Source organism: Sorex araneus, chromosome X (assembly GCF_027595985.1).
Source record: "Sorex araneus isolate mSorAra2 chromosome X, mSorAra2.pri, whole genome shotgun sequence".
Classification (NCBI taxonomy): Eukaryota; Metazoa; Chordata; class Mammalia; order Eulipotyphla; family Soricidae; genus Sorex; species Sorex araneus.
This window is the reverse complement of record NC_073313.1, coordinates 111,855,693-111,999,871: the sequence shown is the minus strand read 5'-3', so window position 1 is coordinate 111,999,871 and position 144,179 is coordinate 111,855,693.

Here is a 144,179-nt window from a genome sequence, read left to right as displayed (position 1 = left end):
CTGCAAGATGTTACTAAGCAAACTAACACAGTGTGTCTTACGGTTATCAAATTAAAATGTGAAGCAGATACAAATAATGTCCACCTGTCTCTAAATTTAATTACATATTTAAATATATAACATAATAAAATTATGTATATATTATATAATTAATCAGATAATGTATATATTACATATGTCACATATGGTACATACAATTAATTGTGATAATGATTTAATCTAGAAGACAATTTACAGAAGGGAATCCTACTTGGTAAACATTCTTTTATTACCTGAGAAGCTTCTCTCCTTTTCGCTTCTATTCTCTTAAATAAAATTCTTTTCTGGAAAATAAAAATAATAATGAGGAAAACTTACAAAAAGTATAATCAAATCTTTAATTTGTTCTTTCTCTTCTCCTCTAAGTCATTTACTGCTCCAGGCACAATAAATATGAGATACTTAAAAATAATAAATAAATAAATAAATATTAGAAAGGAAAGTTATCAAAGCTTGATATTTCTTTGTTTTCAGTACATTTTAATTTTTATATTAATAAGACAATAATGAATTGCAAAATTTTGGAGACATATTTTCGAGGTACAAGTTAACATACTGCATACATCAATGTGCAATTATCAAAAATTGGTTCTAAGAGTTTCCACCTGTCACACCCCCACACTAGCTATGCTTTTGGTAAACTCAGTTCTGTGGTCTCAGAGTTTTGTTTCCGTTGAACATTATCTGGTTCCTTATATATATATAAATACATATATATATACATGATGAGGTCATACTATATTATACTCCTCCTCTCTCTGACTATTTCACTTATATTAGTTGAAGTTATGCTGTAGACAAAGAAGAAATTTCATCTTATTTTAGACGTGAGTAGTATTCATATATATGTGTGTATATGTATATATACAGGGTTGAATATTATGATATTCAATATTATGATATTGAATATTATTTTGATATTGAATATCAATATTATGTATTTAAATATGATATTCGGTCCCAAAGATATGATCATCTAATCTTTGATAAAGGAGCAAAAAATGTGAAGTGGAGCAAGGAAAGCCTCTTTAACAAATGGTGCTAGCAAAACTGGACAGCTACATGCAAAAAAAATGGGCTGAGATATCTACCTATCACCATGTACAAAAGTCAGATCAAAATGGATTAAAGACCTCAACATCAGACCACAATCCATAAGGTACATAGAAGACAAGGTCAGCAAAAGCCTCCACGATGTTGAAGCTAACGGTATTTTCAAAGATCACACGCCACTGACCAAGCAAGCAAAAACAGAGATAAATAAATGGACTATCTTAAACTAAGAAGCTTCTGCACATCAAAAGATACAGTGACCAAAATACAAAGACAGTCTACAGAATGGATAATGATATTCACCCAATATTCATCCTATAAGGGTTAAAAAATTTATATAGATCTATTATATTATATCTATGGTATTTATTATCTTTTTGATCAAAAAGAAAAATCTATTCTAAATGGAAACATTTTAAAAATATTTAAGGCTCTTATAACTTATGGATCCAATGACTTAATTGCTGGTACAAATGGATTAATCATGTCAAAAGAGACACATGATATTTGAGCTAATGTGAAATGAGCCGACAATCTAACTGTCTCTCCCTAGATAGTTATTAGAATTTTCTTTTCAACCTGCAATACTATTTGACATTTCCAAATGTCAAATCAGAGATTAAAAAGAGAAATAATAAATTTTATTTAAATAGTGAAAGTTTGATGCCATGTCTCAAAGTGGTAGCAAGCGTTTAGTGATGAATAATGAATACCAAAAGACAAAATGCTATCTAAGTAGTGTTTTACTTTATTCTCACTAATTACTTTCTTATAAGAAGTAATGATGCTCAGGTCTTACAAAGGTAAGACACTGGTTCTACTATTTGATTTCTTCATAGCATTTTGAAATTTACAATCAACTTTAGAGGATACAGGTCAAGAACAACTAAATGTAGTGATACATGTGACAAGGCCTAAGTAGTAAAGTCCTCGTTCTCCATCCTTTTCAACTGATCCTCATACACTTAGGAAAGGGAATCTTTATTTTCTGGGAGAGGGAAGAAATTCTGTGAAAAGGGAAAACACATAAGTGTCTCTCCTGTAAACTCATACTTCACATATCCCCAAGTCACTGGCTAACATTTTTTTCCATAGTAGTAAAAAGAGTTCAAATCTAATGCATACTAGACATAGTCATTATTGAAACTGCCTCAGATTCTTTGAAAAAAGAAGTAAGAAAAATAGTTTTGGAGACAGATGAAAGCAAATTGAATTTTTAACTAGTTATTTAGAAAATTCACATAATTCATGAATGTTAGCTCAAGATAATATGTGGAGTTTTTGAAGACTAGTATGCAGTATGTGAGACATATGGTGATTGTGATACATAAATATCACTTAATAGTAGCTTCTTTTAACTGTTAGGAGAGATTAAGTCATGAAATTTGCTTATAAATGGGTAGACATGGAGAATATCATGCTAAGTGAAATGAGTCAGAAAGAAAGGGACAAACATAGAGGGACTGCACTCATTTGTGGAGTATAGAATAACATAACATGAGGCTGACACCCAAGGACAGCACATACAAGGCCCAGGGGTATTGCCCCATAGCTGGGAGACTGCTTCGTGAGTGGAGGGGAGAAGGCAGATGGAATAGAGAAGGGATCACTGAGAGAATGATGGCTGGAGGAACCAGTTGGGATGGGAGATGCATGCCGAAAGGAGATAATGGACCAAACATGATTACCTCTCAGTGTCTGTGTTGCAAGCTATAATGCCCAAAATTAGAGAGAGAGAGAGTATGGGGAATATTTTCTGCATAGAGTCAGGGGGAGGGTGAGAAAGGTTGACTATACCCGGGATATTGGTGGTGGGGAATGTGCACTGGTGGAGGGATGGTTGTTTGATCATTGTGAGATTGTAACCCAAACATGAAAGCTTGTAACTATCTCATGGTGATTCCATAAAATTTAAAAAAAAATTTAAAAAATAGTGGCTGTTTTATAAGGTCTTGGTAGATAAAGATGATAATAATAGAGTATGAGGAGATAATTTTGGGCATGTATGACAATAGATGCCCTATTTACTGCACTAGAATGTGGAAAGCAGGAAAGTGCAGCCAAGATAGTTAAAGGTGCAGACATTTGGTGTTCTCTCATGAATCTGGCAAAATTGTACATCCAGTATGCTGTTTAATTACAGAATCACCCCTGGGGTCCTGTTGTCTAACCATGGAAGAACTCTCACAGAGGAATTGACTTGTAGATTCACACGGGAAGGTCTAACTCTCATTTGTAGCACAGAAGATGTAGAAGGTATGTGGGGATTTGATCGGTGACACAAGCTTCAGTGTAAGAGGGTATAGAACACTGTCCTGGAAATAGAAGTTTACTATTCTGAACCAGAGCTCCCAAACAACACAATTCTATTTTTTGCATCATTTGAAGAGCTTGGAAAAGACAGAGTTTGATTGACATGGGGTGTGGTCCCGCTGCAGGAATCATCACACTAGACTCTGACATTCTAGCGGGGGGTTGCCATTTAGGCTGGGAGCTGCCATTCATGATGCAAGCTCTGCTCATGCCAATCTAGTAACAGAGCAAATTGGTGGCTGAATGACATTTAACCTAGATAACACACTTTGTCTTACTAGCTGACAGCTCTATGTAGGCAAGCAGATTATACCTTTCAAATCATTTCTAGCTACCTAGAGGACCCTACCTCCTTTGCTGCCTTTCTGTTCTGTGTCTGGAATTCTGCTCCCTTTAATGTTGTCCCTGCTCATTCAGATAATATATTCATCTGCATGACTATAGCAGGGCAGTCAGGAGGCGGATCTGGTGATTCAGAGTACTAACTGCCACAAGGACCTATTTATAAAGGGTCTAAGGTACCTGAGTCACTTATTATCTAAAACACAGACCTCCCTGGATGCAAGAGATAGTGCTTGCCTTTCACACAGCTGATCTGTATTCAAGCTCTGATATCACATGTGGCCTCCAAGCACCACTAGGAGTGATAACTTATAGGGCAAAATGCCAGGAGAAATCCAGGATTAAGTGCAGACACCAGAGGCTGAACAAACTTAATATACATCTACTCTTGTTATACACAAGCCCAGATTACCCAGTTGAATCTTCCCAGGCCTTTGAGTATTAGCACAAATTTATATGTGACACTGAAAATTAAATGCTTCAGCTTCCTCAAAAGATATGTTTGAATTTGGTATAGGTTGATAGAAGATCTACTAAGACTATAAACTGCTAATCATCAACCAAGCTTGCTCCAACACAGCACTCAGTTATACAACTGGTTTTGAGCATCTGATGGCACCAGTCTGCTCAAATTCAGTGTCACGGGGCTAACTGAACACTGGCGATTTGAACTACAATGTGCTACCGAGGTCTACTAACTATGAAACTACAATTCCTGGCAGGCACTAGCAAAAACAAATACCAGTACCTACAAAGTTTAACTCACTAAACAACGGAGAAACCAAACACAATCTCTACTCACTACCCAGGCTCACTAGCCTTTCATACCTCAGTCAGTTCTAGATAACAGCTATGTGGCCTGCATCAGATTGTAGGCCCACTAGACTTTGGTCATTTAACTTCATGGGGCAATCATGACCATGTAATTTCAGCAGTCATCAGGTCACACAAAACTGGTAGAAATGCAATTATTATAATGAATTGGGAATTGTGAAGCACCCAAAATTATTCAAATTTAGAACTTTGCCCTGAGTCCTCACTTAGCACCAACCGTAATGAGGAAACTGAGAAAATTATCTATATCATGAGATGAACACAAAAATCCAGGAAGGACCCCAAGTATACGCGAATATTCAAAGCCTTCTAAGCAACAAACCTAACATTGCTCACTAATATGAAAAATCAGGAGAATTCTATCAATGATGAAGAAAAAACTACTATATAAGAAAAATACAATGTAAATTACAACAAAATACTAAAGTGCATAGAAATTACCCAAGAATATGGTAATGAGGATGAATAGCAGAATGAAAAAAGCAGGAGAGAATCTGTGAGCTGTAGAATAAGATAGAGGAAATGAACAAAACTAAGCATAAAAGAGGAAAAAATTAAAAATAAAAAGATGCTTATACATAGTGGGAAGATAAAAAGATTTCCATTTTAGGGGTTTCACAAGGAGAATAATGAAAGAGAAATAGTGGTTGAAGAAATAATAGCTTCACATACCCCAATTTGAGGAGAAAGATATATAACCAGATCTAGGCAGTCTAAAGACTTCATCATAAAATAAATACAAAAATATAAACACCAACACACTGTATTTCAATTTGTATAAATGTGGAGGATTAAAAGAAAGAAAAAAACAAAGACTTATATAGAAAGAAGCCACCATCACACTAACATAGCTGATTTATTAACAGAAACTCATCAGGCCAGAAGTTTATATTATGGCATATTCAAAGTGTTAAATGAAAAAGACCTCTAACCAATAATCTGATATACAGCTAGTTTATAACTCAACTTGAAACAAAGATTAAAATATTTTAGGGCAAATATCAGTTAAATAAATTCAATGTCACTAAGTTTTTTCTGCAAATAATATTGAATGGTTTTGAAAAATAAACAAATAAATCTAACTTTGAAGTATTAGGATACATAAAATTCATAAAATGGAGGGGTTAAAGAGAGAGCACAACGGGTCAGACACTTGCCTTGCATGCGGCGTACCACAGTTGAATACCTGTCATCCCACGTGGTCCCTGAACACAACAGTAGTGATTCCGACTGCAGATCCTGGAGTAACTTATGAGCAAGCCCCTATGAGTTCACGAACCACCCCTACAGTTTTAATTTTCTTATTAGTAATAGCACAGCGGGCAGGGCATTTTCCTTGCACGTGGACGACCCGGGTTCGATTCCTCTGCCACTCTCAGAGAGCCCGGCGAGCTACTGAGAGTATCTCGCCTGCATGGCAGAGCATGGCTAGCTACCTGTGGCATACTCAATATGCCAAAAACAGTAACAACAAGTCTCACAATGGAGACGTTACTGGTGCCCACTCCAGCAAATCGGTGAGCAACAAGACGCCAGTGACAGTGATATAGTGATTAGTAATTAATCTATTTAGAGTTTCTGTTTTATCCTCATTCAGTATTCTGAAGTTGTATAATTCTCAGATTTATTGATTTCTTCCATGTTCTCCAACATAGTTGCATAAAATTATTTGTAGTAGTCTCATGATTTTTAAGAAAATTTCTGCTTTTATAGTTTTGCCTATTTGAATTCTAGTCATATTTATTAATTTTTTCTATCTTTTTCACTTTGGGGGTATGCTAAGTATTTGCAAGTCTTGTTTATTCTTTAAGAGATATCTTTTTATTTCTTTTGTATTGGACTTGATTTTTATAGTTTATTATATTTTTAATTATTTCCTTTGTTCTATAAAATTTTATTTATTATTTTTATTAAAATTTTTTAAAGTTTAGAGACCATGACTTTCAAAGTTATTCATAATACAGTTGTTTTAGGTATTCAGGCATTCAATGTTCCAACACCTATCCCACATCTGAAGAATCCAAATAAATTCTTAAAATGTGAGGTTAAGGTACTTTTGTTGTTTTCTGATATAAGCCTGGATACTTATGTTCAGGTTCAGTTAAAGAACCTGTAGCTAAGAGCTTCTTCTCTCTTTAAGTGTTTTGATTGTGGCCCACAAGTTCTGAGAGATTGGGTTTTTTTTCTTATTGTTTCTAGAAATATTTTAATTACTTATTTGATTTTCTTTGAGCCAATGATTGCTTAATAGTGAATTATTCACTTTAGTTTCAAATGCTTGAATTTTTCCTCACTTTTGTTTTATTTCATTTTGGGACCAGGCCTGGCAGTGTTCAGGGCTTATTTGCCTTCAATATCAGGGACAATGCAAAAGTTCTGCTTCACCATTTCTATGGTGAAGGTACTGGAAATCTTTCCCAGAGCAATAAGACAGGATGAAAGCAAGTGTAGGTTTTGTCACCATGTGAAAATCAGCTACATATCTATATGCTATAGTACTATATCAAAGGATCAGAGAGATAAATGCAGTGGGTTGGGCACTTGCCTTGCACAAGATCAATCCAATTTCTACCCCCCAGCACTACATATGGGGTCCCCTTGGTCCCCACCATGAGTTTAGAGCCCTGAGTACAGAGTAAATCCTGAGAACAGCCCGGTGTAGTCCACAAACAAAAATAAAACACACTATGAAGCACTGTAGAAGACTATTTATTTTCATTGACCTCAACTACTGAAATACTCAGGGAAAAAATTCACCAAGAATGTAAAACAACTATATATTAATATTTTTATTTTAGGGGCTTGAGCGATCTAGAGCGGGTAGGATGTTTGCCTTGCAGAGGCCAACCCGTGTTCGATTCCCAGCATTCCATAAGATCCCCCAAGCACTTCCAGGAGTAATTCCTAAGCACAGGAATAACCTCTGTGCATCACCGGGTGTAATCCAAAAAGCAAAAAACAAATTATTTTAGTGATTAAATAAATATAAGAAACATAAACACGTGAAGATAAAATATGTCTATTGAGTGAAAAATTAATATGGTTAAAATGACCGTACTACTCAAAGCACTCTATAGATTCAATTCAGTATGCGTTAAAATGTATGGAAATTGTTATAAGTAGACTAAAAATAGCCAATATCATGCTATATACAATCACAAAAAAATCCCAAATAGAAAAATTGATCCTGAGGGGTAAATAATGAAACCAGAAGTAGAAGTGTCACACTATCTGATTTGAAAGTGCATTCAAAGTTTATATAATCTAAACAGTATGAGGATAGACACACAATGACATTAAACAAAGAACTCAAAATAAGTCTTTTCATACTGTCAACCAATCTTTTACAAATATAGTAAGAATACACAAAAGGGAATGTATACTTTCTTTAATAAATAAAACTGGGAAAACAGGGCAGTCATATACAGGATAATGAAATATAAATGTTTATCTCATTTCAATCACAAAAATCCATTCAAAATTGAAGACTTAAATGTAATACATAAATATAAGACTTGTCCAAGTCCATAGAAATTTAATAAAACAATGAAAAAGTAAGTTGATATTGGTCTCAGCAATGCTTTTCTGGCTATGGTCTCTAATTGCATGCCTGAAAAAGCTAAAACTGACAAGTAATACCATCAATGTAAAGAGTTTATGTACAGCAAAGGAATCAAAGTGAACAAACAGCATGAAGAATGAGGGGGACGTGGTCTCTCAATCCAGCTTAGAACTCTATGCGTGCACAGCCCCCAGGTAGCCAGACTTACAGGACTGCTGATGCATTCTACAATAATGGGAAATGAAAAATGAAAAAAATCTTAACAAGTATTCAAGGACTTGGGATTACACAGAAATGAAGTATTAAGATAGAGAGTATTAAGCGGTATTAAGAGGTATTAAGATAGAAAGCTAACAAAACAACAGAGAGAACAAGGGAAATAGGATTTTCAGAAAAGTCCACTTTATTGAAACTAGTCTAGTTAGTTTTGTGAAGTTTCACTAGCTCTAGGCAAGAATACTGAGAAATTGCAGTCAAAAAGTATACTGACCCTGACCTGAAAGATATTCGTTCAAGGCAAGATAAGAACTGATGTAACTTGGGGGCTTTCAAATCTTCATTTCATTCCTAAAAAGTTTACTGTTTGATTGTTAAAACTTAAAAAAAATGAAAAAATTATCACTCATAATCTTCAAAACATTTTCTAGCTTATTTGAAAACCTTAGAAAGAACATTTTTTTCTATTTAAATTCTTGTAAAGGTTCATTTGTCATATATAAGACAACTAAAAGCTTTTAAAAACTATTGCTGTTCAAAACAAAATAATAATGGGTACTAACGTGTTTTCAGAATTAAGTTAGACACAAAACACTGCATTGATTTAGGCAGGCACTTTGTAGAATATCTTTTCCTGAATTCAAGCCAAGCCTAGTTTATTTAATTCATTACCTAACTGCAAAGTTGCTATTGTTGTATTGTAATAGCTTAGCATCAGGGCAACCATCTTGTCCTCAGATCAGCATTTTTATTTTCCATTTTTTGCCTTAAAACAGACTCCAGAAATAGCCACTTAAATACATATTCTGTGGCTGAGACCAGTGACTGAAACTTTACCTAACTACGAACATCAATAAAATGTATTTTAATTACTTATATCCAATATTTGTACTCATCTAGACAAACTTTATACTAATAGCAGACTGAAGACTAAATTTTAAATAGCGTTTCTTCATGTAAAGCTACCCAGAAGGAATATATTTTTTCAAGTCATAAGAATAGGTCTAAATAATATAGAATAAATTTCTATCTTCCTGGAGAATGCAGGACCTGATGATGATTTTACAGTTGAACTGGATCTTGGGGAGGATCTTAGAAATACATTATCTCACAGACTGTCTGAAAAGACAGACCCCAAAATGGAAATGCATCACCCAGAAGACTTGTAGTTGAAAAACAGTAATTCTCAGGAAGATGATCCAGGATTATGAGAATTATAGCATTATCATATAGAAAACAAAAGTTTTAATGTCATACCCAATTTAATAGTCCAAATGTAATTAGTGGAAGGAAAGTAGTTAAACAATTTTACTTCTTTTTAAAATTCAGAGTAATTGCTCTAAAATTTCAAATTTTTCTAATACATTTGGGCTATAACCTAACTTGTTTTTTAAAACAAAAGAGAATTACACTAAGAAATAAACTAAATATAAACAAGAGGGGAAAAACCTTATGTAACATGTTGTGAATATAAATTTGAGGAAGGTTCAATTACAGATTTTTTTATGTTTCTGAGCTAAAACGTAAACAAGCTCTAGAGCAACAATATTTTATGGTCAGAAAATATGCAATTTTTAATATAAAGTCTACTTTAAAATTTAATTTTAAACAGCCTTTTCTAGAGTAATGACACATTAGCTTGATGAAACTAGATAATCATCACTGAGCAAATTTTATTTATCTTTTACTGAGATTCCCAAAATGCCACAGGAATTAGATAAAGCATCCAAAAACCATCCAAATTCAAAACCCAGTGAGAAGAATTAAAACAAAATGAAAACTGCAGTACTGTTTATGATGGTCAATATCAGAACATTTCTATAGGGAGATACTTTAATCCAAGGCTAGTGATGTAAAAAAAAATGACAATAAAATACTGAAAGCCAAAAGAGAGCTTATCAAGAACCAAGATGCATTCTTCTGACATTTTCCTGATGAAAGGTCTGACTTTTTTTTTTTTTTTTTGCTTTTTGGGTCACACCCGGCAATGCACAGGGGTTACTCCTGGCTCTGCACTCAGGAATCACCTCTGGCGGTGCTCAGGGGACCATATGGGATGCTGGGATTCGAACCTGGGTCGGCCGCGTGCAAGGCAAACGCCCTACCCGCTGTGCTATTCCTCCAGCCCCCGAAAGGTCTGACTTTTTAAATATATATATATATATATATATCATAATTTATTTTAACATATTCTAAAATTTATATTTTGGTTTGTTTTTATTGAAATATATGACTGGCCATTACATCACATTAGTTATGTAACTATATAAGTTATAAAACAAGCATATAACAGAATTACTTGATATTAGTCACTGCCACTGTCACTGTCATCCCGTTGCTCATTGATTTGCTTGAGCGGGCACCAGTAACATCTGCATTGTGAGGCCTATTATTACTGTTTTTGGCATATCAAATATGCCATGGGTAGCTTGCCAGGCTCTGCCGTGTGGGTGAGATACTCTCGGTAGCTTGCCAGGCTCTCTGAGAGGGGTGGAGGAATTGAACCTGGGTTGGCCACGTGCAAGGCAAATGCCCTACCCACTGTGCTATCGCTCAAGCTCCTTTCCTACTTGATATTAGTATATATTATTAAATGATGAACCCAATAAATATAGTTAACATCTATTACCACACATAATTGTGTTTGTTTTTCTTGTAATGAGTGCTTTTGAGATCAATTTTTATCAACTTTTAAATATGCAGCATTATATTAACAATGCCAACAATCTTTTAACTTAATATTCATAAAAACTATCCTTACTTCCATGTTTAATTTTTATTTTTTGCTCAAATTTTAAGAATTTAATTTTGTGTGAACAATTGTTTATTTTGTGGTATATGAAATTGCTGAATTTATATTTAATGTTCAATACTTGGGCATGAAAATGTAGACTCAAATCTTGAGGGTAAAACACTATGTAAGCATTCTAGACTATATTTAATTTTAGCTACCACTTATTTTCTCAGCCAGTCAACACTACCTAAAAAAGAATGAAGTGAATGAATTCTTTCAATCAGGATTTTGAGTTAGGAGACAGGGGTGCTGCAGAGATAATACAGAACGAGTCCTTTGCATTGCATGCAGCTGACCTCAGTCTGATCACTGAAACTGCCTAAGGTCCCATGAGCACCCCTAAGAGTGATCCTTGAGTGGTAAACAACAAATAAGGCCTGGCAACTGTTGGGTATGGCAACAACATTAAACAAAAACAAAACAAAAAAGCAACATATTAGAGTAATGAGACAATATGCAATACATGATGTCACAGACATTTGGGCTTAAATGTAAACTAGGAATATTTTCATGAGGAGAAGTAACATGTAAAAACATATGCAATGTGTCAGCCATTACCATTTTTATATCAAGAAAAGAGGGAATGTCTTACTTACTTATATACTAGAGTGGTGGGGATTGACCCCATATTGCATACATGCAATGAATGTATGAGATCTGCTAAACCACATCCCTAGCCCCCAAATTTTGATTAAAATGTAAATTAATTTATAATTTTATTTCAGAAATATTAATTTTATATAAATTTGGGAGTCTTATTTAAACATATTTTTTGGTGTGTATGTGTGCAGGAATGTCACTGAGCTGTGCTAAAGGGTCTGGGGACCATTCTTAGTGATACTTATGGTTTCACTGGTTCCATCAGGGCCACCTCAGTGTCACTAAGGGCCCTTTACCCAGCAATGCATTGGAGACCATGAGGTCAAATAGAAGAACCCATACATGTCAAAAATATGGTTTAACTTTTTGGGAAATCATTCTAGTACAAAATTTATCTTTTGAATCAAATATGTATTTCTTCTTTATGTTTGTTAAAGGAAGAGGCAATGCAGAACCTAATTTATTATGGTCTTTTTTCCCCACTTGTGTCAACCAAACCATCTGTTTGTCTAAAATAAGTTAGAATAACTTAGACATGCAAGAAAGTCATTACTGTCTTTTAGTAAAAAATTATGTGAAACATTTAAAATAAGGTGAATTTCACAAGTCAATTACTTCCTAGCAGAGATATAAAGACTTTTTCACAATTATCCATTGATACAAGGTTCTAACTCTTCTCAAGTTCCTACAAGAAAATTCTATATAGTAATTCTACTAATGTAATGAGCAAGTAGAATTTATCCTTCAATGTAAGGATCATTTAATCCATTATAACACAAGGAAAAGAATAAAAGTCATGATACAAACTCAAGGAATTTACATTTGTAGCACAACTATCATTTGTCATAAACTCAACACATCACTAAGCAAATAAGACATTACTCAGAGAAATAACAGCATTGCAAGAAGTAATTCAAGAGTTGAAATTAATTGATATGTATAGAAACATAAATAAGATAAGAAACAAGTACACATTATTCTAAAGTGTACGTGAAATGTTTTCAGATATTGGGACACAAAAGTGTTATAAACATGTGAATATCAAAGAAAACTTAAGAAAGATTTTCAAATAAAAGTTCTATGAGTACTGATTAAAGTTTGTTCAACAGGGTCAGTTCATGCTTCAGTTATAAGGAGCCCAAGTCCAACCTCTAGCACTGCATGGTTTCCTGAGCACCACTGACAGTAACCCTTGAACAGGAATGACCTTGAGCACTACCAGGTTCAAAGTAAAACAAAAATGAGATGTTCTGAGACAATAAAATCAGTAATATCAACCAGTGCCCAAATGGAAACTTAAAGCATGTGGAAATAGATAACATATCTTTGACTAATTCTCAGTTCCACAAAGAAATTAAAAGAGAAATAAAAGGAAAATACCAAGAAAATGGTGTAAATAAAAATGCACGCTATCAGATCTGATAGGTGTAACAACAACAACAAAAAACAGGTTAAGGGTTGAATAGCAGTATAAACTAACAACAATTTATAAAATAAAATCTGAAATATGCATTCTAACCTAACATGTGAAGGAACTAATATAGCAAAGATAAGTGGAACCAATATCAGAAGAACGAAGGAGAAAAACAAGTACAAATAATTGAAATATAAACCATAGGCTATATAACAGATAAAAATTAAGTTAGTTTATAAAAACTATTAATAAAATAATAAATTGCTAACAAGGTTCACCTTATCAAAATAGAATGGTCATGTGTGGTAAAATTGATTAAAATCTATAATAGATTGACCTGCCCTTGCTGCTCACAAAATGACACAGGTTTGTTCCCTGGCACCACACAAGGTCCCTGAGATAACTGGCTGCACTGATTCCTGATGAACAGCTAGGAATAAGTCCTGAGCACTGCCAGGTTTAGCTCCCAAAGCAAGAATTAAATTAATGAAAATGAGAACTGATATTAGTGCCAGGCATGAAGAAGCAAAATTAGAAGTAACACAGCAGAAATAATAAGGAACACATATAGTAATATATTAAAAAATATAAATATAAGTAAAGAATAATAAGGAACAAATATAGTAATATATGAGCAAAAAATTAAGAAACATAGAAGAAAATGACAACATTTGAACCATAGCTTTCTAAAACAACTGAGATGAAATGGAAAGCTTGAACCTATTACAAGTCTTTAGCACTGTAGCACTGTTGTACTTTTGTTTATTGATTTGATAGAGCAGGTACCAATAATGTCTCAATTATGAGACCTCTTGCTACTGTTTTTGGCACATAGAATATGCCACGGGTAGCTTGCCAGGCTCTGCTGTGCAGGTGAGAAACTCTCAGTAGCTTGCCGGGCTCTCCGAGAGGGACGGAGGAATTGAACCCAGGTCGGCCTCATGCAAGGCAAATGCCCTACCCCCTGTGCTATCTCCAGTATAAAAATATGATAAAGTCAATGAATTAAACAAGGTCAACAACTTCATTTCTTTTTTCTTTTTTCCTTTTGGGGCCACACCCAACAGTTGTCAGGGGACCATATGTTATGCTGCGGATTAAATCAGGGTCAGCCACATGCCTTTATATTCACTCTCTGGCCCCAGGAACTTTTACATAAATCTAGTAAGGAATTTTGGAAAGCGGGTAATGTTAGGTGACATTTCTGAGCACATATCATAAGCATGAAGTAAACCACTTTCCATAAATCACCTCTTCTGATTATCCTGATTAACTCTGGGAAATAACTTTTATTATAATCTGTTCTATATGGACACATAAGGTCTATAAAGTTGTTAAAGTCAGTGCTGGAGCCAAATAATTTTATTAATTGATTCATTCATTTAACAAATATTAATTATCACCTTACTATATTCCAATCACTGTTCTTAACACTAGGGAATACAAAGATGAAAATGACAAAATTTCTGCTCTTAGCAAGTTGGCAGTATAGGGCATGAAGAAGAAAGAAATATGCAATGTGGTATTAATCTGAGTTATAAGAAAAAAATAAATAGGAGATGAATGAGAAGTGGGTACTATTTTACCATAACTTTGCTACCCTATTTTTCAAATATCAAATTAAAAGTGTTGATGAGAAATAAGGAAAAGAGAAAAGTTCACTAATAAAGTAAGATCTGGCAGAGAAAGCAGCTAAAAAATTTCAAGAAGGGCCACAAAGTAGAGAGATAAGGAAGCACAGGAAACAAATATGGACCCTAATGCTCCACCAGGAGTAATCCCTGAGTGCAGAGGCAAGAGTAAGCCATAAGCACAGCTGCAGAGAAACATTAGATACTGAGAAAACATTTGATAGGTTTTTTTTTTATTCATGATAAAAACACTCAATTAAATGGGGGTTGAAGGAAATTTCCTCACCACAGGCAAATCCATTTAACACAAGTACACAGCAAACATCATATTCAATGGTGGAAAACTAAAAGACTTTCCTCTAATATCAGTAATAAAACAAGTTTGTCCACTGTTACAACTATGATTCAATATAATACTGGAAGCCCTTGCCATGGTAATTAGGTAATAGAGAGATATTAAGGGTAGCTAGATTGAAAAAGTTGTAGAACTCTCACTATATGCAGATCACATGATACAGTAACTAGAAAATCTTAAAGACTCATAAAATTGCCCTGAAATCAATATAGCTGTGTAGCAAAATGGAGGCTACAAATCAATACACAGAAAACCACAGATATCTTATATGCAAATAATGCAATAAAAGAATGAAATTTTTTTTCTTTTTGGGTCACACCTGGTGATACACAGGGGTCACTTTTGGCTCTGCACTCAGGAATTACTCCTGACAGTGCTCAGGGGACCATATGGGATGCTGGCAATAGAACCCGTCTCGGCCGCATGAAAGGCAAATGCCCTGTGCTATTGCTCTAGCCCAATATTTCTGAAGTCTCATCTTGTTTGTTACAAGCACACCAAGCCTTCTCAAACAATTTCAGCTTCATTCATTTAGTTGTTTAAATTTGATACTATATTCTTTTGCCACACGTTCGTACGAGCCTCACACATGGAGTGCCAGTGGAGGAACCCAGGTGTGCGAACCTGGGGCAGAGATCACCAAGGCTACTCAGCACGGGACTGGGCCTCTTCCATCCAGATTCCCCATTTTCCAGTAGCTGGGCAGTCACATCCAGAAACCGTCCCCAGCACCATGTAATCCCATCAGCGACTAACATCTAGAGACTATAAAACCAAGCTCCTGGAAGAGAGCAACACAAAGCCTTGCCCCCACACCTGGCTGTCTTCACTGGGGCCCCTTGGAGGGGACGAGTTGCATTTTCCTCCCCACCCTGAGCAGAGCCTTGCCAGTTGAGTACCTCCAGAACCTAGCCACGGCCATGCTCAGGGCCACTCTCCACACATTAGGATGAGCCTCACGCATGGAGGAGATCAGGTGTGTGGGACCCGGGGCTGAGATCACCGAGACTTCTTGGATCAGGACTCTTCCACCCAGATCCCCAATTTTCCAGTAGCTAGGCATTCACTCCCAGAAACTGCCCCCAGTGCTGTGTAATCCCATCAACAGCCAACATCCAGAGACTGTAAAACCAAAAGCATTGTGGCCAGGCAACATCTTATAGCCTAGTTCTCCATCTTGGAGATTCTGACAAGCTACCAAGATTCTATTGCCTGCTCGGGAGAGCTTGGCAAGCTCCCTATGGCAGATTCATATTCCAAATACAGTAACACATATATACATACCTCTTGGAGATCCCAGCAACCTACCGAGAGTATCCTGACTGCACGGCAGAGCCTGGCAAGCTACACGTGGTGTATTTGATCTACCAAAAACAGTAACGATAGGTCTCATTCCTCTGATCCTGAAAAAGCCTCCAATCATTGGGAAATATGAGTAAGGAGAGGTTGTGAAAATATCAGGGCTGAGTGTAATAGAGACATTACTGGTGTCCGCTCTAGTAAATCGACGAACAATGGGATGATAGTGATACAGTGATACAGTGATTCTTTTTCCCATATATTTCTATTTGAATGAGTTCTTTAACTTTCCATCATATTCTCTTCAAGGTTTTTTTTTACTTTTTTTTATTGAATCACCATGTGGAAAGTTACAAAGCTTTCAGGCTTAAGCCTCAGTTACACAATGCTCAAACAACCATCCCTTCACCAGTGCACATTTTCCACCATCAAGAACCACAGTAAACCTCCCCTGCACTCCCCTACCCCCCAGTCCGCCACCCCACCTGTGTAGCTGATAAATTTCACTTTACTTTCTCTTTACTTTGATTACATTCAATATTGCAACAAAATACTCACTATTATTGTTTGGAGTTCCCCCCGCCAAAGTCAGACCTGCTGCAATGGAAGCATTTGATAATTTGTTTTCCATTGTTGAGAATGAAGAGATATGAGGTCGTGTGGCCACAAGAGCGGATGCACAGTTTGGATTTCTGTATTTTAGTATTTTAGTAACTAAGTTCAGAGAAATTTCTGCCAGAAGTTGCATCATTGACTGTTCGTACCTCTCTGCTACATTATATACCACATATGAATGCAATCTTTCTATGTCTGTCTCTTTCTTTCTGACTCATTTCACTCAGCATGAGAGTTTCCATGTTGATCCACTTACATGCAAATTTCATGACTTCATCTTTTCTAACAGCTGCATAGTATTCCACTGTGTAAATGTACCAAAGTTTCTTTAACCAGTCATCTGTTTTTGGGCACTCCGGGTTTTTCCAGATTGTGGCTATTGTAGTAAATGTACCAAAGTTTCTTTAACCAGTCATCTGTTTTTGGACACTCCGTTTTTTTCCAGATTGTGGCTATTGTAAGCAGTGCTGCAATGAACATAGAAATGCAAATGTCATTTCTACTATACCTTTTTGCCTCTCCCGTACATATCTTCAAGTTTATTGATTCTATGTTCAACATATTTTTCAGAACTATGAAAATTAGTATTTTATAATACTTTTCCTAAATTACAATAAAATATAAAACATTTAAAACTAAACTAAACCTTATTATTGAACCTCAGATAAATCACTATCTGTGTGATTTCCTTGTTTATATTTGAGGTGAATTACTATCTCTCCCACAATATGAGTAGTATTTCATCCATTAATACATTTTACTAGATCCTAATAAAATTCAATCTAGGTGTGAATGACCCAAATTATTTATCAGTAAACAAATATTGCTTTCTCAATAAGTTGTTTTTGGTGGAATGGACTCATAGTACAGAGGGTAGGGCATTTGTTTTGAACTCAGCTAAACAATGTTTGACCCCTGGCACCCCTAATGGTCACCCAAGCATTCCAGGAGTGATCCTTGTGCACATCCATGTGTAGTACAAAAACAAAACAAAAGATAATGATATTTAACTATTAATATCATAGATTAGGAATGGCCGTTTAATTTATTAGTCTATTAACAATGTAACTATCTAGTATCACGCTTTATATAAAAGTTAGTGTTTAAAAGACACTGAAAGCATAATACTTTATGCTTGAGTGTGTGGTCTTGTACAACTGCATAAATTTTAGGCTCAAGATTCTGATTCTACTTAAATTTTTATACTTATAATTAATACTTAGCTTAAAATTGATTCATTTTAGCACTTATGAAGTAAACAGGAAGTTGATATTTGCCTCATTTTCTCCTGAAACTTATATGGACTTTGATGTTCAAAGACTTGTGTGATGACTGAATTGGTAAAACATAAAGTGGAACTATAACTCTGGTCTTATGAGATGTCGTGCAATGCTCTTTCTACTGTACTATATTTATTCTTCATGAAACTAGCATAGGTGTATTTGCTTGTTAATCAGCTATACCCTGATAGTACATCAATAATATGCAACTTTATAATTTATAAAACATAAATAATAATCTTCACTCCCATTCCTTCCCATTCCAGTCATTACATGACATTCTCGAGGGTGGCACTGAAGAGTTTCGGTGAAATGGTAACACCCTGCCAAACACGTCTATGATCACTATGATTCACATGCTGATGATCACTTCCTAGTAGAATGATGAGATCCTCATGATGAATCCATAATACAGCTCATGGAAGATCCTGGCGTCCTAAGTTTGAACACCCCTTTTGGCTAGGGTTTCTATAACCACTTTAGTCTCAACAGAATAAAAGGCCTTCTTTAAATCATAAACGCTATACAGAACAGCATCTTGAACTCTCGAGAAACTTCAGTGAGCTTGGTCATCATGTGGATGTGGTCGATCATGCTGAATCCTTTTCGGAACCTAGCTTGCTCACACGGTTGTCCTTCATCTAGTGTTCTGTCAATCCTATTCAGGATGACTCGAGTGAACAGCTTGTAGACAACGGACAATATGCAGGTTGGACAATAGTTGCCAATGTCATGGATGTCTCCCTTCTTTTACAACAGGATGGTCCTGCTGGTTTTCCAATTGGGATAGAACCTTGCATTCAGACAGGTAGCATGTGAAGAGCTGAGCTGGTGTATTGATGAGTCCTGGCGGCAGATTTTTCAGGTGTTCGGGTTTGACCTTGTCTGGACCAGACACTGTATGCTTCTTTACCAACAAAATGGTGTCTTGGGTTTAGGAAGGGAGAACACTGGGAACGACATATCAATCCTACGGAATTTGGTATGTGGGCAGGTAGACGTAGCTATTGAAGAGATCTGAGGAGAAGTCGTGAATAACCTTCTTCATTGCCCTTCTGGAAGATGTAATTGATCAATCAGGACATCGGAGGACTGATGATGTCATTCTAACAACACCAACCATTAGCCAAATCGCATGAATGCTGGCCGACTTCCACCGTGATTGTGGAAAGGTTGGACTGCAGTTGAATCTCACGAAGACAATGTTCATGAGAAACAAACTAGTTCCTGACATACCATTTTCTCTCAATGGAATGAATATCTCTGAATGCAGTTATGTGTACCTGGGTTGAGAATTTAACATGACGAACGACTTGGCGACAAAACTATGCAGGAGGAAGAGAGTGGCGTGGAATGCCTTCAAGAGTGTGAAGAAGTTGTTAAGAGGACGAAGAACCTCCAGCTCCAGGCACATCTTTTAGACTCCACCATTCTTCCTGCATTAACATATGCTTCAGAGACCTGGGCCCTACAAAAATAGGATGAGAATGCTATTCGGGTTTCCAAAAGAGGAATCAAGCTATGCTTGGAGTATCACATTTCACTCAAGTGAGAGAAGGAATCCGGAGTGCCAACCTCCGTCAATGGTTGAAAATCAGGGATGCTGCCTCATTCACCAAGGCGTCGAAAATCAGATGGTTTGGGCATGTAATGCTATTTGGAGACAACCACTGGACTAGAGCTATTACTAACTGGATTCCACGGGACATCAAAAGAATACCTGTTTGCCCACCTATGATATCATCAGACTTCTTCATCAAGACCATGAACCAACGGTTTGATGCTCTTCTTATTTCTGGAGCGAGCAGATGCCATTGGGCTACACTAGCAAGTGACAGAGACAAATGGAGACATTACTGGCATCTGCTTGAGCAAATTGATGAGCAATGGGATGACAAGTGGAAAATGATAAATAATCATAAGTTGATGTCTATTTGGGAACCAGTCATTACCAACAATTATTCAACTATTAAGTATTCACTGAATTCACTGTTTAACTAAGGCTTTTGTGATCAAGAAACAAAGCACACATAACCAAAAGACAATAAGATAACTTTTTCTTTTCATTCTTTGCCAAGAGTGATTAAAAGCCTTAAGAATCTTTGTGATATTTGCGCCCCCATAGCTTTCAAAATGCTCTTCACAGCCTCAACACCAAATTTCATTATATTACATTATTCTTCTACCTGTGATTATTGAGAGTTTCTAATGGAATACTGAAACCAACAAAGCAGCTTTTTATTAAAATAACTAATCTATCTTTTAAAAAGAACTTTTCATACTGCTTTCTGTATGAAACACAAATTTTCTTTTTCACCTATTAATCTTGAAACAGAAAAAAATCAAAATCGTGTTTTTTCCTTTTTCCTCATCCTACTTTGTGTAAAATCTGCTCTTGACTCTCCTGTGATTTCTTTTCCATAAAATGGTTGCCAGAGCAACCAATGTACTGGCTCAGTAAATTGACCTTGCCAAACTCTTGAATACCTAATTAACATTGATTGTTTCATTTATGCAGAAAAATGTTGATCTTATGTATGTGAGTCATCTGACACAAACTCATCAGAAATCAAGGATTGCAGAATCTAAAATGAATATACATATTTACATAAAATACAGATTTTATACATCATTTTGATTTTTACTTTGTGTAGTGCTGGATACTTAATCAAGGGCCTAACACTGAACTCCATATCCAGTACCTTATATAGTTAGTATAAGTTTGATTTATATATTTGTGCATTTTGTATTAGTAATTTGAACGCTGTGATAGCACTGAGGATAGGGCATTTGCCTTGCATGTGGCTGACCCCGGTTCGATTCCTCCGTCCATCTCGGAGAGCCTGGCAAGCCACAGAGAGTATCCTGCCAGCACAGCAGAGCCTGGCAAGATAGCTCTGGCATTTTCGATATGCCAAAAACAGTAACAACAAGTATCATAATGGATACATTACTGTGCCTGCTCAAGCATATCAATGAACAACAGGACGACAGTGTTAATTTGAATCTAAGGCCTTTGTCTGTTTATTTAAAGTATAGAGACCTGTAAGGATATCTAGCTGTCATAATTCAAGATTTATTTTTGAATGTGTGATCAAAAAGTTGTTCATTTGATTTTATTCATGTTGCTTTCAGCATACAGTATAGTCTCAACAAATTTATTATAGAGAACAATAATTGTAGGGAAACAACTAGAGAAAGAGCTTGTACATGCATATGCATGTTGTATATGCATAATACTCAGATCAAAAGACCTTTGGTGAACTCTTGGGAATATATCCCGGAGAGGCAAAAAGGTATAGTAGAGATGGCATCTGCATTTCTATGTTCATTGCAGCACTGTTTACAATAGTCAGAATCTGGAAAAAACCAGAGTGCCCCAAAACAGATGACTGGTTAAAGAAACTCTGGTATATATACACAATGGAATACTATGTAGCTGTCAGAAAACACGAAGTCATGAAATTTGCATATAAATTTATCAACATGGAAAGTATCATGTTGAGTGAAATGAGTCAGAAAGAAAGAGACAGACATAGAAATATTGCAGTCATATGTGGAATATAATAGAATTGAGAAGTGCAAGTTTGCAGTGATGCAATTCCTGGCAGATATTTCTCTGGACTTAGTTACTAAAATACTAAAATACAGAAACCCAAAACCGTGAGGCCACTAGGTGCGGTCACTCGACCTCATACCTCTTCATTCTCAGCAATGGAAAGCAAATTGTCAAATGCTTCCTTTTCAGCAGGTCTGACTTTAGGGGGGAGACTCTCCAAACAATAAATGTGAGTTTTGTTGAAATATTGAATGCAATCAAAGTGAAAGTAAAGTGAAATTTATCAGTTACACAGGCAAGGGGGGGCTAGAGGTGGTGGGGGGACTAGGGGTGTGGGGGGATGGGGTGGAGCTATACTGTGATTCTTGGTGGTGGAATATGTGCACTGGTAAAGGGATGGGTGTTCGAGCATTGTATAACTGAGACTTAAACCTGAAAACTTTGTAACTTTCCACATGGTGACTCAATAAAAAAAAATTTAAAAAAAGACCTTTGGTGAATAATTATAGTACCATTTTAAAAAGTATGTTTGTAGTTGTTATATATCCCATAATTAGTGATGAGTTCTACTGGATCCTGTAATCTCATATGATACTTACAAATCGTATAGTTTATATAAATGTGCTCTAGTAAAACCACATTTCAATAGGAACTTATTTTCAATCATTATTTCCCTTCTTTGATAGTATGATGAATGTGTGATATTTTCTAAAGTAAACTCCTTATGTTTTACAAATAAAACAATTCTTTACATCCCTCCCACCACCCCACCCCATTCCCACCTCTGTGGGCAGGGCATTCCCATTTGCTCTCGCTCTCCTTTTGGGTGTCGTGGTCTGCAGTAGAGGTAGTAAGTGGCCATCATGTTCGGTCTATAGTCTAGTTTTAGCCCGCTTCTCCCATCCTGAGCGGGCCCTCCAAGCACCCTTTACTTGGAAGGACCATTGGTGATGGAGGATGGGCACTGATAGATTCTGCACAAAATGAACTGAAGTAACTAAAGAACACAATAGCAAGTCATACTAACAGATTGCACAGCTAAAGTACCATATAGACAAAATTGAAGACAAAATACAAATCGGCATTGATCGAGAGCTGGTAAAAGATAAGAGAAGCACTAGAATGGAAGAGATTGGAAACTACTTAATGGATACAGCAAGCAATCTCTCAATTATAGGAATAATAGAAGGAAAGGAAAAGAGGGGAAGAAAGTAAAGGGGAAGAACAAGTAGTGGGAGAGATCAAGACTGAGAAGTTCTCTCAGAAGGGAGGCTGATATACAGATTTAAGAAGCCCAAAGAGTACCAAGCAAAATAAACCAAATCAGAACAGTGCTAAGACATATAATAGTCAAAATGGTGAAATCTAAAGAAAAAGATAGACTTCTTAATATTTTTAGAGAAAGTAAACCTTAAATATAAGGGACACAAAGTAAGAATCACAACAGATTTATAATATGAAATAGTATAGGAAAGAAAATAGTAGATCATTTTTTCTTTGGCATAATTAAATTACTCACTGATTAAATATACTGTAAGCCTAGAGTCCCCTACCCTGTAGAGCTCTCATTTACATAGGAGAGAAGGATAAAACAATTCCTAGACAAATAGGAGGTGACAGCATTTGCTACAACTGGCTTTGTAAATGAAACTGGCTTTGTACGAATGAAATACTGAAAGACCAGTTATATAAGCTAATTATAGAAGCAATAAAATGCATGGGTCTCATCCAGAACTAAATATGAGTAACAGAGATCCTAAATAAAAACACCAAAATTTTTGTCTCTGAAATGTCTTCTTTCTAAGGTCAGTCTGGTTAAGAAGAATGGGACAGGTCACAGATAGCACAGGAGCAATAAGGCAGGAAGGAGCTCAGAGCCCTTGATGTACCTTTCTGTTTCTTCTGAACCTGTATCCAGCTCCTGAGATTCTCCTTCAATCTCTCAAGAAACTTTATGACTGAAACCTAATTATGAATAATTTTGTAAAGGTCTATCTCACAATGATTCAATAAAAAATCTATTAAAAAAAGAAACTTCAGTCTGAGTGACATATATTCTATGAGTATAGCTTATTTCTGTTTCTCATGCAAACAGTTTATTACTAGATGGAAAAGAGTACAAAGTACATAAACGGTATAAAGTAGTTACCCAGTTATGATACATCTAGTTCACTAACTTCCTTTCTTTCATGCAACATGGTGAAGGTGATACAATTTTATTCCCTTCAGATGTTATAACTATAAAATAAATTTATTTTCAATTAATAAGCTTTTGTTGTCATCAAGAAACTTGATTTAGAGCCAGAGATAGTACAAAGGTTAAGGCTCTTGCCTTGCATATGGCTATCTCTAGTTTGATTCCAGGCACTGCATATGGTTCCCTGTTCATTGTCAGGACTGATCCCTGAGCACAGAGCTAGGATGAAGCACTGGGCAGAGTTTGGTGTGACCCCAAACAAAATGAACCAAAACAAAGAAAAACAAACAAATCAAAAATCAAAAATAGTGAGAATGAAAGATAAAGAATTGGCTCAAAACTAGTCTATTTCAAAGGATAAAATTAAAATTTTCACTTAAAATGCAAATTAAATATCCCAAAATTAAATATCCCAACGTTTGTCTCCCTAGAATATTTATAAAAGCATACTTCCAAATCCTTTGATGCTATGGTCTTCTATCTACACTGTAAAGTAAAATTAACTTAGTTATTTTTGGTATAATATATTTATCAGCATGAGGGAGAAAACGTGTGAATAAGAATCCCTGTTCCCAAATGAGGAGGATGAATGTATTCCTACTCTGAGTTTGTTATGTCAAGGTCACCTCAACCAAAACATTAATGCCAATTGACATTGCTGAAAGTGCTACGTCAATCTTTAAAATGTATTCTTCCAAAAATATCCCCAGCAGTTCCACCCACTAAATTTTACTTTGAATAGTTTTGTTCTCAGATTTTAATGTTAATTAATATAACTTGTGTATGACAATGTAGACTCCTGACTCCCACTCACAAAAATCAGGAACACATGGGGGATGAGAGGAATTTTTATTTCACAAAAGTTCCTTTGGTATTTGTGGTTTTATAAATCAAGTTTGTGAACTATAGTAGCAATGAATTTAATTAAGTATGAAAAGAAGAAATTTATTTTCCGAAGTTATTTTTATGGCATAAAATCAGGAAAAAGTCAGAGAGAGAAGGATATAATGGAAAGAGCACTTGAATAAGATTTAGTATGCCTTCCTTCACATCCTGACTTTGTTCATATTAGCATTTGCTCCTCTGTCAAATTTTGTAATGTGACCTTTGCACAGTACACTGCTCCACTTCCCACAAACTTTGTAAAGTGTAAAATAAATGAGTTAAACTTGATACAGATTCTCAATGTGTTCAAAGGTCATTATATAAATATAATGCACACGCATAATAATAAAACTACACAGTATGTTTGGGAAATAATGACTTAAATAAATGAAGCAGTTTGTTTACAGAATAGCATCTCATTCCCCTTATTTTTTATGTGTGCTTTGAATACAGAAAAAGAAAACTAAAAATATAGTGTTTCATAAATTTATTTAATCATAAAATATTTTAGAAGAATTTTGCTCACTTAATGTTTTCAGACACACTTTAGGCAATACCAAACTATCAATATTAATATTGGTGGTCTAAAAATCAAATACTCAGTTAAAAATTTAACAACGTAAGTCTATTATATACATAGTGAAGCTGTAAAATTCTAATCAATAAATTGTTTTAAAAAATAAACAGATTTTTTCAAAGTTCTTGGATCAGAAGAATCAATAGTATCAGTATTTGCCTAATCTGAACTATGTAGACTCAGTAAAATACTCATCAAAATCTATGAAAAGAGAAGTTACCTGAATTCTCTGTGAATCACTACTTCTAACCTAAGAACCCCTGCTTTCCTCACAGAAGACACTCTACACATCTAATTTATTTTAGCAATTCTGTTTATCCGCCTCTGGAGTGAGTAGCCACTTGCACTTTCTGGGAGCTGAGCTCCTAGGTCTAAAACAGCCTCTTCTGCCCCTTGTCCTGTGAAAACTGTCCAACCCCATGCTAGGTTGCTTAAACCACACCCTTCTTCTCAAATGAGGAGCTGTCTGGGCTTCTGGAAGCAAGACATCTTGACACCCATAGCTGTCTTTCTCCACCCAGGACTTACACACAGCCACCTGACTTGGATAGGCCACTGCAGGTCCAGAAATAATGAAGCAGGAGAGGCATTCGCTTACATTGATGACCAATGATCAAAGACCTGGAAAATCCCAAAGTACAGGTGATAACTAATCTCCTGGATGAGAGTTTCAAAGCAACAGTGATAAGTTGTTTAGTGAGTTTAAGAAAACAATAAAGAATTTTTCCAACAAGTGAAAAGAAAATAAGAGAATACTCCACTCAGGAAAGCTCCATCTTTTAAAAACTGTTTATTGTTTCTGGACTGCCTCTAGCTGTGGTCAGGGCTAACTACGCTCAAAGATAACTTCTGTCTTTGCTCAGACGATATGTGTGGCTAGGGACTAAACTTGGGTCTACCGAGAGCAAGGCAAGCACCTTAACTGGTTTATTATTACTCTGATCCTCAGAATTTGGTTATCTTAAGAGTATAGAATTAGAACTGAAATAGATATCGAGGGAAATAAGCCACACAATAACAGAAGCAGAGAAACAAATCAACATACTTGAAGGTATGGCACATGAAGGCATGCAATTAAACAAAAATGGTGGGAAAATTATGAAAAATAAAAAATACTAAAGATCTATAAGACAGTGTACTGATAGCCAAAATCTGAATTACAGGTACTCAGAAAAAGAGAAAACAGAGACGTGGAGGAAGTTTTGTTAAGAAAAGTTATACCCCTTCAAAAGCATCTACAATCTGAAGACTCAAAAATCTCAGAGTACAAATCAGAGTAAACCCAAACAGAAAAACACCATTACCCACTATAATAACAATTATAAGAATATATCTATCCTGAATATAAGAATATATCTATCCTGAGAGCAGTAAGGAAAAACCCAAAATTTACCTTTAAAGGAGCCCCCACAAAAATCACTGCAGATCTTTGCAATTAATGGAATAGTATGATATATCCAAGACACTGAGTGAAATAAGCATCTGATGCTTATTCACACAGCTATGCTATTATTCAGATTAGAGATGTAGCACAAAACTTCACTGACAGTTAAAAATGTTATTGGTGCACTAAATGGTTTCATATAAAAGTCTAAAGAAACAAAGAGCAAAAGCAGACATATACAGAAGCCATAAGAAAGATAACATTAAATTCCTTAATCTTAATAATTTTATTTCAAATCAGTGGTCTGGGGGCCAGACAGTACAGTGGGCAGAGTGTGTGCCTTGCTTGTGGCTGATCTAGATTCAATCCATAACACCTCCAGTATGCGAGGCACTACCAGGAGGCACTACCAGATCTCTAAGAAAATAACCCTGAGCACTGCTGGGTGTGTCCCCCCAAAAGAGTGAAAATTCCTACAAAGAGGATAAGCCCTTGTTCTCGATCTTTTTTTATTGTATTGAAAGATAAGCCAATAGTCATATTTTATAACCAAACAGCCATCATAGATAGGTGAAAATATTATATTAAAATACATTCAAGTTGTAGCAAAATTTACTCTTTCACATGACACATTCGTATTGGCAAACCATAGTCTGTCTGTCAAAAGATTTTAGGCTGGCAAAATCCACTGAGAGAACTTTTGAAATTGTGAATTCATAGCAATCATGTTGCCAGTTTTGCACATTATTTTGCTTATAGGTTTTTGGTTGAAACATTTTTAGACACATAAGATTTAAAGGCACTTTTTTCTCTATTAAAACTACACTAGGGAACACATAAAAGAGCTTTGGACAAAGAAACAAATGAGCAGCACAACAAAGAGGTGATTTTAAAAGATAAGTTGGATTCTAGTTGGTGGTTTCCATGACAATGGCAGCACTTTCCTTGAGTGTAATCATTAAGTTATTATGTTTTCTTTTGGCTATTTTCTTTATTCTCAGATTGGCAGTTCAGATTTGAAGCAAATGTACTTTACTAATCATTACACACACTGCAATAATTAGTAGTTGAGTTTATAGTCACAGAGTTCAACCTAACTTCACCCAACTGTAAAAGGAATACAAAGTTGAATGATCAGGTCTGCCCTAGGGATAATATAATCTCTTCAGGAGACTTAGAAAACATTTAAAAATATTCTCTAAAAGATATCTTTATTTGTGTGTGGGTGGAGAGTTATTTTAATTTCTATTTCTTATGTGAATAGACCTCACAGAAAAAAAAAACAGTTGTGTCACTTTGGGTCTTTACAGAGTGGCCAGATACATCCTGCCAATTGGTTTATTTCCTGTAGCTTCTTATTTCTGATTTTCTTGCATTTTTTTAGTTTTAATTGTCTTTGCCTATAATTCGCTCCCACACATCTTATCATTGTAAGATTTTGATAATCTCCTTCTTTGGAAAATTATTTTCCACAAAAGTTACCCTTGGGTGAGAAGAAGATAATAGGAATTGTAAATAAGTTTAAGATCCGATAGAAAGAATCCTTGAAACTTTAGTGAAATTCTGGAAACATACAGATATAAAAAAATTTCTCAATTAACACCATAGTTCAACAGCAATATTATAGAAATAGTGGTGGCATGTCTAATATAGATGGACTAAAAATGTTTCAAATTTCCCATGTGTAGAGAGCATAGTAACAGAGGAGGAGATGACAGAATTAGGATAATATTGTGTCTTATGTAGACTTTTAACAGCAAATAATATAGATTTCTGTAGTTCTTAGATAGATTATTTACTAATATTCAATAAACACCCTTTTCCCAGCAAAGCCAGGAAATCAATCAACCAAAATTATGATGTATCTCTAAGTAAAATGCAACTTATGGAAATATATACTTAGGCTTGTGTGAGGCCTTTATCCAATGAGTTTAATTAGAGTCACTTAATAGGAAGAGTTCAATCACAGAGAAAACAGGGTCTCAAGAATAAAATTTTCAAACACCTGAAAGCTTTGTAACTTTCCACATTGTGATTCAATAAAAAATAAAAAAAAATAAATTAAATTAAAAAGAATAAAATTTTGGTTTAGAGTGAAAAATCATCTGTATACTGGAGTATTGACTTTACCATACTTTATAAACAGATGATATGCATGAAACATAAAATGAGAGACATTCAAAATTGCTTTATAAAACCATTAAGAACTATAAAGTTATCAAAAATTATCAGTAATTTTGTTTGTTTGGAGACTGCATTCAATGCTTTCCCATGGCTCTGTGTTTAGGAACCACTCTTGGCATTCCTGGAGATCCATATGGGGTACTGGAAATTAAAACTGACTTGGCTGTGTGCAGGACAAGCGCCTTACATGCTGAACTGTCTCTCCATCCAAGTTTTATTTATTAAAACCTACTAATAAAATCCAGGTACATAGTTGAAAATGAGTTAATTTTTCCATTTTTAAAGAATGGTAACTATAACACCATACTAGATATTAGTGTGATATTTATTCTAATGACTTCCAAATTAAGCTACATGATATGAAATATCTTATATCTTATTGCAAATTCCCTCTTTAAAACATGACAGAATAAGATTTAATGTTTTTAAGATACTATAGACAAATACCATATAGACTATAAGTTGAGATATATCTTTGAATTCAACAAGAACCTTATACATATGTCACTGTCACTGTCACTGCCCTTCTATTCTTCATCGATTTGCTCAAGCGGGCACCAGTAACGTCTCCATTATGAGATTTGTGGTTACTGTTTTTTGGCATACCAAATATGCCATGGGCAGCTTGCCAGGCTCTGCCATGCAGGTGAGATACTCTCAGTAGCTTGTCGGGCTCTCTGAGAGGGACAGAGGAATCGAACCCGGGTCGCTATATTCTCTTGTATGTATTTTTTGTAAGTAAAGCAAGATAGATTTTACTGAACAAAACATGCTTAGCAATATGTGAGAAGAGAGGTAAAGGGGATTTATGTGTCCAAGAGAGAGCACAAGTTTCCCCAGAGTGGAAGTAGGCAGAGAAACAGAGACATTCAAGCAAGATATGTGTTCAAGGGAGAATATGGGCTTGAAGAGCAACCAATTTTTATATAGTTAAATATTGTATCTCTAATGTTTATTATTACTTACAATTATGTTTATTAATAGATATATGTACAAATAAAACATTTACTGATAGTCATAAATTTATTTTTAGAACAAAATTGTTTTAGCCCTCCATGTCCAGTTATGAGATGTGAGCCTGCATGAGGCTGTGACCCATAATTTAAGATTTAAACCTTACTGCATACTGGCTTTATTCCTTCCTATATATTCTCCTTAAATAAGCTGCCTTTTTAGTAAGCCCACTTTTGAATTCTTCTTAATTCGGGAATGCAAACTCAGAAAACTGAGAGCCCTCAACTTTAGCCTTGTTCAGACTCCTCATTTTTATATCATTAGACTGCTTGGTCTATGTTTTGCTCCTGGATATTACACAGCCAGGTAGAATGGAAAAAAGTGAGGATCTCATCTTAACACCATATCTCAGCAGTATCCACAATATAAACTTCCCAAAACATGGGATACTGGGTCCACATTATATAGAAAATCGAGGTAAAGATAACTTTGTTCCACTGGGTAACTCAAAAACGTATGTCTCTTGTCAGATCTAATACTGAGGGTGTTCTTGACATAAACAAGATTGCAAAACAATGTGGGTATTAAACAGAAGAGCATATGACATTAACAATGTTTTAAATGTAATAAAATTTATTCTGAATATTGATAACCAATGCTAAATTTTAAAGACAGTGATGAACCATAGAAAATTTCAATCTAGGGGCTGGAGTGATAGCACAGTGGGTAGGCTTACATGCGGCCCACCCTGATTCAGTCCCTGGCATCGCATATGGTCTTCCGAGCACTGACAGGAGTCATCCTGAGTGCAGAGACAGGAGTAATCCCTAAGCATCGCTGGGTGTGATCCAAAAAGCCTCCCTGCCAAAAAAACAAAACTCTCAATCTATTCATCAACAGAAGAAAATTTCTGACTTAGTAGCAAAGGGAGATGCTATAGTTGAGTTAATTACTTATAGCACTAGGCAGTAGTTTGAGGTTAAAAAAATGAGTAAATAAAGTAATAGGGGTATATTTACACAATAAACTACTACTCAAGTATATAAAAGTAAGAAAGTGTTGAATTATTTTCCATGTGGATAGATCTAGAAATTATCATGCTGAGTGATTTCAATTAGAGGAAAAACGCAAAGAACAAAATTATTTCTCTCATGTATGGAATATAAATAAACATGGTAAGGGAGTAACAAATGGTAAAAGAAAACAAAACCTGAGAGATAGCCTACAGAAATGTGCTTAGCAAGTGGAGGGATACAAGTGTGGCTGGATGGGAAGGGACCGTGTTATATTGCTAGAAGGGAGCTGATGTGCTGGTGGTGGGTATTGTGTCAAAGCATGATATGAATGAAACTATAACAGTACTGTAAATCATAGTGCGTTAATAACAATGATAAAATGACAATGAACATGTATGTAAATATGTGACACTTAAGCGGTAAGAATATTGCAGCATTCCACAAAAACGAAGCTGTTGAAGTTAAAGCTCCAGGAGAAACCAGATTACATTACATTTAAAAAAGTATCATGAGTCAACATGGAAAGTATCATGCTGAGTGAAATGAGTCAGAAAGAAAGAGACAGATATAGAAAGATCGCACTCATATGTGGAATATAAAGTAACTGAGAGGTACAAGCTTACAATGTTGCGATTCCTGGCAGACACTTCTCAGGACTTAGTTACTAAAATACTAAAATACAGAAAACCAAAACTATGCTGCTGCTAGTGCGGCCTCCTGACCTCATATCTCTTCATTGTCAGCAATGGAAAACAAATTACCAAATGCTTTCTTTTCAGCAGATCGACTTTAGGGGGGAAAAACTCGAAATCAATAATAGTGAATTTTTTGTTGAAATATTGAATGTAATCAAAGTAAAGTGAAAGTAAATTGAAATTTGCCAGTTACACATGCGGGGTGGGGGGCTGGGGAGGTGGGGGGAAGAGGGGAGGTATATCGTGATGCTTGGTGGTGGAATATGTGCACTGGTGAAGGGATGGGTGTTTGAGCATTGTATAACTAAGACTTAAACCTGAAAGCTTTGTAACTTTCCATATGGTGAATCAATGAAAGAATTAAAAAAATAAAAATAAAATAAAAAGTATCATGAGTGCTATTTATATTTATGCTTCCTTGTGTAAAGTAGGTGTTCCCATGGTTCATATCATATTTGAAGGATGATTGGAGGCCCCACTAAAAGCCTCCATCCCTCTCGGAGAGCATGGCAAGCTACCCAAAGTACCCTGCCAGCATGTCAGAGCCTGACAAGCTACCTGTGGTGTATTCGATATGCCAAAAACAGTAACAATGGGCCTCACTTGCCTGACACCGAAAGAGCCCCCAATATGGCAGAATTAAGAAGGATAAGCAAGGAGAGGCTGATAAAGTCTAGGGGACAAACTAGACTGAACAAATGAAGTCAGGATAAAATGACTGCACTTTCAATGCACGTACACTGTCATCAGAAGCATCCATCAAGGACCTAATGATACAAGTGCAGAAGATTAGGTATGACATAATTAGTCTGACTGAAACGAAAAGGCTATTTTTGACACTGGATAAGAACTATTCCTCGGAACATGCGACAACAGAGGCGTTGGTGGCCTTGTTGTCCTTGTCAACACAAATTTGGCCATGAACATTGATTCATTCGAATGCCTAACAAACCGAATGGGATGATTACATTTGAATAGATGTGGCTCACTTCTGACAGTTTCTATCTTTGTCGTCTACGCACCAACATCCAACTACAATGAAGAAGAAATTGAGAAGTTCTACATGGAGCTGGAAAAGTTCTATAAAGAAGACCACACCTTCTACAAGAGAATCGTTGGTGAATGTAATGTCAAGATAGGACTGAGAAGGTCTCCTGAAGAACTCCACATTGGGTCCCATGGTCTAGAATGGAACGAACAGGGTGAGAGACTGTCTGAGTTCATCATGGTGACCAAGACCATCTATGGTAACACACAGTTCCAGAAGGCCTAATCTAAATGTTGGACATGGGAGTTTCCAATGGACAGTTCCACAATGAAATTAACCAAATTGTATTCAATCGAATATTTTACCTGACTGATGTCTCTGCTGTCCCAAAATTCCAAATGGGATCAGACAACCATCTCCTTCATGAAAAATTTTAATTCACAGAGCCGGGAGAAAGGACTGCAAAGTTTAAGTTTAAGAGAACTCCCAGAATAATCACCAACCGGGAGGTCATTGGAACTATTGCGGCAACATGGGAAGATGCCGTCATTGACAACATCATTGAGGAATACGATTGACTGGTTCAGCACCTCCATGACTGTGTAAGGAATGCCGAGAGTGGGAAAGCCACAAACAGACGTCTGTCTTTGGAAACTATAGAGCTCATTAGACAACTTAGTTTGGCACAAGCCTCAGGCAATCACAAGCTAACTTCCGAACTCACAAAGCTGTGCAGAGAAGCAATAAAGGACAGAAAAAAGAGCAAAGAGAGAAGAGCAACAGTGTTGGCCAATGCAGCAGAAGCCAGGAAAAATATTTCAATGCTTGCATGTCCTTTGCCAACTACAAGACCAAGATGACTGCCCTCTGACATCCCGATGGATCTATCACATCTTCCAGAAGGGCAATGGAGCAGATTATTCACGACTTCTACTCGTATATCTTCAATAGCCATGTCAACCTGCCCACATCCCAAATTCCGCAGGATGGATATGTCATTCCCAACGTCCTCCTTCCAAAATCCGATAAGCCATTTTGTCGGTAAAGACGTGTACAGTACCCGGTCCAGACAAGGTCAGACCCAAACACCTGAAAAATCTGCCGTCAGTACTCGTCAATACACTGGCTCAGTTCTTCACATGCTACCTGTCTGTATGCAAGTTTCCATCCCTATGGAAAATCAGCAGGCCGTTCTGTTGTACAAGAAGGGAGACATCCTGACATCAGCAACTATCACCCAGTCTGTCTATTTTCCGTCATCTACAAGTTTTTCACTCTAGTCATCCTGAATAGAATAGGCAGAACACTAGATGATGGAAAACCATGCAAGCAAGCTGAGTTCCAAAAAGGATTCAGCACAATAGATCATATCCACACAGTGACCAAGCTCAGTGAAGATTCATGGGAGTTCAAGACGCCACGCTGTCTAACTTTCATCGATTTAATGAAGGCCTTTGATTCTGTTGAGACTGTAGCAGCCATTGAAGCCCTAGCCAAACAGGGAGTTCAAACTCAGTACATCAAGATATTCCATGAACTGTATTACGGATTCACCACCAGGATCTCACCATTCTACAATGAAGTGATCATTGATGTAAAGAGAGGGGTTCGGAAGGGTGATATCATTTCACTGAAACTCTTCAGTGCACCCTCGAGAACATCATGCAATGACTGGAATGGGAAGGAATGGGAGTAAAGATAGACGGTCAGCAACTACATCATCTTCACTTCGCTGATGACATTGTTCTAATAACCAAACATTAGCCAACCGGCACAAATGCTGGCTGACTTCGACTGTGAGTGTGGAAAGGTCAGACTGCAGCTGAATCTCACCAAAACAATGTTCATGAAAAATGACCTAGTCCCTGATGTTCCGTTTTCTCTCCATGGAACAAATATCTCCGAATGCAGCAGCTACGTTTACCTTGGTTGAGAACTCAACATGAGGAACGGCTTGGCGCCAGAACTGTGCAGGAGGAAAAGAGCAGCATGCAACACCTTCAAGAGTGTCGAAGAAGTGGTGAAGAGGACGAAAAACCTCCGGCTCCAGGCACATCTTTTCGACTCCACCGTTCTTTCTGCACTAATATATGCCTCAGAGACCTGGACTCTATGAAAACAGGATAAGAATGCTATTTGGGACTCCCAAAGAGGTATTGAAAGAGCTATGCTTGGAGTATCACGTTTCACTCAATAGAGAGGTAGAATCTGGAGTTCCAAACTCCATTGACAATCAAGAATCATGGACACTGTCTCATTTGCCAAGGCATCAAAAATAAGATGGGCCAGACACGTAATGCGATTCATAGATGACCGCTGTACTAGAGCTGTTACCAACTGGATTCCATGGGACATCAAAAGACTGTGTGGACAGTGACCAAAATACAGAACTATCCCACAGAATGGGAAAGAATATTTACCCAATACCCATCTGATAAGGGATTAATATCCAGGATATACAAGATACTTGTAGAATTGTATAAGAAAAAACCTCCAACCCCATCAAAAAATGGGGAGAAGAAATGAACAGAAGTTTCCTCAAAAATGAAATACAAATGGCCCAAAGGCACATGAAAACATGCTCGACGTCACTAGTAATCAGGGAGATGCAAATCAAAATAGCAATGAGATACCATCTCACAGCACAGAGACTGGCACACATTTAAAAGAACAAAAGCAACGAGTGCTGGCGTGGATGTGGGGAAAAAGGGACGCTCCTTCCCTGTTGATGGGAATGCCAACTGGTCCAGCCTTTCTGGTAAACAATATGGACAGTCCTCCAAAAACTGGAAATTGAGCTTCTATATGATCCTGCAATACCACTTCTGGGAATATATCTTGAGGATGCAAAAAAGCACAGTAGAAATGACATTTGTACCTATGTATTCATTGCAGCACTGCTCACAATAGCCAAAATATGGAAAGAACCCAAATGCCCTTAAACAGATGACTGGTTAAAGAAAATTTGGTACATCTACACAGTGGAATACTATGCAGCTGTTAGAAGAGATCAAGTCATGAAAATTGCGTATAAATGAATAAACATGAAGAGTATCATGCTAAGTGAAATGAGTCAGAAAGAGAGGAACAGACATAAAGGGACTGCACTCATTTGTGGAGTGTAGGGTAGCATCACATGAGGCTGACACCCAAGGAAGATAGATACAAGGGCCAGGGGGATTGCCCCATAGCTGGAAGACTGCTTCATGAGTGGAGGGGAGAAGGCAGATGGAATAGTGAAGGGATCACTAAGAAAATGATGGCTGAAGGAACCAGTTGGGATGGGAGATGCATGCCAAAAGTAGATAAGGGACCAAACATGATGACCTCTCAGTGTCTGTGTGGCAATCCATAATGCCCAAAAGGAGAGAGAGAGAGTATGGGGACTATTGTCTGCCTTAGAGGCAGGGGGAGGGTGGGAAATGGAGGATATACCCGGGATATTGGTGGTGGAATGTGCACTGGTGGATGGATGTGTGTTTGATCATTGTCAGATTGTAACCCAAACATGAAAGCTTGCTACTATCTCATGGTGATTCAATAAAATAAAAAAAAAGACCACGTGGCCATCCACCAATGAGATGGTTAGACTTCTTCGTCAAAACCCTGAACGAACAGTTTGAGGCTCTTCATGTTTTCATGTTCCTGGAGCAAGCAGATACCATTGTGCTACATTAGCACGAGACAGGGATGAATGGAGATGTTGCTGGCACCCGCTCAAGCAAATCGAAGATCAACAGGATGACAAGTGACAAGTGTTTATAGTAGAACATGATCATTCAAGTAATGGAATGTTTGAAGAGGGAGGCACATTTTCATCTAAAAGTAAATATCATTTGCTAACAACCAAGTCAAATTGTTTGAAATAAGTAATAGCATTTGAGAATTCATGAAGTTGTTTTCTTCTTGATTATTTGAGGCATGACTCTAAAATGAAAGCAAAACTAAAAAAACAAGAATAAAACGCCTTAAATTCATGAATTCTGAAATGTACTTATGATACTTCTTAGAATGCATTCCTGGAAGTGCTCGCGAATCACATGTGATCTCAGTGACTGAACCCATGTTGGTTGTGTGTAAGAGAGACACCCTACTCACTGCACTATCAGTTTCTGAATTGAATATTATAAATATATAATGAATGAATTGAGCATCACATTTTATCCTCTGACAAATCTATGAACATCTCTTGTTCTTAATTAGTAGCAGCATTTAATGCAACATACATGTGAGTCTTTTATTTTTACTGGATTATTATGGCTTCCACGTTTAAAAAATACTGTACTAATTTATTGATTTTTTTACTGAGGTTGAAAATTTTCAAATAAAATAATTATATCTCAATATCATGAATAAACAAGCTTGTAAGACTTTTATTAAGATAATGCATGGGTACTACCCCTTTCTTCAAGAAGAACTATGGGATACATATTTACAATTATCTGTTTTTCACTGAGAGATTACATCTGTATGCATAAATGAATATGGTTCCTTATGATATATTTAATATCTAAATTGGTTATGAAAATGCTAAGTGAAACCTTCACCATAGTAGAGCCATTCTAATATGTGTATATAAGAAAAGATTTTTTTGTTTTTAAAATTTCATTTTATTGGGGCTGGAGTGATAGCACAGAGGGTAGAGCATTTGCCTTGCATGCAGCCAACCCGGGTTTGATTCTCAGCATCCCATATGGTCCCCTGAGCACCGCTAGGGGTGATTCCTGAGTGCAGAACCAGGAATAACCCTTGTGCATTGCCAGGTGTGACACAAAAAGCAAAAATATATATTTTATTTTTATGATAGCTATGATTTTTCATAGCATCCTCTGAAAGAGAGTACGAGGATGTTATTTTGAACTTTATTCAAAAGAATATGTAGAAATTTCAAAGATGAACTGCATATTTAAAATTTTAGCAATAATTTATCAGCCAACCTCCACTATTCAACTGCTGCCACGCTCCAGGCCACTTTCCAGATGCTCGGGCTTAGTCTCATGCATGAGTGAAGTCCCACAGTACCAGGTAATACAGAACTTTGTGACCTTCGACTGTAGGCTCAATGGGATCCAGAAACAATATCCTCTGCCTGCTTCCACCAATATCCAGGGACCCAGGGGTCACACCCATTAGACCCACCCTCCCAGCACCAGAAAAATTCCTCGTTGTCCGACCTCCACTACCCAACTGCCGCCACGCTCCAGGCCGCTTTCTGGACACATCATAAATATTCCCTACTCATTTATCATCATTACTCCACCATAGTTGATGGGGTGCAAATATGGTATGAACCATCAGACACCTACAATGGAGATTGGAGGCTGCCCTAAAAGCCTCTATCTTTTTTGGAGATCTCGGCAAGCTACCAAAAGCATCCTGCTGCACGGCAGAGCCTGGCAAGCTACCAGTGACATATTCAATATGCCATATTCAGTAACAACAATGGGCCTCATTCCCCTGACCCTGGAAGAGCCCCCAATACAGCAGCGTTAAGGACAAAGAAGGAGAGATTGATAAAATCTCAGGGCCTAACCAGGCTACCAAAATGAAGAAGGACTAAAATGACTGTTTGCAATTTTAATGCACATATGTTGGCATCGAAGCATCTGTAGAAGACGGTGCAAGCATGGAAGATCAAGTACGACAGTTGGATTGACAGAGACAAGAAGGCATCGAACACATCACGTCATTTTTGACACTGAAGAACTGTTCCTCGGAACATGTGACAGTAGAGGCGTCACTGGTGTCGGTGTCCTTGTCAACATGAACTTGACCATGAGCATTGATTTGCTGAAATGCCTAACAAACCTAATCGGATGCTTACATTTGAATAGATGTTGCTAATTGCTGGCAGTTTCTATCTTCGTCGTCTGCGCACCAATATCCAACTATGATGAAGAAGAAATTAAGAAGTTCTACATGGAGCTGGAGAAGTTCTATAAAGAAGACCACACATTCTACAAGATCATTGTTGGTGATTTTAATGCCAAAATAGGACCAAGAAGGTCATCCGAAGAACTCCACATTGGAACCCATGGCCTAGAATGGAATGAACAGGGTGAGAGACTGTCTGAGTTCATCATGTCGACCAAGACCATCCATGGTAACCTGCAATTCCAGAAGTCCAAATCTAAACGTTGGGCATAGGAGTTTCCTGGTAGACAGTTCCACAATGAAATTGAGCACATCACATTCAATCAACAGTTTTGCCTGACCGATGTCGCTGTTGTCCCAAAATTCCAAATGGGATCAGACTACTGTCTACTTCATGCAAAATTCTATTTCACAGAGCGGGGATAAAGGGCTGCAAAGTTTAAGAAGAGAACTCCCAGAATGACCACCAACTGGGAGCTCTTTGGCACTATTGTGGCAATATGGGAAGATGCCGTCATTGACAACATCATTGAGGAATACGATCAACTGCTTCAGTACCTCCATGATCGTGCGAGGAATGCAAACAGAGAGAAAACCACAAACAGACGCCTGTCTTCAGAAACTCTAGAGCTCATTCGCCAATGTGGTCTGGAAAGGGCTTCAGGCAATCACAAGCTAACGTCCGAACTGGTAAAGCTATGCAGAGAAGCGATCAGAGAGAGAAGAGTAGCAGTGTTGGCCGATGCGACAAAAGCCGGGAAAAGTATTCACAACACCCTCCTGCCCTTCGCCAACTATAAGACCACGATGACTGCGCTTCAACATCCTGATGAAACTACCACATCTTCCAGAAGGACAATGGAAAAGGTTATCCATGACTTCTACTCAGATCTCTTTGATAGCCATGTCCACCTGCCCACATAACAAATCCCATAGGGCGGATATGTCATTCCCAGCTTTCTGAAATCTGACACACCATTTCCTCAGTAAAGAAGCGTACAGAACCCAGGCCAGACAAGGTCAGACCCGAACACCTGAAGAATCTGCTGCCAGTACTCCTCAATGCATTGATTCAGCTCTTCACAGTCTACCTGTCTGAATGCAAGGTTCATCCCAATGGAAAACCAGTAGGACCATCCTGTTGTACAAGAAGGGAGACATCCACGACATCGGCAATTATAGCCCGATCTGCCTGCTGTCTCTCATCTACAAGTTATTCACTTGAGTCATCCTGAACAGGATTTGTAGAACACTAGACAAAAGACAACCATGCGAGCAAGCTGGGTTTCGAAAACGATTGAGCACTATCGACTATATCCACAAGGAGACCAAGCTCATTGAGGTTTCGAGAGAGTTTAAGATGCCACTCTGTCTAATGTTCATTGACTTAAAGAAGGCCTTTGATTCTGTTGAGACTGAAGAGGTAATCAAAGCTCTAGCCAAACAGGGTATTCAAACTCAATACATCAGGATCCTCCATGAGCTGTATTACAGATCCACCACCAGGATCTCACCATTCTACAAAGAAGTGGTCATCGACATAAAAAGAGGGGTTCGGCAGAATGAAACGATTTCACCGAAACCCTTCAGTGCCACCCTTCACAACATCATGCGATGACTGGAATGGGAAGGAATGGAAATGAAGATAGATGATTGGAAACTACACCACCTCCGCTTTAATGATGACATTGTTATCATAACACCAAATATCAGCCAAGTGGCAGGAATGCTGGCCAACTTCGACTATGAGTGTGGAAAGGTCGTACTGCAGCTGAAACTCACTAAGACAATGTTCATGAGAAACAGACTAGTTCCTGATATTCCATTTGCTCTCAACAGAAGAAACATCTCTGAATGCTGCAGTTATGTGTACCTAGGCCGAGAACTCAAGATGACAAATGACCTGGCACCTGAACTGCGCAGGAGGAAGAGAGCAGTGTGGAACGCCTTTAACAGAGTCAAAGAAGTGGTTAAGAGGATGAAGAATCTCCAGCTCTGGGCACATCTTTTCAACTCCACTGTTCTTCCTGCACTAACATACCTGGGCCCTACGAAAACAGGATGAGGACGCTATTTGTGTCTCCCAAAGAGGAATCGAAAGATCTATGCTTGAAGTAGCACGTTTCACTCAAGGGAGAGAAGGAATCCAGTGTTCCAACCTTTGTCAATGATCAAGAATCAGGAACACTGTCTCATTTGCCAAGGCATCGAAACTCAGATGGGCTGGACACGTAATGTGATTTAGGGACGACCGCTGGACTAGAGTTATTACAGACTGGATTCCACAGGACATCAAAAGACCACGTGGCCTTCCACCTACACGAGGTCAGACTTCTTTGTCAAGACCCTGAATGAACAGTTTGAGGCTCTTCTTTTTCCTGGAGCGAGCAGACACCATTGGGCTTCACTAGCACATGACAGGGACGAATGGAGATGTTACTGGCGCTTGCTCAAACAAATCGACGAACAATGGGATGACAAGTGATACAAGTGGACAATTGGGAGCCAAAAAGATAATAATGCTGGTAGCTTGCTTACCTAGTGCACATAGCTGACCCTGCTTTGATCACCCAGCAACCCATATGATCCCTCAACCCCACCAGGAGTTACCCTTGAGTATAGAGCCAGGAGAGTATATCTTAAGCACTATTGGGTTTGTAATAATATATATGAATATATTGTTTATATATATAGTATATATATATATTGTTTTAGTAATTTTTTATGTATTTTAAGTATTTAAGTAAATATATAAATTTACTTAAAGTATTTCTGTATGGTTTTTAGTGCTCAAATTAGAATTCAACTTGCCTCCAATTATCATGTCTCATCAGAGTGGTGGTGTCCCAAGGCTTTAGAATCAGGTACAGAAATACCATCAGGGACTGTAATAGGGGGATTGGTCTCGGGCATTATGGGAGTCACGTATATTTTAAGAAGTACAAAATACCATTTCTAAAACAAATACTATTTTAAGTCAGTTCATTTAAATAAAATTTTTATTTAAAAAATTAAAAAATTAAAAAATCAACTTTAAAATTCTATTGTCAATGTTTACTTATTGTGAAACATGAGTTTAATTAAATAATGGTGTAAATTGAAAGCTTATTTTAACCTTTTGGGGAATAATTTTCTAACACATTTCTGCATTTTGTTTTATTCTTCAACCAAAGTATTTTGCTTATGATTATTTTATTGATTTATAGTACCCATCCCTTTCTCACTTATAATCCCAGACCCCAGTGTTTATATATCATTGATACGTCATTAACAACAATTTGCCTCAATTTATTCATAATCTACTATGGATTGATTTTTGAATAAATTTGTCTTCATCTGATTTTAAAATAAAATTGTATTAATTATAATCACTGGTTACAATGCTATAAAATCTGGAGAGTATAGATTTATACCTCTGTATGTGTGAGGATTCATTAAACGTACCACCTGTGTTGAAATAAATTTAAATTTCTTTTAAGGGTATGTTTTATTTATTTTTATTTATTTATTTTTTTTTGCTTTTTGGGTCACACCCAGCGATGCTAAGGGGTTACTCCTGGCTCTGCACTCAGTAATTACTCCTGGCGATGCTTGGGGGACCATATGGGATGCCGGGGATCGAACCCGGGTCGGCCGCATGCAAGGCGAACGCCCTATCTGCTGTGCTATCGCTCCGGCCCCAAGGGTATGTTTTATTAAGGAATAATTATTTAAAAAATATTCCTTAAAGAAATTTAGGCATATAGTAGTTCAATACCAATTCCACCACCAGTGTCCCATTTGTTTGTTTGTGTTTCTATTGTCTGCTAATGGAAGCATACAATTGAAAATACCTTTGAAATCTTAAGAGTGTTGTGCCAATATTTTTCTCAATATATTTGAGGTCTGATCTCAAGGTCTTTGATCTATTTTTAATTGATTTGCATAAGGTGTAAGGTATGAATCCAGTTTCACTTTCTTTTTCATGTAGTTATACAGATTTCCCAGCATTATTTGTTGAAGAAGCTTTTTTATGCCATTTTATGTACCCAAATACTTTGTCAAAAATTAGTTGACCATAGATCTGGGGATTTCAATGACTTTAATTATTATTATATCCAGAACCTTGCACAATGTCTGGTACATTAAAAATGTTTAAAGAAAACAACACAGTATATAAATATAAACTTAATATGCACAATATATTCAATAAAAATAAGGCACATAAAATTAAAAGAGCAATATTTTAGAGCAATTTTATCACTTTTAGGTAAAATCTTGTCTTGCCATATGAGAAATATTATTCAGTGATTGAAAACATATAGTTGTCGCAAATGATTTTTATTTTACTCACTCTTTATTTTTAATTAGATGATTGATTTTTAAATTAAAACATCATGATCTACAATGTTTTTTATAGTTGGCTTTTAGACAATGTCCCAGCACTGGTGACATGATTATCATCTTGCCTCCATGTATGTTCCCCAGTTCCCTCCTATAGTCCCACCTGCCTAGCCTGCATTCTTGACAGGCACCTTTTTAAGTTTGGTTGTCAAAGTTGGGTTTTCATGATTTCAGTGTTGTTGACTCTGTGGTTTATATATCTAGATCTATCATTCCTTAACACCACTGATGTACCTGAATCCCCTTGACCCCTGACCCTGTTGTTTGTCATCTGTTTCTTCTCCCCACTCCTCCACTTGAATTATATTTTAGGTTTATGCAATGTGTTTTCAGTGTTAATGTGCGTGATCTTGATGTACGAAACTACTCCACCTTCATCACCACTAAAGTACAAGGATGACCACCATCCCCAATCAATCCCCACATATAAAGCATTCTGTCTCTCTAATATTTTAACTTCTGCAGAAATTGCAGAGTCGAAAAAAGAATAATTGAAGCATTTACTTCAGTTTTCCCCCTGTCTCTTAAAAGTGTGTTTCTCTCATCCTGGCACATCTGTTCGAATAGGGAATGCTCTGTAATCTGTCAAAATCTCACAGTGGTGTCATCAGCAGGAGCATTGACACCTAAATGAGTTGCTTAATTCATATCCTACATGCAGACTTACATCTTGACTAAAGACTCACAAAACAGACATTATTTCCCTCAAACATGTCATTACTTTTGTAAAAAAAAGACTTTTCTACATAATAACAAAAATGAATTATCTCAAACATGCTCGAGCTAATTCAGTGTATTTCAATCTGTTATTTTTTCTATTTCCCAGATCATCAATTGTTATGAAGGGTCTAAACTATATAAATTAAGATGGGAAATAAGGAATCTCTATGATAAATACCACAAATTGGAAAATCTCACCCTTATGATTAAAAAAGGCTAGTGGTGGTCAGAAGTGAGATGGTGGAACTGGACACAGAAATGAAAACAAGTTAGGGAGATTTGGAAAACAAGCTACTTCCAAATGTCCTTTGATGACTCTTCCTCTTCTCTCAGACTACTTAATATTGGAGCATCACAGTGCAGAGTGTTGTTATATCTCTTCTGTAATATACTCATTTTTCCCTCTGGGATATTTCTTTAGATTGATGACGTTGAATGCTATATATAGTCCCAATTTCCCTAATTGCAATAGCTCTGAACTATCCTTTGAATTATAAATTTACATTTTTCCTACTCACTTGACATGCTTAATTAGACGCACTATATATATATATATATATTTATGTCTCAATATTAACTTCATAGACTACCCCCAGAGCCACAGACTACAGGGCTTTGTCATTCACAAGCCATCTCTGGGTTTGAACCCGACACCCCATTTGGTCTCTAAGCATGGTAGCAGTAAGCTCAGAGGCAGGAGTAAACCCTGGAACCTCCCAGTATAGCTCTCAAAAAATCTCAAAAATAAATAAATATTATTAACTTTATCCTCTATCCCATTCATGTTTCTTTGTTTCAGTATTTTGTCTCATTAAATAACATTACTGTTTATCAGTTTATCAGTGAACTGGAAGGCCTGAACCAATCTCAGAGTCTCATCCACAGAGCGGCAGAGAGTCTCTTGCCCACACGCCTGGCTGTCTTCCCCAGGGCCCCTCGGAGGGGATGGGCTCCAGCTTCCCTCCCCACACCAAACAGAACTCCTGGCGGCCGGTGACCACCGGAACCTAGCTACAGCCATGCTGGAGGCCCCTCTCCACACGCTCGGACAGGCCTCATGCATGAAGGTACCGGCAGAGGAACCTAGGTGTGTGTAATCCCATCAATGGCCAACATCCAGAGAGACATAAAAGCAAGTTCTCAGAAGCCTGCTTCTCCCTTTGGAAGAAACTGTCAGTCTTCTGAGAGTTTCCTGCCCACATGGGACAGCCTTGCAAGCTTCCCATGGTGTATTCATATGCAAAATCCAGTAGCAAGCTGGATCTCATTCCCGTGACCCTGAAGAGCCCCCAGTGCAACATCATTGGGAGGGCCAAGTCCAGATAGACTTTTAAGATCTCAGGGTAAGGACGAAATGAGATGTTACTGGGCCCGCTCAAGAAATCAGTGATTAACGGGCTATCGCGATTGTGAAATAAGATTACTGTTTACCCAATTCTTCAAACAAATCCAGTAGAATCCTTCTATTTTCTTTTCTATATCATAAATATATAATAAACCAACAGGTACTGCAATTTATAATTCATAAATATGCATCAAGCACAAAAGAGACTGTCAAGCTACCCATGGCATATTTGATATGTCAAAAACAGTAAAAGTCTCACAATGGAGACGTTACTGGTGCCCACTCTAGCAAATCGATGAACAATGGAACGACAGTGCTACAGTACTACATTTAAAAATATAGTTTAAAATGAGCTATAATGGTGGCTGAAGAACCCTTGGGTTTGATTATAAGCACTGCGTGGTCATCAATCCTCACCAGGGTTGTCCTAGAGACTCTAGGCATGGATAGACCCAAAGAAGTATTGGGATTATAACCAGTAATGGGCTTAAAGACCTGGAGACATTTAAAAATTGTTGGGATACTCAAAAAATACAGTTTATGCTACCATTACTTGTTAAGGTTATTACAATTAAAATATCTAAAAGTGTTTTTGTATTTCTTTTGATACCAGTAACCATAGCAGGATGTGGAAATCCAAGCTCTTTTTTATTCTTAGATTAATGCCTTAAAATGTTATGCACTTTTAAGTCTTTGACTTCAAACTCACCTACCAACAAAGTTCAGTGCTGTTTGCCACGCAAAAGCCCTTCTACTCCTTTCTCCCACTCCCATCCCTGCTTTTAATGGGAGAGCTAGGATAGTTTCAAGAATCTTTTTGATTTTTGAAAGTTTATTTTTTGTTTTAGTCTGTTAATTTTCCAAAAATATGAATTATCTATCAAATAACTATCTTTTATTTCCTTATTTATTCTGTCTATCATACTTCTGGTTCTGTCATTCTTTTTTTACTAAAGAACAGTTTCATCTTTTTGTTAATGAGAAACTGATGTTCAAATGATCATATATATATCACAACTTTATCCAGTTATCTTTTATGGGAATTTAGACAGATTTCATATTCTTGCTGTTGTGAATAATTGAACTTAGGGGTATAGCATTCTTTCGTTGTTGTTGTTGTTTTTGTTTTTTGGGTCATACCTGGCGATGCACAGGGGTTACTCCTGGCTCATGCACTCAGGAATTACTCCTGGCAGTGCTCGGGGGACCATATGGGATGTTGGGAATAGAACCCGGGTCTGCCGCGTGCAAGGCAAATGCCCTACCAGCTGTGCTATCACTCTAGCCCCAGGGGTACAGTACTCTTTTGAATTAGTGTTTTCATACTCTATAGATGTAAGCCTAAGAATGGCATCACTATTTTGGCACTGTTCTTTTTGTTCGGGGAATAGAATTATTCTTTTGGAAGAGCTCAACCCTCTTCAGTTATTCTCATGGTCTAATCAGAATTCAGTACTATTTCATTGTATCATTGTATCACTGTCATCCCATTACTCATCGATTTGCTTGAGCGGGAACCACAAGTCTCAGTACTATTTATTGTTTGAAAACTATTCAGAATTATCTAATGAAGGCATGTGGACTTGATCTTTTGTCACTCAAAAATTTTTACTGCATCTTGTTAATTTCTATTCTAAGTTTTATTATTTCCTTCCTCCTCTCTGGTTTGGGCTCCTTTAGTTGATCATTTTTTCAAGATCTTAAGCTGTGAGGTTAAGTTGTTTACGTGGGTTTGCTCTTCCTGAGGAATGCTTGTAGAGCTATAAACTCCTCTTAACACAGTTCTTGCCATGTCCCATAAATTCTGGTAACTTGTATCTTCATTCTCATTTGTTTTCAGGAATCTTATATTTTCTCTGTGATTTCTTTTCTAAGGATGGGAGAGTATCATGCTAAGTGAAATGAGTCAGAAGAGAGGGATAGACATAGAATGATTCTGCATTCATTTGTGGAATATAAAATAACATAATATGAGACTCCAAGGACCATGTACAGAAGGAATATTGCTCCACGATTAGAAGCCTGCTTCATGAGCTGGGGGATAAGGCAGTTGGTATAAAAAAGGGATCACTAGGTGAATAATGGTTGGAAGGATTGCTCGGAATGGGAGATGTGTGCTGAAAGTAGATACAAGATCAAATATAATAGCCTCTCAGTAACTGTATTGAAAACTATAATGCTCCAAAGTGTAGATTAATAGAGAAACTGCCTGCCATAGAGGCAGGGGGAGAGGTGGAATGGCTAGGGGCAGGGGTGGCAGAGAGGGATACTTAGGACATTGGTGATGGAAAATGCACACTGGAGGAGAGATGTATGTTAGATCATTGTATGACTGAAATTGAAACATGAAACCTTTATAACCGTAATTGACAGTGATTCAATAAAGAAAGGGGAAAGACATTTACTAAGAAAAAAATATTGCTATATTCACATCTAGACTTGTACAGCAGGTAGGGAGTTTGCCTTGCATGCAGCCGACCTGGGTTCAATTTGTCCGTCCCTCTTGGAGAACCCAGCAAGCTACCAAGAGTATTCCGCCTGCACGGCAGAGCCTGGCAAGCAACCCATGGCATATTCGATATGCCAAAAACAGTAACAAGTCTCACAATGAAGACATTATTGGTACCTGCTCGAGGAAATCAATGAACAACGGGACAACAGTGCTATAGTGCTAAAGACTTATAATAGGTTCAAGCTTTCGATTTCATCTCAGTTATTTTAGAAAGCTATAGTTTTAATGTCATTTTCTTCTAGGTTTCTTAATCTTTTTGCTCAGATATTACTATACTTGTTCCTTATTATTCCTTAAATTTCTGCAGTAGTTCTTCTAATTTTGCTTCTTCATGCCTGGCACTTTTATCAGCTCTCATTTTCATTAATTTAATTTTTGCTTTGGGAGCTATACTTGGCAGTGCTCAGGACTTATTCCTAGCTGTTCATCAGGAATCAGTGCGGCCAGTGATCACAAGGACCTTGTGTGGTGCGAGGGAACAAACCTGTGTCACATTGTGGGCAGCAAGGGCAGGTCAATCTACTATCAATTTTAATCAATTTTATCACATATGAACTTTCTATTTTGATTCGGTGAACCTTATTAGCAATTTATTATTTTATTGATAATTTTTATAAACTAACTTTATTTTTATTTTTTATATAGCCTATGATTTATATTTCAATTATTTGTACTCTTTTTCCCCCTTTGTTCTTCTGATTTTGGTTACATTTATCCTTGCTATATTAGTTCCTTCACATGTTAGGTTAGAATGCATATTTCAGATTTTATTTAATAAATTGATGTTAGTTTATACTGCTTATTCAACCCTTAATCTGTTTTTTGTTGTTGTTGTTACACCTATCGGATCTGATAGCGTGCATTTTTATTTACACCGTTTTCTTGGTATTTTCCTTTTATTTCTCTTTTAATTTCTTTGTGGAACCAAGAGTTATTCAAAGATATGCTATCTATTTCCACGTGCTTTAAGTTTCCATTTGGGCACTGGTTGATATTGCTGATTTCATTGTCTCAGAGTGTCTATTTTTTGTTTTTCTTTTGAGCCTGGTAGTGCTCAAGGTCATTCCTGTTCAAGGGTTACTGTCAGTGGTGCTCAGGAAACCATGCAGTGCTAGAGGTTGGACTTGGGCTCCTTATAACTGAAGCATGAACTGACCCTGTTGAACAAACTTTAATCCGTACTCATAACACTTTTATTTGAAAAACATTCTTAATTTTTCTTTGATATTCACATGTTTATAACACTTTTGTGTTCCAATGTATGAAAGCATTTCATGTACACTTGAGAATAATGAGTACTTGTTTCTTTTGTTATGTAAGTTTCTATACATACCAATTAATTTCAACTCTTGAATTTCAACTCTGGTAATGCTGTTATTTCTGAGTAATGTCTTATTTGCTATAGTGGTCTGTTTATGAGATTATGAAAAATGATGGTTGTGCTACAAATGTAAATTCCTTGAGTACTAGTCATCATTTTATAAGACTTTGAGTACCTTAAAAAGGGTATTCTCATCATTAATAAAATTTAATTGATTTATATACTTGGGTCATACCGAGCAGTACTCAGGATTTATTCTTGGCTCTGTGCTCAGGAGACATCTGTTGAAAACCTGATAGATAAGACGTTATATGTTTTTTCCCCTAGGAATATTCAAATTTTTGTCACTGAGTTTGATGGTTTAATAAAATATCATGTATTGGTGTAAGTTACTCTGAATAAAATAATTTGGTATTCTCACATTTTTATGTATGTTTACGTTCAGTTCTTTCCTCCTTTTGTGAATTTCTCTGATATCATATCTTTGAACAGAATTTCAATGTCTCCTTGGTCTCTTCACCTTATGGAATTTTTAGTATCCTGTTATTAATCATTATATTATAATATTTTATTATTTTATTGACTTTTTCCAATATCTTATTTATCCTTTTTGATGTTGTCCACTACTGTCATTTTATATTCAATAACTAATATCCTCTTCAGTAATCAATGCTAATTTAGTTTACATGTTATATTAAATTTTATTCATGTTCTCTTCAAAAACATCTGTGTATTAATTTATACATTCAGTATTTTTATGAATGAATCATTGTGCTTAATAACATTTTTGTACCTCAGGTTTACTTCTCAATGTTTATTTAAGATTCTCTAACTTGAATAAGTTTTGTTATTATGACTTTTAAATTCCTTGTCACCTCCTTCAATATTGTATCGTTACATTAGCCTTATGTAGATTTGTCATCTTTTTAAAAGGAATTTCAACTTTTTCTACAGAAATTCTCTGCAGAATTTTTCTTCTTGCCCATATTTTCCTACAGGTGTTTCTGCTACTTTTACGTTGATATTGTTCATTTTTCCCATAAGACTAATGGGAAGGGTGAAGTTCATGGTAGTGATGTCATAAAAAGAAGTTGTGATGGGATAAAAGAAAAACCACTCACCACAAAGTTTCTCTTCAGAGAGTGGGAGGGAAATATCTGAGCAATAACTCTCTGCTGTCCTTCCACACCGATGGCCACTTTCTACCCTTATTTCTGACAACAGTGCTCATCACAGTTTTATACTTCTGCATTCAGAACTAATCACTGATTTATTTTCTGAAGGAGGTGAAAAAGAATTCAGTTGGTAATGATGCTGTTGATCTAAAACATCAGGATTTAGGCTTCACTATTCTCCATCGCCATGGATTTATTGTGACTAGAATTCTGGAAGTCATAAACAGCCTCCTGAATGTCACTGATTCTATGAAGTATTATTTCTATACTCTCAGTTTCCCACTGCAAAGTAAACCTTCTAACAGAAGTGGTATTAGTTATATACACTACCACGTCATGTATACCTTCCCATACCTCTTCCATCCTCTAATCCCATGCCATTGTGAAAGATATCAAAATATATGATAATTATAACTCAAAGAAACTGGGAGGGGAGTTGATAAATTTCTTCATAGTAAACAGTTGATTTTCCTTGTACTTTAGTTAGGAGCTTTTGTTATCGATATTTATTCTGACATCTTCAGATCTTTCAGGTAGGTAATTTTAAAAATACATAATTGCATTATGTTGCTCTATTATTAAAATACTTATATGACTTAACACTTAATTATGTACTAATTTACTCCACAAAGATATTCTCTCTAAGATCACTATTGTGCTTAAGTCATCTATTTACATTCTTCAACTTCTACTGATTTTCTATGTTAATATTAGAACAACATCTCTAATAAAACTATGTATATTTAGTATATTTAGTATATTTGATAGTAATCTCTGTGACTACATAATATGAAAACTGATTACTTGATATGCCTTCATCTCATTAAACTGGCCACAAGTATATGTCATCTAATAAAGTAAAATATATATTACTAACAAATGAAATAATTAATTTTAGCCCATCACAATACACTACATATACAGTTTAATGTTCACAAATTTGACAGGTTTAAATTACATGTACTATGTGTATTACTACATTCTTTCACATAGCGTTTGCTGAGAACTATGGGAAACATTATTAATACAGTAATAATCTATATGAATATGGGTCTTCATGTTTTGGATATTCTGCTGTATTTAACTTGAAAATAATTCAGCGTGTCTCTATTGATAAGGAATACTTAAAATCTACATTCAGAGATTAAAATGTGGTAGTTAAGTGGTTTGTAGATAGTCTTTCTTGGTTCAAATTCAACAAGCCACTTAACTACCACATTTTACTCTCTGAATGTAGATTTTAAGTATTCCTTATCAATAGAGACACGATGAATTATTTTCAAGTTAAATACAGCAAAATATCCAAATCATGAAGACCCATATTCATATAGATTATTACTGTATAAATAATGTTTCCTATAGTTCTCAGTAAATGGTATGTGAAAGAGTGTAATAATTGAGTTTACCCACAGTATAAAGTTCAAGACAACAATCACAACTCAAAGGAGTCTCTGACTTCAAATTCCAGGCTCACAAGGGGCTTTAAACTAATCAATATCAAAGTCCTTCCTGCCCATCAGAGTGTTTTACACCGTCAGTTCTGGTTTTGAGTAAAAATCTGAACTGAAAATAGAGCAGGTAAAGGAAAAGGTGAAACATACTGAATGAAGGATAACAATTTAAATTGTCATTGACTCTGACAATTTATTTTTGAAGCTGGCAGTCCAGCGATCTGTTCAGAGTGTAATAAGAATTTAACATAATTTGTAGGAAGGTTTCATGTGAAATCCTCAGAGTTTTATAATATGCTAAAAATGATATATAGACTTTCAACAAATTGAAACTTTCTCTCCATGTTCCACCATTAGTTTCTCAATGATGTACAACCACTTGCCCTGCAGAATAATAAACTAGAAAATTGATCCTAGTAAAGAATTCTGAATATTAGATATTTTACTTTACTTATAAAACTGAACAAATATTTGTACTTTATATGATACAAAATAAATGTTTGAACAGAGATATGATCATATCTGAGATTGGAACTATGGCATGTTAGAAATAACCTTAGCTAAGAATGTTAAATTTTTTTGTTTAAAACCAATTTTACTGTAAATTAGATTTTCAACGGAAGTTAATTGCTATTCACTTACATTCTCTCATCTTGAGTGGCAATCTGTATATCTCATCTCTGTATTCCTAATCACTGCTCCTTTAAAACACAATAGAAATAGGTTTATGTCAGAGAATATAATTTGTATTATCAACTACTATTACTAAGTATAATGATGAATAAGTTTGCATTCATACTTTGTTTACAGGATTAATGCAATGCTGTAGAAAAAGAATTGCTGATCTTGAAATCAAGCAACTAACTCTTGCTATTTCTTACTCTATAATCTCGTTATCTCCTGCCCCTGCACCAGGCTGTTTTCAAGGGGGATCCATTGGAGGGAGGTGGGTTGAGTTTCCCTCCCTGCCCCATACTGAGCCTCGGCAGCCAAAAACCTCCAGGATTTAGCCACAGCCATGCTCAAGGCCAATCTCCACACACTTGGATGAGACTCACACATGAAGAAAATGACAGAGGAACCCAGGTATGCGGGTCCCGTGGCTGATCTCTCCAAGCCTGTTCAGATCGGGAATTGATCTCCTCCACCCAGATCCCCCATTTTCCAGTAGCTTGGCAGTCATTACCCACAAACTGCCCGCGGTGCCATGTAATCTCATCAACGGCCAAGATCCAGAGATTATAAAGCAAAGCTCCCGGAAGAGAGTGATGCAGAATCTTGCACGGCAGAGCCTGTCAAGCTACCCGTAGCATATTCGATATGCCAAAAACAGTAACAATAATGAGCCTCATTTCCCTGACCCTGAATGCAACAGGGACAAATGGAGACATTACTGGTGCCTGCTCAAGCAAATCAATGAGCAACGGGACAACAGTGATACAGTGATAATCTCAAATTATTCATTGTATCCCTAAATCATATTTCTGCTCCACATTTTGCTAAATTCTTAAGGTTTAGATGAATATTTCAATGAATCCATGTATTAAAACATATGGTTGAATTAAGTTTTTTGCCAATATATAGAAATGGAGTATCAGAGAGTACATTAGTAGCCTGTTCATTTTGCATGCTACTGACACTGGTTTAATCCCTGACCTCTCATAAGGTTTCTCAAGCGCTGCTTGTAATGAATCTGAGCAAAGAGCCAGGAATAAGCTTTGAGCACAAGTCAGTTTGGGCCAATAGCTGCTCTCGCTCCTCACAAAAAATAAATGGGAGATGTTGAGATTTGATCTCCCTATCCAGATAGGTTTATATGTAAATATAAGAATATATAATGTAGTATTCATGTGTTTAAAATAAAAAGAATGTGTCCACAGCTGTAGTTCAAGTTAAAACACTTGCCTTGCATGTGTTAGGTCCTGGATTCAGTGTCTTAGACTACAAATAACATCTAAAGGCATGGATATTCTACGGTATAACAGAAAACATTTTAATGTGTATGTGCACATTCTGTAGATACTTAGTCCTTAAGATATTGCATATAGTAGCTCTCACACATCTATGATGTCATATTCATAAAATGAAGCACTTAAAATATGAAATATGTAATTCTGGGGTAATTGTTTACAAACAGTAGTGTGAAAGTACTTATTATTTCAGTTGTGTATGCCCTTGAAAAAAACAAAATATTTGGGGTAGAATTTTTATTTTTCTCTTGAAAATCTCTATATCACTAGCAAACAGACATGAAAACACCAACAGATGGGCTGTAGGAATAAAGCTCCAAGAGATACAGAGCAGTTTCTCTTGCAATTTTAAATTTACAATCTCTTTGTAATATGTACCTAGAGGATCAATGAAAACATTTTAAATTAATTGCTAAGGTTGATTGTAAGTCCTAAATTATTTCTGTGAGGAAAAATTGCTTTCGGCAAGAAAAAAGAATTTTAAAAAAACACAAAAGGAACATTTGTATACAGAACTTTTAAAAAATCAATACGAATATCTTTTCAAAGCTCTTTTTGAAAGTGTTTTGCAAATGGGAAGGAACATGAAAAAGCTGTAATCAACTGAGGTCAAACTATTCAAGTGCATCATTATCTAAATTGTTATAAGTATGCTAGCTGTGAGAGTTGACTGTTAAAACCTCTTTCCTCTTGACACGTACTAACTTCTGGTAAAAGCTTTTGTCTGTGAAGAACCTTTTTCTATTATTTTCTTTTACTTTTTGTTTTTTGCCAACACCCGGTGGTGCTCAGGTCTTATCCTGGCTCTCTTCTCAGATGTCACTCCTGGTAGACCTGGGGACCATATAGGATGCTGGGTATAAACCCCTGGTATACCTTAAACAAAGCAAGCACCTTACCCCCAGTATTATTGATCTGGCCCTTACAGTAATCTTTCTTCAAGCATTAATTACATAAATCATTTGTCTTAATGAGTGAAATAATTGAAGACTTTTCCATTCATATTTAATATAAGTAGGGGAAAAACCAGAGAACTCTTTTTTCACTATGAAGAACACTCTTCATTAGTGTTTGAGTAGAAAAATAACTCACATTGAATACAACCTCTGACCTCCTAGAAAGAAATGAATAAACAGATACTTTCTTTTTAAAAAATTTCTTTTCATAAAATATACAAAAATGTGGCTAGAGCGATAGCACAGCGGTTGGGTGTTCGCCTTTCACACGGCCAACCCTAGTTTGATTCCTCCACCCCTCTCAGAGAGCCCAGCAAGCTACGAAGAGTATCGAGTCCGCGCAACAGAGCCTGGCAAGCTACCCATGCATATTGGATATGCCAAAAACAGTAACAATATGTTTCTCAATGAGACTTTACTGGTGCCCGCTTGAACAAATCGATGAGCAACGGGATGACAGTGACTTTAATCAGAGCCTGTATCCTCCATCATCAATAATTAATAAAAAAATCACTATTTGAGCAGGTGCTTTGAATAATATATTCAATTTTGATCAATTCAAAATTGATATTTTTCATCTCAAATTGCTAGTCTTTAAGTTAGAAAGCAAGTAAAGCTACAATGAAGTTAGTATAAGTGCATACAACTTGTCTTCTGTTATAGTAGATTTCTGAAGTTCATTAATCACTAGAAAAAGGAACAAAACTACAACTAATTCGTTTATTTATACCTAGCCAAATATTAGATCTTACGTTTTCAGTTTCTGAATAGTGAGTGAGCACATGCATAATTGGAAGAATTCATTCCTGAAAGTGCATGTCCACTTATTTTAAGGTAATGGTAGAAACGGCTTATTTATCATAATTTTATATCAGTGTAGTACCATACCTACCTTTGATAGACTTCAAGTAAACTTGTCTACTAATAATATCAATAGTAAGCTTTATTTGTTAATTAATCATGTATTTTATGTAGCACCTACTATGTATCGGGAGTAATATTAGAAATGAGATATTAATAAGAGAAACCAAAGGCTTATCCATCCAAATAACCCTATCCTTCAGTTTCACACAGTTCAGACAGACAAAGAAAAAGCAATGGAACAATACTTAATTCTGGGTAATTGTAAAATAAGTTAGTTAAGTAGGAGTATATGAGTATGAATTGAAATGATTGAAAATTGCCACCTAATATAATCTTGGTGGATACAAAATGGAATTCATGGGAAAATGTCTAACCTTAAAAATGTCTAATTTCATGGATTAAATAATTTAATTGAAGTAATTTATTGAATAGTTGAGTGGATCTAATAATCAGAATCATAGCCTCATGTACACAGTTATAGATATAACACCACAATATACTTAGATATAAGTATAGATAATACTGATATATAATGCTTCTGAATTTACATTTATATTTATATTTACCTCAGGAGAATATATTTCACAAAAACACTGGATTTGAATTTTAACATAAGACAAAAGGGTTTAAATGCTATAAACTATATGTATTTTCTCTAAACCTCAAAATTAATTTACTATATATATAAAGCACAAATCAGCCAGTCCCAGGGTCATCAATAAGATTTTGGAAACTGATTTTCAGAAAAGAAGACATAAATTTAGCCATAGGATTAATGATGCTTATAGATTAAGTAAAATTGCACAGCATATTTCTAGTTACAAAGACATCACCAAAATTATTTTATTAATATATTTTATTATAGTTTAAGTGATATGGCGTATTGTCGCCATGTTCATGTTTCTTTCTGATATGTATGCACAAAGATATGGCCTACAGTCTCCAAAGAAGTGCCCATCTCTATGTTCATGCTGGTCTGATGTGCCTTACCACCCACCCTTGTCTCCACTATTTGTTAATTGATTTTTGTGGTATTGTGAAATAAAGTCACTTCCCTCAGCACCACCCATATGCTCAAGACCTTCCACTTATATTCCTGTTACTTCCACCAAGACTATTATTTTCCCCCTAATATAGCACCTCCAAATTTCTGTGAAATGTATCACTTTCTTTTTTACTGGCTGCATAATATCCAATTATATATATATATATGTATATGTGTATGGCAGTGATACATATGTATATATATGTGTGTGTGTGTGTGCGTGTGTACTGAAATTTCTTAAACTACTAATTTGTTGTTGAATATACAAATTGCTTCTATAACTGGGCTATGGTACTAAGAGCTGAAATGAGCAAAGGAGTGTATCTATCTCTTTGAATTAATGATTTTGTGTTTAGAGCAGTAGATACCTAAAATTGGAGTCACCATATTAAATGGGAATTACATTTATACTTTTTGGAGAAAGCTCCATATTGTTTGGCATAGAAGCTGGACCAGATAATCCCCACCATCAGAAAATAAGGGTTTCCTTATCATCACATCCCTGTCAACGTTCATTGGTTTCACTTTATTTTTTTAACATATGTCATTCTGACTGGAATAATTCCCTATTTTTATTTTGATTTGTGTTTTCTCTGATGCTAAAGTGATAATAAGCACTTTTTCATACATTTATTGGTCCCTTGCATATCTTCTTGGAAGTGTCTATTCATTTTGTCTCCCCATTTTCTAATGGATTATTTTTTGTTTGGTTGCTGAGTTTCATGGGTGCTTTATATATTGTGGAGTTTAGTCTATTGTCTGAAGGATTATGTGTGAATATATTCTCCAAATCAGTTTGTTGATTTATTTCAGCCCAGGTTTCTTTCAACTTGTGGCAATATTTGTTTCATATAGTTCCACTAACTTGATTTTGTTTTGTTGTCTTTGCCAGTAGAATGAGGTGGTAGAAAACCATTTGATGTCTATATCATTTAGAGTTCTGCAGATGTTTTCCTCAAACACCAAATTTCTGAATAAAAAACTCAAACACGTCTAAAATTATTGCATAATTTGTTGATTGATTAATTTTCATGTTAATTACAGTTGAGTATCGGTTAGCTGGAGACTATCCCAGCAGGTCAGAATACAAGATTGGTCCCAACACTGAACAGGACAGTCTACTATCAGAGGACATATTTACACACTCTTACACAGATGCATGCACACATGCTCACGCACACATACAAACACACACACACAGATACAAGATCCAGACAAATTTGCGTGCCAATGAACCTAATATGCAAATATTTGGTGTATGGAAGGTATCAGGAGTGCCCAGAACAAAAACATTTGTGCATGGAGGTAATGTATAAACAGTGACTCTGGCTAGAAATGGATTTTTTCCTTATCAATATGATAATGAAACGACCTTGAACTAAAAATTACTCACTTAGGAATATTCTGTGCTTTAGTCCACTTTCAGTGAGTTTGGATAAACTTTGTATCATTTTATTTCCTGAATTGCGGATAACATAAACATTGCGGTGGCAAATAGTACAGTAGGGTAGGGTAGGGTGCTTGCCTTGCAGTATATTATATCCAGATTCAATCTCCTGTACCCCATAATGTATCCAGAGCCCTGCTAGGAGTGATTCTACAGTGCAGAACCAGGAATAAGCACTGCACCACTGAGTGTGCCCCCCAAACAAAACCCCCCAAAAATGCTAGAAATAACTAAAATTAAGTTCATGATAAAATTTTATGTTTAAAACATTTTGTTATTTTATGTTATTACAATTTTGTTATTAAAATTACAGTTATTATTATTATGAACTATGATGTGTTTAATTTGGGGGTTGTTATCTCTATAACAAAATAATGATATTTTTGTTTTGGGGTTATAGCCCACATTTACATTTTATTATTTACCTTACTATATTTTAATTATCTTGACTTAAAAACTCTCTCATTTAGGAGACTAAAAGTACATCAAATTTAGGAATGGATTAAGGTGAGTGAAGTTTATTTCATAGTCTATTGTATAAAATAAATTCCTTTTCAAAATTCTTTCCAACACAAACGGTATTTTACACAGTTACCCTTTGGAACTTTCCAACACAATTTATCACCTATCATCAAAGAACAAATCCAACATACTACAAACATAATAAAATTGAAAATTGACACATAGACGGCAAAAGCAGTGATAAAATGACTACAATATGTTTTCTGCCACAAGAAAATATGTTGAATGTTAAAACACTGAAGGAAAGCTAATAGCAGCTCTAGAAAGTCTGGTTTTAATGTGTCCTTTGGAAAGTTATCTAGTACATGGATTATATACCACCTGCTTGGCTGATGATCCAAATGATGATTGAGTACTTATATATTAACAGATGTGCAAATCACCTATTACTGTGGAGTGTCTGGTGAAAATAAATTTGCAATTACGATTTGATCATCTAAAGTTGGTTCACTAGATGACAACACCTACAAACCAATGTACTTGAATATATATTGGTAAGTTTTAAAAATTAGCTCCAGCGTTTACATGGTCGAGAATTTAACATGAAAATGATTATAATTTCCTCACACTTCAGCTGAATAATTACTTGTTGTTTAATATTTGCTAAAATTATCAATACTTATCTTTGTAAACATATTTGAGAATATATAAAAGTCTACATCTTGAAATCATATGTTCTAATTTTTCACTATAATTTAGAAATAATAAGCTATTTTCATGTAAAACATAATTTATTATCATTTAATTTGCATCTGAAAAATGTAACTTATTTGATTCATTCATTTAAGAACTGTTTATAAGTAAAATCAGTATTAAATAGACTGTGAGAAAATTGCATTTTGGATAAGTTTTTTACCTTTCTCATTATATTTGTTAGTTATTTCAAGTGCCTGTTTTATGAAGGAAGTTACCAATATGTAGTACTAAACATTCCAGATGATTTTTTTGTTTGGAAAAATAAACAGAAGTTGAAATATCCATACTCGCATACAAATATGGAGGGGACATAATATAGCTAATCGAGATAATGGACAGAGAGTGAGAAAAGCTAGCTTCTAATCCAGAATATTATCACCAGAAACTTTATTCATCATGAAAATGAGAAATTGTGATTATTTTAAACGTATTTTCAGAAGTATTTTTTATATTTCCATTGCTAGAAATTTGGGATGACAATCCATATTTTCAAATAGACCTAGACAGTCATATAAATAATACTCAAGGTTCTAAGTACAGGCAGAGTGATTCAGAAATTAATATTTTTATTTTATATAGGAAAATGACAGATATAAATAATTATTTATAGAAAACATGAAAGTAAGTATAAAATAGAAAAAAATGCATATTCCAAAAGATGGGCACATATAATTTTATTTGAAATATTCTTTCTGTGATATATATACATACATACCATATATACATATCTGTACATATTAAACTGTGTTTTATATAGAATCTATGGTATTTAAGTGTATTTTGCATAATATCATGGAGAAATTTCAAATAATAATTCAAAAAAATTTAAAATTTAAGATATTAATTTCAGTTCCACTATAACTCAGTCAAGTAAATGGCTCTTAATTTTTCTTTGTGTTTGTGTATTATAAAAGTATAATATCAATTTCATGGCTATGTAGATTTGAAATCTTATTATATACAATATGTTAAACTGTTTTAATCATGTTTGTATTAGTATGATAAATACTGAAACAACTCATGCAGCCTTATTTTATTTGTTTACAATATTACAGTTATAAAGTTACTATTGCTTTATATTTGCAGTTCCACCACACAGTATCCACCAACAGAGTGCTGGGATCTCTCCAACATTAATCTAAAGGCTACTTCCTACACATCACCTTCAGATCAAAGTTGTTTTGACTCTATTTCAGGTGCGTTCCACTGGAGATGATCTAATATTTGATATTTATCATGCTAAATATGAATAATCTTATCCTGATTTTGTCCTTTCCTTTCTGACTCATGCCACTCAGCATGACTTCCGTAAATTCCATCTAAGTTATATCAAACTGTTACATTTCATCTTATATCATCGCTGAATACTAGTTTATTGTGTATAACACTAGAACTATTTTATATATTCACCTACCATTGAGGATTTGGGTTGTTTCAGATCTTGACTGTTGCCAATCAAGTCCTTTTGGACTAACCTTTTTGTGTTCTTGGAATAGATCCTCAGGAGTGGACTCACGGGCTCAAATGGAAACTCCATTCTTTACTATTCTGCTGCAAAGAATGATGAGATTATACAATTTGCTGCAACCTAGATGAAACTGAAAGATATCATATTGATTGAAATAATCCAGAAGGACAAACACAGGATAATCTCACTTATCTGTGGTATATAGAATAACTGGATAAAGAAAGTTAATGTAGTGAAGTGGGCATGTCTAGATTAGCCTTTACCAGAGTATCAGAGGACAGAGAAGGAAAGAAATCAAAGGATAAGGGAAGATGATAAAGGGAAATAATGGGGTAACCAGGGTCAGGGTTTCAGTTTTACTGGTGATGTGGGAGAGTGATATAGCTATATATCCAAAGCACAGATTCAGCAACACTGGAAACATGAGTTCTAAGATGCACCCACTGAACTTTGTTAATGTGACTGTCACAGTGGCAGGTAGCGGTGAAATGGATTGTGGGGTGGGGGAGTTGGAACACTGGTGGAAAAAAATTGACACTGATGGTCGATTTACTGTTGAAATTTTATGTGCCTAAAACTCAGATCTCAGTAACTTTGTCAGTCATGGTTCTTTACTTAATTTAGAAAATATTTTAAAAAAGAAACTCCATGCTTAATTTCTTGAAAAGTTAAACAACTTTTTTTTCAAAATGAATGAACTAACTACAAAATTTGATCACTGGTAAATAAGATTTGTTTGGCTATATTTCATCAGCACTGCTTTTTTATGAATTTTTTGAGACAGAACATTCTCACTGGTGGGAGTTCATACCACATTGTCATTTTGATTTAAATTTCCCTTATAATCAGTGACAATGAAAATTTTTGCACACCTGTTTGCCATCTTTATGCAATTTTGATGGAATATCTGCATATCACCTCTCTATATATTTTTAAGAGGGTTATTTATTATCTTGTAGTTGATGAGCTCTGAGAATGCTTTGTATTTCTTAGATTAATCCTTTGATGTGTAAATTGCAATTTTTTTCTCTTAATGTGATGACTTTTTATTTCAGGTCTCATTTTTACATCAGGTAAGACACAATTATGGTTTAATATAATCTTATTTGTTTCTTTCTGATTTTTTTCCTTAAGAAATGGGAGTCTATATTGAGGAGTCCTATGAGGTCAAGATTTTGAATAATTCTGTTTTCTCTAGTGTATTTTATATAAACATGCTTGACATCAAAGCCTTTTGTCCATTTTGAGAGAACCTTATGGATAGCATAATATAAGCGTCTTATTTAGTTTTTCTTGGGGGCAGCAAGCAGCTATACAATTTCCCAAGCACCATTTATTTTTGTTTTTTTGGTCACACCTGGCAATGCACAGGGGTTACTCCTGGCTCATGCACTCAGGAATTACTTCTGGCGGTGCTTATGGGACCATACAGGATACTGGGAATCGAACCCAGGTTGGCTTGGTGCAAGGCAAACGCCCCACCCGCTGTGCTATCGCTCCAGCCCCCAAGCACCATTTTTGAAGAGGCTTTAATTTCTGCACTTTAAGCACCTAAACTACATGTCATTATTATTAGTTTTCAACTATACATAAATTTACTGATGTGCAAACGGGAGGCTTTTAAATTCATCATAAAATACTCAAAGTAGAAAAGCATCTTCCTATTATTCATGTATATAAATAGCTATGACTAAGTATCATTAAATTGACAAAACTATAGTTTAAGTACATTTACATTCTTTATGTGCATGAGTTTTCTAATAAAATGTGTTTTGTTTTGTTTTTTGAATCACATCTCGTGGGACTCAGGGGATACTACTAGCACTATGCTTGAGAAACATTTCTGGAGGTTTTAAGGAGACCATGTGTGGTGCTGAGGAACAAAATAGCGTGTTTCAAATGAAAATCATACACTTAGCATTTTTAAATGATCTCTCTGCTCCAGAAAAAATACTTTGTTACTTGAACAACACCTGGTTGTGCTCAGGTCTTGCACGTGGCTCTATACTCAAACATTACCTAGCATTGCTTTGGGTTCAATGTGGAGTTCTGGGACTGAAATCTGGGTAGGCTATGTTGTATGCAAAGAAAGCACATTATTTGCTATACTATCTCTCTGCTCCCCTGGAGGGTGGGGGCGAGGAGTGTTTTATTTTAACTAAACTCAGGTGACTAAAGGGTGGAAGTATCAATCTCACCTTGCCAATTCTGTGCCATCTTTTGTGTCCACCAGACCAAGGAAGTTGCTCTCAAACCCATGTAGAACCCAGGGCATGATCTCAGGACCCAGAAATCTCTGTGGCATATTTCACTATTTAGACACTTCAACAACACTAGTCCCAATCCCAGCCTCGACTTTTGCACGGTCTACAATCTTGAACTGGGTTTCTCGGAGCTAGAAAGCCACTCCCAGATCCCTATTGAAATCAGGGCATAATCCCAAAGACCCAGAAAATTGATAGCTTTCGTTATGTTCCATACTCCCAGTAAATTATGTGACATGTGAGACTTTGTTCTGGTTCCCCAGGACTGAAGAATTACCTCCCAAACCCATTTGGAATCTAGGGTATGCCCCAAGAACCCAGAAAATGGACACTGGCTTCTTTCTTCATTCAGGTGCATTAGGGCTGGCAGTCACCGCTTCACACCATGACTTTTGTGCTGTCTGCTACCTCTTCCTGGGTTCTTCACACTGAGGAAATGCTTCCCAATCCCCTTTTGAACCTAGTGAACGGTCTCAAGATTCAGAAAAGATGACACTGGCCTCTTTCATCATTCAGGTATATCAGGGATCTAGACCATATCAAATCCCATGACTTCTGAGTCATCTGAGAACTTGTCCTGGAACCCTCAATCAGAGGAAGTTTCCTCAAATTCCTCTCGAACCCAGGGCATAACAAGTACACAGAAAACTGACACTGACCTCTGCCATTATTCAGGTGCACAAATAGTGTCAGCCTCCATACAGCCTTTTGACTTCTGTACCATCTATGATCTTTTAGTGAGTCCACTAGACCCAGAAAACTCCTCCCAAATCACGTGCACAAGTACCCAGAAAACTGACCCTACTGGCCTCTTCCGTCACAAGGTAACATCAATGGCACTAGCTACCATCTGGCCGCAACTTCTGCACATTCATGACCGTGTTCTGAGTCACCAGGATCAAGAGAAACTGTTGAACCAGAGCATGCCCAAAAAGGAATCAGAAAACTGAGGCTTATCTCTTTTGTCTCAGGTACATCAAGGGCACCAAGCCTTGATCAAATTCCTTGATTTCTGAGCCATCTGTGACCATTTTGTGGGTCCTGCAGACTGAAGTTGCCCCTTCCAAATCCCTCTGGAACATAGAGCAAGCACTGAAGGCCTCAGAAAATAGACATAGCCCCCTTTTGTCAATAAAATACATCAAGGACTCCAGCCTCTAATGCATCCCATAAGTTTTGCACTGTCTTCGACCACTTCTTTGGTCCCCTGGACTAAGGAAGCCCCTCACAACCTCTCTCAAACTCAAAGTGTGTGTCCAAGGACCCATACAATTGATACTGGCCTTTTTCGTCATTCAGGTACAACAAGGGCACCGGCTCTTATCCCTAACCACAACTTCTGCTCTGTCTGCAATTCTTTGTGGGTCCTTTGGACCCAGTAAGCCCCTCCCAACCTAGGATACACTCCCAAGGACCAAGAACACTGACATTGACCTCTTTGTCATACAGGTTTATCAAGCGTGCCAATGCAATACTGAAATGTGACTTCTGCATGTCTGTGACCTCTTCCTGAGTCCCTTTGAATGAGGAAGCTCCAACAAAACACTGGCTGAACACAAGGCATGTACCCAGTGACCCAGTAAACCAGTGCTGGCCTATTTTGTCATTCATGCATGTCAAGGGCATAATTCCCATCAGACCCAGAGACATATGCACTGTGTGGACCACTTCCTGGCTACTCCAGATGTTAAAAATCCACCCAAACCCTTCTTAAACCAAAAACTGCTATTGAGTTTGCAGTTCTCAAACACAAAACCTCAAACCCAAAACCACAATCGTATTTGCACATGGAAACAAGCTCTTAATCTCCATCAATTTCAAGGGTTCTTGGGTCTGATACATTTCTTCAAATATGTCTATTTTAACCCCTCTATACAAATACTTCATTGGACACTAAGCTGCGTGGACAGTGAAGTAACAGACTATTGGCACACTGTTATACTAATAGATGATAAAGAGCACTGCTTGCTGAAAAATAACAGATGAGATCAAAGCTTAGATATTTGGCATCTGAAACTCAAATTGTATCACCAAAAAATCTCTAGGAACAATGGAGAAACAAATAATCTCACCTTCTGTGACAGACTGAGACAGAAGTCCTATAAAATTAATGCTCCATATAATGACCATAGAACTAATACAATCAGTGGAAGAAATATTGGACCGACATAAAGAACTGATTCAAAAGTAAAAAAGAAAATAATTATAAACAACTGGAATAGTACATAAGATTCTTGATAGATAATAGCAAGAGATCTATTATTTGTATCCTAGGAATACCAAAGTAGAGGAAAAATGTAAAGGGGAAGAAAAGCTGGTCAGTGAGAAGAGAAAGTTCGTGATACATTGAGATAAGCTCCTGAATAGATTCAAGAGATCCAAAGAGTACCAAACAAAACAGAATCAAACTATAGAGCACAAAAACACATAGAAACCAAAATACTAAAATCAAAGGACAAAGACTATTTAAAGCAGCAAGAGAGAACAAAACCCTCAAATATAAAGGAAACAACATGAGAATAGCAACAGACCTTTAATATGACATCTTACAAGCCAAGATAGAGTGGAATGACATATTCAAAATACTGACTGAAAAAACAAATCGTTCCAGCCTAGTGTCCACTACCCTGAAAATCTGTAATTTAGACATGAGGGAAGAATAAGAACCTTTTCAGATAAACAAGAACTAGCAGCATTTGCAACAACTAGCTAAACCAATTCTGCAAGAATTACTGAGTAGCTACTTATTTAAAAACTACAAAAATACTGCATCACACACAAATGGCAATAAAGCCCTTTATGTCAATAATCTCTCTGAATTTCAATGTAACAAACTCCCATATATAATGGCATTAGAGTGTCTGGATATATCCGAAAAGAAATTCCATCCATTTGCTACATAGAGTAAACACACCTAAACTCTCAGGATAAATACTGACTTCGAGTTAAAGAATGAAAAACAATCATACAAGCAAACGGAAGACAAAAAAGCTTGTACAGCCATATGTATATCATACCAAATTCCATTCAAAGGATCAATAGATAAAAAAATATGAAAACATCTCTGAACTATTCTCTCCGTCCTTGTAGAAGCCTGCATTCTCTCTTGAGCATGTTAGACACACACAAACTCTCTCTCTCTACCCATCCACACCTTCAAAACCTCTCCAAATGAAATCTTTTTTACATAAAAAAAATTCTGCACTAAAGTACGTTCAGCAAAGTTCATAACAGCTTCTAATCATGGGTGAAGACAAAATAGTTATGAGAGACCAACACACAACCTTTCATACTCGAGAGATAAACTAGGCAGAAGATCAGTAAAGAAAAAAGACTAATAAATGATTAGCTGAAGAAATTATTGTTGGTTGTACATAGGACTAAACATGCCCAAGTCAAGAATACACATTCTTCTCTAATTCAGGTGGAACATTCTCCAGCATATATCACATATTAGGGAACATATCAAACAAACATAAATTTATAAATATAGAAATTGTACAAATTATCTTCTGAAACCACAATGTAATGAAAGTAAAATTTAGTCACAAAAATAATATAGTAAAAAATTCCAACGTTGTGAAGTTGCACAGAATGTTGGAACATTCTAATAATAACAGGATCAAAGAGGAAATCAAGGAAGAAATAAAAAGATAACTTGAAACTAATGAAAATAAAGACATAAGCTACCAGAATCTATGGGATATAACAAGAGCTGTACTAAGGGAGAAATTTACAGCAATGCTGGCTTGTATTAACAAAAAGGAAAAATCTCACATAAACAACCTAAACACATACCTTAAAAATCTGGAAAAGGGACAGCAAATAAAACCAAACAGGAGTAGAAGAAAGGAAATAATAAAAAGTTGAGCACAAAGCAACAACATAGACACCAAGAAAGCAATAAAAGAATAAAAGAAACCAGGAGCTGTATCTGGAAAAAACAAACAAATAGATAAAGCTTTAGCTAGATTCACAAAGAAAAGAAAAGGCAAAATGCTGAAATAAATCATATCACAGATGAAAGAGTAGAAATTACAGTGTTCATAAATTCAAAATATACCGAGACATTACTGTGGGCATCTTTATGTTCTTAAGCTGGGGAACCTAGAAGAGATGGATAGATTCATTTAGTCATGTAATCTCAAAATGTTCAATGAGAGGGGAGTTTTAAGCCTAAACAAGCAAATCACAAGTAAGGAAACTGCATAGTAACAAACAATCTCCTTGAGAACATAGGTCTCAATTTAAATGGGTTCACTGGTGAGTTCTATGAAACCTACAAAGAAGATTTACTGCTTCTACTTTTTAAATTCTTCTAAAATATAGAAGACACAGGAATACTTCCTGACACCTTCAATAAAGCTATCATTATACTAATAAGCAAAGTAGACAGAGAAATATTCAGAATAGAGAATTTCATACCGATCTCCCTGATGATTACTGACACAAAATTCCTTGACTAAAGGCTTGAGAATAAAATTCAATAACATGCAAAAATATCATACACCCTGATCAAGTGGAATTTATAGCAGGTATGCAAGCATTTTTCAACATATGCAAATAATTTAACATAATTTACCACAAAAGTAAAATGAAAGATAATAATCATATGATCATTAAAATTTGTACAGTGAAACTTTTGACAAGATCCAATATCCATTCATGATAAAAAAAAATCAATAAAACAGGGGTTAAAGGAACTTTCTATAAGATAATAATGGCCATAATAAGAAACCCATAGTCATTATCACCCTTAATGGTGAAAACCTGGAAAAGTTCCCTGAGATCAGGTACAAGGCACTAATTTCTATTCTCTCCACTTCTATTCAACATAGTATTAGAAGACTTGGCATCAGCAATCAGGCAAGCAAAATAAATAAAATGTATCCAAATTTTAAAATAAGTACTCAATAAGTACTCAAACTAGCATTATTTGCATATAACATGATATATACAGAAAGAAAATACTAAAGAGACAACAAAAAGTTTCTAGAAACAATTAACAAATATAGCAAAGTGGCCAGCCAAAGAGAAATACAAAATATCCATCACATTCTATTATACAAAGAATGAATCAGAAAAGAAAGTGATCAAGGAGTCTATCCCATTTAAAATAGTATTCGAGGGGCAATAGCATAGTGGGTAGGACATTTGCCTTGTACGTGTCCAATCTGGATTCAAATCCCAGCATCCCATATAGTCCCCTGAGCACCGCCAGCAGTAATTCCTGAGTGCATGAGCCAGGAGTAACCCCTGTGTATTGCCGGGTGTGACCCAAAAAGCAAAAAAAAAAAAAAGAATCAATATTATTAAAATAACTATCCTATCTGAGCTATTATATGGAATTAGTTTAATTCCCATCCAAAATCAGACAACATTCTTCCAATATCTAGAAAAGTCAATAATAATGTGTACATCTGCACTTGTATGTTTATCTCAGCACTGTTCACAAGTCAGAATCTGGAAACAACCCAGGTCACTGAGAACAGACATCTGGTTAAAGAAACTTTGGTACATCTACATAGTGGAATACTATGCCGTGGTTAGGAAAGATATAGTCATTAAATTTGCTTATGAGTGGATGGCCATGGAGAGTATCATGCTAAGTGGAATGAGTCAGGAAGAGAAGGACTGACACAGAATGACTCCACTCATTTGTGGAATATAAAATAACATAATATGAGACTGACACCGAGGAGAGTAAAGACAAGGGTCAGGAAAATTTGTCGTTGGAAGCTGCTTCATGAGCTGTTGGGGGAAAGCAGCTGGAATATAGAGGGGATCACTAAGTCAATGATGGGTGGAGGAATAGTTCTTGATATGAGGACTGTGCTGAAAGTAGATGAAGGACCAAATGTGATAGCCTCTCAGTATCTGTATTGCAAACCATAAAGCCCCAAAGTCGAGAGGATGGAGAAAACTGTCTGCTGTGGAGGCAGAGGACAGATTGGGATGTGGGGGAGGGGGGATACTAGGGATATTGGGAGTGGAAAATGTGCACATGTGGAGGGATTGGTGTTCAATTTTGTAGGGCTAAAACTCAAACATAAAAGATTTGCTACTGTATGGATTAATATTCAGGATATACAAGACACTAGTAGAATTGTATAAGAAAAAAACCTCCAACTACATCAAAAAATGGGGAGAAGAAATGAGCAAAAGTTTTCTCAAAAATGGCCAAAAGGCACATGAAATAATGCTCCACATCACTAGTCATCAGAAAGATACAAATCAAAACAATGAGATATCACCTCACACCACAGAGACTGGAACACACTCAAAAGAACAAAAGCAACAAGTGCTAGTGTGAATGTAGGGGAAAAAGGAACGCTCTTTCACTGTTGGTGGGAATGCTGACTGGTCCAGCCTTTCTGGAAAACAATATGGACAGTCCTTCAAAAACTAGAAATTAAGCTTCCATATGACCCTGCAATACAATTTCTGGGAATATATTTCGAGGATGCAAAAAATCACAGTAGAAATTACATCTGTACCTGTATGTTCATTGCAACACAATTCACAATAGCCAAAATCTGAAAACAAATCCACACCTAGAACAGATGCCTGGCTAAAAAAACTTTGGTACATCTACACAACAAAATACTATGCAGCTGTTAGGAGAGATAAAGTCATGAAAATTTGATTATACATGGATAAACATGGAGAGTATCATGCTAAGTGAAATAAGTCAGAAAGAGAGGGACAGACATAGAAGGACTGCACACATTTGTGGAGTATAGAATAACATCACATGAAGAAGACACCCAAGGACAGTAGATACAAGGGCCAGGAGGATTGCCCCATAGCAGGAAGCATGCTTCCTGAGAGGAGGGGAGAAGGAAGATGAAATGGAGAAGGGATCACTAAGAAAATGATGGCTGGAAATATCAATCTGGATGTGAGATGTGTGCTGAAAGTAGATAATGGACCAAACATGATGACCTCTCAGTGTCTGTGTTGTAAGTCACAATGCCCAAGAGAAGAAAGGGAGTATGGGGAATATTGTCTGCCATGCAGGCAAGGGGGAGGGTGTCAAAGTGGGGGTATACCGGGGATATTTGTGGTGGGAAATGTGCACTGGTGGAGGGATTGGTGCTTGATCATTGTGTGATTGTAACCCAAAATGAAAGCTTGTAACTAAAAAAAAATGATTTGTTACTTTATATCTCTGTGATTCGAAAATAAATAAATTGGAGGAGCTCTCCGATCGCCCCTTCCCCGTGGTCTGGGGCTCTAGAGCCCCCAGACCCGCCTCCCGCCTCTCATTCACCTCGCAGTGGCCCTGACCCCTCTGTCTTCTTCAGGTGATTGGGATTTTCCCTCTGAGACCCCACCCCTCAAGGAGGAGCTCTCTGATGGCCCCGCCTCTCGCATCTCAGTCACCCTGCAGCGACCCTGACCCCTCCGTCTTCGCCAGGTAATTGTGATTTTGTTAGGGGCATGTCCACACGTCAGGGGGAGTGGCCTCAAAGGGGTGTGTCCTCCTGGAGCCACAGTTATTTCTCCAATTCCATGCATTGTTCTTTGGCCACAATCGATATAATCTATTCCTCGGAAGAATACCCTAGTCATCTTAGTCACTATATGTTAATAGTCAACTAGCTATCCTATCCTAATTTCACAAAAACTGTCAGTGAACACATCAAGCTGCACATAAAGTCCTTTGTAAAAAGATCATAGCCCCACGTCTTCAGTTGAGGCCCCTCTCAAGCTAAGGAGAGCGCCTGATAGTAAAGCCCATAACAACATGAAGAAACAGCGGAAATCCCCACCACCAGGAGAGATGGAAGGAAGGATCTCAGTAACTTCAGCAGTGACTTCCCAGAAATACAACCTCCTCTCAGATAAAGAATTCAGAGAGAAAATAGTGAAGATGGTTGATGAACTCAAAGCAACTATGGAACAAACATCCAATAAATTAAGGGAGGATATGGATGCAGCATTGGAACGCTCCACCAAGATAATCCAGGAAGAAATGAGAGCAGAAATATCAAAGCTACGAGCAGAAGTGACACAATTAAAAGAATCAGTAGATGAAATAAAAAACTCGGTAGGAGCCCTCAATAGTAGAATGACTATAGCCGAAGACAGAATCAGTGAGCTTGAAGACGAGCTGCAGAAAGCATATAGGCAACAACAAATAATGGCAAAAGACCTCAAGATCGCTCTAGAACAAATTAGAATCCTAGGGGATGACCTCAAGATAAACAACATAAGAATCATTGGAATACCAGAAGCATAGGGAACCAATCCCAATGAAAAAAATCAATTAAAGACATCTTTGCTAAGAAATTCCCAGAGCTAGAGAATGTGAATATCCAGATCCAAGGAGTCCGAAGGATGCCAGCTAAAAGGGACCCAAATAAAAAATTCCCAAGGCATATCATAGTCAGAATGATGGATGCTATGGATAGAGACACAATACTGCAAGCAGCAAGATCAAAGAAGGAGATCATATACAAAGGAGCACCCCTTAGATTCACAGCAGACCTATCAGAAGAAACCTTCCAAGCCTGAAGACAATGGTGGGATATAGTGAAAAAACTTAATGAAATGAACGCCTCACCAAGACTACTTTACCTGGCTAAACTCTCAGTTAAACTTGAAGGAACCATACACTATTTCACAGAGAAGCAACAGCTCAGGAATTTTATAGACTCAAGAACAAATTGTTTTTTTTTGATCTTTAAAGTTTATTTATTTATTTATTTATTTATTAATAGTTTATTTTTAATTAGTGAGTCAACGTGAGGGTACAGTTACAGATTTATACATTTTTGTGCTCATGTTTCTCCCTTACAAAGTTTGATAACCCATCCCTTCACCAGTGCCCATTCTCCACCATCAGTAAACCCAACATCCCTCCCCCCCTCCCCAGTCCCGTCTCCCCCCACCCCACACTGCCACTATGGCAGGGTATTCCCTTTTGTTTTCTCTCTCTCTCTGATTAGGTGTTGTGGTTTGCAATAAAGGTGTTGAGTGGCCATTGTGTTCAGTCTCTAGTCTATATTTGGCCCGCATCATCTTTCCCCCACATGACCAACAACCACATTTTACTTGCTGTTCCCTTCTCTGAGTTGCCCAGAATGAGAGAACAGCCTACAATCCATGGTGATAACCTCCTGGTACTTATTTCTACTATTCTTGGGTGTTCGTCTTATAGTCTATTATTCTATATTCCACAGATGAGTGCAATCTTTCTATGTCTGTCTCTCTCTTTCTGACTCATTTCACTTAGCATGATACTTTCCATGTTGATCCACTTATATGCAAACGTCATGACCTCATTTTTTCTAACAGCTGCATAGTATTCTCAAGAACAAATTTAAAAGAAGGACTCAAAGAGCTACTATAAGACAAGGAAAAAACCTACAAGAACAACAAACCCTACAGAAAAATGGCACAAAATCCCATGACAATAATTTCTCTTAATTTTAACGGTCTAAATGCACCAATCAAGAAGCATAGAGTGGCAAAATGGATTCGGAAACTAAACCCAACTTTATGCTGCCTACAAGAAACAAATCCGAATAGTCAGAACAAGCACAGACTCAAAATCAAAGGATGGAAAACAATCCTGCAAGAAAACAGCTCCCTCAAAAAAGCGGGAGTGGCCATACTAGTATCTGACAACATAGATTTCAGGTTGAAAAAGATCAGAAGGTCATTTTCTATTCATCAAGGGATATGTACAACAGGAAGAAATCACATTATTAAACGTATACGCACCTAATGAACGACCAGCTAAATACTTAAAAGAACTCCTAACAGAATTTAAGGTGGGCATAACTAGCACCACGATAGTAGTTGGAGACTTCAACACTGCCTTATCACCTCTGGATAGATCGACAAGAACAACACTCAGCAAGGAAACGATGGCCCTGAAGGAAGAAATGGAGGAGACAGGGCTAATAGACCTATACAGGGCTATACACTCCCAAAAGAATGAATACACATTCTTTTCCAGCGCACATGGAACATTTTCCAAAATAGACCACGTTCTGGTCACAAATTATACCTTAATAGAATCGGGAAGATAGAAATTATATCAACTATATTCTCAGACCATGATGCACTGAAGATGGAAGTTAATCACACACAGACGCGGAGAACCAAATCAAACACTTGGAAATTAAACATCTCACTATTGAACAATGAGTGGGTCACAAAGGAAATCAAGGAAGAAATCAAAAAATACCTCGAAACAAATGAGAATGAAGACACAAGTTACCAGAACCTATGGGACACAGCTAAAGCTGTGTTAAGGGGAAAATTTATAGCTCTGCAAGCTTTCCTCAGAAGGGAAGAAAGGGCCTATATAGATAGCTTGACTTCGCAGCTCAAGATCTTAGAAGAGGACAAGCAAAAGGTACCCAAACATGATCGAAGGAAAGAAATAATAAAACATAGAGCAGAAATTAATTATATGGAAACCTGAAAAACAATCCGAAAGATCAATGAAACAAAGAGCTGGTATTTCAAGAAAATAAATAGGATTGATAAACCACTAGCAATACTCAAAAAGAAAGAGAGAGAGAAAACCCTAATAAACTGAATCAGAAATGAAAAGGGGGACATCACAACAGAAACCAAAGAGATTCAAAAGATCATCAGAGACTACTTTGAAAGTCTGTATGCCACAAAACAAGAGAACCTAAAAGAAATGGACAAATGCCTTGATTCCTACAATCTCCCAAGACTAAACCAAGAAGACTTGAAATACCTGAATAGGCTCAAAAATATCAAGGAAAACGAAACTGTAATCAAAAGTCTTCCCCCAAACACAAGCCCAGGTCCAAACTGATTCACTGGCGAATTCTACCAAACATTAAAAGAAGACTTGTTGCCAGTTCTCCTCAAGCTTTTCCAGAAAATTGAAAAGACAGGAACCCTCCTGAACAGTTTCTATGAGGCACATATCTCCCTAATACCAAAAGCAAACAAAGACAACACTAACAAAGAAAATTATAGACCAATATCCCTGATGAACACAGAGGTGAAGATCCTCAACAAAATACTAGCAAATAGAATCCAACAACTCATCAAAAAGATCATACACCATGACCAAGTGGGATTCATCCCAGGGAAGCAAGGATGGTTTAACATTCAGAATACAATCAACATAATCCATCATATCAACAAAAATAAAGATAAAAAACCATCTGATCATATCAATAGACGCAGAGAAAGCATTTGACAAGATCCAACATTCGTTTATGATAAAAACTCTCACCAAAGTGGGTTTTGGAGGAACTTTCCTAAAGATAGTCAAAGCCATCTACCACTAACCTATGGCAAGCATTATCATCAATGGGGAAAAAATAAGGGCCTTTCCTCTAAGATCGGGGACAAGACAAGAGGGCCCACTTTCACCACTTCTCTTTAATATAGTATTGGAAGTACTAGCAATAGCCATTTGGCAAGAAAAAAGATATTAAGGTGATTCGGATAGGAAAGGAAGGAATCAAGCTCTCACTATTCGCAGACGCTATTATACTATATCTAGAGAAGCCTAAAAGCTCCAGTAAGAAACTCTTTGAAACAATTGACCTGTACAGTAAAGTCACAGGCTATAAAATCAATACCCAAAAACCCATGGCCTTCCTATATGCAAACAATGAGACAGAGGAAAGGGACATGAAAAAAGCAATCCCGTTCATAATCGTGCCCCAGAAAATCAAATACCTTGGAATCAGCTTAACTAAAGAAGTAAAGGACCTCTACAAAGAAAACTATAAAACACTCCTCCATGAAATAAAAGAGGACATGAGGAAATGAAAACATATCCCCTGCTCATGGATAGGGAGAATAAACATTGTCAAAATGGCAATAATCCACAAAGCATTATACAGATGTAATGCGATCCCTTTAAGGATAGCCATGACATTTTTCAAAGAAATGGATCAAGCATCCTGAAATTTTTATGGAAAAATAAACGCCCACGGATAGCTAAAACAATTCTTGGGGAAAAGATGATGGGAGGCATCACCCTCCCCAACCTTAAATTTTACTACAAAGTGGTAACAATTAAAGCAGCATGGTACTGGAACAAAGGCAGAGCCAAAGACCAATGGAACAGAGCGGAATATCCCTACACACAACTCCAAATATATGATTATTTAATCTTCGATAAGGGAGCAAGAGATGTGAAGTGGAGCAAGGAAAGCCTCTTCAACAAATGGTGCTGGCATAACTGGACAACCTCATGCAAAAGAATGGGCTTAGACCGCGACTTGACACCATGCACAAAAATCAGATCAAAATGCATTAAAGACCTCAACATTAGACCACAATCCATAAGGTACATTGAAGACAATGTCGGCAAAACCCTCCACGATATTGAAGCTAAAGGTATCTTCAAAAATGACACTGAACTAAGCAATCAAGTAGAAACAGAGATAAACAAATGGGACTATATTAAATTATAAAGCTCTGCACAGCAAAAGATGCAGTGACCAGAATACAAAGGCAATCTACAGAATGGGAAAGGATATTCACCAAATACCCATCCAATAAAGGGTTGATATAAAGGGCATATAAATCACTGGTTGAACTCTACAAGAAGAAAACATCCGACTCCATCAGAAAATGGGCCGAAGAAATGAACAGAAACTTTTCCAAGGAAGAGATACAAATTGCCAAAAGGCACATGAAAAAATGCTCTGCATATCTAATCATCAGGAAGATGCAAATCAAAACAACCATGAGATACCACCTCACACCACAGAGACTAACACACATCCAAACAAACAAAAGCTACCGCTGTTGGAGAGGATGTGGGGAGAAGTGATCCTTCTGCACTGCTGGTGGGAACGCCGACTGGTCCAGCCCCTTTGGAAAACAATATGGAAGCTTCTCAAAAAATTAGAAATTGAGCTTCCATTTGACCCAGCAATATCACTTCTGGGAATATATCTTGGAGAAACAAAAAAGTATAGTAGAAATGACATCTGCACTTATATGTTCATCGCAGCACTGTTTACAATAGCCAGAATCTGGAAAAAAACCCGAGTGCCCGAGAACAGATGACTGGTTAAAGAAACTTTGGTACTTCTCTACAATGGAATACTATGCAGCTGTTAGAAAAGATGAAGTCATGAACTTTGCATATAAGTGGATCAACATGGAAAGTATCATGCTAAGTGAAATGAGCTAGAAAGAGAGGGACAGACATAGAAAGATTGCACTCATCTGTGGAATATAGAACAACAGAGTAGGAGACTAATACACAAGAATAGTAGTATATAATAACAGGAGGTTGGCTCCATAGCTTGGAAGCTGGTCTCACACGCTGGGGGAAAGTCATCCCAGATAGAAAGGGGAACACCAAGTAATATATGATTGGAGATCCTGCGTGGGAAGGGAGATGCGTGCTGAAAGTAGACTAGAGACTGAACAGGATGACCACTCAATACCCCTATTTCAAACCACAACACCCAAAATGAAAGAGAGATATCAAATTAGAATGCCCTTACACAGAGGCGGAGATGGGACCGTGGGTGGGGTGGGAGAGATTCTGGGTTCATTGGTGGCGGAGAATAGACACTGGTGGAGGGATGGGCTCTTAAACTTTGCATAAGGGAAAAAAAAGCACGAAAATGTGTGAATCTCTAACTGTACCCTCACTGTGACTCACTAGTTAAAAATGAATTAATTAAAACACACACAAAAATCAGTTAATTAATTATATGTGTATGGAAACAGAAAATATCATGAAAAGACAATTTCATACTAAAACATTTTTTAAAAAACCTGGAAATTATTTCATTACCTAATTTTCAACTGTATTATTAAGCTCTAGTGATCAAAACCATCCTGGAATACAGATAGACCCTCTAATCAATGGTTCAAAATTGAATACCCTATGACATATCCCCATATATAAGGGTAGCTCTTTTTTTATAAGGGAGCTTAGAACATTATAATAAAGTAAAGATGGTCTCTTCAACAAACGGTGCTGAAAACAACCTGCATAACTATCACTGTATCACTGTCATCCTGTTGATTATCGATTTGCTCGAGCAGGCACCAGTAACATCTCCATTGTGAGACTTGTTGTTACTGTGTTTGGCATATTGAATACACCATGGGGAGCTTGCCAACCTGCTGTGTTATTGCTCCAGCTGGATAACTATATGTAAGAAATTAAAGCTGGATCCATATCTTATACCTCACACAAAAGTCAAACAAAATTAAAGCAAAGACCTTGATAAATAACCAGAAACTATAAAGTACGTTGAGAAAAATATAGGTAGAACACTTCAAGATTTGAACCTCAAGATGTCTTCACTGTCTCATACCAGTAGCACTGGGAACATAATCAAAAACAAACAAATGGGACAATGTACTATTAATGAGATTTAGCATGGCAAAGTAAGCATGGACTAAAACTCCCAGACAGTTAAGTTTATGGAGAAAATATTTGCATTCAACTATCCGATAAATGTTTCGTATCCATGATATATAAATTGCTTGTAAATATTAACTAAAACATTCAAAGACCCTACCAAAACCTGGAAAGAGGAAATGACTAGACACTTCTCAGTGTAAGACAAGTGGTGGCCTGGAGTCATATGAAATATTGCTGAGCATCAGTTATCATCAGAGAAATTCAAATCAAAACAATAATGCAATACCATCTCATGCCAGTGAATGACAAATATCAAACAGAGTAGGAATAGTCTGTGTTGGTGGGGAAGTAGTGAAAAAAAACTCACATCTGGTGGCTGGTGAGAACGTTGCCTGGTACAATCCTATGGAAAATAGCATGGAAAGTTCTCAGTAAATTTAGAATTGAACTTCCATATGACCCAGGAGTTTCACTTTTGGATATCTAGCCCAGGGCATCAAAGGACTCTCTCAAAAGGACATATGCAGAACATTATTTATTGCTGCAAGCAGTACAATATTTAGATATGGAATCAACCTAGATGTCCAAGAACAGATGAATAGATTACGAAGATATGCTATATACATACACAGTGGAATACTATGTGATTTGCTGTAACATGGTTGGAACTGGAAGAAAACATGTTGAATGAAGTAAGCCAGAGGAAGAAAGATAACACAGGATGATCTCAATTATTTATGGTATATAGAATACTAGATGAGGAAACGCAGTAAAATTGGAATTCCTAGATAAAACTTGGCCCCGGTGCTTAGATAGGAGAATGAAAGATAAAGAAACAAATCGAGGGAGGAGAAGAGAACAATAAGTAATGGGTGCGCAGGCATCAGGGTTTCAGTTACACTTGTGATATAGGTGAGTGGTAGCACTGTAGCACTGTAGTCCCGTTGTTCATATATTTGCTCAAGAAGGCACCAGTAACATCTCCATTTTGGGACTTGTTACTGTTTTTTGGCATATCGAATACGCCACAGGTAACTTGCCAGGCTCTGCCATGTGAGCGGGATACTCTCTGTAGCCTGCCAGGCTCTCCGAGAGGGATGGACAAATTGAACCCGGGTCGGCTGTGTGCAAGGCAAACGCCCTATCTGCTGTGCTATTGCTCCAGTCCTGGTGACTGGTATAGTCAGATATCCAAAAACAGACTCAAAAACACTGAAAACATGAGCTCTAAACTGCAACAACTGAAACTTTATCATGTGCCTATCAAGTTGACAGGCAGGAATGGGATGGGGATTAGGATTGGGAAACAATCTGGGAACACTGGTAGAGGAAAGCTGACACTGGTGATGCAATTGGTATTGTACTATATATGCCTGAAATTCAACGATTATTGAGTTTGTAAATCACAGCTCTTTAGTAAAACAATATAATATTTAACTAAATAATTCTGTGAAAGTTTCTGTAGGAGCTTTCAAAGTAATGGAAATGTCTAAATTAACCTCCGAAAAGCAAAGAAAAAATAATCCTATTAGGCAACATTTACCTATGGCTTACTCCTGGCTCTGTGCTCAGTGTCAGTTGTGGTGGATAGCAGGGAATGAACCCTGGTTAGCTGCATGCAAGGGAAGTGGCTCATCAACTGTTCTATTGCTCCGGCCCCTGACAATTTAGTTAAATTTTATATTGAAAAATGAGAGTTTACAGGCCCCACAGGGAAGAGCCTGACAAGCTTCTCCTGGCGTATTCATATGCCAAATACAGTGACAATGATGGGTCTTATTCCCCTGACCCTGAAGAGCCTCTAATGCGGCACCGTTTGGAAGGATGAGTAAAGAAAGACTGTTAAAATCTCAGGGCTAGGATGAATGGAGACATTACTGGGCCCGCTCGAGCAAATCGATGATCAACGGGATGACAGTGATACAGTGATTGAAAAATTGTTTTTGTGAGTATTTCATTTATGTTAGAGTACTTGTAGTTTTTAAGTACATTGCATATTGTTTTTTGAATATTTTTTATCAACTAAAATACTTGTATTATCACTTTCGTTCTTCTTTTTAAAATAATTTTATATTGGTATACTTGGGCTTAGGGCTGGAGCGATAGCACAGCGGTTGGGCGTTCGCCTTTCATGCAGCCGACCTGAGTTTGATTCCTCCACCACTCTTGGAGAGCCCGGCAAGCTACTGAGACTATTGAGCCCACGTGGCAGAGCCTGGCAAGCTACCCGTGCGTATTGGATATGCCGAAAACAGTAACAATAAGTCCCTCAATGAGAGACATTACTGGTGCCCGCTCGAACAAATCAATGAGCAACGGGATGACAGTGACAGTGTATACTTGTGCTTTCTGTTTGCATGTTTTATTTCTTTTGGATTAGCAATATTTTGATAAATATAAAGGGCTTTTGTTATATATTAGGTTTATAGTTGTAAAATAATATTTTAAATCAATGCATAGTTTTGTTAAATAGAAGAGTTTGAATTTTGGATTCAATTTTGTTTCTCTATGGCATTTAAATTACCATCTTCTGTTTATTTTTCCTCTCCTTTCTTATTTATTCTCTCTACTAGACTACTAAGTAGCACATATCTCTTCCAAGTTGCTTGTTTTTTCCATAGAAATGTTCTGTTTTGGTTTTCTGGAAGACCTATGGTTCTAAATATATTCACACTGTTTCTTGAAATTCACTGTGATCCAGTTTTCTGATACATCGAGTTATAGGTTTTTCTAAGTATTTTTCTTTCTCAGAGAGGCACATGCTTTTATCTGACATGATATATGGTTATCTGACATGACATGGTTCTGCCTTTCTTGGTTCCCAATTCTGTTTTTCTATATTTCATACAATCTATCTGATATTCTACTGTGGCTTGGATAATGCATAATACAGACTATTTTTTATGTTTTATTACACAGACTACTTAAAATTTTGCATTATTTTATATTAGTAAAGTAGGAGAAATGGAATATGGAATATTAATTTTATTTCACTTGTTTATATGTTTTATGATAGTGTAAATTTCATTTGATAATTTATTCAGCATTTATCAGAATTGACATTTTTCCTAAGAAAGCAGTATAATTCAAATTAGAAACCAGATGACAAAAAAATTAACTCTGTGGAAATAATTTTAAGAGTTCCTTAATAGAATGGTGGTGGACAATGTGAAATTTACATTTGTTCTGCCCTTTTCAAGATTTATTCAATTGATTTGCATGCTTTCTCCTTGAGATCATCTTTATCTTTACATATTTAATTCCTCTTAAAAAGCCTTCCTATGTTATCAGTGCACAGGTGTGCTACAAATAGCACAAATAGTAAAGCAGTGATATTTAATGTATGAATAATTAGATGAGGACATTGGCATATATTTTCTTATTATCCTATAAGACAAAGGCAGGTTAATTCACATTTTAGCAAACATTATGAAATAAACTCCCTCTGATATTGTACATAAATAGAAAATAAAAATCTCGGCTATCAAGTGAAAATAAAAGATAAATAAATTGAAAATAGGTATAGTATTATGATAATAGGAATGGATTTTTGCTATGGGAACATAGAGGAAAGGCAAGTAACCTTGTTTGTGGGATACGGACAATGCTTTTAACCCAAACAGTCTCTTTGCTAGGTGTCATGTAGGACTATTTTCTTTTCTTGATTTGATAACTTTGGAATGAGAACTTCTTTCCATGATATGCTATGGAATTATTAAACTAATTCTATTAAAGTTATGTATCAACCCACTTGGAAAGTATTTTAAAACTCACTCTAAGAATGGATAGAGAAATCAATCTATCCTTAGAAAAAATGAATTGTCTTGCACATAGTCTACTATGTACTTAATAAAGCTATAAAGAATCCTCAAGTATACCAATGAGATAATTTTAAAAGGTTTGAAAAGTGTTTATGGAAATAAAGAAATGTAGGATTGCTGTTTGAGAAAGTTGACATTCAGACTAGTACCATTGGTCTAAGCAATATAACAAACTGGCTGTTTTACAACAGCCTAATAGTCCACTGAAAGTGGGGTAATTATCCCTATCTTTAAGAAATAAATATGGAACTTTACAAAGATATCCAACCTAATATTATAAGGAAACCATGATGTTATAATTGAGATAAAATACATCAACAAAATTCAAAGTTCACCAGACAACAGAGTGGGGAGAGTAGAATGAAAGACCCTGACCTCCTTCCAACAGATTTCTATGGGAAGCTAAGCTTGATGCTGGGAGATGCTTTGCCAGACAATTACCATGGTGAAAATGAAAACATCCAAGTGAAAAGATTGAAACAAATTTGGTGGTTTTATCAATATCTTTTGTGTCCAGTACAGCATCTTTATCTCCACTAATTCTTCATGATCTTTTTCATGATTGTTACTGGTTTGTTCTTTGTTCTGCCTTTTCTCTGTATGATATATAATCATCTCTGAACAATGTTCTTCTCTAGTTAATGCACCCAGATGAGCATGCCTGTGGTGTTCTTGCTCTCTTGACCAATTCAGCTTGCTCAGTTGGTCATGCTCATTAATATAGTCCAGCTTGCTCACTTCTGTAAGTGTACAACTTTAAAACATACCTTTAACCTCTAGTCATCTGAGTGTTTTCTTTGGAATTTGTAGCTATTACACTTAAATTCCCAAAGATCTGGTACTGTAGCACTATAAAAGGGAGAGATCTAAAGAAGGTAGTATAGGGAAGTCTCCCTCCCTATAAAAGGGAGAGATCTAAAGAAGTCATTCAGACAACTATATTAAGAAGTCCCTAAGAGCCTACGTATTTAGAGGGCAGACATATTATTCTACCAATATTCTACCTTCCTTAGTAAAAGTTTGCAGGCAAATGCGGTGTTGTCCAGTATACGAGCAGGTGGAATAGAAAATACAGAAGTGATGCATTGAGATTATTCTCTTCACCTGCTAGTTTGTGTTTGTATCACGCCATACCTGGGAGGAGGGACAAACTTTGAATTAAATTAGAAAGAGTTTTAACTTGTATGCAACACTGAATTGAAATGAAAGTAGCAGTTGCATCAGACCAAACGCATAATGTTAAAAGAAAGGACATATTTGCTTATGACAAAACGAACAAACAAAACCACCGAAAAAATGTTTATTTCCAGTCAGGAATAGAAATTAGAAATAATCACAGGAAGGTAATACACAATAATAGAATTACTTGCTGTGCACTGCTACCTATTTATCATATGTCAATCATTTAATATACCAGTTTAGAGAAATAAGAGGTACATGATTTTATAAAAGGTTGTGAAGTATTTTTCTGAGTATTTGTGAATTTTTATGAAAAGGGTAATGCTTAAACACATTTAATTTATGCATTTTTGTTTGAAATATATCAAATAAAATTTTAGTTTTATGTGTTCAATTATACATATTTTTTTCCATCTAAAACGAAATCACAGAGGTCAAAAAGAAAAAACCTTCGTGTCCCTTGTTAATACTTTGACATATTCCTATTCAGATATTTTAGGTGTATCCTCTCATTTTAATGCATGTGTAAACATATTATATTAAAATTTTATCTACTACTGCTTTCCTCCTTACTTAGAAATGTAGAAAAGCCACATTTCCAATGTTACCACACTGCTTTAAACCAAACTTTTCCCTTTAATTTAAAATTATAGTTTGTGCTTAATACATTGACATGCATAGATTCTAATTACACAGTTCATTGAGTTTAGGAGATAGTCATTCATGCAACAACCAACCAAAGCAAGATAAAGAGCATTTCCATTACTTTGAAAATTCCTCTGTGACTCTTTATAATTAAAGTTCCCCACCCATGGGCAACCATTATTCTGACATACATTTTCTTTTTAGTTTTGCCAGTCTAAAAAATGTCATACACATGGAATCATTCAATTTGCCATCAATTGTTCCTGGCTCTTTCTAATCAACATATGTTAAAGAGTATTCCCCTGTTCTTATTGCTTAATTCCTCTTTATTGCCGAATAATATTCCTATTTATGAATAGGAACCTACTAAAATTTGGTTACCATTCTCCTATTGATAGATCTGTCTTTTTCTAGTTTCAGCTCTTACAGAACATGGCTGCTTTAAGCATAATTATAAAAATAATATTTATATATGTGCATTAATATTTCTTGGAATATAGACTGTCATATTATCATATCATTTAGACTGCCTCACCAATATGGTCTTCTGAACCACATTTCTTTTTAATCTATGATTGGGTATTTTGTTTCTGAAGTGGTTGATAAAGATTCATTTATAGTTTACTATTCTCACGGAAGCATTAGTAATGAGAGTGAGGCTTGAAGCTCTATCTTCAAATAACGTTTTTACCATTTTACTAATAACTACTTATTTGAGAAACTTGCAAGAATATATTTGAATGCTATGTTTTTGGTCTTTTGGAAATTGTTATGTATTTCACTTCTGGTATCTCTCATAATAAGTTGTTATTGTTTTGATTACATAATTATATATTTAAATAATAATAGTATTTGTATATTTTTCATGGCACCGCTTTCCATTCCTTTATATTTTATTATCATTGTCTGTTGGGGCTGGACTGAGCTATCAGGGCGAGCTCATGTATACTGTACCGTACTACGGACAGGAACATAGGGACCCATGAAAATGGGTGAGATTTCTCGTGTGTCCTGACTGGTTTGGATGAAGCTGAACATTTTCCCCCTTTCAAGCTGCCTTCAGAAAAATAATTTCAGAATACTGAAAAGAGCGGTTTTTCCTTCTCTCACAGAAGCCTGGCTGGTCTTTGACATGGAGATGGTGTTAGCCAGGCCTGACCTTTGATATTGTAAATTGTGGATTTCAGGTGCAGGCCCAGCTTTGTCTTTGGGATGTAAATCCAGGTGCCTGTAGAAGGTTTCAGTTTCGGTTTTGTATCTTTCCCTTCTGAGTTCTGTATTCTTTTCCTGAGGCTATAGGCCTACCCATACAAGGAAACAATGTTTCCATTTTCTCAATGTTCTCCCTGTAACATTTTTTGATGCCTTTGGTGACGTCACTATATTTCGCCCTTTAGAGGTACCATGATCAATAAAAGGAGGTCCACGAGGCCCTCTGCCTTTGCTAAGAGCCAGAGCGAGCCTTAGTCCTCCAATCAATGCATTTCTTCCGCGTTCCTATCTCAGCGCCTCCGATTGCACGAACGTTCACGCAACAATTATCATTATTATGATTATGATTATGATTATTATTTTGCTTTTTGGGGTCACACCTGGCAATGCATCGGCGTTACTTCTGGTTCATGCGCTCAGGAATTACTCCTGGCGGTGCTCGGGGACCGTATGGGATGCTGGGAATTAAACCCAGCTTGGCTGCTTGCAAGGCAAATGCCCTACCTGCTGTGCAATTGCTCCAGCCCCTCCATTCTTTTTTACATATTATTTTTCTCACTTTCTTTTACCTTGAACTTATCTTTTATTTTAATTTTTTACATTGAAGGTCTAGCTGGTGTAAAATCTTAGACTTTATGTATCTAAAATTATTCTAATATTTGAATAATATTTTTGTTTTAGGGTTTTATATTTTATTGTGGTAAAATGGTTTTCTTTCTTTTGCTGTGGCATTCACACACCCACCTGTGCTCAGAGCTTACTTTTAGCTTTGTGATCAGGGTCACTTCCGGTAGTGCTTGGGGGATCATATACCATGCCATACATTGAACTTGAGTCTGCTGTCTGCAAGGCAAGTCACATACCTACTGTACTTTTACTCTTACATTTATCCACAATAGAGATTCTAAAATTTCTTTGGTCTGCAACCCAATTTTTATCAGAAAAATTACTCAGTGAACCCCTACCCTGAAAATCTACCATCTTTAAGAGAATAAGAATATCCCTCAATTGCATTGAAGGCCACTAATATATTCCTGAATATTCCAGTACACCCCACCCTGGAATTATTATACACTTGGAAAAATGACCTACAGAGTTTTTCTATATTTTCCTAAAGAGAAGTCCTTTGCCATGCTTCTATTTCTTCTCAATATAAGTTGATATTTTGTGCTTTTTATCAATTTTAATTGTTACTTCTTGGTTATTTTTATAGTGTTACACTAAAATGACTTTCCTGCTTGTGCCCAGGCTTGACTGTTTGTGTGTCCCTCAACCATATATGTTGAAATCCTCTTTCCTGGGTATTTTTAACCGAGGTCTTTGGGATATGACTGTGTCATGAGGTCAAAATAGGTTTGGTAACTTTATAAAAGAGGTCTCACATAACTCCCTGTAGTCTTCCACCAAGTGAAGATACAGGAGAAAGGTAAAGCCAGCAACAGAGAACTGAAATCATTATGTGGGTATTATAATATCAGAACTTTAGTCTCCAGGTGAGAAAAATATATTTCAGTTGCTTATAAACAACCTAATCTGTGATATTTAGCTATTGCAACCCACATGGAATATGTTTAGGGATATATATTCACTGCTCTTTTCTTCCACATTGTTTTCAACATAGTTTCTCCTCTATGTGGCAAAGGGTGGGGCTGAAGTAGTTTATTTATAGTGCATGAGTGTGTCCATCACCATCAGATTTTTAAAATTTTTTTTAAATTTTATTGAATCACCATATGATCGCACCTGACCCGAGTTCGATTCCTCCGCCCCTCTCAGAGATCCCGGCAAGCTACCGAGAGTATCGAGCCTGTGCGGCAGAGCCTGGCAAGCTACCCGTGCATATTGGATATGCCAAAAACAGTAACAATAAGTCTCTCAATGAGAGACATTACTGGTGCCCGCTCGAACAAATCAATGAGCAATGGGATGACAGTGACAGTGACCGTAAGATAGTCACAAGCTCTCATGTTTGGGTTACAATCTCACAATGATCAAACACCCATCCCTCCACAAATGCACATTCCCCACCACCAATATCCCGGGTATACACCCCCTTTTCCACCCTCCCCCTGCCTCCATGGCAGACAATATTCCCCATACTCTCTCTCTACTTTTGGGCATTATAGCTTGCAACACAGAAACTGAGAGGTCATCATGTTTGGTCCATTATCTACTTTTGGCATGCATTTCCCATCCCAACTGGTTCCTCCAGTCATCAGATATTTTTATGGTATCTTTTGTATGCACTGGAAAATTAGAGTCTCTACACTTCCCTTCCAGCTATGGATGCTTTTCTTAGATTAACTGTCAGTTGAGAATCACTCATCAAGTAATAACTCCTCATTTTGAGGAGTACATACTGAAAATTTTACTTTCAGTTTTATGGCTATTAAAGCCATTTAAAACCCTATTCACTTAGTATTATTTCCTCTTCATTTTTGAGAATACCAAGAAGTTATTTTTCATTTTTGGTTTTCAGGGAACACATGGCAGTGCTCAGGGCATACTCCTGTCTCTGTACTCAGGAAGCATCCATGGAATTGCTTAGGGGGCAAACATATGCAGCCCTGGAATTGAATCAGGAATACATGCATGCTAGGCAAGTGCTTTAGACAAATACTAACTCTCCAAGTTCCATTTTTATTTTTTTTTACTTTTTACACTGAGGGAGAGATTAGGTCACATACAATGGTCCTTTGAAACTACTCCTGGTGCTTTATTCAGGGGTCACCAGGTGGCACTAAGTGTCAGAAGACCACACAGTGCTGGGTTTTAGCCAGTGTTTGCTGCATGCAAGGCAAGCACATTAGCCCTGGTAATACTTATGTAAAATATGTGTATTTTAGTTTAAAAAGGGATCTCTAATCCCCTGAGTGAGCAATGCTGGTCATGGCTCAAACGCAAAAATGATCATATTATGATAAATATTATAAAATTCTCCCCCGGCCTGGGCTATAATCCAAAGGGGTGATGTACATGTTTAACATATATGAGATCTTGAGTTCTATCCCTGGCACCACATGCCCTCTAAGAGTACTTGTATTGTGCACAGCTCTGTTGGTACCCTGAGGACTGTCAGGCCAGAATAGTCCTTCTTACCAAATACCAAACTGTCAGGTCTACATCACCAGGTTATATATATACTCCTTCCCATGAATAACAATTTTAAACTTAGAAAAAAATCAGCCACAAGGAAGTAAACAAAAGCATCAAGACTTTGCTACAGGGTCCATGCAAGAAAAGCACATATACAGTATGTTTGATGTTTTCATTTTCTATAGGGTAAAGGTTGGCATAATAGATGTTTTATAATAAAAACTCCAGACCTTCTGACCTTGGAATCTAGAAAATTGAGTATGGAGTAACCATGGATGTAGAAAAAAGAGGTAAACTAAAAAAATTGCAAAGAGCAAGAAAACATATATTTAAATTATGTCCACCTAATGTTTCTGGCTGATGCTACAGCCAGACATATACAGAATAATATCAAAACAGGGTCCAGATTGGTGGACCTGGGTTTAATCCCTGATACTCCATGTGGTCTCCCAAGCCCGCCAGGTGTGATCTCTGAGTGCAGAGCCAGTAGTAAGATCTGAGCACAAATAGTGTGGCCCCCAAACAAACAACAGTTCTCAAAACAGCTAATAACAAATATTTAAGTTCATCACTGTATCACTGCATCACTGTCATCCTGTTGTTCATTGATTTGCTTGAGCCGGCTCCAGTAACATCTCCATTCGTCCTAGCCTTGAGATTTTTAGCAGCCTCTCTTTACTTGTTCTTCCCAACGGTGCCTTATTGGAGGCTCTTTCAGGGTCAGGGGAATGAGACCCATCATTGTTATTCCTTTTGTCATATCGAATACACCACGAGGAGCTTGCCAGGCTCTACTGTACAGGCAGGATACTCTCGGTAGCTTGCTGGGTTCTCCGAGAAGGAAAACTAGACAATAAGAGCCTTTGGGAGCTTTGTTTTATAGTCTTTGGATCTTGGCTGTTGATGGGATTACACGGCACCGGGGGAATTTTGTGGATGTGACTGCCTAGCTACTGGAGAAAGGGGGATCTGAGTGGAGGAGGCTCAGTCCTGATCAGAGCAGGCTTGGAGATCTCAACCCTGGGTCCCGCACACGTGGGTTCCTCTGCCGCTTCCTTCATGCATAAGGCTCATCGGAGCATGTGGAGAGTGGCCTTGAACATGGCTGTGGCTGGGTTCCGGAGGTCTTTGGCTACCAGGATTCTTCTCTGGGCAGGAAGGGAAGCTCAACCTGCCCCCCTCCGAGGAGCCCCCGTGAAGACAGCTAGGCATGGGGGCAGGAGACTCTGCATCGCTCTCTTCCAGGAGGTTTGTTTTATAGTTTCTGGATCTGTATCATTTAAGTTCATATGGTTTTAAATTATTTGATGAACTTGATTTTCCACTAAGTTAAAATATGTATGAAACAAAAATAATATAGGTCAGCTTCCATAATTTAGCTCTCACAATATAATAGATGAAATTCTAAATAGCAATAAAACTAAGAAAATGTGATTACTTTCTAAAAGGAAAAGATAACCAATTCCACAAACTCCAAGATGCACCTATAATGGAATTAGTTAATAATAAAGATTTTGAAGCAACTGTCATTATCGCTAGCAACGCAAAACTGTATATTCATTAATAATGAAAAATAGGCTAATTATCAACCAATCATTAGAAATAAAATGGAAAATATAGACTAGGGAAGTAATATTGTAGAATAATAAATCACTCACTATAGCAGAGGAAGAGAAGAGACAACATGAAGAACAGATGAATTTAAAGATGGATTAATATGAATTATATTATCTGAATAAGAGCATGGTATACACTGAATAACATGAGCAGGAGAATGAGAAGACAAAGCAAGGACCGGGAAGAAATACTTGCAGAAATCTTATCTTATAAAGAAATATTAACCCAAATATGAAGAGCTCTGAATACTCAACAACAAAAACAAATACTGAAATTTAAAAAGTGGATCTAAGATACTGTAGAAATAAGTACCAGGAGGTTTACTCCATGGCTTCGAGGCTGGCCTCACGTTCCGGGGAAAGGTCAACTCAGAGAAGCGATCACCAACTACATTGTAGTCGAAGGCCATGTGGGGGAAGGGAGTTGCGGGCTGAATGAGGGCTAGAGACTGAGCACAGCGGCCACTCAACACCTTTATTGCAAACCACAACAGCTAATTAGAGAGAGAGAACAGAAGGGAATGCCTTGCCACAGTGGCAGGGTGGGGTGGGGGGGAGATGGGATTGGGGAGGGTGGGAGGGACGCTGGGTTTACGGGTGGTGGAGAATGGGCACTGGTGAAGGGATGGGTTCCCGAACTTTGTATGAGGGAAGTATAAGCACAAAAGTGTATAAATCTGTAACTGTACCCTCACGGTGATTCTCTAATTAAAAATAAATAAAATTAAAAAAAAAAAGTGGATCTAAGATCATAGCAGAAAATACAACTATTAAAATACAGAAGAAAAAATAGGCATATGAAAAGTTGATCAACTTTCCTAACATAGACAAGGTAATTGAGCATTCATGAAATACTACTAATTTATTAAAGTGATCAAAATACAGATACAAAATATTGATAGCATCAAATTCTGGCGACCTCTTTATTCATTAATGGTTAAATGCTGAATATTAGAACTACTTTGGGAGGCAGTTTGACATTTCCCTTCTTACAAAATTAAACATTCCCTTACCATATGAGCAATAATTACCCTCCTTGGTGTTTAGCCAAAAGATTTGAAAACATATGTCCAAATGAAAAACTTCACATGAATGTTTATAGCAGCTTTAGTCATCATTGCCAAAATTTGGAAGCAACAAAGATGTCCTCCAGTGAGTGAATATAAAAACAAATTGTGTACTATATGTAGACAATGGTAAATTATTTAATGCTACAAAATAAACTATGAATCATGGAGAGATGTAAAGAAAAATTAAATGTATATTCACTGAGAGAAACTCCAATATGAGAGGCAAAATACTTTATGATCACAACTATGTGACTTTCTGGAAAAGGTCGTGACATTCTGGAAAAATGATTATTATTTTCACTAATTATGTAGAATGATTAAGTAGTTTCTCAGGTTCAGTGGAATAGATGAATAGGCAAATATCAGAGATGTTCAATAGCCTTAAAACTACTATGTATGATACGGTATTAGTGGCTAACTTTCATTATATAATTACTAAACCCATAAAATGGACTATATAAAAATGAAGCCAAGGGTAATCAATGAATTTAAGATTATAATGAAATGCCAATATAGAGATATACATTATAACAAATGTGCCACTGTTTTTGGGATATTGGTAGTTGATTTACCCTTCAACATTTTCCTGTGTATTATGAGGCTTTATTATGTAGATATGCCAAGACAGTAACAGTAATGAGCCTCATTCTCCTGACCCTGAACGCGACAGGGACGAAGGGAGACATTACTGGTGCCCTTTCAAGCAAATCGATGAGCAACAGGACCACAGTGATACAGTGATACAATGATTATGAGTCTTTAAAATCTTAAACACATTAACTTGAGAACGACTGCCACCCCCTGGGTAGCAAATCTTAAAGTTGAAAGCTCAGCCAGGAAGATGCTTTTCATCTTCAAAAATAAATGCTCTCAAACCATAGTACTTTTAATGTCTTTCCCTACCATGAGTGATTTTTTTTCTCCCTTAATCATTGAAAGTAGATACCAGGTAACAAGGGTTCAGCAAAATGTTTGGTGTCTACCAATATAATTCAAATTAGTCCATCTTAGACAGTTCCCCTTTGCGTGATTGACACTGACCATCCTCTGGAAACTCCAATAAAAGCTGTAGTCTAAGATCTCTCCTTGCTCTTGAGTATTTTTTCAATTTATTTTTTAATTAGTGAGTCACAATGAGGGTGAAGTTTCAGATTCACACATTTTTGTTCTTGTTATTCCCTCAGGCAATGTTTAAGAGCCCATCCCTCCACCAGTGTCCATTCTCCACCACCAATGAACCCAGTATCCCTCCCCCCCCAGTCCCATCCACTCACCCCACCCCACCTCTGTGGTGGGACATTCCAATTTGATATCTCTCTTGAGTATTTTTCTGAGTACTTTCAGGAGCTGACCTATTCTGGTGCTTCCCCATGTGACCTTAGATAGTGCTTCATACCTCCTGATTTCAGGACCTGTGGATATGTTTCTGAGTCTCTCCTCTTTTACTTTTTGTGCTACAGCTATCTGACCTCCACACAACAGAGCACAGACAAGTAATAGAACTGGCATATGTGTAGAGGTGGGCCATACTTGGAACCTTGTGTTTTCTGCTAAATTTCACTATGAAGTTAATTAACATAGTTCTACAGAAAGTTTATTTTAAGTTATATAATATTATTTGGGGAATAAAGGGAGGAAAAGACATGTGTGCTCAAAAATAAGGCTACATTAAATAAAATTAAAAATGTTTAACATAGACCAATATTAGTAATTACATTAGGTATATGAATGAAATATTATAATAAAATGCAGACATTAAAGATTAACTTTGAAAAGCAATACTTGAATTTTCTAGAAGTTGTATAGTATACCATGGTGTAGGTGTACCAAAGTTTCGTCCGTTCGTGGAACTCAGGTTGTTTCAGATTCTGGCTATTGTGAACAGTGTTGCAATGAACATACACATACAGATGTTATTTCTGCTGTGTGTTTTTGCACCCCTGTCTGTGTATATACCCAGAAATGATATTCTGGGTCATATTGGAGCTCAATTTCTAGGTTTTGGAGGTATGCCTGCATTGCTTTTCAAAACAGTGGAACTCATTCCCACCAACAATGAGGGTTCCTTTCTCCCACATCTGTGCCAGCACTGGTTATTCTTGTTCTTTTTGACGTGTGTCGGTCTATGTGGTGTAATGTGATATCACATTGTGCTTTTGATTTTCATCTCCCTGATGATAAGTGACATAGAGCATTTTTTCATGTACTTTTTGGCCATTTGCATTTCTTTGTTTTGAGGAAGTTTCTGCTCATTTCTTTGCCACAGTTTTGATGGGACTGGAGGGTTTTGTTTTCTTGTAAAGTTCTACCAATGGCTTATATGGCTTATATATCTTGGATAAAAATGAAGTCATAAAATTTGCATATAAATGTATGGGCACGGAGAGTATCATGTTGAGTGAAGTAAGTTAGAAGGAGAGGGACAGGCATAGAATGACTGCACTCATTTGTGGGACATAAACAAGTCATAGTTGTGACTAATACCCAAGGACAGTATAAACAAGGCCCAGTATTATTGGTACTTGGTTGATCACTGTCTCAAGGGCTGAGGGAGAGGATAGTTGGGATAGAGAAGGGAACAAGAATGATGATTATGGTTGGAAGTGATTGCTCTGGATAGGCGATGAGTGTTGAAAGTGGGTAAAGGACCAAAGATGATGGTCTATAGACCAAAGATGGTCTATATCTGTATTGCAAACCATAATGCCTGTTTCATGAGCTGGGGCAGAAGGCTGCTGAAATAGAGAGGGGATCACTAAGTCAATGATGTTTCGAAAAATCGTTCGGGATGGGAGATGTGTGCTGGAAGTAGATAAAGGACCAAATGTGATTCTCTCTCAGTATCTATCTATATTGAAACCATAATGCCCAAGAGTAGAGAGAAAGTACACGGGAAATTGTCTGCCATAGAGGCAGGAGGAGGATTGGAAAAGGGGGGTGTAAACTGAGGACCTTGGTGGTAGAGAATGTGTACTGGTAGAGGGATGGGTGTTCGATCATTGTATGACTAAAACTCATACATGAAAGTTTTGTAACTGTGTCTCACAGTGATTCAATTAAAAGAAACAAAGAGAGAGAGAGGAGAGAGAGAGAAAGAGAGGAAAAGTACTTTCCACAGAAACAGGCTGGGCGTGGGGGGGTGGCAGGATGGATACAGGGTGGTGGGATATTGGTGGTGGACTGGTGCAGATTGGTGTTGGAACATTGTATGACTGAAACCCAATCATGAAACCTTTTGTATCTCATCTCACAGTGACTCCATTAGGAAGCAAGACATCCATATATTGTCTTTAATAGATACATCTCACAAAAATGATGAAAGTAAACAGAATTACTAAAATGTATACTGTTGGAAAGCAGTAAGCAAGAAACAAGGATCATGTACCATATGACATACATCTTTAAGTAATTTTAATATATTATCCTCATATCCAGGACAGATTACAGGTTTTTCTTAGAAGTAATAAAACTACACAACCAAACAGTTATTCTTCACCTATCTTTATTGAAAGGAAATATGTAGAACTAGGGCACTGACTGAAGTGACTGACTAGAGTGAAGTTGCAAGTCATATAATGGCTACTTTTACAACATAATATATCATACCAATAAGAATAAAAATCTCCCCTTTCTTCAGAGAAGGAATTCGACTATAATAAAGCTAGCTAATCATTGTCAGTAAGTGTCACATTGGTGATTAAGCATTGTTCAAGTTGGCAAATTGGGGACTATATTGTAATATCCATAGCATGCTGTGAGATGTCCATTTTGTCGACATATGCTAATGCTACTATGTGATCTCTAGTTTAGTGTTTTAAATTATTGCTGGTATTTCTTGCACAGTTAAGGTAGCATCATCATGCACCTTCATTTTTTGTTACTGAATTTTCAAGAAACTTTCTGAAGGTATCTTGAGACCTTTCTCTTTAAAAGAAATAAATATTTCTTTTCTTTATGTTCCCAAGGCTCTAAGCTCCATCTTAGTATGGAGCAAGTATCTCCAAATGAATGCCTCTTTTCTGTGCTGTATCCTCAAAAATATCCCCAGACACTTAAGAGAATCAATCAAAAGGCTGACTGTGCTCATCTTTGTCTCTCAGTGTCATTATCTTTTATGACCTGAAACTCACTAACTAGAAAACCATTATTTTCCATTTTACTGAATTTTAAAAAGCTTCAGCTATGAGACAAAAATAGTAATTTTGTGAATGTACTTTAAAAATAATTGTAATTTACAGTTACATGAGTATAAATAATTTCACTTTATTTTTTAACTATTCAAAATTGGATATGAAGGATTAATATAAAGATCAAAAATACCATTTAAAAAAGATAAAGACAAAAATGAAATTCTTGTAAGCAGGAAGATAAGAGGGCCTTGGAATAGGTGCTGAAGAAATTATCGTTTAGAACCTAATCTGCTTGAAGGCATAAAGACCTTTGACCCAAAGACCCTCTCAAGAGCCTAGATAAGCATACAGATTCAGAATTCCAGAGCAGGTTCGAGGATGGCTTCATGAGAGGCGAGTGGCTAGAGGCCCTGAAAGGAGAGGTTCCAACTCTGGAACAAAGGCCTTGCAAAGTTTATCCAGAAATGACCACCAACTGCTCCAGTCACTTCCTCTTGGCAACCACCCTAGGAACAGACTGGGAGTGGGGACATTTTGGGAAAACCATGTATAAACTAACTTGGTAGAGAAAGAGTGTTCACATACCAGTCCAGTCACAAATCTTGAGATGTCTACTTTCATATGTTAGAGCAAACTTGCCTCAACTTCTCTTGAGACTTGTACTTTCTTAACCTTGCTTCTTTGTCCAACCTCTGTCTGAGATTTTTCTTTATTAATTTAAGGTGAATTTCCCAATTCTGAGGAAATGACTAACACATTCATTTTTAGGATATGCATTTTTCTTTTTCCACTTCAGAGAAGTCTATGAGTACATATCTTTATAGACTTCTCACCTGCCCTCTATTTCCTGTTAAACATGTTTTACATCACTATTTGTCTCTTCCAGAAGTTCTCTACTATGTGGGGAAAGAAATGGATGTGGAAACCTATGGTAAGTTTAAGGACTGACTTTCCTGAAGAGAGAAATTCCTCTCTCCAGCCTGAGGCCCTAGCTCCTGAAAAATCGAATGTCAGGGATAATACCCCATGCTGTGCAGAACAAGTGGACTTCAAGCACAGCTGGAAGTTGCCTTGTAAAGAAAGGAATTCTATAATGTGCAGAGCCTCATCATAGATTTTCATTAATCTTATAATACCCAGACCCATAAGAGATAATTAAAATAGATGCTGGCTTGCTTCAGCAGTTTTGCAAGCATTGTTATTGAGGAATAATTTTGCAAATCAGAAGTACGTTTTAATTATTGGAAACCATCATTCTCACAGGTGATAATGATAGGGACAAGAGGGAAATAGCCAGGGAGAAGTTATAAATATGGTCCTCATGAAAGAGAATCAATGATACAAACCATCATAAGGACAACCTAGGTATTGACAGATAAACTGGGTGACCTTGGTCCAGCTAGACAATTCAGAGAATAATTTACCAGAAGATAATTATCTCAAGATTGTCTTCCCAGTTTGAATGGGCCATATTCTTGGAATATAATAAAGTAATACTGACTTTCCCCTCTCCTCCCCTCCCCTCTCCTCCTCTCCCCTCCTCTACTCTCCCTTCCTCTCCCCTCCACTCTTCTTCCCTCCTCCCCTCTCCCCTCCTCTTCCCTCCTCTCCTCTCCCCTCCTCTCCTCTCCCCTCCTCTCCTGTCCTCCCTTCTCATCTCCTCTCCTCTCCCCTCTCTCCTCCAAGGAATCTAGTGGCTTCTATCAGGATCTATCATGACTTAAGGGCTGGGAAGATGAGAGGCTGAAATTCCATATTTGAATTGTTTTCTGGGACTTTCCGAGCTACCTTCAAGTCTCTGAGCTGGTTTAGGGTTTAGACACTGTTTTCCCAAACATATCAGGACTCCACCTATCTTTTTGCATGCAACAGATTAAACATTTTCAAAGGCTTAACTTGACCCAACTATTTATTATTATTATTCTTTCCTGATTTTTATGGTGATAATTCAACATTTAAAATATTTGAATATACTTTAAAACATTTTTATTGAATCACCATGAGATAAAGCTACATAGCATTCAGGATAGAATTAGCATTCAGGATAGAATTTCAGTCATATAATGTTCTAAAATCCATTCCTCCACCAGTGTACATTTCCAACCATCAATATTCCCCTTATCCCTTTTGCTACACCCTCCGGTCCTGCCCCTATTTGGTCATTATAGCTTGCAATACAGATACTGAGAGGCCATTATGTTTGGTCCTTTGTCCACTTTCAGCACACATTTCCCATCCAGAGTGATCCCTTCCAACCATCATGGTGTAACAGTCCCTTTTCTATCCCAATTGCTCTCTCCCTCAGCCCTTGAGGAAGACATCCAACCATTTACCATTTGTCTTGGCCCTTGTTTCCACTTTTCTTGGGTGGTAGTTTTATACTGTGTTTCTTTTTTTATATCCCACAAATGAATACAGTCATTCTATGTCTGTCTTACTCATAAAATATTACCCTAGATTCTGAAGTCACTCTTTTAATAGAAAACAGAAGACTTGGCCAGAGCAAAACTACAACTGGTAGGGTAATTGTCTTGAACTTAACCAACCAGAATTTAATCCCCAATATCACATACGCGATGCTGGGGATTGAATCCACAACAGTCTTCATGCCCTGACAGGGATGATCCTTGAGTCTACAGAACCAAGAAAAAGTAAGCCCACAGTCAGATATGGCCCAAACACTGGAAAGAGGAATAAAATGGAAGACTTATCAAATGACTTATTAGTTAATAAGTTTATGGTTTCTTATTCATCAATACATAGCATCAAGAATGTTCTTAATTTCTTCCAGTGGAAAACTATATTGAGACCAAAACTTAGGCAGTTGCATAAAAAGGAGATGATTATAGATCTGCACTATGTGTAATGGTAGTAAGCACAGTCAAACCATTACTGGTTACTGCTGTGTAGAGAAAGCAGCGGACTCATTTTTAGGATTAAAAGTTCTGCTTATTTTTCAATTTAAATCTAATGCAATCCTGTGCTTTTGAATTATCTCCCTATATTAAAATTGTAAAAAATATCCCAGGGCAGTCGGGAGAGAGCCCCCTGGAGGCTTTCCCCTGGCCGCTGGTATTCAACTGGGCCCAGGCCACTCTCCCAGCCATGGGGCAGACAGAAGAGGAAACAAGGCCAAGCCTGTTGGTTGACCAGTTGCCATTTATTCCATTCTCCCCACACACCTGTACCAGTCTCTCTGAGCCCCCCATTCTAGTCTCACACTGCCCCTCATTCCGGACTCCTCCTGTCTCTCCCGCTCATCTCTCCGCGCTCCATCATGCAGCCTGGACTCTCTCTCCTCTCTGGATTCTGACTCTGACTGCTTCTCTTCCAACGGCTCCCTGACTCCCTCTTCCAACTCTCTCATCTCTCTCCCGCAGCACTCTACCTTCCAAGTCCCTCATTCCTCTATCCCAGCTCTCGGGATTCTGCTTCTCTTGTCTCTCCACCCCAACATGTCTCTCTCCACCTTGCCCTCTGGGCCCACTCTACAACCAGTCTGGTAGCAAAATTAACATAATAAAGCCCTTTCTGACTGCCCTTCAGGCTCAGAGGCAAAAACACCACCTAGGTATTCCAAAGCCCTTCCTGACTGCCAGCAGGCAAAATACCTCTTATGGTATTTTTCTCCTTTCCTCAGTCCAAAAACTCAATCAATATCTTAGTACTAGGTATTTTTGTATGGACACAGTAAAAAATACATTGAGGCTTGTAGGGCAGCTCTCCTGGGAACATCTTGCCACAGACTCATACTACAGTGCTCAGCCAGATTAATCATTCCTAACCCTAGCAGGATCTGAATCTAGTTATCACTTTTTGGATCATGACAGCATTTGTCCACGATCTAGCAGTTGACTTATAGTCAAGCATTAGGCACTTTGGCCAGGCCCATCTCGACGCCAGGGTAGCACATAACTCACCGCTTGCCCTGGGTCCATCCCACCCCTCGTAAGGACCCTGCCTTTGGGGGTGCTAAGAAGTAAAGGCAGCTGAGGCTTAGGTTGAGAGAACAGATGCTCAGTAGGAAGGTATCATTTGAGTCAAATGACTCCCAGGTTACAAAAGCATGGCATTTGCTAGTCTTCCTGTGTCCATACAAAAGGACATGGCTCTGAATAAACTGTGCAAAGGACTCAAGAAGAAGAGAAAAACAATATTTACAAGTCAACAGAGCACAATGAAAGAAGTTACAAATAAACACAGAGGAGTGGGAGCACTGTGATGGGAATAACTTAAATAAACCTAAGCTATTTGTGGCAATGTTATCCTATAAAAATAAGTGATTTCTTCTACACTTTATCTAGTTTTTAGCCTTGCATCTAAAATACAGTAATACTCATTTCATAAAATGTCTTCTTAGAGATTGAATGTTTGTGTTCTCCAGGATTCCTAAATTGAAATCTAATCCCCAATAACATGTCATTCAGGGGCAGCATCTTTGGAAGTTGATTAGTTCTTAGTAGGAAAATCTTTATGAAGGAAACTACAGGAAGCAGCTTCATGTTTTTCTCAGTTCTTATATTAGGTCACAGCACTAACCAGTTATCTGGCTCTCCGAATATGACAGTGTTTAATCTTGGACTTACATGACTCTAAGGTTATGGAAACACATTATTTTATTTATATCATTTATCACTGGTATTTTGTCATAATACACCAAATAGACAAATAAACAAAATAGACTAAGATAATTAATTAATTCGTTAATTATCATTTGTAATGAATTTATTTACTCATTTTATGTGCTATAAATCACTATATCCTACAGTCTTTCTAATTTACTCTTCATTTGTCAATTCGCTGTGGAGAGACTTATAACCAAGCATTGCTAATTGTATCTTCCATTGATCCAACATAGAATATTCAGTTAAACAGAAAAGGAAATTTTTGTAAATATATTAATTATACAGATGTAGACAAGATTTAAAGGGAACCAAGTAAAGATGGTATAGTATGCTGTAGTAGTATCAAAAATAAAGCTATTAAAATGCCTAAACTGGAAATAAAAGGAAGATGATAAAAATTATCAAAATTCATAGAAAGAACTACAGCTTAGAGCCAAAATGTTGCTAGGTGGGGGAGTAAATTTCTTCAATAGAAGTGTTAACTAGAATATTTTTTTTTGCATGAATGAAACAAGAATTCAATTTTCTGGAGTTTAAATCTCAAAGAAGACTAAAAGAAGAAATAAATGAATCCCTCTTAGTGACTTCTCTGCTGCCCCCAAACCAGTGTCATATTGACAAACTGGATATCTCTCAATTGAAGATAAATTTACATCTGAAGTAATAATTAGAAGGTGTCAAAGCATTTGTTACCAAATTGGTTCATGACAATTCCCAGCACCCTGACTCAAAAACCAAAACCAAAAAAAAAATAAAAGCATGTGGGGGGTTGGAGTGATAGCACAGCTGGTGGGGCGTTTGCCATGCACACGGCTGACCCGGGTTCGAATCCCAGCATCCCATATGCACCTGTGAGCACCACGAGGAGTAATTCCTGAGTGCAGAGCCAGGAGTAAACCCTGTGCATTGCTGGGAGTGACCAAAATTAAACAAACAAAAAAAAAGCATGTGGATTTTGAAATCTGAGAAATAAATATTCTCCTCCTTATGTGGGTATGTCACTGTTTTGTTTTTGTTTTCTACTTTGTTCTCAAATGAATTTTTTCTTTATCCAAAGGAAACTTTTGCAACAGTTCACCTATGTTCAAATTTCATTCCACAGAGGAATAAGATATAAAAAAAAAATTTGACATTTATTTATATATCATTTTTCACTTTAATTTTTTTATTCTTCTCATTGACTAATTCCAAGGGCAATATTGGATCAGGGATATCTGATAATATTGCCCATAAAACATAACTGTTTGGAGCGAGAGATTGGAAGATAAGGAATTTAAAGATAGACGAAATATAAATTATATACCCTGACCCAAAACAATGCTTTTCTAAGACCCAAGTAATTTTACTATTTGTTTCTTGCTATTTCAAATAAATTCTCTTTTAATTTTTTTTTATTTTTTACAGACTTAAGAACTTTTCATGCTTGTGTTTCAGTCATACAATTTCTTTTACTTCTCTTATTAAGTATACAATCATCTTTCTAAAATTGTTCAAGACAGAATATGATAGTTATCCTTGACTACTTTCTTAGACAATTATATTTTCAAAAAATATGGTTTCAATTTTAAAAATCATACCCATTGTTTTTATTATGTATTTTTTAAAAGTTTAGGTAACATGGTTACAATAATGTTAACTTATCTGATATTGAAATACAAAGTTATTGCATCTACCACTACCAGAATGTCCAGCTCTTCCATAAATATCCCTATTCTACCTCTCATCTCAGAAATACTATTTTTATAATCATGGCTGAGGAATTCTCATTATTTAACAATGTTTTTATTTCCTTATTTTTTCTGCATGAAGATGTAAGATTATTTGATATTAAAAATGAACTCAGATTTCTTTCTAACTCCAGGCAGAAAAGTCAGATCAAAATATATTAAATACCTTGATATTACCAGAATACATAAAATACATGAGGAAATTGTGGATAGAACCCTCCACGATGTTGAAGCTAAAGTCATCTTCCTTTTACTTGTCAATCCACAAGCTTCATGATGTCTTATTTTCTTTACATGCATAATATTCGTTGTGTATATACACAATTTCTTTAACTATTCATCTTCACCGGACATTTGGGATATTTTTAGATGTTGGCTACTGTTTAAGTGCTGCAAGATGAACATAGGTATACATATGTTTTTCAAACTAATTCTTCTTCATTTGGGGCTTAGATGCCAAGAACTGAAATTGCTGGGTCATATAGAAGCTTTATTATTAATTTCTAAAGAATTTCCACATCATTTTCCGCAGAGTCTGAACTATACTGTTTCCATAACATCTTTTTTCCCTCTCTTCAACACCCTCCTCCAACAGTGGTTGTTTCCAGTCTTAGATATAGTTTATTCTGAATTGTGTTAGGTGACATAATGTTGTGTTTTTAAATTTGTATTTCCCTTTTATAAGTGATGAACACTTTTGCAAATGCCTTCTGGCCATCCATATGTCTTCTTCCTGGAGAATGTCCATTTATTTCCTATCCACTTTGTTTTATAGACTTAAAAATTTTTGTTGTTAAGTTTGTGAGTACTTTATAAATCTTGTGATTGGTATGCTCAGGTTCTCTACTTCATTCCAGATAAACTGTACGATGCCAAGAATTCATCCATTTCTTCTAAGTACTATACCTTTGTGGCATAGTGTTGTTCATGAAGCACAGCTGAAGTATGTGTTACAATTTCTCCCCTTCCATCTCTGATGCAATTTATTTATTTTTTTATCATTTTTCTCCTTAGTCTAGGTAAGGTTTGATAACATTGTTAACCTAAAAAGAATGAACTTGAGGCCGGACTGATAGTACAGTGGGTAAGGTGTTTGCCTTGCACACAGCTGACCTGGGTTCATCCCCGCACCTCATATAGTCCCCCGAGCAATGCCAGGAGGAATTCCTGAGTGCAGAGCCAGGAGTAACCACTAAGCATTGCCAGGTGTGAGTCCAAAAGCCAAATAAAAAATCAATAAATAAAAAGAACGAACTCCTGATTTCATTTAACCATTGTACTGTTTTCTTGATTTCTATATCATTGATTTCTGCCATCGTATTTATTATTTTCTTTATTACACTTACTTTGGATTTCATTTATTTTTCCATGTTCTCAAGCTTTTGACATTAAGTTACTGATTTGAAAATTCTATTTACTAATGTGGCATAGCATTCTATGAAATCCCCACTTAGCTTTCCTATTTTGGTGCCCCTATGTTCATATAGTCTGTGTCTCCATTAATGTGTACATCAAGGAATCTTTTCTCTTTTATTTCCTCCTTGTCAAAACATTTGTTTATAAATATGTTGCTCTGTTTCTAGATGATATAATTTTCCCTGGATCTTTATTATAATAAATTTCTCCTTTATGGCATTGTGGCTTATAAAGATACATGATAGTATTTCAATGTCCACAATCTCATGGACACTTGAATGTACTGCAATCATATATTCTACCTTGGATATTGTTCCAATTGCATATAAGTGTGTATTCATTTTTTAGTGTGTAGAGGCCCTAGACATATCAATTCATCCCAGTTCTTCCAATTCTTCATTTTGGGCTCTTGTTGCTTTATTGACTGTGTTTGATTAATGGGTTCAATGAGTGCTTATTGTCCAACTACAAGAGTATTACTGTTAATGGATCTTCTCAGATTTATTAGAAGCTGTTGTGTTGGCTTGGCTACATATTTATTTTGGTGCATGCGTGTTGAGAATAGTCATATCCATTGACTGTAGTAAAATGCTTATATAATGTCAATCCTTAGCTCTTATTTATTTCTTTAGTATCAACATTGATCCACACAGCTAGAGTTTTTTATTTTATTTTCCTCTACTACCTTCAGAATAGCTGCTCTGAACTGGTTGCCTAATGGGTAGGGCTTACCTCCAGGGTAAATGCTACCTACTGTGCCTCTGGAAAAGTGTACCCAGTTGTTTTATTGGTAATGTCTTCTATAAGCTCTGGCCTAGTGACAATTGTACTCTGCATTTTGTATTGCCATCACCAAGTCTCTTTTCTGACATAGTGAGTACAAGTGACAAAATGAAACATTACTCCTGGCATCTTTCGACTTACCTGTAGATTAAGTCTGGTGCATCCACTTTCGGGCAGCTTCCTAGGGTTCTTTTCTGACTGCCATTGCAAACCCGTTTAATTGTCTGGCAGCTGAACAAGGTTATATGTTAAGGTTATAAACATGTGAGAACTGACCCAAGACTGAGACTATTAGAGACGAACTGTGTCTGGGACACCTTACTGGAGAGAACTGAAGATGGTATCCCACTGATGGTGCTAGTCTGCAGAATTACTGCTCTCAGACAAAGCCAAGTGTGGTTGCATAAACCTTCGTTGGGTTTAAGAAGTACTGAATCTGCAGCTCCTATGACCCAGTACAAAGCCAAATACTGTAAAAGTGTAATTACTCAGCAGCAAGCTGTCTGTTGGGAGTAGGTTGGACTTAATCTGTTCAGGAGGCATGTCTTTTAAAACAGAACTGAATTTGAAACACTACTGAGAAATATTTACCTTGGGAATCGTGGCTCCCATCTCGCACTTGGAGCAGCAACACCAGTTGCTGGTTTAGACCTAGCAAGTGTGGATATGAAAACCAGTAGAGCTGCAAAACTGGAAAATTGGTGCTCTGTAAGTTTGTAGAACTCAGCTCCTTCCTGCCCTAGCATGGGATTTTCTGGATTTGCAGTCTTTCTCTTTCATTAACTACTTCTCCCCCCACGCTCACAGGATTCTGTATTATTCCACCCAGTTTGGATGTGTTGTCAAGAGCACTCACAGAATATTTTCTTTTCAGCCACTTGGCCCTGTCTCCAAATATACCTCTTTTTATTTCTGATTGTCATAACCTTAGTTCAAGTACCTCTTCTCAATGGACTATTGCAATTCATTCCTAAGTGCTTCTACTGCCACCAACTTTGCCTCATTTTGTCCTTCACATGCCTGCTCTCAAATCATAATGTCTTTTATTAGGATGATTAGTTACGCTGACTAATTTGATATTTCTGATTTTGTATTGCTCTGCTAAAATAAGCCAATAATATACTAAAACTAGTTATGTCTTTCACATTATTATTATAGAAAGGTAAACTACTTAGTGTGAAATTTGTGTTATTTTATGATCTATCACTAATTTAATTTTTGACTTATTGTCACCACCCTTCATATTAATGTTATCCCCCGTTTAAACCAAAGTATCAGTAGATCTCTGTACACAATATCTTTTACTACAAGCATTTATTATTGACTATAATATGCTTGTAATGACAATAAACACTGAGTAAGGTGCTATGTATAAAAATATGATTAAATTTAAGTGCGTGTCCTTAATAACTTTTAAATCAGACTCAGATTACCTTCAGATAATTCCCATTTTATCAATTTTGAATACTTGATTAATCTTAATTCAACTTAGACATATTTTCCCATGTTAAATCTTTGCTGATTATATCAGTAATTGATTGTCACAACTTTTTCAGCATTTATATTTGCACATTTTTAACCCTTTAATTTCCTGTAGATTGTGTGGCATTCTCCTTCAAAAATCTCTAAATTATTTTAATTACATTTTGTTAAATCTTTTTATCTCTTGTGTCTAGTGTTAATCTTAACAAATATTTTCAAATTAAAGAACAATGAAGTCAGTGAATTAGCATAAGAGAACTCAAGTGGAGAAGAGAAGAGCAGAGAAGGCAACTGGTCAAAAATAAAAACATATTCCTCAACACTCATTTGGAATTTATTTAGGGTCATATTTTTCAAATTGATTAAAAAGCATAACATTAAATTGCTTGTTATTGTCACGTCCACATACACTTCACCATGTGATTGTCTTTAGAATAGCTTATTTCAAGGGTTCCTTTTGTGGCTTATTAATAACTAAAAGTGATTTCACATAACATAAACTATAAAGTCTACAGAGTGAACAAATTACAGTCAATTAGTAGGATCATGTATGGTAATGCTCACATGTGTACTCTTGCCTTGAAGCACACCATGTTAAATTTTATCTACCAACATTGATGTATAGAAAATATATGATTCAGTGCATTTATACATTATATCTCTGTGTAAATACTTCACCTCCCCAAAGAAATTTAACTTATTGACGAGGTGCTTTATTTCTAGCTGAGTTATCTCATGTTTATATTAACTTAAGTTATTCTGGAAAATAGTTATGCTTTGCTAATTCTCCCTATGCATATGACTTTACTTTCTATCTATATAATACCTGCTATATTCATTAATATAATTGATATTACAAGGATGACTGAAAGGCACCAGAATAATTGTTAAATTTCCTCACAGTGTCAGTGAGTTTTAGACATATAATATTTCAACACCAATTCTACTACCAGTGTCAACTTCCTTCTATCAGTGTTCAACTTGGCAGGCATATTTAATGGGATATTTTTCTTAGCAACTTATTTCTACTAATGGCCACATCATCAATATGATGTGCTTTCAAGATTCTGATGATCAAGAGATTTCTGGAGTTAGTGAAAATGAAAATGAATCTGATCCAAATAATTTAAGAGTTTAATTCAATATTAGAACCCCAAATATTTTTCCCCTCCCCGTTCTCCACCCCCAAATTATTTTTGAGCAGAGATAGTTGAAAATTTTGACAATACTCCTCTTATCTAGTCCTAAGGCTAATAGGGCTAATAGTGTGGAAAACCTCAATGGAAAATCTTTATTTATAGTTATATCAGAAGTGTATCTGAGGGTATCAGCTCATGAGTTTATGAAGAAATTTATTAGCCATCAATTTACAACTAATTCTTTCTGAAAATAATATTATTTGTTTTTTGCTATAAAAGCTTTTTGTAAAAATGTAGACCAATTTTTAAAGGCATGAGTCTGATATCTTTTCACATTACTAACCCATGAATAAACCTATATTTTTATAACAACTACCATCTCTCAATTATTGATGGATTATTACTAGCTTTCAACTGGAACTTAGATTTGGTAACAAAATAATAAAACAAACGTGTGTTAACAAAATCATAAAAAAAAGAGTGGTCTGCAAATGAATTATTTTCTTCTGCTTTCTCCGTGCCTAGGTCAAGACTTTCAAAGGACACCAGACAGGTTTAAGACCAACCTGAGTCTTCAACTTAATACCAACTCAGGCTAAACATTTATTTCACAGGAGACAACTAAGCTCAAAGTTCACCATAGAAATTGAAAGGATGACACCTGAACTCAAAGCACTCTCCCTTCACAATGTTCTCATTGTGGAGTCTGATCTATATACAAAAGTCCAAGTCAGGGTAACTTGGGAAAATACCTGTATAAAGTTTTGCACTAGCACACTCCATCCTGGTGCACATTCCATCCTGGGATCTGCACACACACACACTCTGGGTGTGCAATTCATTCTGTTTACTGAACCAAGACTAATATTAAGGTTTTTTCCTGTTACGCAGCCAACCTTGGTTTGTTCCTTGACAATTCACATGATTCCTGAGCACATAGCTAGGAGTAAGCCCCAAAGGCCTCCAGATGTGACCTCCAATCAGACAAACAACAACAACATCATCAACAACAACAAAACCATGTCTTTCTGTTATTTTGTTTTTGGTACTTTTTTGGGGGGGTGTATTAGGTTGTCAGTGCCCCTAGCTCTGTACTACGAGGTCACTCCTGGCAGGCTCAGGAAACATATAAGATGCCAGAGATCAAACCAGGGTCAGCTGTGTGTAAGGCAAGTGCCCGGACTACTGTAGCATAGCTCTGGCCTCAGTCTTTCCTTTGTTTTATTGTTCATTCATTCTGAAGTTGCTGGAGTCACTTCTCAGGGTGACCTAATTTTTTCTGCATTTAATTTTAGGCACTGATGATTTTTAGGAATTGATTATTGATGATAAAAATAACAAAACAGTAATTAAAAACTCAAGCTTGGGCATTTGCTCTTTTGTGTTGTTAGCTTTACTGTTAAGTTACAGCTTAAAACTTGTAATCTATGACATTGTTAAAGCTAGAATAAATTCGATCGCTGTTTTATAATAAATACATCTAAAAATTTGAGAGAATATAATAGACCATCAAAACTTCTATGTAGACAATAAGCAGATAATAATAGGAAATCAAAATTAATAGAAAAGTCAATAAAGAGAACATGAGTCTTCCTTTATTTTCTAGATTAAACTTCAATGATGATAAATAAACAGGCAGCCTATTTCTGATAAACCTATCTTTCAGTGTTGTAAATATATTCATTTTCATTTTGCTTTATTTATTCATTCTCTCCATTCTGATCAAACTATTTGAGGCACAGGAACATGATCACCTAGGGCTAGGAAAGAAATCCCAGTTTAACTGATATGAACTGATGAAAATGTCAGACTTCCCTCCTTAATATTAAGGATGTGGGAGGACCCTCAAAATTTACTTCTTATCTCTTGCCACTTCAGACCCCTTCAAACAGACTACATGGCATGTGGAAATCTAATGTGCTAAAAAAGAGTTTTTTTCTATCCTGAAGTGAACTATGACCTTATAGAATGAAAAGTGTCATGAAATGTTCTGCTTATCTTTCCCTAAATATAATTTATGGATTCATATCTGGTACCCAGGTGTATTTTTTCTGACCATTCCATCTCTTTTGAATTTCTTTCTCACACTGTTCTCAATAATCAGTTAAAAAGAGATTAAATATAATTTTAAATGATGTTAACCAGAAGAAGGAAAAACACAGTATGGCACCACTTATTTTTGGGGTTTAGAGTAACTGGATGAAAAAATTCAATGGTTTAAAGGGGCTTAACTAGCTCACTCTTGGCTCCAGCATACCAGAAGGAAACAACATGAAGAAGAAGGGGTGAGGAGAAAGATAAGAAGTAATGGGGACAGGGATCAAGGACATTAAGGTAGACTGGTGGTTTTCAGTAGTGATAAGCTAACTATCCAAACCAGAGTCAACACTGAAATCACTAAACCCGAACTTTCAATAACCAAAATTAAAAGATGCCTATCATGTTGGCAGTCTACGGCTGGGTGGGTGGGAGTCAGCATCTGGGATAATTAGTGAATGGAGGTTGACAACTAGAAGTGTCATCAGTGATGGAATATTGTAAGTCGAAAAACCAACTATGAATAATTTTGTAACTCACTGTGCTTTAACAAAACTAGTTTGGGGAAAGAAAGAAATTGAAAAGAGGTGGAATGGTCAGAAAAAAAATAGACCTGTGTACCAGATATGAATCCATAAATTATATTTACGGAAACATAAGCAGAACATTTCACAACACTGAATGTAGAATTATTTGCAATGATTCAACACCATTGGCCAAACACACAGAGGCAAAGATAAGCAAATGTGACTACATCAATTCAAGAAGCTTCTGCACTGCAAACAATTACCAGAGTAAAACAGACACCCCACAGATTGGGAGGTTTATTCTAGTACTAAATATATTTGTTCACCACTCATATCACAAAAGAATAATATCCCAGGTAAACAAGAATGGATAGAATTTAATAAGAAAAAGCTATTATCAAAAATTGGGGAAAAGAGATAAATATAAACTTCCTCAAAAAAGGTATACAGATGGCAAACAGGAATGTGAAAAGCGCTCTGCATCTCTTATCATCAGGGAAATGCAAAGAAAAACAACAATGGGATCTTGTAAAGATAAGTGAGACTGGCAAACATCACACCAAACAAAAACAACCTGTGTTTACATGAATGTGGGCAAAAGGGAGCTATAATTTATTGCTGGTGGAAGGTTGACCAGCTTTAATTTTTTAAAAAATAATGACACTCAAACAAGCCAGAATGGATGAACCTTATTACCCCACATATCCAATTCCTGGCACCTACTTCAAGGGTCCAAAAAGTATTTTGAAATACTTCGATGCTTTCATGTTTGTTGCAGTACTATTAAGGATAGCTAAAATGTGAAAACAACCCAAGTCCAAGAACATATCACTGGATAAAGGAGGTAATTACCACTTATATATGTGTATGTAAATAAACATATAAAATGTAATATTGCTTGGCTATGAGAGCAGACAAAATCATACAATATGCTGCTAAGTGGATGGCTCTGGATAGCATCATATTGAGTGAAATTAGTCAGAAGGAAAGGGAAAGACACAGAATGATTTTTCTCATATGTGGAATATAAAGAATACTTTTTCTTCATTTTGGGGACTCAACTGGCTTTTCTCAGGGCTTCCTGCTGGCTTTGCACTCAGAGATCACGACTCGCTGTACTAGCAATACCATATGCAGTGCTGGATACCAAACTCCCATGTGCCACATGCAAGGTAATTTCACTAGCCTGTGTACTACCACTCCTACCTCCAAAAAGGAACATTTTTAGGGAATAAAAAATGTCCAAAAGAAACAAAATCTCAGAGTTTTTCTAAGAAACTGAGATTATTGTTGTTCAGACCCTAGAGGATTTTATGGGGGATCCTGTGACATTGGTGGAGAAAAATGAACAGTGCTGGAAGGTGTAGTGCTGAAACATTGTATGTATGAAACCTTAATATTGAGAGTATTGTAAATCATGGTGACTAAAATAAAAACATACAGTGAAACAATGTAGGTATTATGAGTATCTAAATATTATAAACATTTCTATATTTTCTGTAATGTCTTTTTATAATTAATTTTCAGTGTAATTATTAATTTTACATTTGTGGACTAAGGGATGCCTTAGTAGTAAAAATATATTCTAGGTGTATCTGTGAACTGAATTCTGGAAGAAATTAGTATTCGTGTCAGTTCCCTGAATAAAAATCCATCCTCATTAATAACAGAAATCATTCATTTCACTGCAGATAGGACTGGAACAAGTAGTTGGCAGCAATAATTCTTTCTCTCTCTTTTTAAGGTGTTATGAGTATGGTAACTCCAGACTTTCTAAAGAAATTGTTATGCTGTAATTTTTTCCATCCTTTGTCTTTGTTTGTGTTAACCTAAACTCTTCAACTATGTTTCTTATAGGCAGCAGATAGTTGGATTCAGTTTTCTGATCTATCGTTCTGTTCTGTGTCTCTTGATTGGTTAATCCAGGCCATTAAGTAAGGCTATATAAGTTAAGTAAGGTTATTGAGATGGAGAAATTAATTACCTTCATATTGTAGAGTTCAGCATGTTTGTGAAGCCAGTGTTGTATATTACAGAAGCCCCTTAAAAGAATTAGTATAAAGTTTCTTTAAAAATTGGTATAAAAACTATTGCTATAAAACCTAAACTGTTGCTGGTCCATCAAACCTGAATAATAATCTAGATTGGTAAAGTATTTTAGTGAGATGCTCATTTAATTGCAGTTTCTTTATAAATTCCCAAGATTTTGTTCTGACCTGTAAGGTTTTTCTTGATAAATCTGCAATAAAAATTATGTGACTTCCTAGGAATGTTACTCAATGCTAATGCACATAATTCTACCACCACATCCATTATCATATTATTTCTTTCCTCTCCTAAGAACTCTATGACCTCTCCATCAAAAGTCCTGCCTATCAGTTGTGGATCGGTTTTATGAATATGTTGCCTTTGGATATTTATTACTACCTTACTTCATATACTTCTGTAAAAACTTTATTTAAAAATCATGGTTAACAAAGTTGCTCATAATTCAGTTGTTTTCTGAATTCAGTGTTCTGACATCAATCCAATCTTCAGTGTGACCTTCTTTGCCAACACCATTGTTCCCAGTTTTTTACTCCTTTCCCAAGTTTTCCTTCTTGAAAGGCACACAACTATTTTTATTGCTTGCTACAGTGGAAAAGTCAGTGGAATTATCAATTATTTAATTTTGCTAAAAGTAAGTTTGTGAGAATTATCATATCTCACAATGAGATTACTATTAAAGTCATTGAAGGGGCCGGAGCAATAGCACAGTGGGTAGGGTGTTTGCCTTGCATGCGGTCGACCCAGGTTCAATCCCCAGCATCCCACATGGTCCCCCAAGCACTGCTAGGAGTGGTTCCTGTTTGCAAAGCCAGGAGTAACCCCTGAGCATCGCTGGGTGTGACCCAAAAAGCAAAAAAAAAAAAAAGTCATTGAAGATTAACTAAGCTACTTTACTGCTGTAAAGCCTCCTTTTTTGCTTTTGTCATACACCAGTTAAGTTGGTTCATTTGTATGTTGGTGGTTATGGGGTGTGGATGAGGTTACTGCTACTTCACTTGGGCATGTGCTAGGCCTGTGTTCTCTCCCAAAAGAACCCCAAAGTTGTCTGCCCTAAGACTAGTGTACCTGTGAATTTCAGTAGTTTGTCTTGCATCTCTTCTGAGATTAGTCATGAAGCCTTGACACAGGGTCATTTCTATAGCAGCAGCTCTGAGTGTGGGTGTGGCCCTTGTTATATATCTTTAAGTTGCACATATGAGAGTGATCATTTTGTATCTAAACCTTCCTAACTGACTTCAATCAACATTACATCCTCTAGTTCTATTTATATTGCTGCAAATTGCATGGTTTTGTTTTCAGAGCTGCATAGAATATATCATAGCTTATTTTTATTTTTTAATTATTGAATCGCAGAGAAATGCAAAGTTGCAGAGTTTTTCATGATTGTTGTTCATTCCTACGATATAAAAGTACCTATCCCTTCACCGATTTTCACTTCCCTACATCATTGTCCCCAGTTTACCTCTTGTTCCGCAGTCTGCCTCTATGATACCACAATTTTTTGATCCATTTTTTTGTATTTGGGCATTTGAGTTGTTCCCATATTTTGGAACTAGTACTAAGTGCAGTAATGAGCATAGCTGCATGTAGTATTTCACATTAATGGTTTTGAGTTTGAGAGATATTTTCAAAGAAGTAGTACCCTCAACTACAGAACTTCTATTCCTATTTTAATTGTGATGGTCTTTTTATTCTGCGTTTGTTATGATGGTAATCTCTTGAAGATTTCTAAAGTGGCCAATTTCCTGGAGAGTTTTTCCAATGTTTTCTTCAATGTATTTCATGGGTTCTGGTCTAATCTCAAAGTGTTTCATCCACTTTGAGTTTATTTTTGTGAAGGATATGAGGTATCGTTCTAGTTTCATTTTTTTACATGTGGCTCTCCAGATTTCCCAGAACCATTAATTGAAGAGATTTTCTTTTCTTCATTTTATAAATTTAGCTTCCTTATGAGAAATTATCTGATTGTAAATCTGAACGCTTAACTTGGTACTATTAAATTCTTTTTATTGTTATTTAGGACTCTATGCCGGTGTCATGCAGATTTGCTTATCATAGCTTTGTAGTATAGTTCAAAGTTGGAGAATGGGTTGTCTCTCCTCTTCTTTTGCTTTCTTAAGATGGTTTTGGCTACTCAAGAGTTTTATTGCCCCACACAAGTTTTAGTAGGGTTAACCTATGACTTTCAAGCGGGGGGGAGGGGACAGTCATTGGAAATTTAATGGGTATTGAAATCCAATGGCTAAATAGTTTAATGGTTTAATGGTTCATTGGTTTAATGGGTATTGAATCTGCATAGTACATTTAATAGTGTGCTTATTATAACAATGTTGATTCTTGTAATCATGAACAAAGAATATCTTTCCATTATTTTGGTGTTTTCTATTTCTCTTAGCAGTTACTTATAGTTATCACTGTACAAGTCTTTCACCCCCCACTAGTTAAATTGATTACTAGGTATTTGATGATATTGGCCACAAATTTGATGGGTGATTGACTTTTTTTTTTTGCTTTTTGGGTCACACTCAGCAATGCACAGGGGTTACTCCTGGCTCATGCACTCAGGAATTACTCCTGGAGGTGCTTGGGTGACCATATGGGATGCTGGGAATCGAACCCGGGTTGGCCGCGTGCAAGGCAAACGCCCTACCCGCTGTGCTATCTCTCCAGCCCCTTGACTTTTAAATTTATTTCTTTTCTAGTACATTGTTTGAGTACATGAATCAATTATGTAGCCTGCTAATTTGCTCTAGTTGTTTATTATTTCTAGTACTCTTTGTGGGTCTTTAAGATTTTCAATATGTAGCATCATGTCATATTCAAATAGTGATAATTTGACATCTTCATTTCCAATTTGGATTCCTTAACATTTTCTTCTCTGATTGCTCTGGCAAGCGATTAAAAAACTATGTTTAATAAAAGTGGTGACAGTTAATAAGAGTGGACATCCTTGTCTTATGACAATTCAAAGGAAAGGTTTACAATTATTCAAAATTAAGTATGATGCTGGCTGTAGGTTTGTTGTAGATGCATTTTACTATCTTGAGTTATGTTCCTTCTATTCTCATTTTGGAGGGTTTTTTTTATATATCCTGAATTAGTATTGGGTTTTTTCAAAAGACTTCTCTGCTTCTACTGATATGATCATATTATTTTAATTTTTGTTGATATGGTGAATTGCCTTAATTGATTTTTGTAAGTTTAGAAAATGAATCACAAAGCAAATAGGAGGAGATAATAAAAATTAGAGCATAAATCAACGATATAAATAACAGCACAAATAACTAATGAAGCCAGGATTTTGTTCTTTGAACGAGTAAACAAAATCAACAAATGCTCACTCAGACTCACTAAAAAAGGACTATAAAAAAAACAAACAAAATCCCAGATCAGAAATGACAGGGTAGAAATAATAGTAAAATCAGAAGTACAAAAAAAATCACACTTCTATGAAAATGTCTTTCTACCAAGCTTGAGAAATGCATGAATTCTTAGATTCATATGAACTTATAATATTGAACAGAGAAGAAACTGAAGATGTGATTAGACTAATCTTGAGTATTAATTTAAAAATTCCCCAATAACAAAGTTCCAGGCCAAGATGGATTTACTGATGAGTTCTACCAAATTTACAAAGAAAATTTAGTGCCCATATTCTTCAAACTCTTCAAAAATACTTAGAAAATAAAAGTCCTATTTAACAGCTTCTATGAAGCAAATATCACACTTATACCTAAAATAGTCAAGTATATTACTACAGAAGAATACAACAGATCAACATTCCTGATGAACATTGATGCAAATATTCTCAACCCTAGCAAACAAAATCCAGAAATATATCAAAGGGATTACATACCAAGATCCTTTGGGGTTCATCCCAGCAAGTGTTCCTTTTATTTCTTCCCTCGCTAATGTATCCTAGTAAATGTCTGATGTTTCTGGTTTGTTGTTTTAAGTGCAGCATTTAGATTATAGAAAAAATTCCAATATCATTAACTGTCCATCTTCCCTAGCTGTAATTTAGAGTTCTACGATTTCTAAATACCACAAAGTCCTTGTGAGGGTTTTTACTATAGTTTGGGTAAATGGAGAAAGGAATGTGTTACTATTATCAAGAAATGCCTTGGAACAATCAACATCAATGTTATAATGTGAATATGTTGGTTTACTTCAGGAACTATAAGTGTGTGCCTGCAACACATGAGGTTGGAAACTATCTCCATAGCCTTGTTTGTGCAGATCCTATTAAAGGAACACATTGTTCTGAAAACCCAGAGAAGTTATTCAACTTGTGCAGGCAAATATGCAGGGTCCAGCTGGCACTCTCCATCAGGAAATGTAGAATCTTTCAGAAGTCTGGGCCTCAGTTGCTTGGGAGATGCAGGATGAAAATGTAGGACACAAAGTATGAAGGAATGTTGATGGGAAATGAAACCCATGACCTGTTGATTAATAGACAAAGCCTAGCTAGCACTGCCCACAGGGAGAGGCACCATGCTACTATTGCAATTCTTGGCTAAAAAATACCTATTAACTTTTTATTCTTTGTTTATGACAGGTAGAAATGTCTTCCAAGTCTCCAATTCTTAGGTACACAAGGAATTTTTTAAAAATGTTTTTGAAGTATAATTTTACTATTTTTGCATATGATCTTAGTATTTTGACAAATCATTCTGCTTTCAAAGCTTTTTAATAACCAAGGTACATAATATTCATCTCAGCAGCTAAAATTCCTTATGACATTGTTTTAATATATTTGGGCTGCTATAAAAATGCAACTAATGGTATGACTTATAGAGAACATAAATATATTTCTCATTCTTCTGGAGGTTTCATCTTGGAGCCCAATATGAAAGTGGCAGTTAATTCATTGTTTGATGAAATCCTATTGTGGAAAATGAGGCAAGAGTGGGCAGAAAACCAAGAACTCCAATTAGACTTCATCTGTCTATTTACTATGACTGATTGTTTACACATCCCACATTTGCAGGGTATATGCTAACCAATTGGTCAGTTCACAAATCCACATTTATATAATATATACATGTAAAATATATATATGCACTCAGGAATCTTTATCTGTATATCTGTAGAGTGAGTATAGTATTTAGGTTGCTATCTTACATATGGAAGTCTCTGTCTTGCCATTGTTAGATATCTTACTGCTTCTGCAGATCCTATCAAAGGAACAGTATGCAGAGCTGCTGTAAGTAAAGAGTTATAACTTTGACAGTATTTGGTAATTAATGTGCTCTCTTACTCTTTGCTGACAAGAACCTGAAGTTAATCAGACCAACTTCAATTATTTGGTATCCTAGGTAGCACTTTCCTTTAACCTTACAAAAGACAGGATCTTGGGAGCCTCATTGAGCTTCACTTAATGGGAGGCAAACTGGGGAGGAGAGATTGGTCTAGGGATAGGACACTCTTGAAGGGATCAGTGTCAAAGCATTGTTAGCCTGTAACTCAAAAATTAATAACTTTGTAATTTCATGGTGACTAAAATAAAATTAAAACAAAAATATAAAAATTTACAAATTAAAAAATTTACAAATTATAATAACTAATTTTACTGTCTGCCCTCCCTTTCAGTTCCATGTTTTGCCCTTCATGCTTATGTACTAAAATAAAATGAAAGAAATATTTGTTATAGAGAGAGAGAGAGAAAGAGAGAGAGGAAGAGAGAGAGAGAGTGAGAGCACTCATTTAATTCATGAGAGTACTGGCCTCCTGAGCTAATTAACTCCAAAGATGCCCCACTTCCTAATGCTATCATCTGGGATAGAGTTTCAATTTTCAAATTCAAGATGAGTTTTGAGAGGGCACATTCAAGCTATTATTTGTATGCGATTTTGTAAGTAGGGACCACCCTTCATCCCTGTTACTTAGCAACCATTTGTCTGTGTGCTGTCTCCATAGCAACAAGCAGCACAAAAGCCACTAAAACTCCTGACAAGATTGATTCCAAACTACACAAAATAAACTGAGAAGAGAATAAAACATTACAATTTCCAGGGATAATTTCTAATTGCATCGGTCTCTTAATGCATGCAGGATATTCAGCAAAAAAAAAAACTTTAATATACCATGAAAAAAAGATGTGGAGAAAAACAAGTTTAAAAGCAATCAACAAAATTGCCTTCAGTGATTAACCTGGTGTTGTTATTTCATTGTTTAAGTAAATGTACTTAGAAATATTTAAGGAAAATTGGAGAGAAATTACATATTGTAGGTTATGACGTGGGTAGCAGAGAATATAATATGTTTTATAATTATGGTTTATTTTAATATATTAATTACTTTATTTTTATTGAATCACTGTGAGATACAGTTACAAGGCTGTTGTTGATCAGGTTTCAGTAATACAATTTTCCAACACCCATCCCTCCACCAGTGTATATTTCCCACCACCACTGTCTCCCATTTCCCTCCTTCCACTCACCCCCAGCCTGTGTCTGTGCAGGCACTTTCCTTCTCTCTCTCTCTTTGTCTCTCTCTCACTCTCTTTCTTTCTCTCTCTTACACACACACTTTGGGTGTTATGATTTGCAATACAGATACTGACAGGTTATCATGTTTGTTCTTTTACCTATTTTCAGCACACAGTTCTTATACAGAGTGATCATTTCCAACTATTTTTGTTATAGTAGTCCCTTATTTATCCCAACTGCTTTTTCCCCAAGTAACTGAGCCAGGTTTCCAACCTTGGACAAATCCTCCTGGCCCTTGTTTCTACTGTCTTTAGGTGTTAGTCTGATATTATGTTTTTTTTTTACATATCATATGTTGGATAGTATTGGTTTGCCCTTGCTCCTTGCACAGGGAGATGATTAGGTTTATTGAGTTACACCCATCACCGTGCTGCCAGGGAAAACCAAATCCATCAGGCACTCTTAATCCTCTGTATTTATCTTGAACCTCTCCTGTGTGCTCTCTTCCCCTATATGTTAATCACAAATATCCTGAAATCAGAGCCTGTAACCTATAAGTCAAATCTTCTGAGGGGTCTAAATTTTGTATATGCAAGTGAAATATTGCTTTTATCTTTCCTTTATGTACTTTGCATGGTTTAGCAAGGTCCTTTTTGTATAGACACGGAAAGACAGTTGATACAGTTCTTTTGTAACATGGGAGTTAATTGACTACAAATACTATTTACTCTTGGACATCCATCATGTTTACTTGACCTAAGCCTCATTTTCCCTTACTTCTTAACATCCCCCAAAGGAGGTTCCAGGTGAGGGACTTGGACGGACCCAGGGCGAGCCAGAAGCTACTCTGGCATTGAAATGAGGCAGACTAAGCGCCATAAAGGGTATAAATTAAGAACACAGTCATGGAACAATCTCTGTCATGACCCAAAAGGAAATAACTAAATAAAACAGTGATGGGGTTAGAAAAGACAAACCTGGCCTGTGGACTGTAGTCAGGGATATATGGTGAGATAACCCCAGGAAGAGCCACACTTTAAGCTTATTATATCTATTACTGTATCCATACAAAATGACTAAAAATATTATTAAGAGGTAAATTTACTATGATTGTTTAAATGGATTACAAGCTAAGGAAAGGGGAAAGCAATAAGCCCTTACATGGAATTCTGCCCTTGAGGGAATTTTCTAATAATCTAGAGTGCTGAGCCCCCAAATGAGATTTTGTCCCTGAGTTAATCTCCAAGAAAAAAAGTACCCTCAAGGAAAGGCTTTATATCAGTTTACTGTTACAGTAATGTTCAACCACACACATGTGTACCCCCACCCTTCATGATTTTTGTATAACTAATGTTGTGAGACTTTAATAAAAGGTCACAAATTACAAAACAGGCTGTAGCCCATTCCTTCATTTGTCCATTGCTGTTGATTGTCTGAGGAGGCATTTTTCAGCCACCAAACACACACACTTTGAACTCACATCTCAAATGAGTGCAAGCCACCTTCTTATGACTCATTTCACTCTGCATGTTACCTTCCTATTTATAATTTTATGACTTCATTTTTATAATAGCTGCATAGTAATCCACTGACACTATTAGCAAAGATCAACAAACAAACAGAACTAAATCAAACTAAGAAGTTCTTGTATATCCAAAGAAATTTAGACTAAAAATATACCATACATCAGATAAAGAAATAATATCCAAGGTCTATAAAGAACTCTGAAAGTTAAAGAACAAAAAATACACTAATACCATCCAAAAATGGGAAAAGGAAATGAACAAAACTTTCCCTGAAGAAGACATACAATGTTTAGTTGGCATATAAAATATGTTTGTAATTATTATTATCAGGAAAGCGAAAATCAAAATAATATCTCATACCAGTAAGATGGCATATACTCAAAAGACAAAAGAAAGTTGTGTTGATGGGGATGATATATAAAAGGGATCCCCATTAACTGTTGGAAATATCACATAGCTTATCCTTGATAGAAACCAAAATAGAGATTTTTCACAAAATTAAGATTAGAGCTTCTGCATAATGCATCGATTTTACTTCTTGGAATATATATCCCCCAAATTAAAAAGTATTGCAAAAATATATACACAAATCTATGTTGATCTCAGCACTAAGTAAATTAGCCAGGATATGGAATAATCCTAATTTCTAATGGCACAAATAGACAGCATAGACAAATAGACATCATATATACATTCCATCATGTATATATGATTGAATATTAGTCATCATGTTATTAGTCATCATAATAGTCATATGATATGATACTAGTGGAACTCTAGTCAGATTGAATTCTACTCAGCTATGAGAAAAAGCTAAATATTTCAGTTTGTTTGAACATAGATGGAACTGGAAAAGATCATGTTAAATTATATAAATCGGAGGGGAAAACACACCAAATGTTCTCCCTTTTTATGATATATAGAGAAACAGCAACAACAAAAGTAACAGCTGATGTTAAAAAGCAACAAACATTTGGCCATTGATTACAAAAATGAGATTACCGAGCAGTGGAGTAGAGGCAAAGGCAGTGCAGAAGTAACATGAGAGCAATGCTGGAGGATCTTGGGGTAGACTGGTGATTGGTGAAGGCACAATAACTTCATACATCAAAACCATAAATTTTACCCATTTTACCCTGTGTTATCTAAACCCCATGTTATCTAAACTACAGTACTTTAAATAAAAATAAGTGAAAAGACTAGCTATGCTTTTTAAAGAAGATCAGAGAATCCAAGAAAATACTAAATACAAAGTTTATTTCACACTATACAACTAAGAAAACAATGTAAGAGCATTTTGTAGGTTTAGAAGGATGTGGCCTAATGGATAGTATGTCAGGTAGGTTGCTTTTCTTGCATGTGACCTGCATTCAATTGCCATCATCCCATAGGGAGTCTAAATGCACAGCCAGGAGTTAGCAAGGAGTCAGGCCTGAGTATAGCTGCATATGTCCCCCCACCAAAAAATTATGGAAGGAAAATTTCTCATTTTTGTGTGCCAGTCTCTGGTGTGAGGTTATATTCCCTTATTGTCTTGATTTGCATTTCCCTGGCCATTAGTGACACAGAACATTTTTTAATATGCTTTTGTTGGTCTTCAATTGGAAGATTGCCATTTGGCTGGGCTAGAGTGGGGAAAAGGATTAGGGAACAAAAGGACAATGGTGAAGGGACATGGTCATACTGGAACAGGGTACTGAAAGAAGTAAAGTGATCCCCTATCAGCAACAGTATTGTAAATCACAATGCAAAAGGGAAAGGTAAAAAATAATCCTGCCATGGAAGCAGGCTGGTGGGTACTGAAGTAGAACTGGGGATATTGGTGGAGAAAAATGACACTGGTGGAGGGATTGTTGAAACATTGTACAGCTGAAACTCAATCATAAATTACTTTGTGCATTTGCAATTTATGATAATTTAATTAAAATATAAATATACAAAGAGTCTTTTCATGAATTCAAATTCTTAATCAATAAAATAACTTTCAAAATTCAAAACTGAGGAATTTGATTCCAGGAAGAAGTTTTAAATTGATTATAGTTTACAGAATTAGTTAGACAATAAATTCATTACAAAAAAGTGTAAACCAATTTCTCTAAGCATGTGTGAGATAATAGCATGAATATACCCATATACAAAAATAAAAGAACTGAAGATATTTAAATAATGGTAAAATGTGTTATGATTTAATAGCATACATAACTGTATAAACAAAAATTACCAGTTTTTGAGACTATTAAGAGTTGAATGAAAATGAACATACACCATCTTAAACTTAAGAAGAAGCAGTTCACAGAGAGAAGTTTTGAGCCTTAAATATTTAAAATAGCAGTGTTTGTGGGACCAGAGTCATAATAAAGTAGGAAGGGCATTTGCTTTGCACAAAACTGACTCAAGTTCAATCCCCAGCACCCCATATAGTGTCCTGAGTCCTTCAGGAATAGTTCCTGAGTGCAGAGACAGGAATAACCCCTAAGCATGCTGAGGGTGGCTCCAAAACAAAACAAGCACTTTTGAGGAGATCTCCCTAAATATGCATTCTTATATTTTATGCATGATTATTATTTGTTATAAATTTTTATTATAGAATAATTTAAAATCGATGGCATTGAAAATTGTTCTTTTACTTTATTTAAACACTGTAGTTTAAAAATTATTTCATAGGGGGCTGGAGTGATAGCACAGCGGAGACAGGGTTTGCCTTGCATGCGGCCAACCCAGATTCGATCCCCAGCATCCCATATGCCCCCCTGAGCACTGCCAGCAGTAATTCCTGAGTGTAAAGCCAGGAGTAAAACCCTGTGCATCATCGAGTGTGACCCAAAAAGCAAAAAATAAAGTTCATAATACAATATTTATAGGCTTTTGGTCTTCCAATGATCCCAGCACCTGAAGTGACTTCCCCCCACTATTGTCCTCATTTTCCCAACCATCCCCAAAGTCTTCCTCCTTAGCAGGCACACAATAGTTTTTTTTTTTTTATATTTCTTGTTAAGACCAAATGACTGAAGTAATTATCAAAAAATACTTAATTAAAAATTTGTGAAAATTATTAAATCTTATGGTTGGGCTGTTAATTCTCTGGGGATTTACTAAGCTGTTCCTCTCTAGTTGAGCCTTCTGTGTGACTTTTCTTTTTTGTTGAGTTTAGTTGGCTTTTATGTTGCTTTCTCTTCTAATTTGCTGTGCCACTAACTTGAATTCTAATACTATGGAATTTGGAAGTGTCATGTGGTTCAGAAAATTCTAGAACTGAGAAGAGTTTGCAGAGATTCTTAGTTAAGCCATGGAGCTAGGCAACAGGCCATTGGTTTGGATGGAGGCAATACGGGAGCGGGTGCCAGATCTTCAGGAGGGTGAAGTCGCCATACTTTTGGTGTTGGGCTGACAACTCTTGAGAACTCTGAGGTATTTCTTCAAGTGGAGAAAGTAAGCTTCCTCCTTACCCCTCTCATACTTCTGGAAACCCCACAGCTATGGCAACCCTCCATAGCCACCATGTTGACTCATCCACTGGTCCTGCTCCTCAGATTCACAAACTAAATTGCTGAAGAAATTCAAGCCAATTAAATAAAATTCACAGACACAGAGTAACCCCAGGTGAAAGCTCTGGGTTGCCATTGAAAGGGGGTTGAGCCAAAAACTTATTTCTAATTCTTTATTATTATGTTATGTTGTTTCAATATTACTTAAGTTTATGTTGTTCATATGTAAAAATACTGCACCCAACCAATACAAATGAATCCTGAATCTCCACCAGAGTCATTTTCATTTGCCCCAGCCTGCTCATCACTGGCCATCTATAAATTTTGTAATCTAAGGCCAATTGTTTTTCATTGTTCAATATTGAGAGTTGTACACTCTCTACGCTGATTCCTATTATTAGTGAGTTTCAGTACTATGGTACTTTTCTTACTTTGAACCAATAGTGATATAGTAAATCTAAGTAAAGTACTTTATTCATATTTTCTCAGTTCCTTAACGGTCTCTTCTTTTATAGGAGTCTATGCGGAAAACCACATTAAACTTTCATGTTTCCTTAGGCTTCCATGACTATAATAGTTTCTCATACTGATTTTAAAGTCCTTGAGATCTTCAAGGAATATGAATAAGACATTTTGTACAATTTATATTTGCTTCATATGTTTATGATTAATATTTTTATAAAAAATAAAGCAAATCTCATCACATAATAATCAAAGTTGATACTGTCACTATAATTTTGTAAGCCAACGTTAAACTTGATAATATGATAATTTGATAATATGATAAATTTGTTAATCTGATAAATTTTATAAATCTAACTTGATAATCTGATAATCTGATAAACTTGATAATTTGAGTTAGTACTTTTAGGTTTGTGAACAATAAAATTACTGCTTTCTTATATTTCTATGCCATGTTCTTTGGATTAAATATAATACATGGTCCACAGTTAAGGAGTGACAAGTTGCATTATGGACCATCAAGGTTAGACTATTTACATAAAATATTTAGAATTTTTCAGCCTGAAAAATTGTAATGTTTCTAATATTTCTCTATTCAATAATGTGTCTCTGTCAATATAAAAATCAGTGTTTCTTTTATATGTTGAATTACATTCCAATGTTACAATGCTTCTCAAATTGTTTTAATTTAGGGTACTGGGAGACTTTTCTTTTGGTTTCAGTGTTCTTTGATATACCCTGAGCACTGTGGATTGCTCTTTTTGTTTATCTTTTATTGTTGTCATCGTGGTATTGTTTTATTTTGTTATTAAACTTTATTGCTTTCTAGAAGCATAAGGTTTTTCTGACTCATACGTTTCTTTCCCAAGTCCAAGAATTTCTTTTCCTAAAAATTTATATCTTTTTATTGGAGACTTGTGTTAGTTACTAAGCTGTAGGAGCAAAGTATGACAATTCTTAGTTCTGTGTTGGTCTTTTGATACCTTCCTAGTAAACATTAATAAAATATAGATGTATGTACAAGCATGCATGAATATATAATATGATATATTTTCTTGTTTGAAATTGGTTTTCTCAATTTTATATTATGCAACAACTCCAACTTTATTAGACACCCTCAAATAACTTACTCCATCTCAAGTCTTTTAATAATAGGACACTATAAATATAAAACATGCATTTTCATCTTGCCTTTTTATATACTCTGACAGGCTTTCAATTTTTATATTTAAACCTTTCACATTTAAGTTAATTATTGATATATTTAATATCATGGGGTAATATAAAATGCATTTGTATCTGTTTGTTAAATGAGGCTTTTATTTCTTCCTTGCTTACTAGTTATTTTGTGTATGCATAAGGCAAACTGGGTATATCTTATAAAATTTCAAATGACATTGCCTTAAAAACAACAAAAAAGGGGAAGTGCCTGCTCTAGGGGTAGGCTGGGAGTGAGAGAAAAACAGGGGATATTGTTGGAGGAAAGGGATACTGGCAGAAGGGTTGGTTTTGGAATATTGAGTGCCTAGAACACAATCTTAAATAAATTTATAACTTTGTAATTCACGGTAATTCAATACTTTTTAAAAAGTTGTATTTTAGATCATTTAAATATAAGAAAACCAAAGCATCACATTTTATCTTGATTCTTTCTGTCTCTAATGCAACATTTAGTTTATGCATTATAATTGTGTATGTTTGCCTGAAGAAAATATTTTAATACTTCCTACAGAGAAAACTCACTGCTAATGCACTATTTAAATATTTTTGTTTAAAAAGCCTTTATTTATCTTTAAAATTTTTCTTAATGATTATGAATTACTTGCTCATTTCTTCCAATTTTAAATACTTTAGTCATTCTATTTTTTCTTTCATTGTTTCTGATGAGACGTTCTTTGCAATTTCTTATTTTATTACATATAAATATTGTGCATTCTCTCCTCAATTTTCTCCCAGTGTTATAATTTTGTAATTACTGTTATAAAGTTTGAATGTATTATATCTGCCATAGATCTAGTAATTTTGTATTTGTTCTGTCTAGTGATTGCTAACATTTCTTGATTTTTTGGCCTACCATTAATTATGGTAGAAATATGTGAGAATGGTTCTTAATTATTTTTCTTTTCTCTCTGGCATTCTATCTAAACATATGTCAAGTATTCTGGGGACTGTACCACATATATTGGATATTCAGTTTCCTTTTTACTTTATTTTTTAGCTTGGGGACTTTTATTGACATATACTCAAGTTTATGGGTTATTTCTTCAGTCATTTTTCAGTATGCTGTTGAGCTCTTGAAATTCATTATTAATTGTTGTAATGTTTTAATTTATAGTTTTTTCACTTTTAGAATTTTGTATCCCTTCTTACATTATCTGACTAATTTTGTATGCTTTATAATGTTCGATTAGATTATATAACAAATTAATCACTATTTCAAATTGTTTATTCACAAATTTTAAAAATGTGCCACGTCTGAACTGTGCTCTGATGATTGCCTAGTTTCTACAAACCAGCTTCTCCCACTTTTACCTGTGTACAGGGACCTAAAACACTGTCAATGACAATTCTATGTATGCATATTTTGGTATCACACCAAGCACCCAAGTGCCCTCTCTTCCTGGCTTGTAATCTTTTGCTAAAAGTAATAATTCCCTAAATAATATGAACTGATGTAAATAGACTTCTAACATGAATATTGATGCTAGCAAGGCAATGCCAAAGACTTCAAATTCCTTTTTATTTTTAATTTCATATATGTTCTTACATTGATCTTTCCTAAGTAGTCTTCTTCAAAAAGATTCCATTTTCTAATACACTAATAGTTATGATTAATCATCTTGGTGTGGTAAGATATGAAAAAGTGAAATAAATCTCTAATCCTTCAGTTAAATTTTATTTTTACATCATGTCTTTGGTCTTTTACTTTTACCAGTGTTTATTACTATTTAAATATTTTTATATAACTACATCTACTACTATAAGTGAGACTGAAGGATGATATTTCTTTTTGTATAGCTCCGAGACAAGATTCTGTTGAATATTTGTTATGGTGAATGCTTTGAGACTGATTTTCATTATTCTCTTTTCTTCTGCTTTTAAGACTTTAATGGGAACCTTCCTTATTTATCTTCAGTATAAATATCCAGTGGAGCTCCTCAACATAAAATCTACAAAACAGTGGTTGACACTTAGACTGCAGTCACTAGGAGTTTTTCATTGTCACATTTTATTACAATCAGTCTATAGTAATTAATTCACATCACCAGCTAAGTGTTTCTCTGAGTTTATGGCTTTTCTACCTTTGACTCCAAGTAAGTCATTTTTAGTTACTGGAAATAATCACTAGATCCAACTGTCATCCTAGGTTTGGCACTGGTATTTGTCTGCAAATTTAGTTCCCTCATGGACCAAAAGTAATGAATTTATTTTCAGATTTCATTGATTAATTTTCTTGTTTAAGATATGGAATAATGAATTTCATGTTCTTTATAAATTGAAATTGAAACCAGGATGGGGGATCAGATCAATTTTAGGATGAACTTAATGAATAAACATCACATGTTATTAGCTACCTTTATGTTGTCCTATTGACTGCAACTGCTGGAGACTAGAATAATAACATAATCAATGCTCTTATCATTTCCCTACTTTCCTCCATTTTGATATGTATCTATATATCTATACATAAATGTAAAATAAATAGTTCAAAATTTTAGTCTCTGAGATTAAGCAATGTAGATCATTCTTGTACTGGAAGAGCTACAATAAACACCTAAGCACCAATGGCTGACACAATACACATATTTTATGAAACACTCATTTTTAAAATAATTTCTCATTAAGGTACATCTTATAAGTGTGGAGAAGAATAATTGAGAGATCAGAGGTATTACTCATGTGATCTGCCTTTTATGTGTGAGGAACTGGGTCTAAACTGAGCAGCATAGGTCACCACTAGTTGCAGCCACAGAGCAGCATCTCATGCAGCCCCACCGAGCACTACTGGGTCCATTTCCTTACCCTGCAATACCAGGGACTATCCCTGGAATTTTAAGAAAAATAAAAATAAATGAAATGAAAAATTTATAAAATCATAAGTTGATTATGCAATTTAACATTGGTTCTAGCATTGCGGCAAACATAAATGACATTCCATATCCATTTCTCTTGTTTCACTCTATTAATTTTTTGCCCATTTTCTCAATTTTAGGACAACACCTGGCTCTGTTAGTGGACTAATCCTGGTTTATTGCTCAGAGTTCAGTCTTAGTGGTGCTAGGAAAACTATGTGGTGCCAGAGATTAAACCCAGGCCTTGCATATGTTCTAGTTCTTTAGCATATTTCTATAGCACTTTTGTATTTCTATTCTTAAATAGTTGTTGACAGTCTTATGTACTTTTAATACTTAATGCTCTGTTTGCTACCTTATGGTTTACTTTTGATTTACTTTTGAGTTTAATAAATTTACTCATGTTATAATTTATTCGATTTAAATGTAATAATCATTTTAAGGAAAAAATGATACCCATATATAAAATCAATTATATTAAATATTTCATGATAAATGGCAGAATAGGAACTGGCAAATAAAGATTGGCTACAGTACAACTAGTAAAATACAATAAGAAAATATTTGTCTAATTATACACTCACATATGATTTCACTGAGTGACTAATTTTTTAACATGTCTGAAGATGTATGCTGTTGATATAGAATAATTAGGGGATTCTGTTCCATCAATAAATAGAGTGGCAATCAGTGTGGTAACAGAAGTGAACTTTATTGAAGGCAGGCATGAGCAGGCAGGGGAAGGAATAAGGTTTACAATTATTGGTTCACCTTATGGACAGAAGTGAAAGATTGCACTGCTGGATAAAACCAAGATCCAGAGTGAAAAGAAAATAAAAGGAAATCAAGGAAAAGAATAATTAAAAAAGGAAAGTGAGAGAATAAAATAGGAAGGAAGACATTGGATTTTAGAAGTTTAAGCAGATTCTGATGTTCCTTTGAGTTGAAGGCTGCTGAGTTCCTGCAGCTCTCCATCAGAGAATATAACAAACATGGAGACTTGGTCTAAGAGGTAGAGATTTTATTGGATTGTTTTGTTTTATTCCAGGTTGGCTGGAATAGTAGTTAGAGTGGTAGAGGGCAGCATGAAGCTCTCTAACTCTCTCTACAAGTGAAGCCCCACATCATCCTCATTAACAAGTTATACATTCTTTGAGGGTTTCCACCCCAAAGTCTTTTTCCTCCCTTTTCCCTATTGAGACTGGAGGGCAAAGAAAAGAATTCCAACACTAAAGCCACAGTGCCACCTACAGGAACACAAAATAATAAAAATAAGATGCATGAGTGCATAAGCAGAGTTGTTTTGCTAGCAGATTTTGTGAAGATAAGATAATATCTCTCAAAGGATATTTCCAAACATTGAACTAACCTTGCATATATAGAATAAATTTCATGTGGCCACATTCTTTAATAATTCTATATATTATTTGATCTGCTACTTTGTCAATAAATATGGACATGGCATAGGTGTATAGGAGAGTACCGGTCCTTTCTTTCACTGTCTTTATCTGATTTTGTTGCTATAGTAATTGTGGCCTTATAGAATAAGGTGAAAAATATCCCTCTACTTCCCCTCTCTGGAAAATATTGTAAACGTTATTGTATCTGTTAAATGCTAAAATAAATCAAATTAAGTTAATCAGTAAATCAGTCTGAAGATGATGTACATTTTATTTGGGAAGTCATAAGCTAACTATTCAATTTCAGTTACACATATAAGACTATTCAGATTACCTGTATTTGTGTGAATACTGGTAACTTGTCTTTCAAAGAATTTAAATCCAATTTACCTTAGTAAAAAAAAAAAAGGTGGTAGACATAGAATGTGTTATCCTTTCCCATTATAATCATTAGCCATCTCTATTGTGATCATGAAAAGAAAGAAGAATGTCAACTCTAAACCATAAAGAAATAAATGAAGTTACCCCAGTGTGTAGGGAAAAAAAAGAGAATAGTAAGGCCTGCGACACTAAAATTAAGATTGAATTCCATAAAGAGAATGATAAAATCTTAATGTTAACGTAAGTACAGGGCTACAAGAGGTAATGGACAAAGAATTGACAATAAGTTCCCAAATGAAAAGTAATAAAATTAGAGAATCTTAGTTAAACACAGATAAACAAGAGCTACATGAGCATAAGTGGTATGTTACCAAAAGACTAAAAATGCTATTAAATTCTAAAGATATAGTCTAGGAATAAAGAGCATATTTAATGAATTTCAATATAACATAAAATTGTAATAAACAATCTCAAAGAAGAAAAAATAGATATTGAATAAAATGACAGTAAGCTTAAGCCTCTTCCTCCAGAAGAAGAGGCTTATGAACAGAGATTAGAGGGGAAATTGGAAAACAGCCTTGAGGAATATGAGAGCTTATTAAGAGGGTAAACATCAAGTGGGAATCAAAGAAGATGAAATGATAAGGGATCATAGATAAAGTTAAAAGAAATAAAGACAGAACTTTTCATCCAAACCCTAGGTCAGATCTAATCAAACATGCCAAGAAGTTGAGTGAATGTTCAAATTTTGAAATTCAAAGTGAGTTTACACCAGGATAGATCATTGTTAAATTACCAAATGTCAACAAAAAAGAAAAATATACTTAAAATGTTATAGAAAAGAAAAAAATAACGTATAAAAATCAGACTTTTAGCACATACCATGTAGGTTAGAATAAATTTAAATAACATTTCATACTACTAAAAGTCCAAATTGGTTCTGGAGAGAGAATACAGCAGGTAGGGCAGTTTTCTTGCATACTGCCACACCAGGTTCGAGTCAGAACCTCATATGGTCTTCAAAGCATTGTGAGTAGTTATCCTTGAGCACACACAGAGCCAGGAGTAATTTCAAAAAAGACAAAATCTGCCACCTTATTACAAAAATACCTTATTACACAAATTATTATTCAAATACAATAGATATTGAATAGTGTTTTTCAGACAAATGCTGCTGATTATTTATCAAAACACTAGAGCTGACCTGTAACTGAAGCTAAATGTTCTTTTACATAAAGAGAATACCTTATGATAATAGCTTTGAAATATTAAAGAGGGGGTTGCAAAGAAAGTACAGGGATAGGTACTAAGCGGAATCAGACATGCCCCCAAACCAAACAAAACAAATATTTAATAGTATAATACTAATAATATTGCAGCATTAATGAAAACAGCAGTGATAAAAGTCAACGAAGGAGAGAAAAATGTACATGAAAGGAATAATAAATTATATGTATACTCAACTGGTGACAAACCACCCAAAAACCTATTTTAGATATAGAACTTATGATCCAATCATCATGGTAAACACAAACAAAAATGTGGAGTGAATACATTTAGAAGGAAATAAAATTAAATGGAGAAAATCGTTAAGGAAATTGTCTACATTAAGTGTCAGAAACATGAGGCCAGAGCGATAGCACAGCGGGTAGGGCTTATGCCTTGCACGCAGCCGACCCGGGTTCGATCCCCGGCATCCCATATGGTCCCTCAAGCACTGCCAGGAGTAATTCCTGAGTGCAACGCCAGGAGTAACCCCTGAGCATCGCTGGGTGTGACCCTAAAAGCAAAAAAAAAAAGTCAGAAACAAAAAGGGGAGTATGAAACCAAGAGAAATATTAGTCAGAAAAAATTAAGATGTAATAGCAACACATAAAAGTCATTTATAATAATCAAGTTGAATGTAAATTTTTAAAAATTGAATCACCAAGAGTTTTGAAGTTGAAAAATTATTTATAACCGAATTTCAGGCAAACAGTATTCCAACATCAATTCCTTCACCATGTCCACTTTCCTCTACTAGTGTCCCAGTTTCTCACCTGTCCCCCTCCCACACAGCCTGCCTCTATTGCAGGCATTTTCTTTTTCTCTTTCCATTTAAGCACTGCATTTTACAATTCTGTTGCCCGTAGGGCATGATGCACATCACTTTACCTCCTTTCAGCACCCCATCTGCCTCCAGAGTCACCACTTCCATCGACCATTATCATAGTTTTGTTTTTTTTCCCCCTGACCTATCCTACATGCCCACTTCCAAGTGCCAAGCTTCATACTGAAGAAAGTTCTCTTACTCTTTATTTATATTGTCTCTAGGCACTTATTATTCTCCACGGAGGATTCTAAAAAGTAAAAATTGTGTCTCCATACAATCCAGTAATTCCACTTCTTGGAATATATCTCAAATCCCCCAAAAACACAATGCAGAAATGTGAACATTTTTTCCACACTAATCATAAGATCTAGTAGTATGATCTAATTAATTGCATACCTATACTCCAGTCATTGGATAAAGATAGTCTCCAATATGAGAAATGAAAATTTGTTAATTGAATATTCAATAGGATTTTAAAATCAAGAAAGCATACAATATTGCTGTATTTTGTTCTTGCCCTTCTGAAGGTTGTACATATATACATTTTATGAAGATAGACTACAAGTACAGAAAAATAAGCACATTGTAACATCTATAAAAGGCATTTAACCATATGAAAAATTAAAATGTTGTATATAGATTATTCTACAATATGTATGTATGTATATATATATATGTTCCTTGGAATATTATGCAGTTGTAAGACAGGATGAAATCACCTCACTTTCTTCAGCATTGATGTTACTGGAAGATATGTTAAATAAAGCCAAAAGAGTAAGATGATACACCTTATATGTTGTATTGGAAATGCAGTGGCACGCCTAGAATTGGAAATGCAGTGACATAGTGAGAAGAAGGAAAGACAGTGAGTGGACGGGGGAATGGCCATTTCATTTTGTTTCCGACTTTTCATGTAGACAATTTCCCCAATGATTTTCTCCGTTTTAATTTTTTTCCTTCCAAATGTGTCTTCTCCATATTTTTGTTTTGTGTTTTCCACGATGATTAGGTCATACTCTCTATATCTAACAAAAGTTTTGGGGTGACTTGTCATCAGTTGAAATGCACTTTTCTGGATTTTTACATGTACAGTGTAAAATGGTCATTTTTATGTTTTTGCAACAGTACAAAAGCTGAGGCTCCTATATAAGATTTATTTCCATACTGAAGGCTAAATTGTGTAGCTTATTTCTTGTTTCTTCCTCAACCACCTTACAATATGACAAGTATGGGGCTGATATTCGTAGCAAAGCATACATTTCTGTTTTTAGCTCTTAATTCTTAACTTCAAGTCTCTTCATTCAATAGTTCAGCAATTACCCAGAACAGAGACAGCTCTAATAATTAGTACATAGTCTATTTTTCTTCAGTTTATATGATTATCAAAATATTAAACTAAATAAAAACTGCAAGATTATTCAGCAGAATTTTTAGGAATAAATCTATATAAATAGGAAATGTATATAATAAAAGATTAATTAAAATATTTTATTTATTTATTATAAGTAGTTACAATAAAGACAAAGTTTATGATATTGACTGAAAAATTGCTCACCCAACATCAGATTTCATAAGGTCCTCCATCATTGCCCCCATTCACCTCAAGTCTAGTGTTCTCACTCTCCCTCCTAACCTCATTTCTTTGTAATCTGTTTTGTATTCTAAGCACAAGCATTATTGTTTAACTTTTCAAGTTCATCCATGGCATAGTGAACAGTATAATGCCAGCAGTTTCTGGAACATTTTATTAAAGCAACAGGGTTTACAAAGTTAGTCATAGTTGGGTTTGAGACATGCAATGTTTTATCACTGATCCCACCACCATTGTCAACTTTCTTCCACCAGTGTTCCCAGGTTTCCCTTACTCCCATCCTGCCATCTTGATATGCACTTTTTATGTTATTGAAGTTTGGGTCTCATTACCTCAGTGATATATTATACACCTATATATAATATTATATATAATGTATATAAATATATAATGATGATATTAAAATATAATCTAATATAAATTATATAATGTGGTTTATATTATGATATATTTTATTATATCATTATTTTATTTATATGTTTGCATATTATTTATATCTGTTTCTGGAGCGAGCACATATCATTTGGCTACACTTGCATGTGACAGGGACAAATGGAGACGTTACTGGCGCTCACTTGAGCAAATAGAAGATCAACTGGATGGCAAGTGACATTATTTATATATTTATTATTTATTAATTATAATAAAATAATAAAATATATGATATAAATATAGAAATATAAATATATATATTTATATTATATATTTCTCCTCACTTTGAATTTTTTCCTTCTCTCTATGGTGTGAAACCAAGGGTGATATAAGAATCCCTCTTAAAACCATTGCATTTCCTCATCAAGTTACTCTAAATATGATATATAAATGTTAAATCTGGTTTCATTTAACATAATATACTCCAGTTCCATCCACGTTGAAGCATTATTTTATCATTTTATCATTCCTTATAGCTGTGAAGTATGTTATTGTGTGTATATACCACATCGTCATGATCCGTTTATTGTAGTTAGATGTCTAGGTCAATTCCAGACATTAAATACTGTACTGAGTGCTGCAATGAAAAAATGGTGCACATATGTCCTTATGAATGAATGTGAAATGTAAATGTAAATGTAAAGTGAAATTTCTGATTCATGTGTCAGCTCAATTATAAATTTATTGAGAACCCTCTATATTGTTTTTCATAGAAGTTGAACCAGACAATATCCCCACTGGCAGTGTATGAGAGTTCCTTTTTCAGCACATCCACACCAAAACGAACTATTCCCATTATTTTTTATATTTGCCATTCTCACAGGTGTGAGCTGGTATCTAATTGTGTTTATTTTGATTTAGCAGAGTACTCAAGTGATAATGAGTGATAAACATCCTCAAATGATAATGAATATTTTTCATTTGCCTGTTGGCTATCACTGGGTCTTCTTCAGAGAAGTGCCTGTTCATTTCATCTCCCCACTTTTTGCTTTTTTTCAAGGTATTTTTTGTTGATGATCTTTGTGAGTACTTTACTTACTTATTTATTTGTTTGTTGGTTTGTTTGTTTATTGCTTTTTGGGTCACACACAGCTATACTCAGGGGTTACTCCTGACTTTGCTCTCAGGAATTACTCCTGGCAGTGCTGGGGGACCATATGGGATACAAACGCTTTACCTGCTGTACTATTGCGCCGGCCTTTTGTGAGTACTTTATATATTCTGGATATCAACCTTTTTGCCTAATATGTTGGCTTCAAATATTTTTCTCCCACTTTATTTTAATATTAGCGGTGCTTTTTTATCAATGTGAAAACTCAAATTTGAAGTAGTCCCTTTTGTTAGTTTTTGATACTGCTACTATTGCCAGTGACATTGCATCATTTAAACCATCTTTGAGGTTCAGATCATGTAATATTCTATTTATATAATCATTAATATATTTGATAGATTCTGGTCTAATCTCAAATTTTTCACAAATTTTGAATAGACTTTCGTGGAAGTTGATAAATAGTTTGCACTTAATTACCCAGTTTTTCCAGCACCATTTGTTGAGGACGTATCTTTAGTCCTTTAAGCTCTCAGTTCCTTTGCCAAAAATGAGTTGGCCATATATGGGTGGGATTGTCATTGGTTATAATATTCTGTGCCATTTGTTAGTAGTCTACAGTATACTTTATTCTGTTTTGATTGCTATGCTTTATAGTTTATTTTGTAAGTTAGGAAATGAGATACCTCTGAGTTTATTATACTTCTGTATGATTTTGGCTCTGTGGGTTCATTTTTTATTTCATACAAATTTTATCTACTGCTTTGAGAACTAGAAAATATCATCTGAATTTACATTGTGATTGCATTGAATCCATATAGTAGTTTAGGTAGGATGGCTATTTTGACAATATTAATTCTTCAAATTCAAGAGCATGGAGTATTTTTTTCATTTTCATAGGCCACGTGGTGTTTAGGGCTTGCTTTTAGATCTGTCCTTCCTGGTGGTGGTTCAGGGACCATATGAGGATTGAACTCATGACTGCTGTATGCATCGCAAGTGTGGGATTCACTCTACTACCTCTTCAGCCCTGATATGTGCTTTTTATCTGTGTTCTTGCAGTATCATTAATAGGGCTAACTTAGATGCTACAAACGTGCTTCACTGCTTTTTTATCTGAGAATGACTTGTTTCTTCCTTCATCTCTATTTTATAATCTTGCAGAGTAGAAGTTTCTTGGCTGGTGTTTATTTCCATTAAACAATTTGTGTATGTTTTTCCATTCTCTCTTGTGTAGCAGTTCATTAGAAAAAGCTTCAATGGATTTCAATTTTTTTCACCCAATATGTAAGATGTAAGTTTTCGCTTCTTTCTGATTTAAGACTTTCTGTGTGTTTTTTCCTTGCCATTTTTATTACAATGTACCTTGATGTTATTCTATGTAGATTTACTTTGATATACATTCTGTGAGCGTCTTTGATCAGAGCTCTGATATTCAAATTGTTGAACAGGAGAATGTGCTGCTGCTCAGGTTCTATGGTGCTACTGAATACCCATCAGTGGCTGAGGGAGTCTATGAAGTTTCACCTGGTGATTCACAGACCAGGGATCAAAATGGGATTGGCTGCATACAAATAACCTTAAGTTCTGTACTATATTTCCAGACCTAGTAGCTTTTTTGATGCAACCAAAAACGTTACAAATCTAGGTTCATATGCAGTGTCATTGATTATTATGGAACATGTATTGTTTATATTTTCATTCATAGTCATGACTACATGTATAAGAAAATGTGTCTTTCTTTAATCATTATCTTATGTTAGAATATTATATAATAAAATAAAATACTTCTACTTAATCCTGATCACTTCCATTTTGAATTAAAGTAATATTCAAATATTAAAAATTAAGGTGAATATATATTCATCTGACATTTATCTCTTTAAATTTAAAACCATGGACCAGGAAAAACATGTTCACTTTCAATTAATCAGAATAAATCAAGTACTCCTTTTCGTAAACATAAAATGTCTTATAAGCATAGTGTTTCTGAACTCTATTATACACCCATTTCTTGACACTATCCAACCCCGTGTCTTATCATTATATGCTGTATGCTTTATATTAATTTGAGGAATTATATATATATCTGTTGAAATTATATATTCATTTTCAAGGATGACTACAACAAATCATAGTAAATGACCTAAAATAACAGAAATATATGATCTTCCTGGTCTGGATGCTGTACTTGAAAATTCAAAGTGTAAACACATTCTTGTTCCTTTCTGAGACAGTCCATATCATTCCACTTTCACCTTTTCTGCTACTGGCCATCAATTCCTAGCATTTGTTGCCTTTCCTCTTCTTTCATATGCCATTCTCCCTGTATACATCTTCTCTTCTCTGCTTATAAAAGCAGGGTCTTACTGAATTTGGGTCCACTCTGAAGAATTAATCGTATTACAAAAGTACCTTCAAAGAGATTTTTTTTTCAAATAAGGAAACATTTACAGGTATGAGAGGTTAAAATTTCAGCATTTTTATGTGTGTCACACAGTTCAATCCTTAATATATTCAAAAATATGAAATAAAATTTAAAAATTAAATATAAACTGTCCCCATGTTTTGAATTATTTCCATTAGTGTCATTGCAGGCATTCCCTTTATAAGCTGCACCTTCTTGCTGAAAAAGATAAGAAATTTTATGGTGACTAAATTCCAATTAATTTTGTGACTGATTAACTTTGCAAACATTCTTCAGGAAATAGGGAAAGCATTTAAAGATTATTTCAAGTTGTTACAGGTGGCAGTGAAGAATTATTTAGATATATTCTTTCACCCCTAAGTGGAATTCACTTTAGTTGAAGTAAAAGTATGTTTTAGGTTTTTTAAATAAGTAAAAGGCATTTGATATGCTAAACTTCTTAAACATTTTTTCTATTTTCCGTTTGTGGTATAAATAAGAAACAATATTAATTAATTAGCTCCTGAAAAAAAGTGTCTTGAAAACAATATTTTCTCTCAGCATAGTATTAATTTATTAGTTTAGAAATAAAACACATTATGTTATAGAATATAATATGGTAAAACTTTCTCTTGAAAATATCATACATTAAAATCATAGTGGTTACCTGAACATTGGAGATATTTTCCCTTAACATTGCATAGAAACGAAAATATTATATAAATACAGATATTCGTTAGGTTCAAAATCCCAAACTCAATAAAAAGTATGTCTCATGACATTAGATTATTATCCTCTCTCCGACTACATGTTATCCCTCCTTCAATTACAAAATAGAACTGTAATATTGTCAAAGAGAGATTTTATATAAATCTGTTAGAGATTTTATACAAATATGTTTTAAAAAAATCCATTTAACACATTTAGAATAAGCACAAGTACCTAGTCGGTACTCAGCAAATACCTTTCTTACAGTTAAACAAATTAAAGTATCCTAAAAATTAACTCCACATTCATTGTGTTTAGTACAGCTATTAACTAAAGCTTTATAACTGATTTTCTTTAATTAGAATTTGAAAATGAATGTAAAACATTGTAATTAATAATGGATTAATAATACATTCAAAAATTAAAACTTTTATCTCTTTGAGTCATTTATTATTTTACTTCTGAATAATTTCATAAATTGATTGCATTAAATTAATTTATTTGGTTCATACTATAAGATGAATTTGGAAAGTTTTATGTAAAATATATGTGACTGAGATAAAAGAAACTATTTTACTAATAATGCAGAACTCGAAATATACTAATGAAACTAAGTCACATATAAAGTGAGTAATCATGAAACATCTACTTTGTGAAATGATATAAATGTGTGCTGCTCTGATGTGAATTAACATTTAAAGTTAAATATCAAAAATTAGAAATATTAGTGAAAAGTCATTTTTAAGTGAAATTAGTTATTTTATTGGTGGAGGGGGACATCTAGCCATGCTCAGGGCTTAGTCCTGACTCTGTGCTCAGGGACCACTCCTGGACAGGCTGGGAGGACCATATGGGTTGCCAAGGATTGAATCTGGTCCTCTAAGGGAAATGCATAACCCGCTGACTCTGACTTCTGAAGTTAGTTATTTAAAAATAAATATCATGAGGAATCTAGGTAATAGTCCAGCAGGTAGGGCAATTGCCTTGCATGAGGCCAACACAGGTTCGATCCCCAGAATCCCATAGAGTCCCCCAAGCACCACCAGGAGTAATTCCTGAGTGCAGAGCCAGGAAAAACCCCTAAGCATCCCTGGGTGTGACTCAAAAGCAAAATAATAATAATAATAATAATAATAATAATAATAATAATAATAATAATAATAGTAGTAGTAGTAGTAGTAGTAAGTATCATGATAGGGATTATTGAAAAAGTAAAAAAAGATTGTGATTCAATTAAAAAGGTAAAAAATAATTAAAATTGTCCCCCAGACTGAAATTCAGTCCCCCATTTCCCCCTGACACTCAAAGGCAAGACTGAACCTTCAAATTTTGACCCTGGACTGACTCCCCTGACATACATCACTCCTAATCTGTCACTCTAACAGCTTAAACTCAGGTGTTTGAACCACAGGGCGCTCTTCACCCACCTCCAGCCTGAAGTCTGGCCCCTACAAAAAGGGAAGGCTGCAGCATCATAGCATCCATTTAAAATTTCTAACTACAAAACCACATGGTCATTAGTGCAGAGTAACAATTGCTGAAGACAGAACAGGTGAGATCCAAAACTAGGTGCAGAGAATCTCCAGTCAACAGCAGAAGATGGAAAAGAGCCTCACAATAAACCAATAGATATCAAGAGAAAATTGGGATGAAGTCAAGAGTAATACTGTAAGAATCACTGGAGTGCCAGCAGGACAGGAAGAAAATTCTGAGAAGCAACTATCAAAGCAATCATTTCTGAGACGTTCCCAGAGCTGAAGAGTTCATGCAACCTGATTCAGGAGAATGAAAGGGTACCAGCAAAAAGAAATCCAAATAAAATTATTCTAAGATACATCCTAATCAGAATTATGAAAATCATAGATAGAATACTCTATGGCAAGGTCAAAGAAGGAAATTGCTTATAAAGAAGCAGACATATGTGACAAAACTCTCTGGGCCCAAAGACAGTGGGGGAATATAGTGGAAAAACTCAATGAAATTAATTCTTTACCAAGAATATTTTACCCAGCTATACTCTCACTCAGACTTGAAAGAAAAATGCACAGCTTTACAGACAAACAACAACTCAGGAATTCATAGACTCAAAACCATGGTAACTGGAAAAACTAAATGTGCTGCTTTCAGTACAAGTGCCTCCAACACACCAAAATTTTGGAGAAATGTGGGACAAAACCCAGTAAGAATAGCCTCCTCAATGTCAATGAATTAAACACACCAATTAAAAGACAGAAATTGGCAGGATGGATGAGAAAATTGAACCCAAGATTCTGCAATCTTAGAAAAACACTTTTGAACAGTCAGAACAAACACAGAATCAAAGTCAAAGACTGGGAAACAAGTCTACAAGCAAACACTCCCTCAAAAATAGCTGTGTGGGTGGGGGGCTGGGGATGTGAGGGGCAGGGTGGAGCTATACTGTGATTCTTGGTGGTGGAATATGTGCACTGGTGAAGGGATGGGTGTTACAGCATTGTATAACTGAGACTTAAACCTGAAAACTGTAACTTTCCACATGGTGATTCAATAAAAAATAAATAAATAAAAAATAAAAATAAAATAGTCATAGAAGCAAAAAAAGAGGAAAGCTCAAAAAAATAGCTGTGGTGGCTATACTGGTATCAGACCACATAGAATTAGAATGTAAGAAGGTTATGAGAGACAGTCAAAATCATTTCTTAATAATCACGGAATCTGTACACCAGGAAGAACTCACTCTCTTAATGTATATGCACCAAATGAGCAACTAGCAAAATAGTTAAAACAACTGCTCATAGACTTAAAGAAAGACATTGATAGAAATACAATGATAGTTCAAGATTTCTAAACTGTTTCATCACCTCTTGATAAATCAACAAAACATACTTTAGCAAAAATATGCTTCAACGAAGACATATTTTATTTGAAGGAAATCATGGAAAGAGGGGGTTAGCTAATATACAATGTCATTTCATCCCCAAAAGCTGAATACACATTCTTCTTCAGTGCACATGGGATATTATCCAGATAAACCAAATTCTTGGCCATAAAACATGTATCCATCAAATTAAGAAGATAGAAACTGTATTAATGACCTTTTCAGATCATGATGCAATGAAAATAGAAGTGAGTTGCACACAAAAATGAAAAATCAAGTAAAACACCATGAAATCAAAACAGCTCAGTGCTGAACACCCAGTAGCTTAGATGGTAAATCGAAGAGGAAATCAAAATATTCCTGGAAACAAACAACAATGAAGATACAAGTTACCGGAACTTATGGGTCATGGTAAAAGCAGTGTTAAGAGGAGGGAGAGTTTGTAGCTCTGCATGCATTCCTCAAGAAGCAAGAGTGAGCACACATAAGTAATTTAATCTCACAGTTTAAGATCTTGTAAAATGACCAACAAAAGGAGTAGAAACTAGGCAGGAGGAAGGAAATACTAACTTAGAGCAGAAAATAAAGAGTTGGAAGCCCAAGAACAATCCCAAAGGTCAATAAAAGTAAGAGCTGGTTCTTCAAGAAAATGAACAAAATCAATAAACCACTAGCAAGCCTCACAAAGAAAAAAACCTATTAAACAGAATCAGAAATGAAAGAGGGGACATCACAAAAGAAACTATAACCTGAGCAATAGTACAGTGGGTAGAGCATTTCCCTTGCACACAGCTGACCCGGGTTCAATCCCTGGCATCCCGTATGGTCCCCTAAGCACCGCCAGGAGTAATCCCTGAGCACCTCTGGGTGTGACCCCCCCAAAGAAAAAAAAACTACAGAAATTAAAAGGATCATCAACGATTACTTTGAGAATCTTTATGTGACGAAACAAGAGAACCTCGAAGAATGGCTACATTTCTGACTCTTGTAATCTCCCAAGGCTGACCCAGAAGATTTAGGATACATGAACAGACCTATCACTATTAAAGAAATTGAAGTAGTAATCAAAAGTCTCATCCAAAACAAAAACCCTGGCCCAGATGTATTCACTAGTGAATTCTTTCAAACTTTTAAAGATGACATACCCCCAATGTTGTTCAAGCTTTTCCAAGAAGTTGAGAAAACAGAAGCACATCAAAACAATTTCTATGAGAAAAAATGTTACCCTGAAAACCAAAAGCAGATAGGGACAGCACAGGGAATGAGAAAATTATTTACCCAATACTCCTAAAATAAGGGGTTAATATCCAAGGTATAGAAGGCACTGGTAGAATTTTAGAAGAAAAATACTCCAGCCACACCAAACAAATGGGAAAATTAATGAACAGAAACGTCCTCAAAAGAGAAATACAAATCACTAACAGGCACATGAAAAAATGTCTTACATCCCGAATCATCAGGGATATGCAAATCAAAAGAACAATGAGAAATTACCTTACATCACAGAGAATTGCAAGACATCAAAAAGAATATGAAAAACCAGTGGATACCAGGAGAAAGGGACTCTCATTCACTGTTGGAATGAGACTGTCCTAGACTTTTTGGAAAAAAAATATGGGCATTCTTCATAACACTAGAAATTAGGCTTCCATATGACCAGTCAATACCACTTTTGGGAATATACTCCCAGGTGCCAAAACACACAGCAGAAATGACATCTGCACTTCTATGTGCATCGCAGCCCTGTTCACAATAGCCAGAATCTGGAAACAATCTGAGTGTCTCAGAACAGAGAACTGGCCAACAAAACAATGGTACATCTAAACGATGGCGTACTAAAAGCTGTTAGAAAAAAATTAAGTCATGAAATTCACTTATAAATGAATGGGCATGGGTAGTATCATGCTGAATTAAACAAGTCAGAAGGAGACAAACATAGAATGACTGCACTTATTTGTGGGATATAAAAAACATAGTATGAAACTAACACCCAAGGACAGTAGAAACAAGCGCCAGGGCCAATGGTCCACAGTTGGATGATAAGGATGGCTGGGAGAGATTGCTCCAGATGGGAGATGTTTGCTGAAAGTGTTTAAAGGACCAAATCTGGCAGCCACTCAGTAACTGTATTGCAAACCATAGTGCCCAAAAGGAGACAGAGACAAAGAGAGAGCTAAGAAAAATGCCTTCCATTGAGGCAGGTGGTGCTGGCAGGAAGGATATGGGGATATTGTTGGTGGGAAATGTACACTGGTGGATGGATAAGTGTTGGAACATTGTATGATGTAAATCTGATCAGGAAAGCTTTGTAAGCAATTCTCATGGCGATTCAATAGATAAATGAATTTAAAAAGAAATGAAATTATCATTGAAATGCTATTTTATTGGAGTGAAGATAACCCTAGAGGTTCCATTTATGAATAGGAAAACAAAAATAAGTATGGGCAAAAAGCAATGATAATCTGGGACAAAGAAGTTTATCTTTTCCTCTTTTATCTCTTACTCAAAATTTGTTCTCACCTAGATCCGTTGCAAGTACACTTACTGATTTCCATTCCATAAATCTCCTCTCTACTGAACCATCATAATAAAACCAGAGTTATCTTTATGTAATGTAAATATAATTATATTTCTTGTCTATTTAAAATTATTTGTGACTAAACGTTTGCTATGAAATGAAGGTTAAACTTATTACTGTGGCCTTCAAGATCATTATGCTTACGCTTTTCCTCTAGGCTTTTTGGTACCATCATTCTGCTTACAATAACAATTAAAATCCTTAATTAAAATATCTGATGCTCAGAATGCCTTTGTGAACTTATCAGCACTCTTCAGCATTATTTTCTCCCTAGCTTTGAGCCCTTTTCACATGCTAAGTGTCTAATAATCTTTCCAAGACCTCTCATAGAACAATTTATTAGCTAATTAATGTGATCCTATAGGGCTTATCAGACTTGAAAACTAATGGTTCAAAGCTCAGTTTGAAGGCTAACTACATTCTGAATAATTTCTTCAATCTTTCTTTATTTGGTGATTTTATTTTATGCACATTTGTTAATCATGGCTTTAATTTTACTGTATTTTATTTATTTTCTTTTAACATGCTCAGTTACATATAATAAAACCTAACAATGCACCAGGAGAAATATATCTTGAGACATTTATTGAATAACTAAATCTATCAATAAATTAAGCAATAAATAAAAAGTCACTAGATATTTTAATTTGATAAGCAAGAAAGTTCTCTTTACCTGAAAGGCTGGATGGATAGTACTGAGGTTAGAGTATTTGCCTTAAATATAATTGTACCGGGTTTGATCTCTGGAACCCCATAAGGTCCCATGAATCTCATTGGGTTGATCCCTAAGCGCAGTGCCAGGGGTAAGCTCTGAGTATCACTGGGGATGGCACAAAAAATGAAAAAAAATCTTAACTTGAGGAAGCATAAGTTAATAAAGAAATTTCTGGGTTTTTTCCAGAGCAGTAGAAGCTACAACCACCACCAAAAAAGCAAAGGCGAGAGCAATAGTACAGCTGGCAGTACGCTTGCCTGATATATGGCCAGACAATCATCCAATACCAATACCAAAACCACTCTCCTAATACCATCAAATTTAAAGTTAAGACTGCAGCATAGGAATTTAGCCTATGTACTAACATATTTAGCCTATGCCAAATATTTTCATATAAAATTAATTGTAATATTAGAAATTGAAGATTCATAGGCCTAGAGGAATAGAAACTTACCTTGCACACTGCTGACCTGGGTTTAATACCTAGCACCACACACACCCTCCCCCTCAGCCACGTCATAAAAAATCCCAAAATGAAAAGCCAGGAGTACGCCTTAAACACTGCCAGTGTGTGCCCAAAGAAACAAACAAAAAGAAATAGACTATTCATGACATTTCTGTCACTTCTATCATTCATGAACTGCTCTGCTTTGGACCAATATAACTCCTGAGATAACTAAAATGAATCTGTGCACGATATAAAATAGTTTGTTATTTTAGTATTTATTATATATATTACTATATAATATAGTATTTATTATTAGTATTTATTATTAGTATGTTATTAGTACTTTGGTATTATTAGTATAATTAGTATTAATATTAGTATTATCTGTATTACTAGTATTTATTATATATTACTATATATAAATATATAGTATTGAGTATTTATTTTAAGAAATAAAATAAATAAAATTATATATACTTGTCTGTAGGATAACATAGCCTCAGGTAGCTTAGGTTTATTTGGGTTAATTCCATCACAGTGCTCCTATTCCTCTGTGTTAATTTGTAACTTCTTTCTTTGTGTTCTGTTGACTTGTAAATATTGTTTTTCTCTTCTCCTTGAGTCCTTTGCATAGTTTATTCAGAGCCATGTTCTTTTGTATGGGCACAGGAAGATAGTCTTAAATGCTATGCTTTTGTAACCTGGGAGTCATTTGATTTTACATGATATTTTCCTCCTGGGCATCTGTTCTCTCAACCGAAGCCTCAGCTGCCCTTACTTCCTAGCACCCCCAAAAGCAGGGTCCCAATGAGGGACAGGATAGACCCATGGCAAGTGGTGAGTTATGTGCTAACCTGGCATCGAGATGGGCCTGACCAAAGTGCCTAATGCTTAACTGTAAGTTAAGAGCTTGGTCATGGACAAATGCTGTCATGATTCAAAAAGTAATAACTAGATTCAGACCCTGCTAGGGTTAGGAATGATATTGATTGAGTTTTTGGACTGAGGAAAGGAGAAAAACACCTTAAGAGGTATTTTGCCTGTGAGCAGTCAGGAAGGGCTTTGGAATACCTCTAGGTGGTGTTCCTTTGAATCTGGTGGGCCCTCAGGAAGGGCTTTCTAATGTTGATTTTGCTGGGTATAGCTTGGGCCCAGAGAGACAAGTAGGGGTGGAGAGACTAGTGAAGAGGGGGAGAATCCAGAGAGTTGGGAATCAAGGAATGAGGAGCTAGGAAGGAAGAGTGATGAGGGAGAGAGATGAGAGAATTGGAAGAGAGAGTGAGGCCGTCATTGGAAGAGAAGCAGTCAGAGTCAGAAGTTAGAGGTCAGAGTCAGAGGCAGAATCCAGAGATGAGAGAGAGATGCAGTGTGGAGAGATGAGCAGGAGAGACAGGAGGAGACGGGAATGAGGAGCAGTGTGAGACCAGAATGGGGAGCTCAGAGAGGCTGGAACAAGTGCATGGAGAGAATGGAATAAACGGCAACTGATCAATCAACCGGCTTGGCCCTCGTTTTCTCTTCTGTCTGCCCCATGGCCTGGCTGGGAGAGCAGCCGCGGGACAACCCCCAAACCCAGGGCCTACCCTGGCCACCCTGGAGAAATCATTTAATACTTGTGAAGACAAGACCTCTAAAATAAGGGAAGTCATTTAGGATAAGACTTTAAATTCAGATGCTGAAAGGATGTATACTAAAATAAAGTGTGAATTTCAAAAATATTTTGTAAAAAATCCAAACTTAAATCAGATAATCCTGACATAAACAAAAAAAATGCCATTATCTTAATTTCTTTTTGGTGCAAAATAGCTCCTTGGAGCATAAAACATTCACACCCTGAGA